Source organism: Pelodiscus sinensis, chromosome 23 (assembly GCF_052426305.1).
Source record: "Pelodiscus sinensis isolate ZL-2025 chromosome 23, ASM5242630v1, whole genome shotgun sequence".
Taxonomy (NCBI): domain Eukaryota; kingdom Metazoa; phylum Chordata; order Testudines; family Trionychidae; genus Pelodiscus; species Pelodiscus sinensis.
In genome coordinates, this window is record NC_143074.1 from 20,996,222 (window position 1) to 21,129,451 (window position 133,230).

Consider the following 133,230-nt stretch of genomic DNA (forward strand, 5'->3'; position numbering starts at 1 on the left):
TGCATCTGCAGTTGTCTATTGCGGATCCCCAAACGAAAGGATTCCAACACGGTGTCTTTGTGTGCTTATGACTCAGGTGGCAAACGTAGATGAGTGACGTTAATTTTCAATTCCTACCAGCTGCAGCAATCTTCAACCTGCACGCACTGCAACCTGGTTCAAGCGAATTCCTCCCATGGACTCCCTGATAGAGGGGGACATCAGAAAAAAAGAGCAGAGAGGTCCATGCCAGCTGCTTGGCTAAGCCCACCTGTGGTCCATTTCTGGGGCTGTGAATGGCAACACAATGCAGGAGAAAGGAGCTAAGAGCTAACACTTCAACGCTCAGTGTTTCTGGGGTTTCGGTCCCTAGCAGCGTTCCTTGTGAGCTGAGTGCTTGTGCAGCCACTCAGGAGAGCTTCAAATGCTGCCACGCTGATTAGCAGGATGCTCACAGCTAGAGTTTTGTTTCTACTGATGGTGCACATTTGCACATACCTTGGTGCACACAGGAAAAAAAAATCATGCACATGGATGGAACGTTGGTCCAAGGTGGATCAGTTAGGGATTTTAAAGCATCGCCACTCTTAATTTTCACTAGCAGTGTTTATGGCTGCCCTGACAGTCATGAGGCTATGCAAGGGTATTTCCACTGTTTATCAGTGGCAGACCCTTTTTGTGTCCGTAAAACAGCCGTTGCCGACTCCTTGCTTGCTCAGACAAAGCGCTGCCTGACCTCTGTTCTGCTCTCGGTGACTTCAGATTTACAGCTATGCAGGGGATAGCTGGGCTTGGCCTGAGTTTTGCGGGCCTAAGGGGGGATTGAGCAGAGCCCTACATTGGTTTCAAATCCATTCTCAACAGACGCCCTCCTCGAAACGCACTTTAGTCTCCAAAAGTGCGAGCCCTCCAGGCAGAGTGCTCCCCAGGGACTCCACCAGGCGTGGCCCTCCTTGGCGTTCATTCTCAGGAAGTTGCTGACAGACCTGACCCTGGCAATGTGCATGCAGTGGGGGGCGGGGTCTGCCCCAAGGTGCAGGCTCGTGGCAAGTCTGCGCTCCAGGCTAAACAGGAAGGTGAGGGTGAGTGGCGCTGAGCTCTGCCCCAGTCTCAGGAAGCACATTTTGGCAAAGGAAAGGAAGACAATGCAAGCAGGGAGGGAAGCTCTCTGCTGATCCAGGTCCCTCTAAGTCGTGCTTGGCTCCTGACAGCCAAGGAGCCAATATGGTTATTTGCTGGGTTATTCACTATCTCCAGCATTCGTGGCTTTGTTTTCTACCTTCACCCCCGTGTGTTGCAGAACAGAGGAAAGCAGGGTTCGTGTAGGTCAGTGGATAGAGTTAGGAGATCCAAGTTCCCTTTTAAGACTCTGCTTTCAAGATTCACTTTGGCCGTGGGAGAGTCATTGCCCTTCTATGCCTCAGTTTCCGCCTTGTTAAATCCTATCCGTGTTAAATCCCCCCTCAAACACACACATACAACACACTCAGGCTATGTCTACACTCGCGGCTTCTTGCGCAAGTATGGCCGTTCTTGTGCAAGAATCCGCAGAGCGTCCACACTGCCTGCCCGCTCTTGTGCAAGGAAATTTACAGTACAGTGTGGTGAGATGGCTTCTTGCGCAAGAGCTACGCTCTTTAACAGATAGAAGTCCTCTTGCGCAAGCGGGCAGTGTGGACGCTCGGCAGGGGTTTCTTGCGCAAGAAAGCCCTATGACTAAAAGGGCTATCAGAGCTTTCTTTGGCAAGACAGCGTCCACACTGCCATGGGCGCTTTTGCACAAAAGCACGGCTTGCACATGGCAGTGTGGACGTTTTCTTGCGCAAGAAGCCGCCAGTGTAGACATAGCCTCAGAATCCTAGTACTGACAAAGTGATGACTTTGTAATTATCTGTTTTGATCTTAGACATGGTCTACACCACGCGTTTGTCAATCTTAGCTGCTTAAGGTCGATTTTTCTAAACAATGAGTCCACACCACTAAGCCCATTCTGCCATCTTTAAGGGCTGTTAAGTCAGTTTCTGTATTCCTACTTGTGGAGAGGAGTAACAGTAAATTCGACCTTTTGTGGTCAACGTTAGGGTAGTGCAGATGCAGCGCTGTGAAAATCTATGTTCTAGGCCACTGTCCCACAGTGCCCCCATGTGACTGCTCTGGCCAGGACTTTCAACTCCACTTCTCTCCAGGTGCATGGGAAAATCTGAATTTCATTTCCTGTGTGGCCAGGAGCAGGCAGCACCTCAGCAGCACCCTTGACCATGCATGCTCAGGGTCACAAAGGAGCTCCAGCATGGAGCATGCAGGAGATCCTGGACCTGATGGTTGTGTGGGGAGAAAAATCTGTGCAGGCAGAACTACCAAGCAGCAGAAGAAATGCCAATAAGAAATTGGCCAAGATCCCACGAGGGGACAAGGATATGCCAGGGACCCCCAGCAGTGCCAGGTGAAAATAAAGGAGCTCAGGTAGGCATGTCGGAAGACAAATGGATTATCTGGTTCAGCTCCACAAACATGATACTTCTTTGAGCGGCTGCATGGCATTCTATTGGGGGTTGGGGGTGGGGGGGATGGGAGAGACCTGATCAGGGTCCCAAAGCTATCCCTGGATTCCTCCCAAGAAACTGTTCAGGCAGGCTCAGGCAACAATGAGGAGGACAGTGTAGATGAGGAAGAGGAGCCGTATCCAATGTTAATGAAAGCCAGGACCTTTTTTAAAAAAACCTTTGGAGCGAATCCCCTCTCTCCTTAATGCCAGGGCATGCACTTCTGGTGACTTCACATTTTTAACCATGCTACAAGTGGGTTAAGGTAACTGGGTTTGATCTGGGGTGGCCACTTTGCCTACACAACAGGAGGTCCCTGGAACAGCATGTCAACGTGTCTGGCAATAGTGGGAATCCTCCTTGCTTATACAACATACGAACAGCCATACTGGGTCAGACCGAAAGTCCATCTAGTCTAGTGTCCTGTCTTCCAACGGTGGCCAATGCCAGATGCCCTCGAGGAAGTGAACACAACAGGTAATCATCAGGTGATCCCTCTCCTGTCATCCATTTCCAGCCTCTGACAGAAACCCATACCCATCCTGGCTAAACGCTATTGATGGACATAACCCCCATGAATGTATCTAGTTCTTTTTCGAACCCTGTTAAAATTCTGGTCTTCACAACATCCTCTGGCAAGGAGTTCTACAGATTGTGCGCTGCATGAAGAATATTTCCTTTTGTTTGTTGCAAACCTGCTACCTATTAATTTCATGAGGGATACGTCTAGATTACATTCCTCTTTCGATAGAGGGATGTAAATTAAACACTTTGAAATTGCAAATGAAGCTGGGATTTAAATTTCCTGTGCTTCATTTGCATAATCACGTTATGATGCTCTTTTGAAAAAGCGCTATTTCAAAAGTAAAACCTCAGTCTAGACACGGTTCTTTTGAAAATGGAAGGCTTAATGAGGTTTACAGGATCTTTTGAAAAAGCCTTCCCTTTTTGAAAGAACCACGTCTAGACGGTGGTTTTACTTTCGAAATAGCACTTTTTCAAAAGAGCGTCATTATGTGATTATGCAAATGAAGCGTGGGAAATTCAAATCCCAGCGTCATTTGCAATTTTGAAGTGCCTAATTTACATCCCTCTGTCGAAAGAGGAATGTAACCTAGACACAGCCTTAGTGACCCCTAGTTCTTATATTATGGGAACAAGTCAATATTCACTTTCTCCACACCTGTCATGATTTTATAGACCTCTCTCATATCCCGTCCCCTTAGTCTCCTCTTTTCTAAGCTGAAAAGTCCAAGTCTTTTTAATCTCTCTTCATATGGAACCTGTTCCAAACCTTTCATTATTTTTCTTGCCCTTTTCTGAACCTTCTCCAATGCCAAGTGATCTTTTTTGAGAGGAGGCAACCACATCTGTGTGCAGTATTCAAGATGTGGGCATGCCACGGGTTTATAGAGGCAGTAAGATATTCTCTGCTCATCTTTGAAAAGCTCTCCTAGAGGAACTCTTTCATCCTTCTCACAAGGTTTCTTGGGGGGCTGCCTTACTCCATCCCCTGCAGTAGGACATCTTTCCACGCCAAGCCAGTCATCAGTGGGCTGGTGACATTGTAGCACAAAGCGGTGCAGCATAAGGTCCAGATTTTTGGCCACATTCAGTTATCATCCGCTCCCTCTCTCAGACTGATGCAGCGCATGGTAGCCTGGGGAAGTTCTGTAGCTGATACCATGACAGTTGGCCTCCGTTTGCTCACCCCTAATAAAGCATGGCTTGCTGACCACATGAGCTCCTGCCTTGGCGCCATGCCCGGCCCCCTCTCTCCAGCATGCCCCAGTGGGAAGGGAAAGTTGCACTCTCCCAGCAAACAGGAAGTGCGGAATGCACAATGACTGCATGAGCTCCTGCTGCCACAGCCAGCCCCCCATCAGCGCCCCTCATGACCGTGGCCCCCTTTGCAAATGTGGATGCTTGACTAGCCAGGGCAGCTGCAATTTGCCAGCCGCTGTGTCTCACGCTTTCAAAGCAAAAGAGCCAGAGCCCCAATCTGTTCCTTACCATGCCTGCCACCAAACCAAGTACAGCTGCTCCCTTAAGAACGGCCAGACTGGGCCAGAACAACGGTCCGTCTAGCCCAGTGTCCTGTCAGCCGACAGTGGCCAATGCCAAATGCCCCAGACAGAGGAATCACAACAGGTAATCCTCACATGATCCTTCCCCTGTTACCCACCTCCAGAGAAACAGAGGCTAGGGACACCATTCCTACCCATCCTGGCTAATGGCTATTGATGGACCTAACCTCCATGAATCTATCTAGCTCTTTTTTGAACCCTGTTAACGTCCTAGCCTTCATCGCATCCTCTGGCAAGGAGTTCCACAGGTTGGCTGTGCTGAGTGAAGAAAAACTTCCTTTTGATTGTTTTAAACCTGCTGCCTGTTAATTTCATTTGCTGATCCCTAGTTCTTATACTGTGGGAATAAGTAAATAATTTTTCCTTATTCACTTTTTCCGCACCACTCATGATTTTATAGACCTCTGTCATATCCCCCCTTAGTCTCCTCTTTTCTAAGCTTAAAAAGTCCAAGTCTTTTTAATTGTTCTTCATATGGGACCCTAATCCTTTTTGTTGCCCTTTTCTGAACCTTTTCCAATGTCAATATATCTTTTGAGATGAGGTGACCACATCTGTACTCAGTATTCAAGATGTGGGTGTACCATGGCTTTATATAGAGGCAATAAGATATTTTCTGTCTTATTCTGTGTGTTGCACCTGCTGCCTACTAAGCACTTAAGAACATCACTTTGGCCTTGCTCATAACGTGTCTGTTGTGTGGGACAGACATACTTTCATGGGAAGAGATTAGCTTCTGCGTTCTCTAATGTATCTCCTCTAACGTCTGCCCTTCACTTTTCCTGCGTTCTTCCTTGTGTCTCCTCTAAAGTCTGCCCTTTGCTTTTTTCATTACTGCAGGTGCAACAGTGAGTCTGTTGCCCACTCCCCCAGCTCCTCCAGCTGTTCGGCTAGCACAGGTCTGAAAGCAAAACAAAAAAAATTGAATTGAGATGACATGTTCAATGAGCAAATGCAATCTGCCCGCCGCGACAGGGTGCAGTGAAACACGTGGAGGAGAACGCTTCTGCAGGAGCTGTGAACAGAGCAGGAGGAGAGTGTGCAGGAATCACGAAGCCAAGACCCAGGAGGAGATCTTGAAACTCACAGGGCAACAAACAGAGCTGCTGATGTGCCTGATATATGCTGCTTCTGTGCTTCTAGAGCACAGAGCCCCCTTCTGCCCCATGCTGAACCAGCTGCCCTCCTCACCAAATTCCAGTCTCCCCTCCCACGTGCCCTAGAATGCAGAGGGAGGGAGAAGTCAAGGGCAGCCTTCCACACAGCTCCCAGGGATGTCTCTGGGAACAGAAGGCTGCCATTCCCACATCTGTGGTTGCTGAACAGGGCGGTTGTAATAAGTCACTTGCCCTTGCTCCCCTCTCTCCTCTCAGAGTTTCTGCCCAGAATGTCTTCTGTGTCTGCTTCCTGTGTTCCCTATATAAAGATACAGGATTTCTCAACAACAGTATCCATTGTTTGTGTTGCATGGGGAAGGGGGGAGTTTACAGGCCAGCACACTAAGGGTACGTCTAAACTACATGGCTCCATCGACGGAGCCATGTAGATTTGTTTGTTCGGCAAAGGGGAATGAAGCCGCAATTTAAATAATCGCGACTTCATTTAAATTTAAATGGCTGCTGCGCTGAGCCGACAAACAGCTGATCATCTGTTTGTCGGCTCAGTGCGCTAGTCTGAACGCTCCCGCGCCAACCTGAAAGCCCTTTATCGACCTCCCCGGTAAACCTCATCCTACGAGGCATAAGGGGGAGGTCGATAAAAGGCTTTCAGGTTGGCGCGGGAGTGTCCAGACTAGCGCGCTGAGCTGACAAACAGCTGATCAGCTGTTTGTTGGCTCAGCACGGCAGCCATTTAAATTTAAATGAAGCCGCGATTGTTTAAATCGCGACTTCATTTCCTTTTGCCGATCAGCCTAATAGATGGAGCCATGTAGTTTAGACACACCCTTAATGCAGGGCACCTCGTTAAGAGCAACATGCATGAATGTCATATCGCTGCCTGATCCAACTGGTTTTCCAAGCTTCTCTGATTTGCAGTGCCCCTCGATGTGGTATTGCCCTGATGGCTGGCTACTCATAATTGGTGGCTAGGCAATCTGCCTTGACCCCACCCCAGTGTAAAAATGTTCCCCCCTTACTTTCACAAATATTATGGAGCACACAGCGGGCTGCCAGAACAAAGGGAGTGTTGCTTTCACTGAGGTCTAACCTAGTCAATGAACTTCCCTTTAAATGCCCAAAAGCACGTTCTACCGCCAGTCTGCATTTGCATAGCCTGCAATTGAACTTCTCCTTGTTGTTGTCCAGGTTGCCTGTGTATGAGCCATAGGAGCAAGGTGTAGGCTGGGTCTCCAAAGAACCGTATAGGTAGATCAACACCCCTGATGGTAATTTTCTGGTCTGAGAAGAAAGTTCCATCTTGCAGCTTTCTGAAGAGACCAGAGTGCCTAAAGATGTGCCCGACATGCACCTTTCCCGACTGTCTCTCATCGATGCCGGTGAAACAGCCTTTGTGATCCACCAGCACATGCAGAACCATTGAGAAGTCCCCCTCGCGGTTAATGTATCTTTGGCAAGGTGGTTGGGTGCCAAGATACGGACACGGGTCCCATCTATCGCCCCACCGCCGTTAGGGAATCCCATTGTTGCAAATCCCTCCATGATGTCCTGCACGTTACCCAGAGTCACTGTTCTTCCTAGCAGAAGGGCATGGATTGCGCTGTCTGCTTGGATCACAGCAGCCCTCCCTGTAGATTTTCCCCCCTCCAAATTGATTCCCAGCTGACTGGTAACTGTCTGGTGTCGCAAGCTTCCCCAGGGCGATTGCCACTCGCTTCACAGCTGTCAGAGCAGGTCTCGTTCTGGTATGGCGGCGCGTCAGGGCAGGGGAAAGCAATTCGCAAAGTTCCATGAAAGTGGCCTTACGCATGCAAAAGATTTGCAGCCGCTGCTGATCGGCCCGTAGCTGTATCCCTACACGGTCCCACCAGTCTGTGCTTGTCTGACGGGATCAGCATCAGTGTTCCATTGTGTCAACAGGATCGACTACCGCCAGCATCTGCCAATTGCTCCACTTCATGGTTTCATGCATGACTGTGTTTATGGTCTTCCATTCTGCCTCACTCTGGTGGCTCCTGGCTAGGCCCTTGCCAAACCGCAGCATAATGTACGAGGTGTTGGCAGTGCCTGTCACAGCAGTGTGCAGCTGAGCGGGGTCCACGCTTGCCCTGCCATGGCATCTGCACAGCTCAGCAGAGAAAAAAGAACTTGAAAAAATTGTTTGCCATTGTTCTCAGGCGGGAGGAGAGGGAAGGGAGGAGATAAATGCATCATGGGAGGCTGATGCAATGTTATTGTCCCATCAGGCACTGGGAGCCTAAACCAGAATGCAAAGGGGCGGCAGGAACTGTGGGATGGCTACCCACAGGGCATCGCTGTCAAAATCAACCGTAGCCACGCCACTGCTACTAGGTACACGCTAAGTCATTGTTTCTTAAACTGTGTTCCATAGCACACCAGTGTGCCGTGAGGCAGTTGGAGGTGTGCTGCGGAGAACAACAGAATTCAAAATGGCTGCTCTTAAAGGGGCAGGCAACTTTTTTTCCTCAATAACTTTCCTCCGACCCTTTTTCCCCCCAACCTTTTTTTTTTCCTCAACAAAAATCTTTGGTGTTCCTCATAAAAAATTTATTGTTTGGTGTTCCTCGGTCTTAAAAAGTTTAAGAAATACTGCGCTATGTTGGACTCTTGCACACAGTAGGGACATGCACCTTCGACTTACAAAATTGGGTGCTAAAAATCCATAAAATTTGACCTAATCTCATAGGCTGTGTCTACACTGGCCCCTTCTTCAGAATAGCCATGCTAATTTAGAACTTTGGAATAGGGAAATGCGCGGGGGATTTAAATATCCCCCGCGGGATTTAAATAAACATGGCCGCCGCTTTTTTTCCGGCTTGGGGAAAAGCTGGAAAAGAGCGTCCAGACTGGCACGATCCTCCGGAATAAAGCCCTATTCCGGAGGATCTCTTATTCCTACTTGAAATAGGAATGAGAGATCCTCTGGAATAGGGCTTTATTCCAGAGGATCGCGCCAGTCTGGACGCTCTTTTCCGGCTTTTCCCCAAGCCGGAAAAAAAGCGGCGGCCATGTTTATTTAAATCCCGCGGGGGATATTTAAATCCCCCGCGCATTTCCCTATTCCAAAGTTCTAAATTAGCATGGCTATTCCGAAGAAGGGGCCAGTGTAGACGTAGCCATAGTGTAGATGTGGCCTTAGAAACCACTGTGCCTGGAGCGGTGGCAGCCAGAGCAGAAGACTTTTGCCTTCCCCGCCACCCTGAGTGGTACCATCTGTGACCTGTGAAGGTGAGAGTTGAGCAAGCCAGTGAGAAAGAGAAATGACGTGATAATTTCCTCCACCTATGACAAGATCCCTCCAGCCCTGGGCAGTCCTAGAAAAATTTTCCCAGCTGCTGCCAACTTCCTTACAAGTTGTCCGCACAGCAGGGTTGCCAACCCACAGAAATTTCATTTATGGTCAAAATGGGAAAAATTTACAGACAGACAAATTTTTTTACAGACATAATTTTTATACTATATTAAGATGACATAAATGGCCAAAGGTGAAAAGTAATTATTATCACAAGACCAATATGCTATTTAACTCACTCTCATTTAGTTACTCATGGTCCTGGAAGTTTTCCATTTTGTGATCATACATCCGAACACTGACAACTAAACAACTAAAACATCCAATTTCCGCTGCACCGCAGTAAAATGGCTGAAGCAGCACAGAAGAAATTTAATTGCTATAGAATAATTGCTGTTTTTTGAAATTTTATTGCACTTTTACAAAATTTACGGACACCTAGATTTTTTTACGGACTTTACGGGCATGTCCAATTTCGGCTAATTTTTTACGGGCCGTCCATAAATTTACTGACAGTTGGCAACCCTGCCACACAGCGCTGGCTGAAGAAAATACCTGTTACCTATGCTCTGGTGAGCCCCTGGCAGGCAAGGCAGCTGGAGACCTTACTGTTTGAGGGAATGCCCATGAGACACGAGGATGGTGCTCTGGCTGGGAGAAGTTGTGGTTTGGGGTTTGAGAGAGTGCTACACTGAACCCATCCACCTAAAATCACAGCTGGCTGTGAGTAGCCAGGAAAGGTGAAATCCTGCTTTTGGAGCTATGGGATCTGTTGCAGCTCAGACTTGGCGCCAAAGAGCTATGGGGTCATCAGGGCTGGCCTTACCATGAGGCGAACTGAGGCGGCCACCTCAGGTGCCAGATTTGGGAGGAGGGGCACTAGGACCCAGAGTGTAGAAAATTGTGTCTGCTGCTGGTGCATGTGTATTCTCTCTGCTCTAGATGCACAGAGATGGTGGAGTGCTGTGCTGGAGGATGGAGACCTTTCCAAGTTTTGGCCCAAGCGAGGGAGCATGGGGGCGTCATTTGAGCTCCCTGCCTCAGGTGCCAAAATGTTGTGGGCCGGCCATGGGGGTCGTTCCACAGAAGGGAAAGCCTCCCTAAGCCAGTGTACCGCCCGTGTGAAGTGCATAACTTGCAGATTATTCCGCTCGCCTATTATCACTTGGACGGAGTCTTTGGTGCTGCGAGGGATGAGTGAAACCAGTTGTGGGAGTTTTGATCCATCTATGACCTAATCTGAGCCTGGAACAATGCAGCTTTGGCTTCCATGTTCCGTCTGAGAAGCCTGGGACGACTTAATACTCCAGCTAATTAATCAAAATAAAATCACAAGAAGGTGATGCCGTCTACATGATGAACAGTTATTAAGTGGAGGTTCATGATTCCCACATAACTTCCTGCTATGAAAGAAACCAGACCAATTCTAGCAAAGCTGGCAGCGTTTTCATTTCAAAAGAGGGGTTGGGAAAGGGATATGGATAGGTTAAAGGCAGTATTTTAACAAAACAGTTACTCCTCCCTGCGTTGTTAATAATTCATTATGCCGTTAAAATGACAGGATTGAAAACTATTCGGCTTTCATCTTTTATGCCACATGGTTACTTTTATGCACTTCTGAGTAACCTGGGCAGTAAAAGCAGACTTCGCTTTTGTTTATAGTCAATTTCATTTACCGATGTGGGAGTTATTAGGCACAGTGCTGTGATGTTTAGGCTGCATCTGTTTTAGAAGGATGATTTAAGTATAAAAAACCCCATGAAAGTGATTTGGTGGATACTGTTTCTACAAATGCTGCATTTGAGTTTAAACTTCTTTGTTGCCTCTATACCTCCTGTTTGCTTTATTTGTCCAATGTCTTTATTTGCTATCCACTTAAGCATTCTTTTAGCATTTTCTTTGGTCGGTGGCATTATCGTTGTTCTGCTTATTTGTGGAAAGACTGATATTGTGTGGAGCACTGGATCTGTATTGTCTCACCCAGTGTTTGTATGGATGCCTACCGCACCACATCCCTTCTGCAAATGTGTACCTGTGTCCGTATCGCCCTCTCTGTGATGAGCTCAGTTCCTCAGCTTGATTTGCAGAAGTTACAAAGATGACCAACACTAGTAAGAGCGTGCAATCTAATTGCTGATGCCTGGCTGAATTGCTCCTGTAGTTTCAGGACTGGAAAGATAGATGCGAGATTAAGGCCTGTCTGAGAGGTAGGAATACTGGAGCTATTTGCAGTCACTGTCTAACCTTAAGTGGGTCACTGAGGGCATTCATGACTTTTAAAAAGACTTCTTCAATCGCTCTCCATTTTCGATGGTGCAACTTTGCATCGCCAGTAAAATTAGATGCCTTTGCGCCAGTGCAGCCAGGTAATTTGAGGTCTATGGGGTCGCTGTCACCATTTTCAGGTTCAAAATTGTACCCACCCAGATGGCAACTGCTTTTCAAAATCTTAATCTCTCCAGGTCTCACGTCTTAATCTGTAAAATGGGGATAAGGATGCCGAGGGCTGTGAAGAGGCTAAATGATTTGTTTCCAAAGCACATGGATTTCCTGGGATAGGAGGCTCCCCATGAACTCACATGAGAGTCAGAAGCAGCGGAAGGCCGTGCTCTCTGCTCGAAAGCTCAGCCTGCGGAGCATCACTTCTCCTTTGCACGGTAACGTTCCACCATGGAAAGGAAACACCAGGACCACACGTGTGCTGGTGAATCCCTGTGTCTACCTGCCCTAAGCTTTTCTAAGGCACCCCTTCCCCTAGTGTCCAGCTCTGAACAATAACCGGAACTAATAGCTTTTGGGGCCCACCCCATTTGCAAGCAGATGCTGATGGAAGGAGATATGGGTGGCTGGGTCATGAGATAGGAGGCAAACTCTTCTAGGAACCGAAATGAATCAAAAGGGATGCCTCCCCCTCCCCCACCCTTGCCTGCAAGGAAACCTTTTTCCAGTGACTGGAGGACGTGTTCCTTAATACCGCTGAAGTGTTCTATGGATTTTAAATAAACAAGAGCGGGGTAGAGTCCAGGAGGACATGAAAGAATGCAGCATTTGCTGGGGGGGACCGGCCCAGCACAGATGTCAGCAATTTGGCTTCCCTTGTATATTTTGGCTTTTAAAAAAGCATTTAAAAGTAAACGAAGGCAGGAAAATCTGGCAGCTGGATTTCAAAGTAAATTGCTTTCAGCTGAGATTCCCCCATTCCCAGCCTGCTTGGATAATATCAAGCTGTATACATCCAAGGAGAGCAAACAACTCAAGACCAGAGCCAGGAGGGGGAACAAAGACTGGGAAGTTCCTTGGATGTGATTCTTCCATTTCCTTCCTTTGTACCAGACCGGTCACAAATCTGCTTGTGCTTGGAAGGGCAAGTTGATGAGTCTTTCAGCATAAAATTACGCTCCAGCTTTTTTTTCCCCCCCCCTCTGTTGCATAGGATACTCTCTGCCTCCTTTCAGATCAGCTCCTTTCTCAGGGATTACTACCGGAGAGCACCTCTGGGTTATTTTGGCTCTTGACCCGGTGTTGCAAAACTCCAGGCATTCCCCTGATTTATGTGTTACAGGAGCACGCCAGCTTACCAACTATTCTCCAGTCCCTGCCCTCAATGCCATTCTGGTGATAGGCCCCACAGCAGTGTTCCCTGTAAGCAGTCTCAGAGGGGTCGCCGGGTTAGTCTGAATCTGCAAAAGCGGCGAGGAGTCCTGTCTATAAGGTGCCACAGGACTCCTCGCCCCTGTAAGAAGAGCGCTCGTGCAGCCGCTCAGGTGAAATTCAAATGTGGCTCAGCTGATGAGCAGAATGCCCACGGGTAGGTCTTGTGTTTGTATTGGTGGTGCACATTTGCACATGACTTGGTGCACGTAACAAATTATTCCACACATGTATGGGAAAAAATCTGCACATGGATGGAAAAGATTAGAGGGAACATAGCATCACGGTTTTGCACCTTCTCTTTCCCAGGACAGGAGGAGACTGGCTTTTTGACTCGGGAACGTAAATTGCAAAGCGGGCGTCACACAGGATGCTGCATAAGGACGTTGGCATAAGCAACTGCATAAAATGCCTTGGTTGCTGCTCTTCCGTTGCCGACGAAAGGCCTGCTCCTGTGTTTGAAGTCAGCGGCAGCTTTGCCTGAGGAAGAACTACCAGCATTGGCCCAAAGAGAAGTTTTCCAGCAGCTGGGTAGTTTAGTTCACGTTCCCATGGCTGGGTTTGCCGGTGTAAAATCCCAGCGCGACCCGTTTCATCGCCGTGGTTGCCGAGCTGCCCAAAAACTAAAACCTTTGCTCTGCTTATCCATGCCAACCCAGGCGTCCAGTGTGTCTGTGACCAGGGGGATGGAGTGTCCCTCTCTACAGACATTCACAGGACTGCCCCAGTGGGCGGCTGGGGCTCTGAGACCGGCCAGAGCGCCAGCGGGCAGGCTACTGGGAAGTGCCCTGTTCGTCGCCAGCTCAGGAACGGGCGCAGAAGCAGAGAGGTGCCTGGGGAAGGCGTAACCGAGTCGACGGCCTCGCGCCCACACAGTCCCCCAGGGGCAACGCCAAGGGAGACCCTCACAGCTCATACTTAGGGGCTTGCACACAGAGGCAGGCCCTGTACTTGGCCAATGGGAAAATCGGCAGAGTGAGTGCCTGACGCCAGCTCTTGTCACCCCTTTGTTCGATGTCCCCACAGCCCATGGCGGCTTCTTCCCACCCTGGCTGCGGCGAGGGACCAGCTCCCTGCGAACCTTGGGGAAGCCCATCATTGGCCGGCTTCGGTTCCCTCCTTAAACCTCTCCTCTGTCGCCACGCCAGCCAAGAACCTGGCGGGTTTAGCCAGCAGGCGCTGTGAGCTCTGCCTGGCATCGCATTGGCTCCTTATATGCTGCTGCCTCCTGGGCTTGCCTCAGGCCTTGCTTGTGAGCTTTGTGGAGCTGAGGTGCTGTTGAAAACCCCAACCCCTTCCTTTTATACGACGGGTGGGGACAGCTTTTTGGGGTGCAGACCACTGACCCACAGAAAAATCAGTCGGGGGCCGCACACAAGTGAGATGAAAATAATCCCCTCACCCAAAAAACCACCCCTTACTGATGTGTCCCCTGAAAGATACTCCCCACATTCCTCTCACACACCAGAGCCTCGGGGGAGCCCAGGCTAATAGCTTTTGTGCGCTTCAGCTGTGCGGGGAGATTGCAGGGGGACTGGAGCACTAGCAGGGGCTCCCCAAAGCTGGGGGGAGGCAGCCCTGAGGACACTGAGGCTGACGGCCAGGATCTAGTCTGTGCTGCAGGTTCGAAGGCAGGCGTGGGCTGGCGTCGCCGCTCCCCTGGAGCTGGCCGGGGACACGAGGGCACTCGCCCTGCTGGCGGAAGGGAAGTGGCGATGGAAAGGACACAGATAACACAATTCGTTACCTCAGCGGCGAGCAGTGGCCAGGCCCTGCTCCCCAGGAAGGGCCTGGCCGGCTCTCCCGAAGGAGACTCCGCAAAGGATGACAGAGAATAATGAGATCCCGGCCCAGACAAAGAGAAGAGGTGGCTGAGGTCACGGTTTGGCGTAGCTTTGGCCTCCTTGTGCTTTGACTTGCGTTTCCTCAAGTTTATAAAACCTTCTGGGGCTTGGATCAGAGAAGAGGGCGGAGGAAGCTGGTGGGGCTCAAATCTTCGGGGAGGGGGTGGGGAGACAGAGCAGCGGGGGTCGGGTGGTGGCTCAGCGCCCGTTTGGAGAGAGTGTGCAGAAGGTGCTCAGAGGTACCTCAGGCAGGAAAGGACCCCAGCCTGCTCCGCGCCCCAGCTGGCCTGCTGCCCTCCTCAAAGTGACAGGAGCCACCCCCAGGCGCCGACAGCTGCAGGAGATGGGCGGGCTGGAGGTTCATGACCAATGAACTGCCCCTCAGGGGTTTCCGGCGCCGGGGTCCAAATTCCGTTCCGGGTGTAAGTGCCCCCGAAAGAGGCGTAGGCCACCCTGCAAATGTGGGGTGAACATGCAGCCCTGTGGGGGCCCAGAGCAGCCCTGTGTGCAGTCCCCCTCGCCCCGCACAGGGTATGAAAAGGGAAAAGCAAACCAAACCAGCCCACCCTGCCCCTGCTCTTCCCAGCCAGCTTACAACGCAAGGCTGGAGAGACTCTGGATCTCAGCAGGGTGTAATGGTTTGCCTTCCACATGTTTTGTTTGGTTTTTCTTTAAAGCCAAGCAGTGGAGGCAGCCTCGCTCCAGAACCATCTCCCACACATCCCAGTGTGCCGTGCCTGCGCTGTCCAGCCGGGTACCAGAAAACCTGGGCTGCAGAGCAGTGGGAAACCCAGCACGTACACCTCTGGCCCTCTTAGGGGCGCCCCTGTGCTTTCCCTCAGCTCATCCGGGGTAGGATTGTGAACAGGTAACCGGTTAACCTGTTACATAGCAAGCATCACCCTTCCCCAGTAAACATCTGCCTATGGTTTAACCGGTTAACCAGGATTTTACATCCCTCATCTGCGGCTTGTGCTCACCTGACCCAGGTTTCGCTAAGCGCTTCAGGTTCGACTTGCTTAAAACCACCAGCTGTTAGACACTCAAGCACAGGAGTGATGGGGATCACGTAAGTGCCGAGCGACAGAGCAATATGGCGTCATCTGCACCCGGACAATCGCTGAGTCTCCGAGCCTCACATAACCATGTGCCTCCAGCCCGAGAAACCTGGTCCAAGTTGAGATTTTATAACAAAACACAGAACTAGGATTTTTGCTCCCTGATTTTGTTACCGACGTTCTGCCCACCTTTCCGAGGAGAGGGGAATGGCTCATCTTGTGGCTAGAATGGAGAAAGTGGTCATCAGGACTCGTGAGTCTGGTCCCACCCCGGGAAAAGACTTACTAGCAATAGCAGGGGCCCAACAGCCAGGACTCCTGGGCTGTGTCTACATTGGCACCCTTTTCCGGAAAAGGGATGCTAATGAGACACTTCGGAATTGCAAATGCCACGGGGGATTTAAATTCCCCCCCCCCCGGCATTTGCATGAACATGGCTGCCGCTTTTTTCCGGCTCAGGGTTTTGCCGGAGAAAAGCGCCAGTCTAGTCGGGATCTTGCAGAAAATAAACCCTTTTCCTGAAGATCCCTTATTCCTACTTTCAAGATCCCTTATTCCTACTGCCAATGTAGACACAGCCCTGGGTTTTCCCACTGGCTAGGCCACCCACAGTTGTAAAATTCCAACTGTCCAATAGCTTCCATGACTCTTGCTTCATTGTCGCCGTCAACATGGGAAGAGCCCTAGAGAGAAATTCCTGAGCTGTCCCATTGTTTCAGCCTGCAGAGGCAAAACCTAGCAGAAGAGCGAGAATCCTAGAACTGGAAGGGACCTCGAGGGGTCATCAAGTCCAGTCCCCTGCCCTCACGGCAGGACCAGGCACCATCTAGATCATCCCCGACAGATGTCTATGCAACTGCACTTAATTATCTCCAGTGATGGAGAGTCCACAACCTCCCTAGGCAATTTAGTCCAGTGCTTAACCACCCTAATAGGAATGGCCAAAGATGGCAACGCCCAATTAGTTCTGCGTGCTGCGAGGTGGATGCTCCAAGTCTGGAGGCTTAGCTGTGAGGGGCGAGGCCTGGAGCGTTTTGCTCCTTCCATGGCTCCCTCGATCAGAGACGAATGGCAGGTATTTTGACAGAGAAGAATTTGCTTTCAGCTGGTGAGTGACGCTAGACGAGTAACCCCTAGATACTGTCATGGAGAAGGGTCCTGGGTGATGGCGCTTGTTTAGCGACATGAAAACGATAAATTACGTTTAAAAAAAAAAACCCAACAAAGATAGTTGCCTAGGATGTCCCTGTGATGAACGGGCAGAATATGTAAATGTATATGTCCGTTGCCATAGTTACTTCATGGATGGCAGCGCGTGATCCAGCAGATTGGAAAAGGCAAAAAAATTCCAGCAGGGTCAGGATTTGCATGTTTGACAATTGCTTCTCTCCGCCATAAGGCTGCCAGGCAACTTCACAATCAGTAATCACAGACACCCTTCCCCTCCCTCCCCCCTTTTTTGGTCAAGTGCCACTACACCGCTCACATGAAATGGGAACCAGCACCTCTGGCTCTCAGGCCCCCCCCAAATTTGCAATCGGGACATTGCAGCAAGGAGAACCGCACCCTCATTCCCCGGCCCCACCTAGGACTTGCCAGCCCTAGGTCTTTGTTGTCAGAGCAATGACGGGGCATGAGGCCCGGCAGCAGCAGAGGGTGGCAGAATACACAACCCAGTCAGCCCTTGCACGAGACGGCACCTTCTGGCGGATGGGCCAGGGCAGCGCTGCCGGGTCCTGCCACGCGCTGAGTGCAACAGTTCCCAATGTGGAGGAGGTAACCCTCATCCCGCGGCACCAAGAGGGGACGTGACCATGCCCGGTGTCGCGGAAGGAATCAGAGGCAGAACTGGGCACAAGGCCCCAAATCCTGACGAGCTGCAAGGGCCCGTTCTGAGCTGCGGCTGTGTCGTCCCTACACAAAGGGTTGCTTGTCGGTCCCACTGGAAAACTCCCTCCCCCCCCCCGCCATGTAGTCTTTGTTTAACTCATCGTAGCGAGTCGAGGGCATCCCCTGGTGGGCGTCTAGGGCTGAGCGTAGCATCCCTGAGGTGAAAAATGACCCATCCCGTCAGAGCATGAGTGGGGAATCTTTTCTGGGTCCGGGGCTGCTGATCCACAGAAAAAAAATTAGTCAGAGGCTGCACACAAGTGAGAAACAACAAAACAAACTCTCACCTGACTGAGAAGGAGAAAGAAACTCACCACATTCCCCTCACACACCAGAGTCTGGGGGGGAGCAGGCTAGTAGATTTTGTGTGTTCTAGCCCCATGGGGGGACAGTAAGGGAGATGGAGCACCAGCATAGGCTCCCCAGTGCTGGGGGGGGGTTCAAGTTTCGGGGACCGGATCCAGGCACGATGGGGGCCACATCCGGCCCCCCGGGCCATAGGTTCCCCACCCTTGCTTAAGGGCTGGAACTCTGTGACCATGTGAGCCTGCGGGGCACAACTTTCGTCCTCTCCTGCGTCTGTTTGAGCACTCGCTGCCTCCCCTCACCACAACCACAGGGCTGCGCCTGCCGACACACCCGCCTGAACGCCATGAGCCTGCTGGCTCGGTGTAGGTGCACTAAGGGGACCACTGCCACGAGGCAGCCATTAGCACTGCAAGGCGGGCGTCTGAGCCAGACGGTGAGGCAGGAGCTGGAGTGGAAGGGGAGGGGTTGAGTCCTGGGCAGGAGGCCTGGGGATGGAAAAGTCCCACTCACAACAGTCACGCATTCCCCCCCTGCCAGAGCGTGAAAGGCGATGTCGACCCCTCGCCAGGGAAGGCCTCGGTGCCACAGAGCAAGCATCGTTCTCAGCATTCAGGCTGACAGCCAACACCCAGCCAGCCCTGAGAACCGTCCAGAGCTTGGCTGGGCCGTTATTTTGAAACACATTCTGGTGGCATGAAGTCAGCGTGAGACCCGGGCTCCTGTGAGCCAGGCTCTGGCCAGGCTCAGAGCAGAATAAACAGCCGGGCAGCAACAGTGCCGAGGGACGGCTGGAGCAAAGCGAAGTGAATTGAGGGTTTGCGCCGGCTGCTCCCGACAGGAGTTTGCAGCAGGGCTGTGGAACGCTTGGCAGGCGCCGCTGGCTGCTGGTGTTCAGTGTTCACAAATGCCTGGCGTGCATGGAAAACAAAGCCACTGAGCACTGTGCGCTATGCACCGGAGTGGGCTTGGGAAGCTAGTTGAAGTCTCCCCCCTGACCCGAACTAAGAGCGGCGGTTTTCAAACTGGGGTCGTCCCCCAGGACTGGTGGTGGAATGTCAGGCCCTGGGTCTCATTGCTGCAGAAGGATCAGGTGAGCAGTGGGGGGGGCTAAGCCAGCGACCTGCCTGTCCTGGCACTGCAGACTGTGCTGCGCCCCAGAAGCGGCCGGCGACAGGCCTGACTCCTTGGTGGTAGTCAGAGAGAACGCACAGGAGCCACGCAAGGTAAGCCCTTCTTGCCACAGCCCTGACCCACCCCCCAAAGCCAGAACCCCCTCCTACACCCCAAAGCGCTCAGCCCCACCCCGGAGCCCGCACTCCAGTCAGATTCTGTTGGGTTGCAGGCACAGTTTTCTTCAAATGGGTCATGAGAAAAAAGTTTGAAAACTGCTGGTCTAGAGAGCTAGCCGTAGCGTGTTACCGGCCTACCTGGTCAACCCGCCAAGTTCAGAGCCATTCGAACCCCACAAACATCTTCAAACACCCGCCCATAACAAAGCCCCGATAGGGCTGGGACCAGGAGGGTGCTGATGAGGGGCCTGACCACACAGGGCATTTTCTAGACACGTTGCAAATTAGTTCAAGTCACGGCAGAGGCCCATCTTTTAGAGGGCTGAAAGCACCCAAACCCATTTTTCTGACCATGTCAGTCTGGGGTCTACACGCTGGTTCTGACTAACTTAACCCAGCAGTTCTAATGCTGGCCAGCTAGACCTACCAAACTTGGTAGGCAGCTTCCTGTTATCATAACGTACAGCAAGGTCAGGGTTTGCTTGTGCCAGGACACTGGGATGTGCCTGGAATGGGATTGTTTCTCATAAAATATCCAGGGAGAGGTCTGCTATCAGGGCCAGTTATACCTAGAATGACCACAGGGGGCAGCAAGGGGCCAGAGAGAGGGACTGGGACATTTATAATGCCAGTGAGGCAGCAGGGGCAGAGGTAGAAAGGGACAGCTATTGACTATGTATTTGAGAGAGTCGGTCTGTCAGTCCCTCAGTCAGTGGACATGCAACCCTCTTCCGGCTATGCCTGCCTCATACCAAGCCCCAACATGCTGCGGTCTTCTCTCCCCGGGGCAGCTTGCAGACTGCACCCATCATTCCCGCCCCACTCCAGAGCAATGCTGTTAATGAAGAAAAACAAAACTTCTCTGAGTCAAGGCCAGAGCAACACCAGGTAAATCTAGTACACCTATCAATATCACAGGGTATTTGGAGTGAGTATCCTGTCTAAATGCATTGATTGATTGATTGATTGATTGATTGATTGATTGATTGCCTGCAGTGCTGCAGTGGTCTCATTGGTCCCAGGATATTAGAGAGCGAAGGTGGGTAAGATTAGATCGTTCATTGGCCCAACTTCTGGGGGCAAAAGAGACAATGAAAGCTATTACTTCATTTACCTTGTCTAATTTTTTTACAGTGGCAAAAACAGGCAGTCTTGCTATTAAATGCTATTGATAAATATATATTGATAAGAACTTAAGAATGGCCATTCTGGGTCAGATCAGTGGTCCATCTAGCTCTGTATCCTGTCTGCCGACAGTGGCCAATGCCAGATGCCCCAGAGGGAGGGAAAACAACAGGTAATCTTAACACGATCCCTCCTTGTCACTCATTTCCAGACAAACAGAGGCTAGAGACACCATTGCTAAAGAACTTTTCATTCCACAAATTATTGTTGTTTAACACTTATTTTCAGTGCATCTCGGAAACGTATACGCAGTCAGAGCAAGGATCCGATCGACTCACCCCTAAAATGCAGCTACCTCTGGGGTGGAACGTGGCAGTTATTTAACAGTCGCAGAGTAATGTAGCATGATATCAAAATCCTGAGTGCACCATATATGAAGCAGTGAAGCAGTTTTCTAAGGAAAGTGTTGGAAGTCCTGTTACCTGGGATATGGAAAACTCGGCTGCACCGAGCACTAGTAAAGGCATCCCCGGAAAGTATCCGGCACTGTTCTGGCGCTAGACTCGATGGCCACTTCCTTCTTTGTTTCCAGTGCCCAGTGGGATAAAGAAGGCAACTAGGAAGCTCAAACAGGTGGCTGGTGTCTCTCAGGTGCAGTGAGAGCCCATGGAAGATGGATAACCATGGAGTCTGAGCCTGTGACGGCGCGTTGGGGGTCCCCCGTCTCCTGCACCCCGAAATGGCACAAACAGACTGCACCAGCCGGTGGAATAGAGGAAGTTTATTGCCTCTCCAGGATACAGCACAGCACAGATGGAATCTGGTCACAGAGCTGGGCTAGGATGCCTCAGGCCCCCTTGAGATGGGGGAGACTGGGCCCCTAAACTCCAGCCCCTTCCCCTAGGCTCTCCTCCATGCTCCCAGACAGCAACTAACCCACCCTCTTCCAGCCCTGCTCCCCAGCCAGGGCAGCATTCCACCTTCCTTTGTTCCTCTCCATGGGGGGTGTCTGGCCACTGGTTCAACAAGTTTGGCATTACCTTTGCATAGTGAGGCTTTCCCTGCTGGGTCTTGCTCCAGACAGCAGGGGTCACCACAGCCCAGCAAGTACCCCCACTACGTCACAGAGCCATCACCTTTTCTGGGATGATCATTAATACTCCAGAAATGCCCTGTACTCTGAGGTGGGTCTTGCAAGCAGGCGGGACCACTGAGCCTGCTCAGAGAGTCCATGGAAACCAGTCAGCAGCATGGCATGTTTTCTTGTAGTAACATCATGCAGCCACTAGATGTCACTCTGCACAGGGTGTGGTCCTGGTAAACAAAGGCCCATCCAGGTGGCCCCATGTGTAGAAGCCTGTTTGTTTGGTGTATAACAGGTGCCTTCTAGTTAAGAGGGACTGTGGCTTGGTCCACACTACAAAGTTAGGGCAGCTTTTCTACATCACTCAGGGGCTATAAAAACTAAGCCCAGGTCTACACTAGACCCAGCAGCTCGGCTTAAGGTATGCAATGCCAGCTACCCTCTGAGTTTGATTTAGCGAGTCTTAACTAGACTCGCTAAATCAAACTCCGGAACATCAATCATGGTAGCATCGATCTTCCGTGGAGTGGAGACAAGGCCTAATACCTGTAACTATGCTGACCTAACCCCCAGAGTAGATGCCACTATGTTGCCTGAAGAATTCTTCTGCCTAGCTATAGACACCTCTCAAAGAGGTGTGTTAATTGCAGCAAAGGAAAACTCCCTTCCATTTTATTCTACAGCGCTGCAGCCTTTCTAGCAGAGCCATACCAGAAGAGTCCGTGATTCCCAGTATCATGACATTCGGGGCTTTCATCAGCTTCAAGGCAGTGCTCAGCCTCTCCTAGGGTTGGGCCCTAAAACTCCCAGAATCTTTGTATGGCCCATGTGAGTGATCCATCCAGAGTGTGCAATGTGGTGGATAGGGGTGGCACAGCATCATTCGGCTGGAGTTTGTTGCCCATTTGTCCATTGCTTGGCCAACCCTTCCATTGCCATGACAAACGGTAGGCCCATTAATCTTTTTTATTTTCCTTTTGACAAATGGATGTTTCCAGGAAGTTACTAAGGTCAAAGCAGCATCTGTTGCTAGTTATGTTGTGTGAGGCAGGGGTCTTGGTGACGGTTTCCAAAGCAACACGGAACGAAATAGTTTGTAAACCAGAAATGAGAAACAAGGGATGACTGTGGCTTCCGGAAAGGCAGCTGATGCTGCTGATAAAAATCAGATCGTTTTGCTTGTATTTATTTTAAAATTTGATCTGTTTTTCTTGTACAACTATCAGCCTAACTCCTGCATTTCAAATAGTCGGTCATAGCAAACGGTGGCTATTCCCACTCTCTGTAACAGAAAAGATGGATCAGCCTGGTCTCTTTGGCTTCTGCACCTGGGTTCAGTGGGTGATGGCTACAGTTTGCTTAGGCCTGGCGATGACTGATCTGGGTTAAATACAGTTCTCTATATTGCAGTGGTTCTCAAAGTGTGGTCCGTGGACCACTAGGTGGGTTGTGGGCTCGTGGCTTGCCCCCCTCCTGCAGCAGGGAGCCTGCACTGATGCTCCCAGACACCGCCCCCCCGCTACTTCTATTGGCCATGATTCCAGCCAATGGGAGCAGTGGGAAAGCCTCCCAGTGAGCGGTTTCCTACACTGCCGCTCCCCCTTCCCCCGGCTCGGGTAGACACGTCCTTCCCCCGCAGGCCAGATCTAGCACTCAAGGCTCCCTCCACCCCCTGCAATGAGAAGCCGGTGCTGGCGCTCCAACCTTGTGGGGGGAAGGAAGTGGCTCCCCCAGCTGGCGGAAGGGGGAGTGGCAGCGCAGGAAACCACTTGTTTGGAGGTTTTTCCTGCTGCTCCCATTGGCTGGAATCACGGCCAATGGGAGCAGCAGGGGGCGGTGCCTGAGAGTGGTGGAAGGCACAGAGCGAAGGAAGTGCTCCCCCTCTCTCTTCTGCCAAGATCCCACACCCCCAGCCTGCATGAGCACCCTATCTCCCTGCCAGACCTCCCCACACTCAGCCTCCCGAGCCTCCCGAGATCTCCACCCGCAGTCCGCTCCTCCACCCTGACTCCTGGACAGATGCCACCCTTACTCCCCCAGCAGCCACTTTTTCATCATGGCTGGTCGGCTGGTGGTCTGCGGAAAAGTCTGCGTTGAACAGAGTGGGCCGTGGGCCAGAAAGTTGGAGAACCACTGCAGATTTGTCAGTATAGTTTCATTCCAAAGGGCCCAGCGCTACATATAAATGTTCATGTAAGAACAATTTCTCTGTACTACAGATTACCCCTGTCAACCACTGATGCCACCCCAGGACTGGACTGCTAGTTTACAGTAAGTATTGTAAAGAGAGAGCATCCCCTTGACTACACCAGACCAACGTGCTGCCGCTATGTGACGTTTAACAGGGAGAACTGCAGAAGAAACTGGGATACTGAATAATTTAGCCCATTCTTGTGGTGTACTGTAAGCATCCGAGGGAGATCAGCCCATGGAATGGGCAAAGCGAGAACCTAACAGAGTTTCCTGTGCATGCCTAGATAACATGCTCTTAAGTCCTAACTGTGGGAAAGGTTCAGCGTCTGAATTCTTACAGTGTGAATTTCTTAGCGTTCCTCTCCCCGGGGGAGCGTGGAACGGTTCCGGTTTGATTGCTTTGGTCTCGGAGCTGATTACCTCAATTACCAAAATATCAGTTGTCAAATTAAGTGATTATTTCCTTTGCCATGGCCACCCATGAGTGAGGAGGAGCCCAATGCACTGAGAGAGGCTTTCTGTGGCCTCGCGGGAGGTCACCTGACACCTGTCTGTCACCAGGCATTGGTACTGAGCTAGGCGCTCCTGCTTTTGAGACCACTGGCATATAGTCCTTTCAGTCTTGATGCAGGGGCCAGAATTTTCAAAGTTCCCCCCAAGAGACCTCAGCTCTCATTTAGGCCCCTAAATACATGACCACGCTGTGCACTGAGCCCTTGGGAAACTCTGCGTCCATGTGAAGAAAATGTGATAATTTTCTTCACCCTCTAAGATGCTTAGGCTCCTGTGTCCCATTGCCTGACATGTGTGCGTCATTTCGGTGCTTTATAAATAAGGCACCAGGTAAACGGAACTGCCAGGCCCAGAAGAGCTGGTCGGAGGCCAGAAGGGATCACTCTGATCGTCCATTCTTAAAGCGTGGTCCGTGGACCGATCACCTTGCAAGGCAGAAGAGCCAGCTCCAGCTTCCCATTGCAAGGAGTGGAGGGAGCCTCATGGGTTGGATCTGGCCTGTGGGGGAAGGAAGTGGCTATAAAATCATGAGTGGTGTGGAGAGGGCGGATAAAGAAAAGTTATTTATTAGTTCCCTAAATAGAAGAACTAGAGGACACCAAATGAAATTAATGGGTAGCAGGTTTAAAACGAATAAAAGAAAGTTCTTCTTCACACAGCGTGTAGTCAACCTGTGGAACTCCTTGCCAGAGGAGGCTGTGAAGGCTAGGACTAGAACAGAGTTTAAAGAGAAGCTAGATAATTTCATGGAGCTTAGGTCCATAAAAGGCTATTAGCCAGGGGATAAAATGGTGTCCTTGGCCTCTGTTTGTCAGAGGCTGGAGAAGGATGGCAGAAGACAAATCGCTTGATCATTGCCTTCGGTCCACCCTCTCTGGGGCACCTGGTGCTGGCCACTGTCGGCCGACAGGATACTGGGCTAGAAGGACCTTTGGTCCGACCCAGTACGGCCATTCTTATGTTCTTATGTTCCCAACAGTGCTGGAAACGGCTGGCTTGGAGGCTTTCTCCGCTGCTCCCATTGGCCAGAATCACAGCCAATGGGAGCAGCGGGGGGCGGTGCCTGGGAGTGGCAGGAGGAACACAGGCAGGAAAGTGCTTCCCATCCTCCTCCCACTAAGACCCAGCTCCCACAGCCCGCTCCAGCACCCTACGTCCTGGCCATACCCTGGACCCTTACCCTCGCCTGCACTTATTTTGTCAGCATGGGTGGTTGGCTGGTGGGCCCCGGAAAGGTCTGCGTTGAGTGGGGTGGGCAAAGGGCCAGAAAGTTTGAGAACCCCTGATCCAGAGTGAGCTGCAGAAGGCAGGCCGGAGAGTTTCCCCCACATAATTCCCAGAGCAGATCTGAAAAATCACCGTTGTTGATTTTAACATTGTCAGTGATGGAGAATCCACCCCCCTCCAAAAAATGTGCCACAGGGTAGTTATTCTGTGTTACAAATTCAGGCCTTATTTTCCATCAGTATTGGGCTAGTTTCAACTTCCAGCCATTGGGCTGGGTTAGTCCTTTCTCTACTAGGCTGAAAATGTATTTTGCCCCAAGTAGGTATCTATAGACTAGCCCCAAGTTGCCCCTTAACTTTAAGCCAAAAAGACTGAATTCTTTCAGTCTCTTGGCCCAGTTCGGCTCACCGTAGAGCTCCACAAACGGAAGCGAGAAAAGCATCTTTAATGTAATTTTCCATTTACCATATTGCATCCCCAGAAGAAAGAGTGTGCATGGGCCTGTCAACTGGAAATGCGCAAAAGCCAAATGATACAGCCCTAGGCAAGAGTGTCTGTTGAGCGGGACAGACGCTCCATAAATTCAAATCAAAACAAGCTCACATCAAAAATACAAACTGGATACTTCCGTGATCTGGGGAATTCATCTTCAGATCCTGGAGCAGGGAACCTTGTTTCCCCCAAACATTCTCGTCTGCCTGTCTCTGCTGCGCACTTTCTAGGGCGTTTTAGATCCGTTAGGCCTTCATTTTGATCTGTCCTCTTTCTTCTACACAGGTACATTTAACATGCTCTCCCTGTAACCAGTGCGCTCGTGCGGCCGCTCAAGAGAGATTCGAGTGCCACCCAGCAGATTAGCATCTCGATTTGTGTTTTTCCTGGTGGTGCACATACAAACTCACCTTGGTGCACATGACAAAATGTGTTCTGCACACGGATGGAAAAGTCTAGAGGGCACATTGCTTCCCGCCCGCTCATCTCAACTCACTAGCTGTCTTGTTTCTCCACACTGTGCCTTCCTGAAATCCTTCTGGCCGCCTGGCAACTTATTTCTGATCCTTTTTGTGACTTTTTCCTGAACCTTCGAATTCAATAACCGTCTTTTGGAATTGTGGGCACTGCAGCTGGGCCCAGCATCCCGGTGGCTGTCACTCCAGTGCCAGAGACACAGAGAAAAGAACCGCTCTGCTCCTTCTCTAAATCCCCCCCTTCCCTGCAGGCCAGGATTGCTTCATTCTTTGGGCCCCCCAGTTCCGCACTGGCCAAGGGGAAGGCTTTGTTAAAGAGACCCTGCCAGCCCAAAGCGCTCTAACAAAGAGGCTTTACAAGTAGCCACGTGGAGGGGGGGGGCTGGAGGGGTGGCTCTAGAATATCAGCGAGAAACTACGCTTAACGGACGAGTTTCCTCTAAAATTGTGGCAAACCAGTGCAGCAACATAGAGCCAATGAGGCTCCCCTAGATCCTAGCAATTAGCGAAAACAGGAGAGGCCTAGTAATCCTTGTTATACAGATGGGGGAAACTGAGGCAACGCAACTAGTCCATCAGATACAAGCCTGCAGCACAGCCTGGGACAGAACCCAGAACACGTGAAGCTCCTCCCCCGAATGGCTATTCCCTCCCCCACCACCGAGTTGCCGTGGTGGGCTGGCCCATGGGAACTGTTCTGTCTGGGCACAGCAGCCGTGCCGTGGGCTAGGCTGTCGCTCACGTGAATGGCCTGGTGAACTTAAGAAACGGCAGGGTGAGCCGCTCGGATCTTGCCATGTGCGTGTCAGTGACCCCCAAATCAGCAGCCCCCCAAAGGGAGCGTCTCTGGAAGCTCTGGCCTGGACGCTGGGATCCCTGGGGGCAGGACTCTGGGGGCTCAGACTAGGCCGGGGGGTTCAAACTCTTTTTCTCATGAGCCAGTTGAAGAAAATCGATGAAGCCGTGATCCAGCATAATGTGACTGGGGTGTGGGCTCCAAGGTGGGGCTGAGGGTGAGCGCTTTGGGCTGTAGGACGGGGCTCTGGCTTTGGGGTAGGGACCAGGGGCTGGGGCGGGAGGGGCTGACCTTGAGCGATTCCTGGTGCAATGGGGGTAGGGTTGCCAGGTAACCGGTTTTCGCCTGGACAGTCCAGTATTTGTAACCCCTGTCGAGAAAAAAAAAAAAGTCAGGTATTTTCCGTTTTTCTCAGACGGAAGGCCGGTGGGGACATTTTTCCCTTGCCACATTTGGCGGGGGCGGGCGGAGCGGGGAATGCGGGGATTTAAAGGCACAGTGACTTTTTTTTTTTTTGGTTTAAAAATTTTGGTCCCCCGTTTTTGGGTTTTTTCCCTGCCACGTTTGGGATTTTTTGTGAAAGTATCTGGCAACCCTAGCAGGGGGACTAAGGCAGCTTCCTGCCTCTCCTGGCACCGCAGACCTTGCCGCACCCCAGAAACAGCCGCAGCAGATTCCCAGCCAATGGGAGCGCAGAGTTAGTGCTCAGGGCAGTGCAGAGAGCCCTGTGCGCTCTCCCTCCATCTAGGAGCCGGGCCTGCTGCCGACCGCTTCTGGGGCGCAGCGCAGTCTGAAGTGCAGGACAGGCAGGGAGCTGCCTGATCCCCCTGCAGCAACAAGACCCAGGGTCAGACATTCCACGGCCCAGAACTGTGAAAACCCCGGCGTAGGGGGAATAACGACCCCTTCTGGGCCTGCCATCGGGCTGGCCGTAGGGAAAATGCCACCCTGGAAAACTTGTGGTTTGGTGCCTCTGACCCTTGTGGGCAAAGCACCACCCATTTCCCCTGGCACCCAGGGGCTCCCCAACCCCTGCACCCCCATCCTGCCCTCTCTTTACCACTAAGCCCCTGCATTGTGCCCCCTTTTCTCCTAACCTCTGCCCAGGGCCCCCTTCATCCCAACCCTGCACCTTCCTCCCACCTGTGCCCTCAACGGCAGCCCTGCGCTTCCAGCATGTCCCACCCCCCCACACCCAGTACCCGCCACCCCGTGCCTAGCAACACCCATGCCCAGGTCCCCCTCACCCTCTGGCATGGGCCCAGTTTGCCCAGCCCTAAGGCCGGCCCTGACGCTGTGTTTGGAGCAAGGCGCCTCTCCAGCAGCATGGCGGCTGCTCGCCTCCCGGCGAGGCACCAGTTCAGGAGCTGCCACTGAACTGCGCGAGGTGCCCCTGGGGAGTCTTGCCTGGTGAGTTCTGATGGAGGCATCGTGGCCCAGCTACAGGCCGACGCACGCCCGGCCCAGAAGCCCTACGCCCCCCCCTGAGTCCCATGAGCACTGCAAGCGCTTGGCCCGCGTCCGGCAGAGGTGTCGCCCCAGCCGCGGGCCAGAGGTGGAAGGTGAAAGTGTTAATCAAATCAAGCCGGTATCTTGCCCAGACAGCCTCACGGCGAGCGCGGCTCTGCTTTCCAAACAACCCCAGAAGGAGCGAGGGCCAAGGCAAAGGCGGCCGAGGAGCCCAGGAGATTTATCGCGTAGGAAATACTTTCTCCCGCGACGGCCGACGATCCCAGCAGGAACAATAGAGGATTCGCAGCAGGAACAAAGCGGATTCCATTCTCCTTTTTATCACGGCGTTTTCCTTGCGGTGCCTCCCTTCCTGGAAATGGGAGATACAACTTCCCCCGCGCGCACGGCTGTGTAATCAGCAGGAATCGGCATATCCTGGCTGGGAACTGAGTTGTGAAAAGGATGTCACGGCGGGTGATTTACGAGCTTGGACAGTGCGAGCCGTGGCTGGCCTGCTGTCAAATGCCAGGGCTCCTGCAATATCCACGTATTCTTTCTCCTTCTTGCCGAGTCTCCGGGGGGCCTCGAAGGGAAGCCAATGGATCCGACACACACGTTCCATTTCATTTTATGTCTTATGGCTGCATCCTCCCAAGCGCTTTGGGCAGACGCGCAATCACAACAGCGCTGGCCATTAAGCCTTGTTGCTTGGCAGAGGCAGAGGCCACCGCGCCGCTTGCGGAGGGTCAGTGCAAAGGAGCAGGCACGCGCTTCGGAGCAGCCCCACCCGCGCGGGCCGGGCCAGCCTCTGATCCAGCTGCAGGATGAAGGGAGCAGCGAGGATTCTGCGGCAGTCACCCCGCTGACTTCACTGGCAGCCCTCCAGATTGACACCAGCGCGACCGAACGGGATTTGGCCCCCGATTTGGGATGCCAAGGGTGCTTCTGCGGCGAGGCTCTAGGCGGGGGCGCCGGGAGCAAACGACCATCACGTTCGCACGAATGCTCGCACAGAAAGCTGGCCAGGGTGAGCTGGGCTCCTGTGCGTGACAAGAAGATGCAAGAAAACGTGGCCAAAGTGAAATCACTTCTAAATGGGAACTAGAGATTCAAAGGGTTACCCGGTTACCATTACCTTGCCAGCATGCTTGCCGGGGTAACCAGATAACTAGCACCCGGCCCCCGCCTACATTTAACTGGTTAACATTTTAAACAGGATTTTACATCCCTGCTGGGAACTAATGCTTGTGAAATACTCACAGGTGTTTATTTTTACCCAGTGTTTCCCTGTTTCCAGCAGCTTCTAACAACTCCCCCAAAGGGATCTTTGTGGCGTGTGTGGCTCATGCACGCCAAGGAATCCTTTCCAATTCTGCGTTCTCAGGCTGTTTCTTTTAACCAGTTGACATCTCCCTGCTTGACTTTCACACGTTCCGGTAACTTCGCCATGGCTTGGTGTGAATGCTGCCTGGGGTTTAATGGCCTCCATATGGGAATGTTGTGAATTGCTGCCTTTCTACAATAGATGCCGAAATGGGTTGCTGCCTTTCTCTGCTCTCCAGCGAGAGCGGGGAATGCTCTGGACTGAGAACGGACTTGTGCTTGGACTTTTTCCTGTCCCGTCAGATAACTAATGTCAGAAGCTGCCTATAGAATCATAGAATCATAGAATCATAGGACTGGAAGGGACCTCGAGAGGTCATCGAGTCCAGCCCCCCGCCCTCAAGGCAGGATCAAGCTCCGTCTACACCATCCCTGACAGATGTCTATCTAACCTGTTCTTAAATATCTCCAGAGAGGGAGATTCCACCACCTCCCTTGGCAATTTATTCCAATATTTGACCACCCTGACAGTTAGGAATTTTTTCCTAATGTCCAATCTAAACCTCCCCTGCTGCACTTTAAGCCCATTACTCCTTGCCCTGTCCTCAGAAACCAAGAGGAACAAATTTTCTCCTTCCTCCTTGTGACACCCTTTTAGATATTTGAAAACCGCTATCATGTCCCCCCTTAATCTTCTTTTTTCCAAACTAAACAAGCCCAGTTCATGAAGCCTGGCTTCATAGGTCATGTTCTCTAAACCTTTAATCATTCTTGTCGCTCTTCTCTGTACCCTCTCCAATTTCTCCACATCTTTCTTGAAATGTGGCGCCCAGAACTGGACACAGTACTCCAGCTGAGGCCTAACTAGTGCAGAGTAGAGCGGCAGAATGACTTCACGAGTTTTGCTTACAACACACCTGTTGATACAACCCAGAATCATATTTGCTTTTTTTTGCAACAGCATCACACTGTTGACTCATATTCAACTTGTGGTCCACTATGACCCCTAGATCCCTTTCCGCCATGCTCCTTCCCAGACAGTCGCTTCCCATCTTGTATGTATGGAACTGATTGTTCCTTCCTAAGTGGAGCACTTTGCATTTCTCTTTATTAAACCTCATCCTGTTTACCTCCGACCATTTCTCTAACTTGCTAAGGTCATTCTGAATTATGTCCCTATCCTCCAAAGAATATGTAGGAGGGCCCTGTAAAGAAAGAGTCTGTTGTGATACAGACACACAAAAGGGCAGAGTTAAGGTTACTGCAGGTACCGTCTTACCAAATACTGCTGGGAGGGCTGCTGAAACCTGTGATGGCCTCACACCAGGTGCTAAACTTGTGCTTGTAAACCCCCCCGTCCGCGAACAACCGGCCCTCTCCCCCCTCCTTTCACACTGCACCACGTTGTAAACCTGTATTTTTGGAACGCCAGTGTGTGAACGAATATTGTTCCTCCTGGAGCTTTTCCACTGCGAGGCTGCGTTCTTGTCTTACACGGCGTTACGCAATCCTGACCCAATACTCGAGAAGATGCAATGATCCTTCCGAGCGATCAGCTTTTAATTATGCAATGCAGAGGAGGATGATTGTATTCCAAATTGGCGCTCGGCACATCGTTAGGGCTATGCTGCATTTCGTCTATACTATTATACCCAGTGGGTGGCCTGTGACAATCAGGAAGTAATTAGTTTTGCTGGAGATGGTTTGCCTGCCTCCTTCCCTGTGAGGTCTCCGCAGTGTCTTGCTGTGTTCTGTGAATACCGTGGCTTAGGGTTCAGTGCCGGTTTTGTGTGACAAGCGCCGACGCCGGCTGCATGATAGTCTGTAATTAGGCCTGTCGATAGTCACTTGGAGACGGAGACGACACGAAGCCCGTCAGCTGATGGCGCATCCGCCTGTCTCTGCTCTCAGCAGGGTTGTGGCCAGGCCGCCCGAGCCCAGCTTGCTGTAAATGAAGCGGAGGTGAGGCGCACCGGCCGTGTTCCCGCACTTGGAAGGGTGCGCTGCCAGACGTCGGGGTGCATCGGTCCAGCTGAGGGGGAGGTTTGGCCCGGCTTGCCTGGGATCTGTCTGGGTCCCAGGCTGCCGACAGCCATGCAGGCTTGGCTGGTGGACGCAACAGATACCACAGGAGAGAGCCTGGCAGTGTTTGAAACACAACATTCTCCTCACTGGCTGGACAGCCCTGGAGCTGGAAATCCTCCACCTATAGAACAGGGGCCTGTAGGGCAGGAGAAGTCTAGGCTACTCCCACCGCGTATCCCAGCCTGGCCTGGGGAGACTGCGAGTTGCTCCTTCTGTCAGTGATAGTAATACAGCCCCACTGCCGTCGTACCTGAGCACGTCACCGTCGTCGCTGCATTTCTCCTCCGGCCTCCCCGCGAGTCAGGGCGATAATCCCCGCGGCACAGAGAGATGCCAAGGGACTTGGCCAAGCCGGTGGCAATGTAAGAAGTGGCATGTAGGTCTCCTGAGTCTCTCGGTTAGCCAGACGGCCTTTGTGCGCGTCCATCCAACCCTCAGGCTCTGGGTTGTGTTGCTGATCGGGCACCTCTCTGCCCGGAGCTGGCTCTAGCAGCCCTCGTCACGTCGCCTAGCGACCAGCCATGTCACAGGGAGGACCAGTGCTGCGGGGCGATGGATTGGAACGGGTGCCAGAGGAAGGCCGACAGAATGCCCAGGGCCGACTCGCCCCCGGAAGCTTTTCTACGTGAAACGATTCCTCTTTCTAAAGCGAGGGGTGGACGCCCAGTTGGCGGCAGGTGACATTTCCAAGTGCCTTCCAACCCACCTTGGGGCTCCCGCAGCCCTTGGAGGAGGAGAAGCAAAGCCGCCAGCCTGGGGGAGCTGGCTGACTGAGGGGTGGTGAGGCAGAGAAATGCGTCTGCAAGTGGCTGTCCCTTCCGGCCACGCGTGGAGCGGGGCAGGTGTGTGGCAGGAGAGGGGGTGGGGCTAGGGGAAGGCGAAGGGACGTGAGGAAGGAGGGAGAGAATGAAGAGGCAGGGAGGGCCGCCGGGAAATGACAGGAAGGAGACATCGCAGGGGCCTGAGGAGAATATGAAAAGGGAGCTGTGCCGCTATTCGGGGGCGGGGCCACGCGTCCCCGTGCGGCATACGGGCACCGGGGAAAACGACTCCTAGCCAAGCGAGTTCAGCGGCAATCATGTCTCGGGTTGATTGAGGCCCGGGAAAAAAGAAAGGCAGAGTCGGCGGATTCTTGTTATTGGACGGCTTCTCTTGAAGGCGTGAGGCTTCAAATGGGGAGGGGTGACACACACACGCGCCTCCCGTAACCTCTCGCCCAAGGCGGTGAGGGGGTGACTGACTCACCCAACTCTTCCTGCCTGGCACTCTCCACCCCCAGGACTCCCCTGGCTCAGCGTCCTCCTGGGGCAACACATGGGGGCATGCACGGTCACCTGCCCCCGACGTCTGCCAGGGTTCCCACCAGACGGAGGCCAGCTGCAGCCTTTCGAGGTGGTGCAGGAGGCAGGAGCTGTGTCCAACCGCAAGGGAGGGGCGGGGCGTGGGGAAAGGGATGATCCGGCGGCCCTCACCTCTTCCCCCTGCCACTGCTCCCCGGTGGCTGGCAGCAGCTTGTCCCTTCCTGCCCGCACAGGGTCAAAAGGCAGCTCACACCGCCAGGCTACCGCTTGTCCCCTGCCTCCTTCTGTCCCCTGGCTAGAGGGGCAGGAAGGAGTTAAGCCCTAAGGATGCCTTGTGCACCAGGGCCCAGGGAACCGGAGTGCAGGGGCATCAGCGAACCCATCCAGAGAGGTGGCTTCGCAGGGCGGAAAGGGGGCGGAGCAGCCCCCGTGTCTCCTGGGAGCAAGACCCAGGGCTGGGAGGGGGGGGGGGTGATGAGGGTGCTAAGCCCCTGCCCCGCGGGCTGCTGTGGAGCAGGCTTGGAGTGTGAACAGGCTGGAAATTGCCTCTCCTCTCCCCCGCTAGAGGCTCCCCCGGGCCAGGGCTATGCGGGGCGTTAGCACAGGCAGGGCTCGGCTTTTCCTGCCCGGAGCCCCGGACCTGGAGGATCTTGGACTTGCTGGGCTGCTGGCCCTGTGGGGAAAGGAAGGAGCCTGTGGCCAGGCTGCTGGTGAGCTGAGCGCTCTGCCCAGGGCTGGCTGGGCGTGGGACGTGCTCCCCTGGCGGGGGGGGGGGGATAAGGAGGAGCAGCGGGGCGGGGGAGGCGGGGGCAGGTTGAAGGGGCAAAGCAGGGAGAGGACAGTAAGAGGGGAAGCATGTAAAGGGCTGATGGTGGGCAGAAGTGGCTGCATGTGTGACGTGGGGGGGGGTATCTTGCTGGTTGCTGTGCTGGGGCTGTGGGTGACCCCCACTGGCTGCAGCACGGCCCAGCGGGACAGGGGATGAGTCACTAGGCAAAGGGTCTCTCAAGCTGTCCCACCAGCTACCCCCCAGGGAGAGAAACAAAGGAAGGTGGAATGCCGCCCCTGGCTGGGGGCAGGGCTGGAAGTGAGTGGGTTAGTTTCTGTCTGGGATCATGGAGGAGACAGCCTAGGGAAAGGGGCTGGGATTTAGGGGCCCAGTCTCCCCCATCTCAAGGGGGGCTGAGGCATCCTAGGCCCGGTTCCTGTAACCAGATGACATCTGTGCTGCGCTGTATCCTGGAGAAGCAATACACTCCCTCTATTCTACTGGCTGGTGGAGTCTGTTCGTGCCACTTTGGGGGTGCAGGAGACGGGAAAACCCCAACGCGCCGTCACAGCCTGGAACCCTAAGAATGCCCTGGCTCATCTGGCACCTGCCCACACTCAGCCACCAGGGCAGCCAGAGCCAGCTAGGAACGGGAGTGGAGGCGGGGCCCAGCTGATGCTACCCAAGCGCTGGCATGCAGTGGGGACTGATAGAGCAGCGGAAGGAGCCAGCCCCACACATTGCCTCTTTCCCGCCCCCAGCCTGACACTCCTGCCCCCATTGTCAACCATTCCACCTCCCCCCATTCATGGCTAGGGAGCAGGCGGCTGGTGAGCAGGGATCCAACCCACAGTTGGACCTGCCAGTTCTGAGGAGGGGGGGAGAGACAGAAAATACGGGATAATTGGCCCATTTTAAAGAAAAAGTCGAGACACTTGCGTAAATACGGGGCCGTCCCTTTACAAATGGGGCCTCTGGTCACCCTACTGTTAAATGACGGAGAACGTGGGGGAGGAGGGAGGAGACAGCGCATAATGCTGTGTTTGGGCAACAAAAATGCTGAGGGGTTTAGAATGGGTCCCATGTGAAGAGTGAGTAAAAAGACTGGGACTTTTCAGCTTAGAAAGAGGAGACTGGGGGGGGTAGGAGAGAGCCATATGATCATGACAGGTGTGGAGAACGTGAATAAGGCAAAATTACTGACTTGTTCCCATAACATAAGAACAAGGGGTCATCACATGAAATTAGTAGGCAGCCGATTTAACACAAGGGGAAGTTTTTCTTCATACAGCGCCCGGCGGGCCTGTGGAACTCCTTGCCAGAGGATGTTGTGAAGACCAGGACTTGAACAGGGTTCAAGAATGAACTAGATACATTCATGGAGGTTAGGTCCATCAAAGGCTATTAGCGAGGATGGGCAGGGATGGTGTCTCCAGCCTCTGTCAGACGCTGGGAATAGGTGATGGGAGAGGGATCTTGAAGATTCCCTTTTCTGTTCATTCCCTCTGGGGCATCTGGTGCTGGCCACCGTGGGCAGACAGGACACTGGGCTAGATGGACCTTTGGTCTGACCCAGTCTGGCCGTTCGTATGTTTATTCAGAACATGGGAGGGTATTACCAGCATCCCTCTCACAGAGGGACAAGGGTTTTCTCTCCCAGACCTTACTGGCCCAGGAAGGGGCAGGGTATGTGGGTGGGGAGGGGGCTGAGGGGAAATGCGACCGCTGGCTTCAGAAAGCGCAGCCATGCTGCAGGTTGCTTTAGGACAGGAAGTGAAGGAGGACAAAAAACTCTCTGATTGAAATGGCAGGCGGAAGGAAGAGCTGCAGGAGGACACGAGCCAAAGGGAAATTGTTCTTGGGGTCTGGACCCCATTTGCGGAAGCTCTCTGAGGATCTTTAATGGGCACTTGTGGTCAGGACATTGGCATTGTATCTAGTCATGACGGGGCCCGTTATCAGCTGGATCCGGAGGGGCTCTCACCTCGGGGAGCATGTGTCACATAGTCCTTCTGACCCAGGCCCAGGGAAACAAAGGGACCCTTTTAAAAACCGCCAGAATCTCTCTTGTGCAAAGTGGGCTAAAGTTACCCGGCAACTTTTACCTCTGTTACACAAAGGAAACTTTCCTCCTTTTTTTTTTTTTTTGTCAGAGATGCTCACTCCATTGAAATGATTGGCATACTGGAGAGCTGAGAAACTAAATTGTTTATACACTAATGAATAGAAGCTTGATTGCAAGATCCTGTTTGGAAAATTATAGTGCTGAATTGAAGCTGTACAATTACATCCAAAATGCTGCATATTCATTTCATCTGCTTTGCATAGAGATTAACAAGCGAGCCCTAAAGCAGACTGAAATTAAAGCTAACACCAGATTTAGTCACAGGTTACAAACTAAATGGCATTGTTGGATGGGTATGAATCTTTACCACCTGTCTGCCTGATGATTGCTAGCAGCTTACCAGACAGCTAAGGGGGGGGGGGGGGGGAGTTTCTTCCTATGAAGGAAGCATAATAAAAATGTTAAATAGCAGCACTGGTGTCTCATCCTCCCTCCCCCGCCAAAATAGTTCATTTCTGCAGTGTCCCCCCTAAAGCCAGGTGTCTTCTGGAAAGTATAGAGCTTATATTCAATAGGCCTTGACTATAAGAGCAATAGAAAACAACACACCTTTTTCTATAAGATGCTCAAATAATGGAGAACAGTGTCCTTACAATGGAGCTAGACAGCTTCATCTGGGATTGGAAATCCGATTGGAAAGATAGATAGATAACCAATGCATGGAAATACACTTTCAGCGTGAATTCCATGGAACCTAATTGGTACAATCCCTATTAAATCCCATAGGCCTTTCCTGTGGTGTGATTAAGGGATACCTCCGTCATTCCAAACACAGGAATGAGAGGCGATGTTGACCAGACTAGCCCAACTGTCCATCTAGTTCAGCCTCTTATCGGTTGCTCTGTTGGATCAGATGAATATTCAGGGTTTCTAGTCCGAGAGCTTCCATTGGACACTGTGATTATAGAATCCTAGAACTGGAAGGGAGCCGGAGAGATCATCAAGTCCAGTCCCCTGCCCTCACGGCAGGACCAAGCACCGTCTAGATCATCTCTGACAGGTGTCTGTCTAACGGGCTCTTAAACGTCTCCAGTGATGGAGATTCCACAGCCTCCCTAGGCATAAGTCAGACATTGAAACGGCTGCCCAGGAGGCTCTGCCCGAGAGTGGAGGCCCGTTTGGTGTGGTTTAGGCTGGCAGAATAGAATTGAAAGCATTTGCAAATGTTTCTCCGTGACTGTACTGCTGAGGAAAGCCCTGACCTGCGATTCTACATAGGTCCCTGCATAGGGTAGAGACAATAGGAGAGCCAGCATCATGCACTGCCTGGCTAGTGTGCCCAGCCCAGCACTGGAAGGGACCAGCTCTAGAGCAGAAAGAATTCAGGCCAGGTTTACATGAGACCCAGCAGCTTGACTTAAAGTTTGCAACTCCAGCAACATAGAATACGTAGAATATGTAGCTAGGGTCCGCTTACCTTAATCTGAGCTCGTCGGTGTGCCCACAGTTGGAGGCCAAAGGGAGCAAATGTTCCTGTCAGCTTTCCGTACTCCTCCCAAAAGGAGGAGTACTGGCTGCCGGCGGGGGCGCCCTCTGAGTTTGATTTAGAGAGTCTTAACTAGACTTGCTAAATCAAACTCCAGAAGATCAATCCCAGCAGCGGTGATCTTCCTTTTAATGTAGATAAGGTCTTAATTGTTTTGGATAATTTAGTCCGAGGTGAAGGTGGGTGGTACCGTGGAATGGTAAGAAGTAGCACAACGTTCAGGAAACTAAGTCCAAAGCTGACTGTGAAGTGCTACAACAGGGGACTGGGAGACAAAGTGCATGTATCAACCCTGACTTTCATTTGCCAAAATACTGCACTTTGGGAAAAAATAATTCCAACTGTCCATACAGAACAATGGGGCATAAAAATAACCCTTAGGCAGTTCTCTCCTGAGTCTGGCCGCAAAATTGCCCTTTAGCGCTAGTTGCGATGGTGAGTCCCTGACAAAATGTACAAGCGCTTCCATGCCTCTGCCAGGCATCTAAATACTAGACGGCTGAACTAGAATACTGGCATTAGAGGGGGTATTGATAGAACAGGCATCACAGGAGCTCGGTGGAATGATAATCAAGGGACACAGTAATACCGGGGTACAAAATACACAGGAACGACAGAGTGGGCCATGCTGGTGGGACTGGGGCACTGTACGTGAAAGCCAACATCATGTCAGAGACAGTAAAGTCTTCAATGAATTAAACTGTCCCCTGGTTGAAGAGAAACGTCCCTAGTGATAGAAACTCCCTGCTTGAACACTAGGGCCATGTCTCGACTGCATCCGTCTGTCGACAGAGGGATGCAGATCAAGCATGTTGAAATTGCTAATGAAGCTGGGATTTAAATATCCCGCGCTTCATTAGCATAAACACGGCTGCCGCTTTTTTTTCGAAATGAAGCTTTTTCAAAAAAACAGCAGTCGAGATGTGGATCTGTTGAAAATAAACCCTTTTTCGAAAGATCTTGTATTCCTTTAAAAAAAAAGTGGTGGCCATGTTTAAGCTAATGAAGCAATTTCGATGTGCCTAATCGACATCTCTCTGTCGACAGAGAGGTGTAGTCTAGACACACCCTAGGAGTGTCTCATAGGAACGTCCCACTTTCCCCTGACCAGGATGGAGACTATGAAATGCTCAGGGAGAGCAGAGAGGCTATGAAGGCAGAAAACACCACAAAAGCGGGGGATTTAATCTATCCTCATGTTGACTAGGTGAGGTCAGCTCAGGATGTGATAGAGAGAGATTTCTAGACCCCATACATGACTGCTTTTTGGAGCAGCTTGTCCTGGAACCACATGGGGAAAACAATTCTTGATTTAGTTCCAAGCCCAGGATCAGGTCCAAGAGTTGAAACACAGCAAAACCTCGTCATAATAGCAACCTTAATGGAATTACATTTAATATTCTTGTGGGGAGGGGGAAATGCAAAAGACACCCACACTCCAATAGCCTGTAACTTCAAAAAAGGGGAACGACCCGAAAATGAAAACACAAAGGAATAATCACAAATACCTGCAAAATGCAAGGAGAGTATTTATTTAGAAACACCACAGTTGAGTTTTTTCTTATGGTGTCCCTACAAATAAAACAACAGTAAGAGAACAAAACAACCACAACAAAAACACAAGGCATCCTTTAGAAATTGAAAGTCATGTCCTGGGCTGTGTCCACACTGCAATGCTATTTCGGGATACTGGAGTATCCCAATATAGCTATCCCGCATCTTCACTGCACGGCTCGCTATTCCAACGTCCTTGTAAACCTCATTCCATGAGGAGGAAGGGATGTTTCGGAATAGTGGGTTATTTCAAAATGTGGCGCTGGGTAGACAGCACCAAATGACGAAATCAGTGATTTCGAAATAAAATCGAAAGAGGATACGCAATTTGCCTAGCTCAAATTGCACATCTTATTTCAAACCACAGCGCTGTGTAGATGTAGCCATAGCGAGGAAAATAGAAAGGAGCATAAATTCTGGTAAGTCTTGTGTAAAACTATAAGCTAGACCAAGAACGAATTAGAAGAGCATCTAACTAACAATACAAAAGCAAACAACTTTTTTTTTTTTTTGGCCAAGTCCCTCACAAGCAGGAAGCCAGCCACACAGTTAGTGAGGACACCAGGCGACAGAAGTGCTAACGTGACACTGAGGCTATGTCTAGACTGCAGGCTTCTTTCGAAAGAGGCTCTTTCGAAAGCATCTTTCGAAAGAGCCTCTTTCGAAAGATCGCGTCTAGACTGCAGGCGGATCTTTCGAAAGAAAAATCCGCTTTTTCGAAAGAGAGCACCCAGCGAGTCTGGATGCTCTCTTTCGAAGACGGCCTCTTTACATTGAAGAACGCCTTCTTTCGAAAGAGGAACTTTCGAAAGAAGGTGTTCTTCCTCGTGAAATGAGGTTTACCGCCATCGAAAGAAAAGCCGCGTTCTTTCGAAATAATTTCAAAAGAACGCGGCTTGAGTCTGGATGCAGGGGAAGTTTTTTCGGGAAAAGACTACTTTTCCCGAAAAAAACCCTGAGTCTGGACACGGCCTGAAGGAAGACCAAGCTGGTGCCCAGAAGCTAAATGGATTCTTTGCATCTGTCTTCCTTGGGAATGTCCCAGATTGAGGTGTGAATAGAGGAGGTTTTGAGCAAATGAATAAATTAAACCCTAGAAAGTTAGCAAGGCCAGATAGTCTTGGCCCAGGAGTTGTGAAGGAATTTGGATAAGAAACAGCGGAACTGTTAACTGCGGTAAATGTAATTTGTGGCTTCAATCAGCCTCTGTAGCAAATGGCCGGATGGTAGCAAATGCAATGCCTATTGTTAACAAAAGGTTCCCAGGAGATCTAGCAGTTAGAGGCTGATGAATCTAACTTCGGTATCAGGCACCTTGGTTGAAACTGCAGTAAAGAACAAAATGATCAGACACATAGATAGATAATAAACCTGAGGCGTGGGGAAGAGCCAGCCTGGCTTTTGTAGGGGAAATCGTGCCTCAGGAATCTGTGAGAAAACTTGGAGGGAGTCAAAAAGCCTGTGGACAAGGGTGATTCGGTGGATGCTGTATACCTGGACTTTGAGAAAGCCTTTGACAAGGTCCCTCCCCGATGGCTCGTGAGCCAAGTCAGGAGTCATGGGATAAGCAGGAAGGGCCTCTCCTGGACCACCGGCTGGTTAAAAGACTGGACACAAAGGGGAGGAACAAAGGGTCAGTTTTTCACAGGTAAACTGGGCTGGGGGTGGTCTCACAGGGATCCGTGCTGGGACCCATGAGGCTCCAAGACTCATAAAAGATCTAGAAACCAGTGAACTGTGCGGTGGCAAAGTGTGTAGAGGATGCTCCATTCAGGGGTGAAAGTGATTTAAAAATCTTCCCACTACAGGGGCCCGGTTCTGGACCCTGGAAGGGGGGGGGGCATTGGACAGAAGGGGGCAGGGCTGGGGCCAACCTCCCCCGGTCAGCTCTTTAGCACTGCATAGCGTGCGCCACCCAGGGCAGCCCAACCCCCTCTTGTCGGCGACCCTGCCAAAAGGGCCCAGTAGCATGGCTCCTTTTGCCCCCCAGCCCCGTCTGAAGCCCTGGGGGAGGAGGGGAGGGAGGAAGGATGGCGTGGGAGAGGGGGAGGAAGGGGAAGCAACATTAAAACTCTGCTGTGGCTTGGGGTGCTACTGGTGGCCACTGCTTACCATTCCACCGTACCGGGATGTACTGAGCCGTACCAGGCCGTACTGGGCCATATCAGGCCATACCGGCCCACTTTTACCTCAGAGTAAATTATTCAAGATAGCTACGTCCAACGCTGACTGGGAAGGGCTACAGAAAGTGGCTGGGAGTCAACATGTATTTATCAGCCCTGATGTTCATCTGCCAAAACACTGCACTCTGGAAAAAAATAATTCCAACCGTGTATACAGAGCGACGGGGTATTAACAAGCTGTTACCCCTCAAGAGAGAGACCGAGTCACTGTGGCTAGTGCTCTGAAAACATCCGCTCAGCTCCGTTTTTTGGGGGAGCACTGAACACTAGGGCTGTGTCTACACTGGCCACTTATTCCGGAAAATCAGCCACTTTTCTGGAATAACTTGCCAGCTGTCTGCATTGGCCCCTTGAATTTCCGGAAAAGCACTGATGATCTACTGTAAGAAATCAGCTGCTTTTCTAGAAAAACTATGCTGCTCCCGCTCAGGCAAAAGTCCTTTTTCCGGAAAACTGTTCCGGAAAAGGGCCAATGTAGACAGCACAGTAGTCTTTTCCACAAAAAAGCCCCAATCGCGAAAATGACAATCGGGGCTTTTTTGCGGAAAAGCGCGTCTACATTGGCCACGGACGCTTTTCCGGAAAAAGGGCTTTTCTGGAAAAGCATCCTGCCAATGTAGACGCTCTTTTTCCGGAAATACTTATAACGGAAAACTGTTCCGTTTTAAGCATTTCCGGAAATTCATGCCAGTGTAGACATAGCCTAGCAGAACAGAGGGATCCCTAAGAAAAGGGCCAGATGACGAAACAGGAAAGATCATAGTGTCGCTGTGTAACTCCAGGATACGTCCGCTCCTTGAATACTGCAGTTCTGGTCCCGCCATCTCGGTAAAAGATGCCTTAGATTTGGAAAAGATGCCGAGAAGAGCAATGAAAATGATTAGGGGTGTGGAACAGGCTCCTTACAAGGACAGGATAAAACCCCTGGGACCGTTCAGCCAAGCAGATCTGAGATGTTGACGCCAAACGGTGTGGGGGAAGTGAGCAGGGGGCGTGTAATTTACCCCTTCTCATAATGAGGGATGTTCGAGTGTAACCGGTTAACCGATAAGATGGTGTTTATCGGTTAATGTTATCGGTTAAACTCTGCCCTGCTCCTGGAGAAGTGATTTTGCTGTGGCAGCAAAGCCTCCTTCCAGAGCATGGAGCTAGCAAGAGCCAGCGACCGCACGCCCAGGGAGATTTCGCTGCAGGATCTGTCGAATAAAACTCGTGTAAGATTTTCAGCAGTTCCCTGGTTACCTTTTTAACCAACTTTTTACATCCCTGCTCATAAAGACTAGAACTTGGGGTCAGAGGACAAAATTAACAGGCACAAATAAATGCAGAGACAAGCCCCGGAATTTGCTGGCTGTAAGTATCACTGGGTTCAGAAAGAAGTAGGTAATTCCCTGGAGGACCGGTCTGTCAATGGCTATTAGCCAAAGTGGTCAGAAATGCAAGCGCTTGCTCCAAAGGTCCTTAAACCTTGCCCGGGATGGATCATTTCCCCAACTCTCTTCATTCTCTTTGCAGCATCTGGCCCCAGCCATGGTCAGAGACAGGATCTGGGTGAGATCGGCCATGGGACACCCACATTTTGAATACTGTGCACAGATGTGGTCGCCTCCTCTCAAAAAAGATACCTTGGCAGTGGAAAAAGGTTCAGAAAAGGGCAACAAAAATGATGAGGCATTTGGAACAGGTCCCATATGAAGAAAGATTAAAAAGACTGGGACTTTTCAGCTTAGAAAAGAGGAGACTTGGGGGGGATATGAGTGAGGTTTATAAAATCATGACTGGTGTGGAAAAAGTGAACAAGGAAAAGTTATTGACGTGGTCCCATAATATAAGAACTAGGGGGTCATCAAATGAAATTAATGAGCAGCAGGTTTAAAACAAATAAAAAGGGAAGTTTTTCTTCACATAGCACATGGTTGACCTGTGGAACTCCTTGCCAGAGGATAGTCTGAAGACCAGGATTTTAACAGGGTTCAAGAAAGAACAAGATAGATTCCTGGAGGCTAGGTACATCAAGGGCTATTTGCAAGGATGGGTAGGAATGGTGTCAGGGGTTGGAAAAGGGTGACAGGGGAGGGATCACCTGATGATTCCCGATTCTGTTCACTCCCTCTGGGCCATCTGGTGCTGGCCACAGTCAGAAGACAGGCCACTGGGCTAGAGGGACCTTTGGTCTGACCCAGCATGGCCGTTACGTTCTTATTGGCCTGACCCCACGGTTGGTCTTTTGAACTGGATGGGGGCTATTTCCCATCCGCCAGCGAGCAGCCAACAGCTGCAAAGTGCTGTGACTCCTGGCTGCCCCAGCCCGGTGGGGTCGCTGGGGACACAGGGGTAACCGATAAAGGCAGAGCAATTACGTGTTTTGTGCTTTCAGGGCTTGAGCCAAAGCCCACTGAAGTCAATGGAAAGGTGCCCCCCATGCCTCTGAGCTTTGGGTCAGGCCCAAAAAATCCCCTAGCCCCTTGTCCACACTTACTGCTTCTCTCCTACGGCCCTTGCTGTGCTGGGGAGACCTGCAGATCTCCAAGTGTCCCTAAGCAGCACCCCCATGGAGCTGGATAAAGGTGAAGCCAGTGGGGGGCCCTAGAAGGAGGGGGGGTCTCGTCTGTGGGGTCTGTTACAGGCCGGAATCCTGATCTGCCTTAGTGGGGAGAAAACCTCCCAGCCCGGCTTCCTCCCTCCCGGATTGCTTCTCCCCCTGTAACAATCCCGCCCTCTTACCCCTCAGCGGGGTTTGCCATCACCTCCCAGGTGGGGATTCCGGGGGCAGATCCGCCCCACCACGGGGCACAAACCCCCATGTCCAAGTCACCGAATTCATGGGGGAGGGGACCATCACTCCAGGAAGGCTTGTTTTGATGAGGTGCCAGCTGTGAGCTAATGCCCCCTCCCGCTCCAGCCCCCCCCAAGCACTTAATCCCCTTCCCCACTCCAGCCCCCCCCTGAGAACCTAATCCCCTTCCCCACTCCAGCCCCCCCGCCTGCACCTAATCACCTTTCCCACTCCAGCCCCTCCGAGCACCTAATCCCCTTCCCCACTCCAGCCCCCCCACCTGCACCTAATCCCCTTCCCCACTCCAGAGCCCTCCCGAGCACCTAATCCCCTTCCCCACTCCAGCCCCCCGAGCACCTAATCCCCTTCCCCACTCCAGCCCCCCGAGCACTTAATCCCCTTCCCCACTCCAGAGCCCTCCCGAGCACCTAATCCCCTTCCCCACTCCAGCCCCCCGAGCACCTAATCCTCTTCCCCACTCCAGCCCCCTGAGCACTTAATCCCCTTCCCCACTCCAGAGCCCTCCCGAGCACCTAATCCCCTTCCCCACTCCAGCCCCCCATAGCACCTAATCCCCTTCCCCACTCCAGCCCCCCCGAGCACCTAATCCCCTTCCCCACTCCAGAGCCCTCCCGAGCACCTAATCCCCTTCCCCACTCCAGCCCCCCGAGCACCTAATCCCCTTCCCCACTCCAGCCCCCCGAGCCCCTAATCCCCTTCCCCACTCCAGCCCCCCGAGCCCCTAATCCCCTTCCCCACTCCAGCCCCCCGAGCACCTAATCCCCTTCCCCACTCCAGCCCCCTCACCTGCACCTAATCCCCTTCCCCACTCCAGCCCCCTCACCTGCACCTAATCCCCCTCTCCACAGCAGCCCCCCCGCCTGCAACCCCTCAGCAGGCCGAATGTTTGAATGAGCCCACTCGGGGCGGGAGGGGAAGCAAAGGTGCTGCCTAAAACCTACCAGCTGGTCCCAAGCGCTGGGACTGTACCAACAGGCTGCGCAGGGGGATGATGATGGGCGGAGATGCCTTGAGCTCCAGGGCTCCCCAGTGGCTGCTGGTCCCCGGGCCAGCGTGCGATTAGGGCCGTGTTGAAGGCCGGCGTGTCTGGGACGAGCGCTGAGACAGCAGGAACGGGGGTGCTGTCCAGGCCCCCGGCAGAGGAAGGGCTCCTCCCCACCCCGCACTGACTGGCCGGAGGGCAGGGGGCGTCCATGGAGGTGCTTGTAAGACCCACGTGTAGTTAAAGAAACTTCTGGGCATCACCCACGATGCCACAGTGGAGAGCAGCTGGGCCACGTGTCGGTCTCCACGGCTGGGGGCACCAGGCTGTTGTCAGCAACGTGGCCTCCGGCGCTCGCCCTGGCTTCCTCAGCTGCCCCCAGGCCCAGGGAGCTGATGGCTGCCCCACTGGGACCCATTGTCTTTATGGCTGGGTTCTGGCCTGGGGTGGGTCTTGGGACCTGGCTGTAACGGGGGGAGTGTGGTCCCCCTTGGAAGCACCAGCTGGGGCAGGAGAGGAGGCATCCAGAGCCCATGGGGCTGGGCGCAGTGTGAAGATCTGGGAGGTGGCTAGCACTTGCCAAACCCCCAAGGCGGGGCCCTGCCCCATGGGGCTCAGGGTCCAGCTGGGAGAGTGAACTGCCCGTCACCCAGCCTTGCCCGCCTTGGAGGGGGCTTATCCGTGCCTCATCACTGAGTAGCCCACCTGGGCCCCCCAGCTCTGCCTGCAGGCTGACTCTGCCCCCCGAACAGGCCCATTCCTGGGCCCAGGCCTCGGGGGCAGCATCAGGCAGGGAGATGGTCTGCAGCAGCAGCTGGCGGCGTGGGGAGGACTCCACCCTGCAGCAGCCTCGCAAGCAAGAACCCAGCTCAAGGGCTCGCTAATGCAGCCCTGCCCAAGGCCCCTTGGGCCGTGCCACCCAGCCATCTGGGGAGTGGGCACTGGGGCGCGCCCAGCACTGCCCGTGTAACGGGAAACCTGGGCCAGGCAGAGCCGGCAGCATCTCCAGGGTGAGGGAGAGGAGAACGGAGCGTGGCTGACCCCTAGCGGCCTTGGCTGAGAAAACCCACTCCTCTAACAGCCTCACAGGGGCCGCCCGCTTAGTCTGTAACTTTAAAGACAACGAGGGGTCCTGGGGCACCCTAAGGTCCGTCTACCCAGCAGAGCTAAAGCCGAAGGAAGCGACGCCGCTTGAGTCAATTGCATGGCTGAAGTCGAAATAGCGTAACTCAGCTTTCGGCGCTCTCCCTTTGCTCCTCATGAACGGAGGGGGACAGGAGTCCAAGTAAGAAGTCCTCCAGCTCGACATTATGGCGCAAGAACGGCGTGTAGTGTAGCCGGGCACTGTTATTTCGGAACCATACTGATTATTCCAAAATCACACTGCGGGGCAGACGTGCCCTTAAAGACGAGTCCAAAATACATTGATAGCACCATGAGCTTTCATAGGGAAGACCCGAAGGCAGGTAGCGAACTGCCCTGTTCTTGCTGCAGGGACTCGCTTTGTATCACCCCGGTGCCTGGAAGGGGGTGTAAGAGTGTTGGGAACAGACGGCGGCATAAGGTCCCTGGCGAGGCTCACCCGGTGCCGGACAAGGCTCAGGGGAAGAGCCGGGAGGGAAAGCAGTAGGGCGCCTGGCGCTGTGGGCAGAAGGGATTTCTCTCCAGTGGAAGCTGGTCTGGCTGGGGAATCGCTTGGGATCAGGGAGTGCTGCAGAACAGGTCTAGCAGGGACTGGCGGCTCCGTCACCTCCCTGCAGGGTCAAGGGCAAAGGAGCACTGGCTGTTTCGGCCTCGCAGCTCCCTGGGCGCAGGCAGGTCACCTCGCAGCTCACCCTGCTCCATACTGACCGGTGGAGCCGCGCCGTGGTCTGTGCGCGCCCAGGGCAGGCTGCCCGGCCCTCTTTGCGGAGCCCCGCTCGGAGGGCCACTGCTGTAGACCTGATGCCGAGCAGAGGGCCTTTGGGGGGGTGCTGTGCTAAGAGTAATACCCGTGGCCACCACGAGATGACGCCCCAGGCCTGGCTTTTGCATACCCAGCGCCAGCAGGCTGCGAAAGGCTGGGCCATGCCCCGATGGCGACTCTGGCTAATGAGCAACGCCAAGGAGGCACCCCAGTTGCCTGCTGCCATCGCCCTGCCGGGCCCTGGCTAGGAAAAGGGGACGCGAATGGCTGTGCTAGCAGCTGCAGGGCCCACGGCCTGGCCACGCTGAGCTTGTACCCAGCTTCCTACCCGCTGCCTCGTGCGGCTCATGTAGCCACCGAGGGGTTACAGCGGGATGGGAGGCTGGGTCGTTGCTTCTTGGGGCCGGAGTCCCAGCGGGCAGGGCCCCCCTGCCCAGCACCAAGCGCCCCATGGGGAAGGAGGAGCCTTCGGGGCGGTGGCACTTAAAATAAATACTCCAGGCACGTGCACCAGTGGAAAACTAATCTGTAATTACAGCGCCGGCTCCCAGCAGCTTGTCCGGCTGCGGCGGTCCGTGGCAATTCCCCAGCGCCGGGCGGGCAGGGGGCCTTCCCTTCCACCAGCTCGCTGCACCGGCACGTCTGTTTCCTCCCCACACAGCTGGCGGGTTCCCAGGCAGGCCGACCCACCCCAGCAGTAGCGGGATGAGGCTTTGGTGACAAGTGGCAGAGTCGGCACCTCCCCACGCCCATACGGTCCCCGCAAACAAGGCAGGAGGGCAGACCCCTCACCCCCCGGCTGGGATCGAGACACCTGAAAGGCCAGAGGGGCCCGGGCCAGCCCCCATGTGGTGCTCGCACTGGTGCTGGGCTCCCCATACCCGAGTGAGAGTCTCCCCCCCACCCCGGGATGCGCTGGCGAGTGGGACCCTACAAGGGAGCAAATGCATCCTCCGGAGCCAAGGAAACAGCTGCCACTCTCAGTCCTCTGCTGTCCCGGACGCCTCGCCCAAGCCCGTTCGCCCTCCTCCCACCCCCACTCAGCCCGCGCCCGGCTCGGCGCCACATGAGTCTCACGCCGGCCCTAAGGAGGGACCATGCGAGGCCAAGGCCCGATTCCGCGTTCCAGCCCAGCCAGCCCGCTCACTGCCCTTCCCCCAACCTGCAGCAGCTTTCCCCCATCCCTCGGGGGCAGAGGCCCAGGGACCTCACCCCGTCTCCTCTACCCTGCACACAACACACAGCTCTAGGCCTCGCCCCTTCCCGGCTAAGCACCCCCCGAGTTCCCAGCATTCGCCTTGCGAGCAGCCCCCAACCCCTCGCCCCCCATCTCACTTTCTTCTAAAACCCGACCCATCTCCCGGCAACCTGCACAGACCTCGCCCGTCCCTCCCCTGGCTCCGAACGCAGCAGCTGTTGGCACCGAACTCACCACCTGGGCAGAGAACTGAGTCCCAGTTGCTCTTCCACACGCCAGCGTCGGGGGGGAGAGGGGGGGATCTCTGTCTTCCAGGCTAACAAGCCACCTCGGCCCTTCCCGGTGTGCGGTCCCCACTTTCCGAGCCAGCCCAGGCTGAGCAGCGGCAAACCGCACCCGGGGCCTCCCACCCAACAGCCAGGGGAACGGCAGAGTTACGGCCATGTGAGGCAGCTGCAGGTGAGGGGACGGGCACGGAGCAGAGTCTCCCGGGCCCAGTCAGCCCCTCTCCTGTCCCCAGCAGGACCCCCAGCTCCGGCACGTGCACACAACCTGGGCAGCAAGGCAGGGAGGTGCCGGGGCACAGACTACGACATGGGTGCAGGGGAAGGGCCCCGTGGCTGTCAATGGATCAGCCCCAGGCCCGGGCTTCCAGGGGGGACGGTCCCAACCCCTGTTGGGGGATTCAGGGACCTCTCCGGCCTTGCTACCGGGGGCCGAATGCATCTGGACCCAGCGATTTATCCCCCTGCCGCACGGTGACTGCTCCCTCCGCTGTCACATTATCCAGCAGGGAGCAGACCCACGGGACCCACAGGTCCACGCCCTGTACTGGATTCTGTCCCCAGAGCCCGGGGACAGTCCCCACAGGGTCACAGACCTTCTGGGGGTCTCCTCCAGCCCAGCCCCCCTGTGCAGCCAGAGCAGCCTGCCAGCACCCCCAGTCCCTCTGCCGCTCCCAGCCCGGGCGATCCAGAGTTTGACACCGGCTCCTGTTCAAGCAGCTGACAAATCTCGAACGCGAGTCGATTGCCAAGTGGTCAGGACTCGAGCAGCCGAGGGTTTGCACTGAATCGTCTCTCCTTCGGGGGGGCTGGCTGGGCAGGATCTAAGGCCCCCCCCCCAGCCCAGTCCCGTAGTGCACAGCTTGGGGGACCCCGTCGCACGTCAGACACCGGGGCTGGGACTCCGGAGAGGGATGTGGACGTGGCGGGGGAGGCCCCAGCTGGGCTCATCGGCAAAGGAGCATGGAGCAGACTGGAACGGACTCGCCTCCTGTGCCCAGGTATCTCCTGCTCTGGCCGCTCACCTACGCGGCCGCTACCCAGATCTCCCCACGTGGCACTGCGGCCGGCGAGCAGTGGGAGGGGTGCAGACGGGAGTGTGGGGCCCATGGGGTGGAGGAGGGCGCTGCCTGGCAGACCCAGCCGCTGGGCGTGACGGGGGCCACGGCAGCAGAGCAGGGCCTGGCTGCGTTCTCGGTCACTGGATTGGACACCTCGCGGGGGGCTGTACAGGAGGCCCACAGCCATGGGCCTCTACAGAAGAGGGGCTCGGGGATAACCAGGCACAGCGGGGTCTGCAGCCCAGAGCCGAGCACTGGGCCAGCCCGTGGCAGCCGGTCAGGGATGGCGCGAGGGCACCAGCCGGCTGCGACGTGTCGCAGGGGAGGGGTCCGGCTCCTGAGCTAAGGCCTAAGGACGCTGGTTCCCCGGCGCTGGCGCCAATCTACATTCTAACACGGGGGAGGGACGCCCCCTGCCCGGCTCGCCACTGAAGTCGGGGGCTAGGCAGGGACCCTGCTGAGCCCCAGGGAGGCATCCACCTCGTTCTCCAGCAGCTCGTCCTCCGAGAAGCTGATGTGCAAGCGTGTTTCGGTGCCGGCGGGGGAGAACGGCAAGGTGCTGTCCATGGCGCAGGCCACGTCTTCCCCGTCTCTCGCCGGCGTCTGCCCAGCCGCCTCCCCGAGCGCAGCGGCCTCATCCCAGGGACGGCAGGCGCCAGCCCCGGGGGACGCCCGGCCGCTCTCGCCAGCCCTGTCCTTGCGCCCCGCCGCCTGAGCGGGGAAGAGCTCCGTGCTGGGGGCCGGCGGCCTGGCGTCCGGCTCGAGCTCCAAGCTGGTGAGGGAGCAGGTGGTGATGCTGGTGAGGCTGGAGGCGTTGGGGCTGGGCAGCGTGGCAGGAGCCGGCAGCTCAGGCTTGGCAGCCAGCTCCAGGCTGGGGGAGGTCTTGCTGGATCTCTTGCGCAGGACGGGCGGGGGCGGGTCGAGCTTGGGGATGGGCTGCTGCGACCTGGGGAGGACAGAGAGGCAGCCGTGTCCAAGCGAGGGCAGGCTGAGGTGCCCGGCTCGGCCCCGAGAGATCACCAAGGCCAGCTGCCTTCTCACAAGCCCCCAGCCCCTCCCGTCCAGCCCCGGTCGCTCCCAGCCCCTCAGGGACAGCGTGAGGGACGCAGGCAGGGGACCGAGTCCCACTCCCGTTGGCCCCAGCCGTGGGGAACCACAGGGAGAGCCTAGCCGCTTGGGCCACAGAGGCCTCCGCCTGCCTTTCTCCATCGCGAGCCTCTTCCCGCAGGATGCAGGCTCCTGCGACGGCCCCGGCGCCCAACGGACCAGCCAGCGCCAGGGGAGGGCTCACAGAAAAGGGGGACGGGGAGCCCGACCTACCTTTCGCCCTCGGCCCTGCCGCCCGGGTCGCCTGCCTGCTGCCGGCCGCCTCCGTTGAGCAGGGCCTGGTCGCTGAGCTCGGAGCCCTCCACACGCCGGCCGTCCTGCCCCTCCGGCCGCTCGTCCCCGTCCAGGGCGGCAGGCCCCCTCCCTCTCTCCGGGCTCAGGAGGTTGAGGTAGGAGGCGCTGGTGTCCCGCGTGCGGGGGGCCAGCGGGCTGCCCAGGACGCTGGCCGGGGTGGAGGCGGAGGGCAGGCTGATATCCAGGCTGTAATGGTTCTTCAGGTTCAGAGACAAGGACTGAGCCAGGGACAGGTTCTGCAGGGATCGGTCAACTGCCAAGGCAAAGAGACGCAGCCGGGTAAACGGCGACAGGCAGCAGCTGGCGGCCGCCACGGGCCCAACGGCTCCCTCAGAGCCTGATCAGGGCCAGCGTGGGGGGGGGGGGGGCCGGGCCTCTGCTGGCAGAGAGAGTCAGTGGCTAGACCCAGCAGGAGCTGGGCCCATGGCAGCGATGGCCCAAAGCCAACTGGGTATCCAGCCCCCGCTAGCCAGGCCCACTCCTGCTGCGGGAGAGAGGGGGGACGAGGATGGCTGCCCGGGGTGATAGCTGGCTGCACGTCCCCCCCTCCCTCCAGGCTCTTTGCCATCAGCCCCCCACCCCCAGTGCCGGCCAGAGGTTCCATGAGCTGAGTTGCGTCGGGTCTCAGTTCGCAGCAGCCATCTGGGTGCAGCACAAAACAAACGGCCCGTCAGCTGCCCTGGCTGGGATGGGGCGCGCCGGCAGCGCAGAGGCCGGCAGTCTCCACCGCTGCCAGCCCAGGGCTGCTCACGAGCACTGAAGGCCCGAGGGCGTCTCAGGCCTCAGGAGCGGAGGGACTGGCCTGGCCCTGGTTATGGAGCTTGGCCTAGGATGGAGAGGCCGGGGGCTGGAGTTTGCTCCTGTCTGAGGCCTGAGCTCTGCCTGTTCCCCCATCTACACAACGGGGGCAGCCCCACCCCCCTGTCGCCGGCTGTCTGGCTCCATCCCAAACGCAGGGCGCAGCGTCCTGGCATTGCAGGGCCTGGGGGGCACCTGCCAGCCCCCACGTCATCCCTCCCCCCCGCTGCTGCAGCTCGGAGCGGCCTCCTGCCTTGCTCGGCACCAGAGGGACACGGGGGGGGGGGGGTGGCATTCTCCAGTGAGCTGCCCCCCTGCCTGAGGCAGGCGTGTTACAGACTGAGGGGACCGCTGGGCCGGAGGGGCATGGGGCTGGGGGGGGGCTCTGTGTCCAGCTGCCTGGAGGAGTCGAGCTGCCCTGGCCTCCCCTCCCCTCCTCACCTGGCTGCCGGAGCTGCACCTTGATCTCCAGCTCCTTCAGCTGCTTCACCAGCAGGGAGACGTGCTGCAGCAGGTCGCGGTTGGTCAGCAGCAGCTGGCGCACCCGGGCCTGGGCCTCGATGCGCGCGGCCGTTTCCGCAGCCAGCTGGTCTTTCAGCAGCTGCACCTGCAGGGGAAAGGCGGATACGGCAGCGGCTCCGGGGCAACCCCCGGACCCGCACCCCGGAGCCTGCTCGGCGAATCTCTCTCGCGCCCGCAGGCCAACGGTGCCGTGGCTCGGCTGGCATCTCGCCAAACTCGCTTCCCTTCCTCCTCAGGTCTCCCCTCGCTCTCTGGCAGCCCAGGCCCACTCATAAGAACGGCCAGACTGGGTCAGACCAAAGGTCCATGCCTCCCAGTGTCCTGCCTGCCCACGGTGGCCAGCGCCAGGTGCCTCAGAGGGAACGAACAGAACAGGGAATCATCAAGTGATCCCTCTCCTGCCGTCCATTCCCAGCTTCCAGCAAACAGAGGCCAGGGACCCGTTCTGGCTAAGAGCCATTGATGGACCTGTCCTCCATCTAGTTCTTCTCTGAACCCTGTTAATGTCCTGGTCTTCACAGCCTCCTCTGGCGAGGAGTTCCACAGATTGTGCTGCGTGAAGAAAAAATTCCCCTTTGTTTGTTTTAAACCTGCTACCTATTCGTTTCATGTGGTGACCCCCAGTTCTTGTGTTCCTGGAAGGAGTAAACGACTCGACTTTATTCACTTTCTCCACACCAGTCAAAACTTGATAGACCTGCGTCCTATCCCCCCTTCGCCTCCTCTTTTCTAAGCTGAAAAGTCCCCCTTTTAAATCTCTCGTCACACGGCAGCCGTTCCAAACCCCTCATCCCTTTTGTTGCCCTGTTCTCAACCTTTTCCAAGGCCGAGCTATCTTTCTGGAGACGAGGCGACCACGTCTGCAGGCAGGATTCAAGTCCCCTCAGAGCCGCTCAGCTGGCCCCCTAAACGCCAGGCCCCGTGGGAGCCCCAGGCAGATGCTTTGGCCGCACGGCTGTGCGGGAACGAGGGTCCAGCCCTGCAGCCAATCTCCCCTTCCCTCCTCTACAGAAGGGAAGAAAATCCCCAAGGAAACTTCCCAGCAGCCTGGAATTCCGGAGGCCACGTGGAAAAGCGACGCAAAGGCAGGAGCCGGGACCCGCCCCCTGAGCCAACTCTATCCCCTCCCCCCATCGGGCCATGGCAGGGCAGCCCCCAGCGTGGTGGTTTAGAACTACGGGTCGCACTTCCCTAAACGGGGCCTCTGCTCCGGCAACACCCGTGCCCCGGCAGGAGAGCCGTGGGGCCGGAGCTGGCAGGAGCGGGGCCAGCAGTAGGAGGGCTAGCTGAGGCCAGCAGCATGGTGGATGGTAGGGGCCAGAGGTGGGGGGGGCAGTGGTAGGGGCGCTGGATGGAGCTGCAGTAGGGGGGCTTGTGTCTGGCGAGGTCCAGCAGCCCAGCCGGGCCAAGCACAGAGAGTCAGCTGGGCCATACGTGGAGTGGAGGAGGGCTGGGGGCCTGGGGTCTCCCCAAGTCCAGAAAATTCCCTCGTTCGGGACTGGTCAGGTCAGGAGGATGCCGGACCAGGGAGGTCCAACCTGTAGCATCACCAGCCAGTAGATGCCGGAAGGCAGGTAGCGCCTACCAAGCAGTGGCTGGATTATAAACCAGCAGTCCCCAGGCACAGGGAGGATGGTCTAACAGGTACAGCAGTTGGCCAGGCTGAGTTCTAGACACACCTCTGACACGGACCCTTTTTTCTTTGGTGCCGGAGGCGTGCCTCAGTTTCCCTGTATATCGCACGTGGTGAAAGGGCCGGCGAGCCGAGGAGGGGAAGGTCGGTGAAGTGCTCGGGCTGTCACACTAGAGCGTCGCTGTGTCCTGCGTCCCTCGTGCGATCCTCCCCCCACACCTCCGCTTTCCTCCCCTCCCCCACCCCCCGGAGGTCTGGGCAGGCACGCGCAGCCCCTCACCTGTGCCACAGCCACCTGCGTCTGCGTCTGCTGCTGCAGGAGCTGGTGCTGGAGGAGCTGCAGGCAGTGCTGAGAAGCCAGGGGGGTTGCTGAGGCGGAGGAGCAGGGGCTGCTGGGACTCCGCAGTTGCTGGGACGCGGACGGGTAGAGGGAACAGGTTTCGGCCTCCTAGGCACAAAGGAGCCGGCTCAGTGACACGAGCTGAGCCGTTCTCAGCTCGGCCGGCGGCGAGAGGCAAAGCAGCCCTCAGCACGGTGCAGCTCGCCCCCCCGGCCCTGCCCCCGGACACGGCCGCTGAACACAGCTTTGCCCACCTGCAGCGAGGGGCTCGCACGGGCGCTGAGACCCCCGGCGGAGGCCAGGCCTTGAGTCAGACGGACAACGCGCTGGCGTTCGGCGCGGTCCAGGGGCACGCGCAGGCTCTCCTGGCTCCAGCCAGTTTTAAAATGGCTCGTAACGAGTAACATCCCTGTGCCCGTGTGGATGCGGCACTCACAACGGGAACGCAGGGTTTACTTCCCCGGGTACCTTCCCCTGCTGGGACCTAGTGCAGGAAGGGGCTCGAGTCGCCCGGCAAATACTCAATGGGAGTCTCCAAAACACTCCTCCAGCAGCCCAGAATCACATGCAGACCCTGGGAATTTTGCTCTTTTAAAAGTTGGCCGCCATTAAAGTGAATGCTTGCCAAAGGATTCGAGCCCGATTCGTTAGCATATTAAAACACTGCAGGCGCACACCCTTCACGGGAGGAATGTTTTCCATCCATGGATGGAATAAAGTTTGTTCTGTGCACGGAGGCATGTGCGGATGTGCACCGCCAGCAGAAACACAGGCTGCTGGCGTTGGGCGCTGCGCTCATCAGCTGGGCGGCACCTGAATCTCTCCTGGGCGGCTCCCCAAGCCCTCTGCTTCCAGGGAACATGACGCCTTAATAATCCAGCCAAACAGGCTTCCTTCCCCTCCAGTAAACCAGAGGCCCACACCCCACCCCCGTCAGATCCCTGGGAATTCAAATGACACGGCAGAGTCATTTCAAAGCTGCCGGACTAGCTCGTCGGGGAGTGGAGGTGACTCCCCCCTTGTGCCAGGCAGTCTCTGAACTCACAGGAGTGTCGCTTGCTCCCTCACTTCATCCCTGGTTTAAATTTAAGCATCCCGTCCTAACGCTCTCAGGCTTCGCCGCCCTACCCAGCCCTCGTGAACACACCGCGGAGTGGCTGACTCTTCAAGAGACCCTCGGCTCTCTGGACCCAGCCTCCAAAATCGCTCTAACCTCAGGGACCCCCCAAACAACACTAGGAAACCAAGGCTTAGCGGGGAGACCATCACTGGCCAGAGAACCACAGCCGTCGGCTTGCGGCGGGGTAAGAGACGGCTCCTCCCTGCTCTGGGGCACCCTTGCGGGAGCCGGGGCGCTGCCGTCCCTCCCTTGCCACGCGGGATCCCGCAGCGCCTCTGGCAAATGCCTGCAAGTCAAGGGTGTCGAACAAAATCCCATTCCCGCAGGAGAGAAAAGGGACCCGCTGCGGAGAGAGGACGATTTTGCCAGTCTGCAGCCACTCTCCACCCCCCGCTGCGTCCTGGGGCAGAGCAGGGAGCTAGGGCCGAGGACGTGAAGGGGCGGATAATCGAGTAACCGGGCAGCCGATAAGGAGCTACGCCTGCTGCGGCTCTGCAGTTTAAATGCAGGCAGCCCGGCTCCGAATACATTTAAACTGCAGAGCCGCAGTGGGGGTCGCTCCTGGACCTGGCCCGAGCTGGACTGGCTCAGTCCCGGCTCATGCCGGGTCCAGCAGCCCCTCTCCGTAGGGGGCCCTAAGGGGAGAGGCTGCTGCGGAGCAGCTACTGTGGCTAGCCCAGGCCACCATGGACAGGGTCTGCTGCTGGAGCAGTCTCTCCCTGGTTCCCCCGACATTGCTGCCTCTGATAGAGGCAGCAGCACGTGATCGGGGGGCGGGGGAGGGAACAGCAGTGCAGAGATGGTGCTGGGGGGAGCTGGCTTTTAAGCTGGCCCTGCCCCAGCACTGGCTCCTGCTTCCCCCCCTCCCTTGCTGCCTCTGATACAGAGGTAGCAAGGGGAGGGGAGAATGTGAGTAGTCAGCTCGACTCCCTGATAAGCCAAGGCCCATCAGACCCAGACTAATCGCCTACACTTTTCCATCCCTAGCTAGGGCCAGCCGGTTCCACTTGCAAACACACTGGGGGAGGCCCTAAGAAGCTGCATTTAAAACTCGTCTCGTTTCCTGCCTGGGTGGTGTGGCGTGAGCGGCTGCAGGTGCCCAGAGGGGCCAGCCCTGGCTAGCAGGCAGCTCACCTTTGGAAACCCAGCCCTGGGGATACCTGCCTTGCACGGCCATGCCACGCGCCCCGTTGCCAGGTCTCACCTGCCATTTTCGGCCCGGCTCTGCAAGCGACAGGAGCATTTAAATTCCCACGCCGGGGCAATCGGCCAGGAAGGGCTCATGGAAAGAAATCGCCGGCTGTTTCCCGTTTCTAGGATGTGGGGCTCAGAGCAACATCACCCCCGTGTGAGTTCAACACTGTGTCCTGCAGGCCAGCGGGCATGGAGGGGGAGAGCTAGGACGGGGGTGACCCAGCCTCTCTATCGCAAGCCTTGGAGGGACGGGCTGCTCCCTTCCGGGGACATGCTGAGACGAAGGCCCCGTGACTGGCGTTTCTGTGAGCAGCGCTCCCGCGCGAGGCCCCCGAGGCAAATGAATCACCTCAGCAAACGGGCAGCGCTGTCCAATTCCCCCCAGCTCCACCTCTCACCTGACAGCTCTTGTCTGGGAAGATCTGTCCGGATTTCAGCATGCCCCGCTCGCCCCCGGGGGAGGGCAGCTCCCCACTCCCTCTCTCAGAGAGGCCGATGTCATCGGAGTCCACCTCGGCATCGTCAACATCCACTCTCTTGGCTCCCACCTGCTGGTGAACTTCAAGTGAGAGAGTCCGATAAATGAACAACCCAAAATGTTAGAGCCAGGAGACTGAGCGACTGGGCAGGGCTGGCACAGACGAGAGAACTAAAGAATAATTGGGCTCTTTTTAAAGACGCCTCCACGTGTTGGAGCCAAGTTAAAAGACTGGAAACACGCCCTGGAGAAAGCCTGGTCTAGAGATCAGCAACGTTCCCTCTAATTTTCCCCCATCCATGTGTGGATTTTTTCCATCCATGTGTGGAATAAAGTTTGTTACGTGCACCGAGGCATGTGCACCACCCACAGAAACAAGAAGCCTAGCTGTGAGGGCATTGGAACCTTTCCTGCGTGCCCACCCACGTGCACTGGGTCAATTCCTCAGCCTCTCGGTGGCTCAGTTTCCACAGGGGTGATGTTTCGAAGGCGCTCTGCTGTCCTTGCGCTGAAAGGGCAGGAGCAGCAGGGGCTGCAAAACACACGGTCTCTGGTCCGCGAGCCCCGCTGGGCCCATCACCCTGGTCCGGGTTAGCACTAACAAGACGCTGTACCGCCAGTGTCACCCCCACCCTGCGCCCCGGCCCCCTCGAGGGGAGGGGGCTCTGCCCAAGGGGGAGCGGCGTCACCTTCTGGAGGCTGCTCTTCCGCAGACTTGTCGCTGGCGCCGTCGGCCTGGCCGTCCGCGTTCTGCAGCGCGTGCTGCAGGCTCAGCTTGTGGCACACCTCGAAGGCCTGGCCCACGGTCCGCACCACCCGCATGGCCTGGCTCTGGGGAGCAGAAGGTTAGAGCCCGTTGGAGAAGGAGCTTCGCCACAGGGTGCAACGCGGAGCAGAACCCCACGGTTCCCAGGAGACACCTGCTCTTGCCTTCGCCCCCCACCCGCCCGCTCCCGGGCCGTCCTTAGGATCGACGGGGCCCTATGCAGCACTGGGCGACTGGCGCCCCTGTGTCCGATGGCAGCCCGTGGGGGAGGGAGGGGCGACTTTTAGAGCACAGGACTAGATGGGTCTTTGGTCTGACCCAGTCCGGCCGTTCTTATGTAAGTTAACTAGACCCTGTCCGGAGGAGGCAGCGCCACAGAGCAGGGAGAGGAAGAGGTGGGTGGGTGGGTGGACATGAAGACTCAGCAGTGCCTCAAATTTTCAGGTGCCCTACACAGCTGCTACTTTGCATATGGGGAAGGGGGGCTCTGCCTCCCATCACAGCTCTGCTGACAGGGATCCCCCCTCCACACCCCAAAACAGAGCCGGGGCCTGTCTGCGGAGCCACCCCCTCCCCTGAAAGGCACACTCATCAGTATGCAGCCCCCAAGAGCCTTCATAGGGCTGCTCTGGGGCAGGGACATTTAAGAGGCATCAGACGACGGGGACTAGGACAGCGCTAACCGGGTCTCATTTCGAAAGGCGGCTGCCCCCGGCGGGGACTCCCACTTCCCGGCACAGGAACATCTACATCCCCTTGTCCCGCGTCTCCCCAGACAACCAAGTTTTACTCCTGGATAAACTCTGACTTCTGCATGGCTCGATCATGACGACGAGATATTTAAACCCAAGTTAACGAGCATACGGATGTCGTCCAGTATCTGCCATAAACGGGTAAAATCTGGGACAACGTCTCAGCAAGCCACCCTCTCACCAACTACCCATTAGGGAGGAGGGTTCTCCCGGGGTAACCCGCACCATTACAATGGGTACAACCGGCCTCTGAAAAGCTAGTGGCCACGAGCGACCTACCGCACCTTCTTTTTGGACTTGAAAACATTGCATCTGAACGCATTGTTGGCACCGTCCCTTGCGATGTAACTGAAAATCTTCAGGTCCTGCGAGTCGTGCGACACGTAGAAGATTCTAGTGAGAAAAGACCCAGAATAACCAGAGGCAGGAAGCACGCAGAAACCTTGGCCAACAGAAAATGAGACTCAAACCGTCCAAGGTCAAGGTCAAGCACAGAGCAGCCCGTCAAAAGGGTCCCAGGGCAAAAGGAAAACAGAACAGCCACATGGGTTCTAGCTAGAGATGTTAAAAAGCGTGTCATTGAGTAACCCTGTCAAATTTCAGTGCCTACACAATTACACGCATCGCAGCAGTGGGTTCCCTGGGAACCGGTTTTCAGCCAGCTCCCTGTATGTACGGGCTCCTGCCTCTGCACCACACTGCTGCCTCTCTATCAGAGGCAGCAGCATGGGGCGGCAGCCAGCTCCTCAAGAGCTGGGCGGGAGCCTGTGTGTAGCCATGAACATTAACTGACAAACTCCAGGCGGAACAGTTAACCGTTTACACAGTTAAACTCCCACATCTCTAGTTCTAGCACCTTCTGAGAGATTCCTCTTTCCTCTCAACTATCAAGGCCAGAGAGCAGCTAGTACGGTGGCACTTTGCATGTCTGAGGGCAAATTGCTTCTTTCTAGAGCAGGTACAAACCCTTATGAGCTTCCGCGAAGCAGCTAAAAAGCTACATTCGAGAGACCAAACATATCCCTAACTCAGGGTGGGCAATAACACGGTGACGGTTCACCAGGGTTAGTCATTGGTGCTCCCCCACTGCTATGTTTACCTGCACAGCTGCAGATACCAGCGATCGCAGCTCTCATTGGCTGCAGAGCACCATTCCCGGCCAATGGGAGCAGCACGGACTGGGACACTGCTTCCTGCAGCTCCCATTGGCCGGAAATGGTAATCTGCAGCCAATGGGAGCAGCGCGGACTGGGACACTGCTTCCTGCAGCTCCCATTGGCCGGAAATGGTAATCTGCAGCCAATGGGAGCAGCAACTGGTGGTACTTGTGGCCGTACAGGTAAATACAGCAGTGGGGCCTACCAGGAGCTAACCCAAGCGAACCGGCTCTGGCCCACGGGCCGGTATTTGCCCACCCCTGCCCTAGCTGCTGACAGTGAACCTAGTCTCCTGCCGCACCACAAGGAGAGAGCCAGCCATACTGTTCTGTGCCTAGCGCCCGCTCAGCTGCAGGCAGCCCAGTGAAATCCAAGCCAGGAAGTCGCAGGGCACCTCTTCCTATCCCACCCAAGGGGGCAGGAGCAGCCTGCATTTGGAAACAGCCCTTCCTCGTCTAACCTCCAGCCACTAACAGGGCCGGCTTGAAGATGCCTGGTGCCCTTCACCGTCCGAGCACCTGCACCCTTCGTCCCCTGCGGGGGGCAGCCACTCCATAGGGCGGGGCTGTGGGGGCAGGGGGAGGCTGGGGGAAGGAGGGGGGAACAGGCAGACTATGTGGAACTAAGGACCGGCAGGCGGAGGGTGGGGGGCAGAGGACTGGGGTGGGGAGGAGGATGGGGGCCGGCGGGGAAGAGGAGCAAATGTAGAGGTGCTCCGTGCAGCTGCATACGCTGCGTAGGCCTAAGGACGGCCCTGGCCTCCCTGTGCCCCCCGCAGCCCTGTGAGCTCTGCCAAGCGGTGGCCAAGGCTCCGGAATCCTTTCGACGCGAGAGGAAGGACTCAGGCTAGCCAGCGTCAAGGACGCCGAAGGGACACAGAGGACTCCTGCCGGGCAGGGGCAGGTTTGGGGCCGGGGGGGTCTCGTGTCCAGGAACACAGCCCAGTTTACACTCAGCAATGACCCACATCACAGGCCGCTGGCTGGTCCGTCCCAGCTCACAAGGCAGCAAATGGCAGAAAGACGCAGTTGGGTGCCCGGCCCCATTATCATTAATGACAGGCAGATGGTACACGACAAAAGCCAGCTTCCTTCCGGATGCTTCTGCAAAGGACGCTGAATTCTCTCTCCACCCCACCCTGCTCAGCTCAAGGGATTTGCAGCTCCCCACCCCCTACTAGCCCTGGCTCCTTCCCCTCCATTTCAAATTTTTGTCCATTGTATTCCCCACGGTTATTTCGCCGGGTACAAACGTGCTGAGTGATTTCAGCTGACTGCCGAGGAAAGGAGGGAGACGGGCGTGTGTTTCTCCTTCCCCGTCTCTGCCTTTGAATTCCGCCTAGAATCCGCCAGCAGGGCAATTAGCAAGAACACGGGCTCAGCCCTGTAATGAGCAAGTCGTCTTCTCTGCAGATTATTTTAGTAACAATCAAGCTCCCTTCTGGAGAATCTATTGAAATGACCCGCTGCCTTGGGCGCACAGACGGGTCTCCTTTAAGGCTGCCCGAAGAGAGAGGGGCAAGAATAAAACAAATACCCATCGTGCGCCTTGGAAACTCTCCTCACCCGTCCCTGGAGGGAAACTAATATTTTCCTCAAGGGCAGAGGAATACTCCAAATATCATCGTTCCTTCCTTAAATAACACAGCCACCTTGTTCATTTAACACAGGCCTTTGGGAAGCACAGCTGTCGCTAGACAGCAATTTGGCACACGGGAGCCAAGCGGCGTGCATCTTATTACATTTGACGGATTGCCTGCAGAGCTAGCCGGCGTAATCCCCCGCAGCCTACCTGTAGACTGGATCGTGCATCACTACCATCTTGCTCTCGTCCCACGCCCATTCTTTTCTCTGTAAGCAGGGGAGAGAAGACAGGAGTAAGCAGCTCTGCCCCGATTGCCATGCCAACCCAAGGAGAACAGGGGGGTTTTCCCTCCACTAGATTGTAGGCCAGGGTTGGACTATTTTATGGACAGCCAGTTAGCCGAAGAAAAGCTGCAGCTTCGGATAGCCGTGCACGTTTCTGATCCCTACAGCTTGAAAACCGGGCAGGAGCTAGAACAGGGGTGGGCAAAAGTGCCTCCGCAGGCTGGATCCGGCCCACGAGGCCCTGCTGCTCCCCCACCCCCAAGCCAATTAGGATGTGGCGGCGGGGGCCTTCTCTGCTCTGCCCCCGCCCTACTCGCAGACCAGGCGAGGGATGGGGGAAAGAGCAGAGGAGGCTTTGTGTGCCCTCCTCCACGGCCCTGCAAGGAGCCCACTTCAAAGTGCCACATGCTCCTCTGATTGGCTATGGGGGTGGGGGAGCATGTCAAGCCTCTTCCAGGGCATGGGTGCCTAGTGGGAAGGGGCAGAAAGGGGTTTTCCCATGGTCTGGAGGTGAGGTAACCTCGCCCCTTCCCGGTTAGGCCCCGCCCCTTCCTGGTTGTCCCGGGGCTACTTCAAAAATTTTTGAAGTGGCCCCTGGGCAAAATTTATCACCCACCCCTGAGCTAGAAGTCTGCTCTCACACAGGCAGGGAAAGGGGAGTTCAGCGCTGAAGACACTGGACTGACTCAGGGTTAGCAGATTTGGCGGCCATTCCCAGCTGAGCCACACAGATGCCTCAGTTCCCCATCTGTGAAATGGGGATAACAGTAAATCCCACCCTCCTGGGGTGTGGAGGATTAGCCATTTAAGGCAGAGGTGGGGAACCTGTTTTGGGTCGGGGGTCATTGACCCACAGAAAAATCAGTCGGGGGCCACACACAAGCGAGAAGCAAAGTGAGAGCCCCCCGACTGAGAAGGAAATAGACACTCCTCACATTCCCCTCGCACACCAACGTCTTGGGGACCCAGGCTAGTAGATTTTGGGTGCTCCAGCCCTGTGGGTGAGTGGCAGGGGGCAGGAGCGCTAGCACGGGCTCCCCAGTGTGGGGATCCCTAAGCCTCGGGGTCCGGATCCAGGAAAGCCAGGGTCGAATGTGGCCCCTGGACTTGTTATTCCCTGCCCCTGCTTTAAGGTATCAGTGTATGTGAGGCGCTTAGCAGAGCTGGTCAAAACCCAGCTAATTATTTTTGATGGGAATTTTTTTTAAATAATTTTTGGTGAAACTTCCCGTGAAAATGGTTTACTTTCTGGAAAAAGGAAACACCAAACCAAACCACTCCCCGTTTCAACTGTCAACACTTTTTTTCAGTCAATTGTTTCTGATGGAACATTGAGGGAAGGAATTTCTTTTATTTTGGAGGGGGGTAGAAATTTCTTTCAAGAAAAGTCATTTTTCATCAAAATCGCGCTCCCTCTGAACCACGGTGAGCAGCTCTCGCATGTGGACACAACACTGGCCCTGAGGAACAGCGGGTTGAAAAATGAATCTGATTTTGGCGTCACAGAATCTTTCACTGGTCGGAATTTCCCACTAAGGCGCTAAAGTCCAGATTCCAAATCCCTCCCAGTGCCCTTCTCGCTTCCTGGCCGATCTTCACACCACATACAAAAAGCTCCTTTGTCGGAAACAAACACACCGACGGCAGCCAAATGAGGCCGCAACTTCACAAGAGACAAAAAGGGACTGGACATTTATACAGAGAGCAGAGTAGCTGCAGTTTTCATAATTACATAGATTTTGGCAGGGTTATTAAATCCTTGTGCTTCGGCATTTAAACCTATTTCCAACTCCTGGAGATTAGGATGAGACCTAATGTGGCAGCCGGATTATCCCACAGCTGCTGACAGCGAGGATCTTACAGCTTTCTCTGAAGCAGTTCACCCCGGCCATTGTCAGAAGGATACTGGGTTTGCTGGACTCTAGGCTCTGCTCCTGCCATGGCTACCCTCTTAGAGGCGTTGGGTGTGTAGTCTCACCTTCTGCTTCTTGCGCAGAATCACTTTCACCCCATCCACAGACACGACGATGCTCACTTTCTTCTTCTTGATATTCTTTGCTTTGAATTCATACTAATGGGAGAAGGAGAAAGAAACCCCGATTAGAAGCGGTTTCAGATCAATAGTGAACAGCTGGGATGGATTTGGACAGAAACAGGCAATTTTAGATTAAAAAAAAAAAAAAAAGCGGGCTATTTGTTAGCTTAGCTCTAGCTAAAGGAAGAGCCGTTTTCCTCCGCTGAGGGAAGTGTGTGCAAAAGGAAACTCCGGCAAAGGTGGCAGACTACTCAGGTTTCTTGTGTGTGTCTGTTTGAATTAAAAATGACCCTTTCAGAAGAAAGCAATGAGCAGTCCTGCGGCACCTTCGAGGCTAACCAAAATGATTTCTTATCTGCTTCGTTTTAACTACCCAATCTTCAGATACTTACTGATTCTCTCTAGCTCCCTGTCTCCCACCCCACTCACCGCTCTCTTTTTTTCCCATCCCCCGTCCCCTTCCCTTCTCCTATTTATTTTGGGTGTGCACATCCTAAACTTATAACTCCAGTCATCTGAAGAAGCGGGCTGTGCTCGCGAAAGCTTGTGATACCATCTACATGTTTTGTTAGCCTATAAAGTGCTAGCAGACCGTTTGTTGGTTTTTTCTGTAACAGACTAACTCGGCTACCCCTGAAACTTCAAAACATATAGACAGTATCATGTGCTTTCGTGGGCAAAACCCACTTCCTCAGAGGCCCATCTGAGGAAGTGGGTTTTGCCCACGAAAGCGCAGGATACCGTCTATATGTTTTGGTTAGCCCTGAAGGTGCCACAGGATTACTTTTTTCCCCCAAAGTTACAGAGTAACACGGCGACCCCTCTGAGGCCTTTCAGAAGAGATAAACGAAACTTCACGGTGGCCGGGTGTTTTCAAAGCCCAACGTTCCCCCAGCTCTTACTGGGAGCGAGCCATGGAAATTTGGCCACGCATGCCATGTTTTTGTGGCCCGCAGCAAGAATCTGGATGTTGGCATCCACCGTAGCCAGATCTGGGACTGACAGGTAGATTCACATGCACTCATGAGGTTTTGCGCATGCTCATTATGGCTACGTCTACATTGCACGTTTTTTTGCAGAAGAGGAAATGCTAATGAAGTGCTCATTTGCATATCTCATGCTCTCATTTGCATATCTTCTGATCCTTTTTGCGGAAGAGGTTTTTGCGATAAAAAGCCCAGTGTAGACAGGGCCATTTGTCGGGAAAAAAACCCTTTTGCGCAAGTTCCGTTATTCCTCAAAAAATGAGATTTAAGTGACATAAAACGGGCTTTCAGCACAGGCCGAGGACACAGCACATGCAGTGTGGGCAAAGCTCGGGGGAGGGACTCTGACGTCGGGGGAGGGGAGGCGGTCAGAACCCGCTAGCGCATGGACATTCCATCGATAACCGTTACAGCTCTGGCAAATCCAGCCTCGGTCTCACAGGGCTGGCTCGGCGGGACACGGCTTGCAAGAAAAGCTAGAAACTGACGCGTGATGGCAGCACCACTGGCCGTTGGTTCAGGCGCTGCCGTGCACGGCGCAGGTGAGATCGGGTGCTGTTCGGAAGGAGGGCTGTAAGGGCAGCAAAAGAGCAGCCATCTTGGCTATTAACAATCACCCGCGCTGCTCAGTACCCCGGAAACCCCTCCGGCTCCTTTCTGAAGGCTCCTGCTGAATGCCGCTGAGTTTAAAAATTACGTTCTTCTGTTTCTAATGTCGCCCTTGACAAAGGCTAATGTGAGTATCAACGGCATGGGAAATTGCCTTTGCAGTGCGTTAACTAGATAATATCTTTATTCAAGGCCAAGGTGATAGTGTCGAATATGTAAATGAATTCCAGATCAGCAGTCTCCCTTTGTAATTGGGTGATAAAATTCCTTTGTAGAAGAAATGGCCATTTTTAAATCTGTGATTGAATGACCAAGGAGGTTAAAATATTCCGCCCCAGGTTTACGTGTGTGACCAGTCCTAAGGTCTGATTTTTGTCCATTAATCCTTTGTCACAGAGACTGTTCGGTATGGCCAATGTACATGGCAGAAGGGCATTGCTGGCACTTGATGGCATAGATCAGTGGTGGGCAACCCCCAAGGGGGTCGTGGATGTTTTCCTGGGGGGTCACCATGGTAGTGGGTGTAAGCCCTGGCCAGTCAGATCTAAGTGCCGCGCTGCGGGGCTGCCAATGGCCGGGCCCAGCCCCGCCCCGCCCGCCTGGATATAAGCGCCGCACCGCGCTGCTCAAGTTACCCTGGGGGTCGTGACACGAGTACAATAAAATATGGGGGCTGTGGTTGAAAAAATGTTGCACACCACTGGCATAGATCACAGTAGAAAATATGCAGTAACTGGTTAATGCAATACAAAGGCAATTTCCCCTAACTTTGATATTCACAGTTACACATCAAAAGTTATGAATGGGACACTTCCAGCCTGACTCAATTAGCATCATTAACACGGGTCCTACAACTGACAGGTAATTGCTTTTGCTGTTATATAGACTCTGAATTCTGGAATTTCCACTCCAGCTCATCTGCTGAAGTGGGTTTTACTCCCAAAAGGTCATGAAACATTTGCTAGTCCCTAAGGTGCCACAGGACTCCTTGTTGTTTTTGCACATACTGACTCACACGGCTGCTTTGCGACTTGTCAGTATAGCCACAGCGATTAAGACCAGCCGACAATCAGGCCACACGTATCTATTTTAATAAAAGTACTCTGCCTTTGCTTGATGTCAGAACTGCCGCTGCTTGAACGCAGCGAGAATAAAGCCTCGTTTCAACAGTCTCACAACATAAACTCAGCTGTTCCCGAGCTGGCGAAATCAGCAAGGGAGCCATTGCATGGATTGCCTGACAGCTATAGCCATGCAAAAACAGCAGCGAGGCTGTGACCATGAATGCGACACACACTCCCAAACTGGGTCCCACAAGAGCCAGGGAGGCGCTGGATTCTGGGTAACATCCAAACGATGGCCATGCACTCAAAGGCAGCTTTCCAAGCTCAGAAGCTCCGCTACCCTCACAGGCTGTCCCGTCTCCAAAGGGGCCGGTCCTCCCCTCCTCTTCCCTCCCGGCACCCCCCTCCATTTTGATTGTAAAAGGGGAGCAGGGGGCGGGGGGAGGTTGGTTTAAGCAAAAGGACTTATTCCTGGTTGCTGCTAATTTGCAACTCAGAATAGCACGAGAAGGCTGGAGGTACCATGGGTGCTGAGTGAAAGTAGGGCACCCTCAGCCCTGCCCCTAGCCCCACCCCTTCTGCACAGGCCCTGCCTCCCATGGGAGCCAAGCCACTCCCCCCAGCATCACGGGGAGGGCGGGTGACCCACGGCTCCAGTCTCCCCAGCCCTGGAGCATGTTCTGGGGGTGGCGTGTGGGCGGGGCCAGGCTGGCAGTACGATACCTGTCACGCATGAGGGCTTGGGTTTCTCCCTGCCGGGGCAGGGGGAGATTACTGGCGTGGGCCAGCTGGAAGATTTTTTTAAGCTGAAATTACAAGATGGGGGCTGGTTTGTTTCTCGCGTTTCTTAAAACGCAGCCCAGAGTGACCACCGCAGGGCACGCCCCTTCTGCACCCCTAGGATGTGGGCCAGGGCACATCCCAGGCATCCAGCTGGACAGAGGTAGCTTCTGCAGGCAGGAGGGTTAGCTCTCATGGGCGGAGGCAGCTCTTGGCACTCGGAGAGGGGTGGGGCACAATTAACTGCGGCATTGTTTGTACTCGGCCCCAGAGCTGAGAATAGAGGAGCCTCGTCTCGCAGCCAGAACGGATTGCGAACCAGCTGCCACGGGGATTCTGCAGCATGTTACATGTCTAAAACAACAGGCACTGGGCCCGCCTGTGTCGTTGCTAGAGGGATTCCCAGGTTTCCTGGTGCAGAGGGCCAGTTCTGAACCCGCGCATGCTAGACACAAACGGGCGGCCCTACTGCAGCCGCCCACTGGCCCAAGCTAGACACGGTAGGCAGCCCTGGAATAACCATAGAAATGTAGCCGTGTTAGTCTGGGGTAGTTGAAGCAAAATGCAGGACAATGTAGCACTTTAAAGACTAACAAGATGGTTTATTAGATGATGAGCTTTCGTGGGCCAGACCCACTTCCTCAGATCAAATAGTGGAAGAAAGTAGTCACAACCATATATACCAAAGGATACAATTTAAAAAAATGAACAAATATGAAAAGGACAAATCACATTGCAGAACAGAAGGAGGATGCGGGGGGGTGGGAAGGGGGAGGAAGGAAGGTAAGTGTCTGTGAATTGCTGATATTAAAGGTAGGGAGAGTGGGATGTTTGTGAGTTAATGGTATTACAGGTGATAATTGGGGAAACTGTCTTGATAATGGGTGAGAAAGTTCAAAGACTTGTTAAGTCCTTGTCGGTAAGTGTCGAATTTTAACATGAATGACAGTTCAGAGGATTCCCTTTCAAGTGCAGATGTAAAAGGTCTTTGTAGCAGAATGCAGGTGGCTAAGTCATTTAGAGAGTGTCCTTTCTGGTTAAAGTGGCAAGAAACTGTTTTCTCTTTGTGATCTTGTCTAATATCTGTTTTGTGGGCATTAATCCTTTGGCGAAGTGTCTGAGATGTTTGTCCAATGTACATAGCAGACGGACACTTTCGGCACATGATAGCGTAGATTATATTTCTGGATGCGCAGGAATATGTGTTCTTGATCTTATAACTCACTTGGTTAGGTCCAATAATGGTATCAGCAGAATGAATATGTGGACAAAGCTGGCAACGGGGTTTGTTGCAAGGGAAGGTACCAGGGTTGGTATTAGTGTGGTATGTCCTGTGGTGGTTGGTAAGAATCATCTTGAGGTTAGGTGGTTGTCTATAGGAGACTATGGGTCTGTCTCCCAGAGCCTCTTTGAGTATGGTATCCTGTTCCAATATAGGCTGTAGTTTCTTGATAATGTGTTGGACAGGTTTAAGTTGGGGGTTGTAGGTGATGACAAGTGGTGTTCTATTGTTGGTTTTCTTGGGTCTGTCTTGAAGTAGATGGTTTCTAGGTATTCGTCTGGCTCTTTCAATTTGCTTTTTTGTTTCTCTGGGTGGGTAGTTGAGATTTATAAATGCTTGGTAGAGATCCTGAAGCTTCTGATCTCTGTCAGTGGGGTTAGAGCAGATGCGGTTGTATCGAAGGGCTTGGCTATAGACGATGGATCGTGTGGTGTGTTCTGGATGGGAGCTGGATGCATGTAGGTAACTGTATGAGTCAGTGGGTTTTCTGTAGAGAGTGGTGTCTAATTTTCCATTGTTGATTTGTACGGTGGTGTCCAGGAAGTGGATCTCTCGTGTAGAATGGTCCAGGCTGAGGTTGATGGTGGGGTGTAGGTTGTTGAAATCTCTGTGGAATATCTCCAGTGTTTCTTGGCCATGTGTCCAGATCATAAAGATGTCATCGATGTACCGTAGGTAGAGGAGGGGTGAAAGGGGACGGGAGTTGAGGAAACGTTGTTCTAGGTCAGCCATAAAGATGTTAGCATACTGTGGGGCCATGCGTGTACCCATGGCTGTGCCGCTGATCTGGAGGTATAAGTTGTTCTCAAACCGGAAATAATTGTGGGTGAGAACAAAGTTACATAGGTCTGCTATCAGGTTGGCAGTAGTGTCCTCTGGGATAGTGTTTCTAATTGCTTGTAATCCGTCTTCATGTGGGATGTTGGTATATAGAGCTTCTACATCCATGGTGGCAAGGATGGTATTATTGGGGAGGTTATCGATGTTTTGTAATTTCCTTAGGAAGTCAGTAGTGTCTCGGAGATAGCTGGGGGTATTGGTTACGAAGGGTTTGAGAAGAGTGTCTACATAGCTGGATAGACCAGTAGTGAGCGTGCCAATACCAGAGATGATGGGACGTCCGGGGTGCCCAGGTTTATGGATCTTGGGAAGTAGATAGAAGTAGATAGAACAATCCACTGACAGAGATCAGAAGCTTCAGGATCTCTACCAAGCATTTATAAATCTCAACTACCCACCCAGAGAAACAAAAAAGCAAATTGAAAGAGCCAGACGAATACCTAGAAACCATCTACTTCAAGACAGACCCAAGAAAACCAACAATAGAACACCACTTGTCATCACCTACAACCCCCAACTTAAACCTGTCCAACACATTATCAAGAAACTACAGCCTATATTGGAACAGGATACCATACTCAAAGAGGCTCTGGGAGACAGACCCATAGTCTCCTATAGACAACCACCTAACCTCAAGATGATTCTTACCAACCACCACAGGACATACCACACTAATACCAACCCTGGTACCTTCCCTTGCAACAAACCCCGTTGCCAGCTTTGTCCACATATTCATTCTGCTGATACCATTATTGGACCTAACCAAGTGAGTTATAAGATCAAGAACACATATTCCTGCGCATCCAGAAATATAATCTACGCTATCATGTGCCGAAAGTGTCCGTCTGCTATGTACATTGGACAAACATCTCAGACACTTCGCCAAAGGATTAATGCCCACAAAACAGATATTAGACAAGATCACAAAGAGAAAACAGTTTCTTGCCACTTTAACCAGAAAGGACACTCTCTAAATGACTTAGCCACCTGCATTCTGCTACAAAGACCTTTTACATCTGCACTTGAAAGGGAATCCTCTGAACTGTCATTCATGTTAAAATTCGACACTTACCGACAAGGACTTAACAAGTCTTTGAACTTTCTCACCCATTATCAAGACAGTTTCCCCAATTATCACCTGTAATACCATTAACTCACAAACATCCCACTCTCCCTACCTTTAATATCAGCAATTCACAGACACTTACCTTCCTTCCTCCCCCTTCCCACCCCCCCGCATCCTCCTTCTGTTCTGCAATGTGATTTGTCCTTTTCATATTTGTTCATTTTTTTAAATTGTATCCTTTGGTATATATGGTTGTGACTACTTTCTTCCACTATTTGATCTGAGGAAGTGGGTCTGGCCCACGAAAGCTCATCATCTAATAAACCATCTTGTTAGTCTTTAAAGTGCTACATTGTCCTGCATTTTGCTTCAACTACCCCAGACTAACACGGCTACATTTCTATCACTATTCTACATGCAAGGCACTACATTTAGCCGTTTGGAATGGAAATCCATCAACCATATGAAGAAACTCGCACAGATACAGACAGACATCATCTTTCTATCCAAGTGCAAGAAAATGGACATCGTACCCAAAGGACTGAAAGTGAACAATCCACTAAGATCAACATACTTCACTGACTACAGTGAAAGACTCTGCCTCACACTATCCAAGAAATTAAGAAACCACCTGATAAGTATTTTATACAAGAAACAGAAAACCATCAAGAATGACATTTCTAACTTAGATCGTCTCATCTCAAGACAAACATCCACACCGACTGACACCTTGCAAGACTTTTGTTCCACCAGACAAGAAATCTACTATACACACTTCTATTCCCTACAACAAAGAAAAGACAATAAATTTTCTAACCTGCTCCATACCACTGGCTACAACAGCAACTGCCTCAACCCACCGGATAATATTGTTAACCTCTCCAGCTACAAACTCAATCCAGCAGAAGAGTCTGTCTTGTCCCGGGGTCTCTCTTTCTGCCCCACGTCCCCCACAAACTGGATACAATTTTGTGGTGACCTTGAGGCTTTTTTTCGCCGCCTCCGTCTCCGAGAATATTTCCAAACCACCACTGAACATCAATCTGACCTACCAGATCCCCCCTACCAACACCAAAGGAAAAATAATTCTATATGGACTCCCCCTGACGGTCGGAATTACAATCTGGATTTCTATATACACAGCTTCCGCAACAACGCACAGACTGACATTATTCACAAACGACAACAAGCGACACACAATCTTAGCCGCGCTGAACACCATGCCATCCAGAGTCTCAAAAACAACCTGGACATTGTAATCAAACCAGCTGACAAAGGGGGTGCTGTGGTCATTATGAATAAGGCCGACTATAACCAGGAGGCAACCAGACAACTCTCGAACACCACATTTTACAAACCTCTCCCCTCTGATCCCACCTTGGACTACCAAAGAAACTACACTGTCTCCTTAAAAGCCTCCCCACAGCTACTCGGGAACAAATCCTCACAGAATCACCTTCTGACCCCCGACCAGGATTGTTCTATCTACTTCCCAAGATCCATAAACCTGGGCACCCCGGACGTCCCATCATCTCTGGTATTGGCACGCTCACTACTGGTCTATCCAGCTATGTAGACACTCTTCTCAAACCCTTCGTAACCAATACCCCCAGCTATCTCCGAGACACTACTGACTTCCTAAGGAAATTACAAAACATCGATAACCTCCCCAATAATACCATCCTTGCCACCATGGATGTAGAAGCTCTATATACCAACATCCCACATGAAGACGGATTACAAGCAATTAGAAACACTATCCCAGAGGACACTACTGCCAACCTGATAGCAGACCTATGTAACTTTGTTCTCACCCACAATTATTTCCGGTTTGAGAACAACTTATACCTCCAGATCAGCGGCACAGCCATGGGTACACGCATGGCCCCACAGTATGCTAACATCTTTATGGCTGACCTAGAACAACGTTTCCTCAACTCCCGTCCCCTTTCACCCTCCTCTACCTACGGTACATCGATGACATCTTTATGATCTGGACACATGGCCAAGAAACACTGGAGATATTCCACAGAGATTTCAACAACCTACACCCCACCATCAACCTCAGCCTGGACCATTCTACACGAGAGATCCACTTCCTGGACACCACCGTACAAATCAACAATGGAAAATTAGACACCACTCTCTACAGAAAACCCACTGACTCATACAGTTACCTACATGCATCCAGCTCCCATCCAGAACACACCACACGATCCATCGTCTATAGCCAAGCCCTTCGATACAACCGCATCTGCTCTAACCCCACTGACAGAGATCAGAAGCTTCAGGATCTCTACCAAGCATTTATAAATCTCAACTACCCACCCAGAGAAACAAAAAAGCAAATTGAAAGAGCCAGACGAATACCTAGAAACCATCTACTTCAAGACAGACCCAAGAAAACCAACAATAGAACACCACTTGTCATCACCTACAACCCCCAACTTAAACCTGTCCAACACATTATCAAGAAACTACAGCCTATATTGGAACAGGATACCATACTCAAAGAGGCTCTGGGAGACAGACCCATAGTCTCCTATAGACAACCACCTAACCTCAAGATGATTCTTACCAACCACCACAGGACATACCACACTAATACCAACCCTGGTACCTTCCCTTGCAACAAACCCCGTTGCCAGCTTTGTCCACATATTCATTCTGCTGATACCATTATTGGACCTAACCAAGTGAGTTATAAGATCAAGAACACATATTCCTGCGCATCCAGAAATATAATCTACGCTATCATGTGCCGAAAGTGTCCGTCTGCTATGTACATTGGACAAACATCTCAGACACTTCGCCAAAGGATTAATGCCCACAAAACAGATATTAGACAAGATCACAAAGAGAAAACAGTTTCTTGCCACTTTAACCAGAAAGGACACTCTCTAAATGACTTAGCCACCTGCATTCTGCTACAAAGACCTTTTACATCTGCACTTGAAAGGGAATCCTCTGAACTGTCATTCATGTTAAAATTCGACACTTACCGACAAGGACTTAACAAGTCTTTGAACTTTCTCACCCATTATCAAGACAGTTTCCCCAATTATCACCTGTAATACCATTAACTCACAAACATCCCACTCTCCCTACCTTTAATATCAGCAATTCACAGACACTTACCTTCCTTCCTCCCCCTTCCCACCCCCCCGCATCCTCCTTCTGTTCTGCAATGTGATTTGTCCTTTTCATATTTGTTCATTTTTTTAAATTGTATCCTTTGGTATATATGGTTGTGACTACTTTCTTCCACTATTTGATCTGAGGAAGTGGGTCTGGCCCACGAAAGCTCCTAATAAACCATCTTGTTAGTCTTTAAAGTGCTACATTGTCCTGCATTTTGCTGGAATAACCAGCACCCAGAAAATGCTGCCTCCTAACGGTGAGTCTGGGTCTAACTACGATCTACACCAGTGGTTCTCACCCGGGTCCACGGAGGTCTCCAATGGTGGTACGTCAACTCATCAAGAGATTTGCCTCGCCGTACAACAGGCGACATAAAAAGCGCTAGCCAAGTCAGAACAAACTCAAATTTCACACGGCGACGTATTTAGACTGTCCTGTCCACCGAAATGCAAACGCCATATTCACATCCCAACGGATCCACCCTAATGACACAGCAAAAATGAGAAAGCCACCGATTTGCCAGTCGTGGTGTGCTGTGACTCCTGTGTTGGTAGAGCTGAGTATGTGAGCACGGCATTTTCAAGGGAGGGGTAATGTGGGGTCTGCAGGACAAACCAGACTCCTGGGAGGACAGTCATCCGGAAAGGCTGAGCGCCGTGGATCGACAAGAGCAGAGAGGGTGGAGAAGCCAGGCAGTGCCCTTACTGAGGCACTACGTGTGAGAGAGAACACCCCGGTGAAAACCACGGCACCTTTTCTGTGCTAGAACCACCCAAACTGGAGCCGCGCCGGCCCAGTCCCCCTCTCCCCCCACACCCCTTGCCTGGGGGCCCGCAGAAGCTGTCGGCCCCCATGGCTCCAAGCAGCAAAGTCTCTGTGCACCCATTGCAGAGACGAAGCCAAGTCCCCGGGCTCCTCGGAAACCCATTCCCCACCCCACCAGCCTCCCGGCCAGGAACGTTCAGCGGCCTCCTCGTCCCTCAGGCCTCTGCTGCGGCTCGGAACATTCCGGCACTTCCCACTGCTTGTGCCAGGCCAACCCCGGATTAAGCTGTCGCCTTTTGATCTCTTCCTGAATTACTCCTCTGAGACAAGCTGCTTAAATCTCTCGCTGTCGCGCCAAGCGAGCCACGCCGGAGCACAAGCCACAAGATGGGCTTTTACACTGAAACAGAGGAACGACCCTTCCTGGCGGCAGGACGAAAGCCCTGGCCGGAGTCGTAATTCTGGCAGACATTGCGAACTTCTCACACGCTCACTCGCTGCCAGCCAGTGCTCTTCCCCCTCCTACAACTCTAGTCAGACCCACAGTTCTACGCTGCCCCACGCTGCTTCGCCATGTGGTGACCGTGTCTGCGGCTAGTTCTTGGCTCTGTTTTATTTTAGGAACATAACTACCAACTAGGGAACGGCGGGAGGACAAGTCCATCGTGAAGAACGGCCGACTCCGACCAATGGGCAATGTCTGACTCCAGCCTTGAAGAGAAGAAAAATCTCGGTAAAAATATAAAAGCTAGGCTCCAAACCAAATAGTCCAGTCCGCCTCGGGTCTCGCCCGTAGCTGGAGGCAAAGAACCATGGGGGAACGGGACACGTCACACAGGCCAGCAGAGGTTTCTGAGTGAAAGAGATTGTTGTAGCAGTTGATCAGCATCAAAATCGGCGACTGTGAAAGCACGCTCCACTTGGGGTGCATGACAAAACAGGCTGTGTGGCACGCTTCCGCCAGAAGAAGTTTCTCCCACTCTTTGCCTCGGCAACCCCTTCCACTACCCTGCATGAACCCTTCATGACTGCTGCAGATGGGTTGTGTGTTACAATACGCCAGCCACAGACAGACGCGGGTGTTTTTCCCTTCGCCCACGTTCAGCGCCTCCAACAGTCCTTCACAGTCTACTCCGATGAATGTCAAGGAAAACAGGCTGGATTGTTCTCCCTGCTAAAGAGCTATTTATCTCGTGTATCCAAGACCGGGGGAAGTAGGAGCCAAGAACCCTTAGGCCCAGTCTCCACTTGCAGGAGGACTGACGCCCTGGCGATCGATTCTCTGGGGCTCGATTTAGCAGGTCTATTAAAGTCCTGCTAAATCAAATGCTGAGGGTGTCACCATCAGAGCCAGTACTCTTCATTGTCACGAGGAGTAAGGAAGTCAACAAAAGCATTTCTCCCATCCAACTCCCCACTGTGGGGCCGCCCTAGAAAAATCGGTACAAGGACACCGACTCCAGCTATGCAATTCACATAACTGGAATTGCGTATCTTGCATCGATTTTCTCCACCAGTGTGCGCCGGGCCCAAGTAAACCGGAGCAACCAATACAGCAGAATTCCCAGGGTGCACCTGCATTGAAACAAAGCTCTTTAGTAAGGACTTTAAGCAAAGCTCGGCTCCTGGCTTTTCAGGGGCAGTTCCTCTTACTGACCAAAGCCACGTCTGGCACCTGGAGTGCTGGCTGCTGGCGCTCCTAGCTTTGCCCAGGAGGAGGAGCCTCTTCCAAAACAGGACGTGACAGTCAAACAGCAATCAACGTGCCACGTGCCCTCCTAGGACAGGGGACGGGTCAGCCCTCGGGAAAGCAGAGGCCAAGACGTGGGCTCGGGTTAAACGCCAAGCAGCTGTACATCCACGTTAGATCCTCCAGCTCCCTCCGCACTGGGCCCCAAAGCCAGCAGCCGCGCCGCGGTCACACTCAGCACACTCTGCAGGCTGGCGGGTGCTCTCCCCCCGGCCCAGCCCCAGAGTGGAAGCAGACAGCTGTAGAGCTGTGGTGAGCAACCAGTGGCCTGTCGGGGGGCTGTGTGTGGCCCCAGAGACGTTTTCTTGACCGTTGCCCATGCGCAGGGCAGCCAGATTCCACTGGTTTCCATCCGTGTCGGGTTTTTTTTCCTACTGGTATTACTCACAGCACTGACTGAGCGCCGGGCGCGCCCGCGGCATCCAATCACTGCGCTGCTACGGTTCAGTCCCCCTCCTCCCTGCAAATACTAGCACAACCACCCTGTCCCAGCAGATCACCTGGACTACAACCGCCTGGAGGCCCACTGAGATGAAGGAGGCCCACTCCTGCGGACACTCGCCAGCCTCGGGGGGCCCATCGCTGCTGTAGGGCCTGCACCGTGCTGCCCCTTGGTGATGGACGGGGCTCTCCCATCACAGTGGAGAATGCCCTGCCCTGAGAGGCGGCAGCGCAGAGATGGAAGGTTCATTTGCTGACCGAGCTCTGTCGGTCCCGGGGGCCAGGTCGGTTTTACCTGGCTCAGAGGTGTGGATTTTTCACACCCCAGAGCCAGTAGGGAAGGATTTAGCGTAGCCCTTGGCTATGGCTGCTCCTAGGCACAGGCAGCATCGGTGTCCAAGCTTCATCGGGGCCCTGCTGCAGGAGTTTTTGTCTTTTACAAGCCTCAGGTTGCATCTCCGGCTTCAGCTCTACCACATCAGCACGTGTGCCAGCTACTGCTGGTTTCCTCACGCTGGCTGTGGCTACTGCCGTTCTCACAGGGCTACAGCCTTCCCACTGGAGCACCTTTCACGAGTGAGCGCACGGCCACCCCCCCCCCCCGGGGGAGGCGCCAGGTCTACAGCGACAGGCAAGATGCAGCAAAGCAGGGAAGCAGCATTCGGCAGGCCTCAAAGTCATTAAAGCTCATTAGGCCTTGAAGAGCATCTCCCAGGAGTGAAATTCTTCAAAGCCACTGGGGGCCCTGCCCATTTAGAGCGGCGACGCCAGCTCTGCGAAGGATGTGTCTAGGGGAGTCATTATCCATTAACGAGTCACATCAGCCCTGGCCACTGCTCCTCTGAGCCGGAGTGAGAAACGGAACCCACTGCAGTCATTTTCTAGTGCCAGGCGGGTGGGGTTTCCATTTTAATTAATGGTTCCTATTTTTTACCTGGAGGGAAAACCAAAATACGAAAAAAATCCGCAAGCTGGACTCAAACTAGTATGTTGTATAACCCAACAAAGACCCTCAAACGTTCCGTTTAAACTAACAGAGACACATGCAGATGGTGCATTGGTTAACCTTACATTGTCTGCTGAGAAAGAATCATCTACGTTCCTTGCATTTCATCCATTTCTGTTTTTCTCCTTGCCCCCCAAAGTTGCTCGAGCACCGAGGACCAAATTCCATTCAACACTGGGGGGGTTCTTTGTTGGCTTTCAGGTTTCAATACTTAGTCTTTCAATAATCATGTAAGGATGGGATAGAAATACCTTTGGATATTAAGGATTCTGCAGACGCCTTTAGGTTTGGGAGACTTAAGGGGAAGGCTCCACAGAGGTCTGTCTGATTTTATGTCCGAAACATCCAATGCTTCAGAGAAGAGATGCCCCTTTCTGGCCTGCTTTCTTGTAATTTAGTAGCTCAATTTGATTCTATTTCAAGACATTCAACCTGACCTGGAATGCATTCTGTAGCTGCTTTAAATCCCTCTGTGCAACTTCTTGCTTTGCAATAAGGACCCACACGCTCTGTGTGTGTAATATTAACTAACCCAAGAGCTAAAAGCCGTGGGAGTAAAAATGTTAATGGAGCTGTGTAATGCATATTTCATCCGATAATTCCACTCAAGGAGATATAAATTACATATGCAGATACTGGCTACCATCTGCGGATGAAAGAGACGAATGAATGCACATTTTAAATCACATGCAATATCCAGCACTAGGAACAACTTGCATGCATGGAGAATCATTTGAGAAATTATATTCTTGATGAGCCTTAATTATTTCTGATATTGGGGCCTTTATTATGAAAGTGAAAAAAACATCCTAAAACGGAAAGGTGCATGGGTCTTCTAAACGGACTTTGTTTCTGTGAGATGCATCTTCTCTGTTAGTGACGAACAGCCCAGAGAGAATCCCCAGAGCCAGGAATCATCGAATCCTAGGGCTGGAAGAGACCTCAGGAGTCACCGCGTCCATAAGAACATAAGAATGGCCGTACTGGGTCAGACCAAAGGTCCATCTAGCCCAGTGTCCTGTCTGCCGACAGTGGCCAATACCAGGTGCCCCAGAGAGGGTGGACCAAAGACAATGATCAGGCGATTTGTCTCCTGCCATCCCTCTCCAGCCTCTGACAAACAGAGGCCAATGACACCATTTTATCCCCTGGCTAATAGCCTTTTATGGACCTAACCTCCATGAAATTATCTAGCTTCTCTTTAAACTCTATTATAGTCCTAGCCTTCACAGCCTCCTCTGGCAAGGAGTTCCACAGGTGCAAGCCCAATTCAATAATGTAATATATGGAGATATACCTATCTCATAGAACTGGAAGGGACCTTGAAAGGTCATCAAGTCCAGTCCCCTGACTTGACAGCAGGACCAAGTACCATCCCTGACAGATGTGTCCCAGATCCCTAAACGGCCCCCTCAAGGATTGAACTCATAACTCTGGGTCTAATGTTCAAACCACTGAGCTATCCCATCCCAGCTAGTGCTTTGTCATGCTGGGACTTAAAAACCTCTACGGATGGAGATTCTACCCCCTCCCTAGGGAACCAGTCCCAGTGCTTCCCCACCCTCCTAGGGAAATAGTTTTCCTAATATCCAACCTAGACCTCCCCCACTGCAACTTGAGACCATTGCTCCTCATTCTGCCATCCATCACTACTGTGAACAGCCTCTCTCCACCCTCTTTGGAACCTCCCTTCAGGAAGTTGAAGGCTGCTATCAAATCCCCCCTCACCCTTCTCTTCTGCAGACTCAACAAGCCCAAATCCCTCAGCCTCTCCTTGTTGGTCATGTGCTTCAGCCCCCTTATCATTTTGGTTGCCCTCTGCTGGACCCTCTCCAATGCGTCCACATCCTTTCTGTAACGGGGGCCCCAGAAGTGGACGCAATACTCCAGATGTGGCCTCACCCGTGTCGAATAAAGGGGAATAATCACTTCTCTAGATCGGCTGGCAATGCTCCTCCTAATGCATCCATATATGCCATTAGCTTTCTTGGCTTCAGGGGCACACTGTTGACTCATATCCAGCTTCTCATCCACGGTAACCCCCCGGTCCTTTTCTGCTGAACAGCCAGGATCACTGACCTAACACCAGAGGTTTTGGCATCATGCCCCCTATACTGCAGTGACAGAAGAATGTTTCTGAAGCGGAGACGGTTGGGGTGTTTGCAGGAGCACATTGGCAATCAAAATAGGCCCGGGAAATGGGTTGAGAATGGCCCTCCCCATGACGTCACCGCTGTGTGCCCCTCAGGCCCCGCCCCATGTCATATCCGGCACACGGCGCAGGTGGCGGGTCAGGCTCTGCGTGCTGCATACAGAGCTGCTCCAAGTGAGGGGCAACGGCATGCGGACACGACGGCCCACCGGGAAATTCCCGGTATCCTGCCGGGCCAATCCGCCCTGTGTGTTTGGAGCAGGAACACAAGAGAGCCTGCAAATGCCTCTCCACCGAGAAAGAAGATCATCACACTCGTTCTGAGACAGAAACTCTGTAGCATTTTCTGAAGGATTGGTCAAAGGCACCACAATTGTAAATGCCAATCTGACTGACTGTACAGTTACAAGGAGTTCAGCCATGGTGGCTTCTTCCTCCATCCCCCAATTTGACAGACTTGTAGCTCCCTCGGTCGATCAATTTTGTACCAAAAAATCCAAACATTGGACAAACTCCCTATTACCACAGCCCTGCAAAGCCCCAGTCAGGAATGCTGTGCACCACCGGTCAGTCTAGACCCATCCCCCAAGAGTTTGCGCTCTAATCTCATACAATCCCTACCGCTGTGTTGTAGCATCCTTTGAAAGGAGCACAGAACAGTCCAGAAAGAGTCTAGAAGACCCCTAGGTCCAGATGTCTCTGCAGAGGGGTTTAGGGAATCAGACTGCAATTACTCAAACTGGAATTCAGCCTGGATAGTCAATGGGAAAAATATGCCACTGGATTTTTAACATGAGCCAACACTCTCCATTTAAGTGACAGGTGAAAGATTATTTCCTGCTGCAGTGTCCCCCGGACATCAGAGAAGGAAATGGTTTGGAAATAGCAACGTCCCCCTCCCTACCTCTGGTGAATAACCAGGTTTCTCCTTTGGATTTCCTAATCCGCATAGTAAACAAGATTGATCTTCTCAGGCTCACAGAGATGACGATCGCCAACGAAGCGGCAACGTTAGCTCTCAGAGCCAGGGGCTAGGGAGTCAGGTGGGAAATCTAACGTTAACACGGCCTGTGTACACGGTTGCTCCAGTGTATATGTCAATAGCGCTATCTCCTTCCCCCAACACACCGCCCTAGCTAGAGATTGCAGGGGAAGTCACCGACACAGGCTGTAGGTGGAACTCTGATCACACCTGCGCCACCGATAGCACGGCTAGTCGCAACGCCCCACTCGCATGGGACAGGAGCAGGAACAAAGAGGGAAGGGGAGGCTGAGAGCCACTGAACCAAACTGCAAACCCTGGATAGAAAGGAACTACTGCAAGCTGGAGCGGGAGAGGGAGAGCACCCCCCACGCCCTCAGTCCCAGCACAGATGTGCACGGCTTGCGGGATAGCTACTCCCTGCCTCGGCTCCTAAACAGGCCCCTTGCTGTAACACAGCAAGTAGCTTCTCTGTGCGACCGAATGAGGTGTCTTTCGCTGCCACCGCAACTGCAGGCTGGAGTTTCTGACGCTGGGAGAGCAGCTCTCGAACCGTTAATAATGCGGGGGAAGTGGGAATATTTTCAGTGTGTGGAATGTTAATTGTTTCAAACCAAATCTGCCTCCCTCACCCCGAGAGGCCACGTTTGCCCTCTTTATTCATCTCCTGAGTGCTCTTAGACCCCTGAAACTGATGTGAGAGAAAATTAAACCCTTCTTTTTTTATTGCTAAATATCCCGTGCGTTTCCCTCTCGGGCTCTTCGCTAGCTCCGACGTGGAGCAATACTAGCACACCAGGCCTGCCAACGGGGGGATGGAGGCGGAAGGGCTTCGGCTGGTTCCCCCCATTCACAGAATACGACTGGCCCAGCCCTGTGTACCGCGCACAGCCAGCAAGAGAGGTCAAACACTCGCCCAAGTTGGCCTGTGTGAATGCCGCTGAGCATACTCTGGCCCTGTGCTCCCGGTAACTGGGCAACACACAAACAAAACTTACCCATGTCGCAGCCGATTCGATGGTCGCCCCTCCCGCCTGGGAGAACCTGAGGATTTATGAGTCTCGGAAACAGAGAAGTGGCCATGGGAAGCCGAAAACGAGCAGAGAACACAATGAAGGGACTGCTGGCAAAACATCCCAAATACGTTTTTTTCCCTAAGTTAGCCCCTTCCGCCATCTGACTGATCCCGGAGCTTGAGATCACTCCTCGCACAAAGCTCCGGCAGACGGACCTCTCGCTCGGCCTGCGGGACTGCCCCCTGGGGCTTCCTGCTGCAGTGCTGAGCTACGTGCACCGTCTCCTCTCCTCAGGCGTCAGGCCTGGTGCCTTTACCTCCCCGGGAGCGGCATTCCACAACCCTCCTGCTCGCACACCGGGCCCCACTGTGCTTCCCCGCAGGGCTGACTGGGCGTGGGTGTCCGGGGTCCTTCTCCTCAGCTATCTACGACCGCGACCACACAGCCTCCTCAAACCAAAGGGCTCAGGAACAAAGCACGGAGAGCGGGAGGGTTTTAAAACCACCTGCAAGCACGTCTTGTCTCCACGAAGGCCTGCCATCCTGTGATGGTGACCCAGAAACCATCTGATTTTTCTGTGGGTCAGCGGCCTCCCCGCCCCTGTACAGAGCAACAGTGAGGGAGCCTGCGTGCAGACACAGCCTCAGGAGCGAGGGGGAATCTAGACGCCAGGCCCAGAAATTCTCTGGCCCGTTTCGCCCGCGGGTCTCCAAGCGCTTTACCTAAACTGAAGCACAGGCAGATCCGGGAACTGGTCCAAGAGCAGTTATGGGGAAGGCAGCCCAGGAAACCTGCATTGCTGCCCCTTGCTCTGGCCAGCGTCAGACCCTCCCTCCTCAGCCACTGCCAAGCTCCTCCCGACGATGCCAAGTGGTGTCTCTCTGGGGCAGACGTCCTACAAGGAACTGCGCGGGGAGCACCAGCCCATGGCACATGGGTGACGGATGTGTACACAGAGAAGTGAAAGCCTTTGCAGCCCATTCCCCACCTCCAATTCAGGAAGTCCTGCACAGCGTGTTCTTAAGAACATAAAAATGGCCACGCTGGGTCAGACCAAAGATCCTTCTAGCCCAGTGTCCTGTCTGCCGACAGTGGCCAGCACCAGGTGCCCCAGAGGGAGGGAACAGAACAGGGAATCATCAAGTGATCCCTCCTGTCATCCATTTCCAGCATCTGCCAAACAGAGGTTAGGGACACCACCCCTGCCCTTCCTGGCTGATAGCCATTCGTGGACCTAATCTCCATGAATTCATCTAGCTCTTTTTTGAACCCTGTTAAAGATCTAGTCTTCACAAACTCCTCTGGCAAGGAGTTCCACAGGTCCACTGTGCGCTGCATGAAGAAATACTTCCTTTTGTTTGTTTTAAACCTGCTACCTATTCATTTCATTTGGTGACCCCTAGTACTTGTGTTATGGGAACAAGTAACGAACTTTTCCTTATTCACTTTCTCCGTACGTCATTTTACAAACCCCTCTCCTATCCCCCCTTAGGCGGCGTCTACACTCGCGGCTTCTTGCGCGAGTAATATGCAAATGAGGCTAAGCATGGAATATCGCTGAGCCTCATTTGCATACCTAATGAGCCCCCATTTTTTTTCAGAAGAGGCTCTTGCGCAAGAAGGAGCGTCGACACTGCCCCTTCTTGCGCACGAAAAATCCTCTTGCGCAAGGCCGTTCTTCCTGTCAAGTTATAGGTGTAACGGCCCTTGCGCAAGAGGGTTTTTCTTGCGCTAGAGGAGGAAGCGTAGATGCTCCTTCTTGCGCAAGAGCCTCGTCTGAAAAAAATGGGGGCTCATTAGGCATGCAAATGAGGCTCAGCGATATTCCACGCTTAGCCTCATTTGCATATTACTCGCGCAAGAAGCCGCGAGTGTAGACATGGCCCTAGTCTCCTCTTTTCTAAGCTGAACAGTCTCAGGCTTTTTATTCTCTCTTCATAAGTTCACGAGGGCCAGGCAGAGCCTGTATTGCACAGAAACGTATGCGAGGAAGGGACTGAGGTGCAGCTTTGGAGAGTCAACTTAGGGATGGCTGGACTGGAGCCGGATTTGGGCTCAAGCCAATACCTATTGTACCCCAAGCTGCGCGCGAGGGCCCCTGTGGGGCAAACGCCTGGGAGCCCGCCGGTGGAACGTTTTGCCTTCCCAGCCTCCAGCCTGGCATTCCGAGCAATCTTTTGTTTCTAACTGTTCTGACCCTCTGGCTCTCTTGGCCCTGAGCCCAGCGACCCGTCAAGGAGCAGGTCATTTTGGCCAGGCGTAGGCGGCTCACGTGCTCAGCTGAGAAATGCAGCTTTGAGACCAGCTCCTAGGAAAGCGCCTGTAAAAGAAACAGCAGCAGCTCCATGCAGCTCCTCTTCCTTCAGCCTTGGGCTGTATTTCCCCCATTGGTCTCCCTGAAGGACATTCTGCAGGGGATGGAAACAGGGATGTTAGCGACTAGTCAACTAGTCACTTCCACCCCTTCCCCGGGCTGCCTCTATCAGGGTGTGTCTAGACTACAGGGTTTTGTCGACAAAACTATACCTACGTCCACACTGCCTTTGAGTTATGTCGACATAACGTCGACAAAAGTCAGCAGGTTTGTCAACGTATGTAAACCTCATTCTACAAGGAATAACGCCTTTTGTCGACAGAGTTCTGTCGATAGAAGGCATTAGTACATCTACTCTGTCCTTTGCGTCCACACTGTTGTCGACAAAACGGCTTGCTTTGTTGACAGAACTGGATGTCGTCTAGACGCTCTTTGTCAACAGAAGCTTTGTTGACAGTATGTGTCGACAAAACTTCTGTCGACAAAACCCTGTAGTCTAGACATATCCTCAGAGACAGGCAGCAAGTGGGGGGAGAAGGATCGGGTGCTGGGAGGAGCTGTGTTAAAAACTGGTTTCCCCCAGTACCATCTTGGGGGCGGGAGAGGGAGACGGGGGCGCAACGGGGAACTGGCGGGGCTTCCGCCTTTGAAATGTAGCAAGAGCCAGAAGGGCTCTTGCCACATTTCAAGGGCGGAGGTGCCCTTACCGACTAATCAAATAGTCAGGGCTTGACAAACCGCAGCGAAATCCACTTGCCAGACCCACACTGCACATGCACGCACCGCCAGTGAATGCGGCGACCGGCTGAAGTCTACTTGCCACGGGCGAGTAATAAACGGATTTGTCGAGCCCTGCAAATAGTCGATGCAAATTACATTGACTATTCCATTAGTTGATTCGTCCACATTTAACATCCTTAGACAGAAAAGCTTCTGCCGGTGGCTCTAGTAGGTACACTGGGTACAGTCTAGGCCAGAGATTCTCAAACTTTCTGGCCCGCCGCCCACACCGCTGAACACAGACCTTTTTCCGGACCACCAGCCAACCACCCATGAGGATAAAATGGACATAGGAGGGAGTAGGGGTGCGGGGTCTGACTAGGAGATAGGGTGCTGGAGCGGCCTGGGGGGTGGGTTGGGTGCAGGAGTGGGCTGGGGTACGGGGTCTTGGTAGGAGGGGAATAGGGAACACTTACTTGGCTCTGTGCCTGCTGCCACTCCAAGCACCATCCCCCACTGCTCCTATTGGCCATGATTCCAGCCAATGGGAGCAGCGGGGAAAGTCTCCAAGCGAGCGTTTTCCTGTGCTGCCACTCCCCCTTCCACCAGCTGGGGGAGTCACTTCCTCCCCCTGCACACCAGATCAATCCCACAAGGCTCCCTCCACCCACCCACCCCCCTAATAGGAGCTAGTGCTGGTGCTCCAACCTGGTGAGGAGGGGAGGAGGGGTGGGGCACCACTATATGCTCCCTGCTGCAGGGGAGGGGAGGGACAAGCCACAAGCCTGTGGCCCACCTGCAAGTCAGTCGCGGACCACGCTTTGAGAACCGCTGATCCAGGTGAAATCCACCCCAGCCGCTTCCTGGTCATTCATATTTTGGTGTCTGAGAAGAGAGTCTCCTGCCGGGGGGTGGGCGTGCAATTGTGAGAAGCCAGAACCCAGCTCCCAGGGATTTGCAAAGCTCTTCGGCACAGCAGTACAGACCGGCCCTCTCCTCCGCTACGCTAGCCTGGAAGACACAACCAAGTGCCATTTGGGCAGGAGGCCATGGTGTGGACCAGGGCTTGCCAGGATACGGTCCCTTGGCTGCTGAAACTGCACTGAAGAGGGGCACTGCCAACTCCTTTCAGGCCAAATATCAACAGGACCCTTCAAAAGCCACGCCGGAAAACACCATCCTGTGCTGTGGCCCAGAACTTCCCACAGGCTGGTGCCTCAGTGAGACTTTGGGCCCATACACAGATCCTGCAGGCATGGGCGGAGGGGTGACAGACAAGGGAAGGCATTGCCTTTCCAAAACTGCCTACACTGCTGAGGGGCTGGGGACATGCCGCACGGCAGCCCGGCAGTTGGGGAAGGCTGGGGTCACGCCACACGGCATCCCCGGCCCTCAGCAGGGTTGGGCGGGGCTTGGAGGAGGAGGGAATGTTGAAGGGGCGGGGTCTGGGAGGGGAAGGGGCGGGGCTTCGTCTTGCCTCCCCCAGCTGGGCCTTCACCCGCCGCCCACGCCTGCAGGAATTACTGTGCTACTAAGGGGCCTGCGCTGCAGAATTTCCTGCTTTCAGAACCATCCTCCTCCCACGTCCTTCTGAATCGCCTGCTGTCAGAAACGCACCACCTGAGACCCCAAAAGCAACGGGAAAGGGACGGATCCAAACACTTCCTGCTGGAAAAGCAGGGGAGGGGGGCGGGGCGTTTCCATCTTCAAGGCCATTTGCATATGCTGAGCCTGCCAGGGAAACGTTAATACAGCGTGGGAAACCCCCGAACACCTGGCTTGCCCAGGGCCCCTTTAGTAAGTCTCGGCGGAGCTGGGCTTGGCCTGGGGAGATCCTGCCTCCTGCTCCCATGGTAGGATCATGCTGCTCTCTTGTGCAGTGCAGCGTGTGCCAACGTGCTGTTTCCCAGAAGAGCCCCATCCCCCAACGCCGGTCGTCTAATGACATTAACGATTCCCTGTGATTCCAGTGCCCAGCCCCCTGGGGTGAGCACGGCTGCACGGCCTGGCTTCTCGATTGACGTGCGCCCTGCGTGGCAGCCCATGCAGAGCCCCAGATGGGGCTGAAGAGCGAGGCCAGGCTCCTTCTTCGCGGGAGGCAGGCAGAGCCCGGGGGTCGGATATTGGAGATTAAATGCGAAGCAGGAGAATGTGAGCGACAGGTCCGTGCGGTGGGGTCCAGGCCCTTACCTCATGCTCCTAGGGGACCTGTCAATCATTCACATTCCAAGGCAAGGGGAAACAGAGGATTTTTAAATCGGAGGCCCCCGCCAGGCCAAATGACCTGGGACGGCAGGATCTGGGGTCAGTCTTCAAGCATCTGAAAGGCAACAATTAATCCTCCTTTAAAGAACGTTTCCCCCATCCCTCGACACTCTCTTGGAAAACAACTGGGGAAGATCCTGCCCCGGACGGAGGGGGCTAACAGCGAGGGGCGGGGAGCACCGTGACACGCTCTCTGGTTGCAGCAGGGTGCAGGTGTCAGTCTGATCGGGGGGGAGGGGAAGGTCAGAGAGGAGAACTATTTCCAGCTGAGTCGGGACCCAAACATGGGTGGCCATTCCATTTCAAAAGGGTCGCCGTGTGTCTCCCCAGGTGGCTCTGCCCTCCCTCCTCCCCCCGTTTTTGAATTGCCTTGGGTCACCACGTCTTCTTGAATTGTCAAAACGGGTCCTCATCTGGAAAAGGCTGGGAACCGCTGAGCTAGGGTTACCGCGGCCAACCCCGTCCACCCGACGGGGGTAGCAATGGCAAACGGCGTGTCTGGAGCTCCAACCCCTGCTTGGCGTTGGTCCAAAGGTCGTGGGTAGCGGGTGCCTCCCTGCACAGGGCACACGGGAGGGGGCAGAGTTTCCATTCCTAACCCCGTGCGCTGTTGGGGAGTAAAACCCTTCACCCAATTCAGAGAGGGTCAGGCTACAAGCAGCCTTTTTCTGCATTGCCGAAGAGATTCAGTGCCCCCCTCCCCACGCGGCCCAGTGCAAGGGGATGTCATGTGCCCTTCGAGGCCTCGCCAACAAAAGCGCCATTGTCGTCTCCAGGGATCCTCTGCTGCGGCCAGGTTTCACGGGGAGCGTTCCCACACACGGCTGCTCTGGCCCAATTCACCCAGGCAGCCCCACACCAGTCACTCATGGAAAGGGCACAAGGGCATCTTTCCAGCCTGCTGTGCTATCCTGGCCCTGCCTTTCCTCTCACTGGGGATAGGCCGGGCTGAAAGCCAATGGACCCGTCGCCTCTAGAGCCCCATTCAATCCAGCCCAGGGCCTGGAAGTTACTCTCTGACCTAACTCTGATTCCCAGTGGACACAGGCCTCTCCCAGAACCACCCCTTTCCTGGGACGGCCTGTGGAGACTCCTCTATCCTCTGCCCACAAAAGAGCACCCTGGCCTAGTCAGGAGGGAGGCCCGTGGCAGGGAAGCTGCCCTCAGGACGTGGACGCTGTCTACTCAGGGGATGAGAGAGGCTTTGTGCTCCAGGGCCCTTCACCAGGGCAGAGCCGAGTACTGGGGAGATCGGGCAGGGAGCCAGCATGGATCCCCACCCGACCCAGGGCCGGCACGGAGGGTGGGCTGCAGAGCCAGGCTGCAAAGGCGGCATCTCGTGGTTTGTCGCGGGGAGCGTGTGGAGCGCTTGGCATCGCTGTGGGCAAAGCAGCGCAGGCTCGTTCTCCGCCAGACACGTGAACGCAGCAGCATGTCTCAGCCCATCTGCGGCGCTCGCTGCTTCCCGGACAGGAGAGCGCTGAAGGCCAGGAGTCTGGAAACGTTCGGTTGCTCTCTCTTAACTGGAATGAGACCGTCAGCCTCTTGCCCTCCACCCCGGTGGTCACACACTAGACCGGAATACCGAGCCGTGCTGGGTTGAGACCCCTTCCAACGCCTGCTGTTTTCAGCCACAGCCTTGGTTCTGAGCCCCCTGGGAGAGCTGTCCAGAATTGGCCTGGGGACGCCAGGAGCCTTAATTCGTATTTGTGCTGTGAATGCGGCTTGAGGCCCCAGACACACGGCGCAGGGCCCACTGTAGCCCACGTGGCCGGAGACCCTCCTGGTGTGTCAGAGCGGATGCTCTCCAAAGACCCAAGAAGAGATGCTCATCTGAGGGGAAGCCGATGAAGCTCACCGGGTCCCTCTGGAACGGACGCTGCTGTTTGTACGACGTGTGCAGCAGGGCCCCACTCCCTGTTGGGAGAACAGCTCACCTCCGTGCCCCCCTTCTGGGCACGTGGCACTTCATGCTCTCCCTGCCCTGCGGGGGTCTCCTTCGGCACCACCACCGGGCACGTGGCAAGCTGTCGGCTTTGGCGCGCTTGCAGCTGTAACCCCAAAGAGTCTCACAGCAAAGGCTGGAAGGATAAGTGCGCCAGACAGGCCAGGACTGCTCCGTGGCAACGCTTGGGCAACAGGGCCCCAGGCAGCACTGGCACACGTGGGAGGATGGTTAGCTTGTGGTTTAGAGCATTGTTAGGACTAGGGATGTAAAACTGTTTAATCGGTAATTAGAGGAGGACAGGACACACCAACTGGGCTGGTCCCCCACCACATCTGGGCTAGGGCGCCCCATGGACAGGGGCTGTTCTGGGGGGCTGGAACACCCCTGCCTGTGCCGGGCCCACTGGGTTGAAGCAGCTCCCTGCCCACGGCAGTTAAACAATTCACCATTCACATCCCTTGTTAGGACTCAGGGTCTCAAGCCTCCCTGGGTGTCTGCGGGCAAGACGCTGACAGGCTGCGAGGGCACCCCCAGGCGAGACATGGGAGCCTCTGGGAGACCAGAGAGGAAACTGCCCTGGCTCAATTCCTCACCGGCCAGTAAAACAGCTAAGCCAGGTGGTGGCAGCCACGAGGATCTGTGGCTTGCACAGGGGTAAAGGGAGGCGGGAGGGAGGGACTCAGCGGTGATTAATGGGCGCGTGTCCTGGCTATCCCCGAAGGAGACGCAGTTTATTGCTTGTACATGGTAGGACTTGCTTGGGAAGACAGACAATAAATTAAGAACCGTTTTCAAATCTTCCCCGGCTCCTCACAGGCATGTTCCTGTCACTTTGCCTGCAGAGAGAGAGCTGAGCAATGATTTAGACTTTAAATAGTCGGTATTAACGGGGGAGGGGGCAGGGCCTTGCCGCATCTGCTCCTACCAGAGCTGAGGAGTGCGGCAGCGCTGGTGGGGAGGGGGCCGGGGACGGAGCTCACTGTGTGCAGGGGGGGGGGGGGTTAAGGAGCGTGCTGACACGGAGGTGTCGGCTCTGAGGCGTCGGTTAACCATCCCGGGGGAGCACCACCTGGGATGGGTTTGGCTTACTAGTTAACTGGTTAACCATTCCCAACCCCAGTAGGAAGCGCTCGCCGGGCTACCCAGCAGACTCCATACCACCCAGGTGCCAGGAGGCAAACACGTCCGTTGCTGCAGACGGTGCAAGCTGAGTAGCGGCGCTAAAGAAGGGGGAATGAGGGTTACAGGAGTCGGAGCGAGAAGTCCTCTAAATCCCCATTATTTCGCAGTACAGGCTTGTCGTGTCGACGCGCGGTATGTTCTTTCAGAAGAACACTGCTGCGTAGATGTACCGAGAGTTCTTTTCCTGATCTAGCTTCAAGGATTCTCAGAAGTCCCCCTACACCAAGATGGTCGAAGAGCCCGGCCCTGGCCGGCCGGCCCGGTGGATAAGCAAAGCCCCTTTCAGAACGGGCCTGACAGAGGTGTTCATTGGATCCAGATTAGAAGGGCTCAGGCAGCTGCCTGCAAAGCCCCTGGCTCCCGGCCAGGGCTGAAAGAGCTCAGCAGCTGTGGAGAGGCAGGGCGCAGGTGGCGTTTCAGACAAGAGGTGGGTATGGCAGGAAGCGATGGTTCCCACAGGAGACGCTGGGGCCAGAGGAATGACTGTGCTTATAAGGGGAGGCGGTTTTATTGTGACGAAATAAAACTGAAGCTCTAAGGGGGGGGGGGGGTCTCCTCCACAGGCTGGGGGGACAGGCTGCCAGCACCCCCCCCCCCCCCGCCACCTCCTCCTTGCAGCAGGTGAATTCAGCCTGTTGGGGACCATCTGTACTCCTCCCAGGCCCGCCAGGAGCAAACTATTTACCCAAAAGGTAAAACAGAGCCAGGCATGTCTGCCAGGCTCAGCTCAGGCTGGCGCGGTTGCTCTTTTCCGTCTCTGAGGATGCAACGCTGGATGCTTCTGCCAGAGGAGCAGCGTTTTTGAGCAACGCCGTGTAAGGTGCCTACCTCCTTTCACAGGGGTGGTTCCTGCCTGCTCCTGAGCTGTTTCACTTCCGTTTTCAGCACCACTATGATCTCATCCTAGGACCCGTTTACAGCAGAATCACTCTCCCATGTGGACTCAGGAAGTAAGGATGTAACAGCGTTGCTAGTTCCCTGGCATGCATTAGCCTTGCCAGCAAGCTGTTAACTGGAGAGCCCAGCCGGTGGGAGCAGCTCCCTCCCCACGGCACCCCGGCTGTCAAGACCCTGAATGCAGAAGGCCAGAGGAGTCCCCTGCCTGTGGCTAAGCGGTTAAACAAATCGTTTAACAAGTTAGCTATTCTAAGTGTCTTTTAGACCCCTCGCAGGAACGCGGAGCGCGCACGACAGAACAACTTTGCTCTAGGCTCAGGGACTCCAGCAGCATGTGTCACTGCTCAGCCAGCACCGGGGGAACCAGAGCCCCTAACACATGGGCAGGGCAGAGAGGGAAGCACCTCTTTCTCAACATACGTCATACTCAGCTGAAGGGGCTGGAAGGCAAAATGTGGACCAAGAGAAGCCCCCAGGCCTTGGGTCCCGTCTCATGCTGGCATAAGGCCTGTGTTTACAAACTAAGGCCTGCAAGTCTGCGCTCCTGCCGCCCCCCACCCGGCAGTATTCGAAACAAGCATCGACACGTGGAAAGAGCGTTCTATGCCTTCACCCCACCCCCAGGGGACTGTCCCCTCGGACATTCCAGCCAAAAGATTTGTCTTGTGCAACTGAAGCGGAGGAACGAAGTACCGGGGCCGCGTGAAGCGCTGGCCGGGCAGGACGGAGGCCCAGCTTGCGTTAGCTTTTCGAAAGAGCAGTGAGTGGTTAGAGCAGTTTGACACAATTCATCTGACATTAATGCGCTCCCGGGAGGAGACGAGCTCAGTCCCGGGGGGGCCTCTCACTCCCAGCACAGAGGAAATTGCGCGTGTACGCCTTGGTTGCAAGGGGAGGTGGAGAGGCAAAGAAGCTGGCACAAGGCTGCGAGTTACGACACGGCCCAGCTGAAGTCAGGAGCCCCAGAGGGGTAAGACACGGAGCCTCAGCTAGCAGCCGGTCTCATGGATCTGGGCTCCCAGGTGCGGAGCGGTTCAGGCCTAAAAATAATCAGATAGAAAGCAAGGGCGAGACACAAGAAAACAAGGCTCATCGCATTCCCCAAGAGACAGCGTTTCAGCCTGCAAAGTGCCACGTGCCCACACCCAGAGCATAGCACATTGCTCAACCAGGAATGCCGAATGCAATGAAGGCTGGCTAAGGACTTGGCCACTGGGGAAGGGGTTAAGTGCGGGAAAAGGCATCAGTCTCTCTGCCTCCAAGCAGAGGGTTGGTGGCGATACCTCGGTGGCAAGCAGATTAGCACTTTTCCATCCAGACGCAGAATCAATTTTACGTGCACCGAGGCATGTGCGAATGTGCACCACCTAGAGATACACAAAACCGAGCTGTGGGTGCTCCGCTCATCAAACGCCATCCGGCTGAATCTCTCCCGAGCGGCTGCACAAGTGCACGGCTTACAGGGCATGCTGGTCAGAATCCAGCATTCAACGGAGAGGTACCGTCAGGGAGCGAAGCGGAGGTGCTGGGGTGCAGTCCACTGCTCACACTGCATTTCAGGCCCTGTTGGCTCCTTTCTGTTTTCATGCCAGAGTGCCCTTTGCTATCTCCAAACCAGCAAGGCCAGCAACCTTCACCAACAAGCCCACCCACCATCTGGTCTCAGTCAGATCAGGGCTGGGGGCCCACTCTGTTCTCCTGCCCGGGAATAAACAGTCTTCAGTGGCTTTTAACTCTCCTTTACGAAACACTTCCCGCCTTGAAGGCCTGGGAAGTCCAACGTAGTCTTGCACCGGATGGAAATCCCCATGGCTAGGCGCATCTTTACACACTGATGGTGCAAGAGATCAGATCTGGGGTTCCAGCTTCCAGCAGGGAGCTCGGCTGCCTTGCCAGAGTTCCCACAATGCCCACGTTACATGCACGTAACGGACATGACCCTTCCTTTAGAGAAATCTGGCTTTCCCTGCTCCCAGCACCAAAAGCATAAAAAGCCAGACTGGTAAAAGCACCATGCAAGTCCCACTGAAATCAGCGGGAGGAATTTTTCAAAACTCCCTGTCTGAATCTTCAGGCACCTAAATGCCTTTGAAAAATCTGACCCCGGGTTCCTGCGTGAGGGATTGGTTTCACGTTCGGAACAGACAAAATACCCATGGAAGCTTTCCTGGAAGTGAGGCATCTCCCCCCAGAGCCTCTAGAGCCAAGGGATATCCCTCACACTTCCCAGAAAAACCCACATGCCTCTTTCCTGGCTGAGTGCTGCACTTTTGGGGATGAGCTGGGAAGGGATTTAGAAAACTACAACAGAGATTTACCCTTAACTGAGAAGACAGTTAAGAGAGAGTTCAGACAGTTAAGGAGAGAGAAGACAGTGACTGGACAGGGTTTATCCCAAACGTGGGGCTGAAACAGGAGAGAAAAGAATGGGCTGAATTAGCTACAAGGAACAAAACGGATTCCCCCACTTGCCCCTGCTCCCCACATCTCAAATTAGCCCTGTGTATCTGCTGCCCCCTTTGCCTCATCCTCTCCCCATCTGTTCTGCTCTCCATTGCTAATCCTCAGTGGCTATTCACCCTGCATCACCCTATTTTTAAGTTTCTGAAGTGACCCTGGGCTACCCCAGAAGGAACCGGGCCAGGAGACTTCTTGTGCCCTCTCCCCCCGCCAATTGGCCTGGGGTGGGAGAGCGCGAGACGTCTTCCCCCTCCCTCCGTTGCCCCACCCCCTACAGGGAACCACCAGCTGTTTTAGAACAGCTGGCGGTTCCCTCTAGGTGCCTAGCAGGAGGAGACCAGGAGGTCATTTAGGGTCTGGGGGAGCACGCAAGTCTCTTTGCTGCCGAAGAGCATGTGGTAGCTAGAGAGACACTCCAGCACAGCCAGCGTGTCTCTCTAGCCACTGCACGCTCTTGCGGGGGCGAGATTTGCGCGCTCCCCCGCCCCCAGACCCTGTTCTCCTGCCCGGGAATAAACCTGGGGGCAGGGAGAGTGGCAGGGCAGCCGCGGGACAGATCCACTAGCTTGGTGGGCCAGATCCGGCTCACGGAGGGCCCTTTGCCCACCCCTGCCTTATGGGGAGACCACGCCTCACAGGGCGGTGAAGTGAGGCTAGGCCGAGACTGGTGCTGCCCGGGGCAGGCAGCATCATGAAACGCCCCTTCCCTGGGGCGAAGCACCCCCGTCTCAGCGCAGAAGCCCCGGGCTCTCTCTCAGCTCCCGGAGCACGGCTGGTAGCCAGTCACCAACGGTGACGGAATGAGGAAAGGGAGGGAGGGGAAGTGACTCAGGTGCTCTTGAAAACAGCCACGCGCATGCCAGATGGTCCAGCTGGCCTAAGGAAAGGCTATTTAGAGAGCGTCTAATAATCACTGCAGAAGAGGGAGGAAACTAATTTAAAGCCTTTTAGGACTCGCTGCTCCCCTGCCCAAGCATCCCCCCCTCCAGGGAGCCATTAAGAATTTTTATGGTGTAGCTTTATCAGAGTTATTTGGTCAAAACGCCTTCAGGCCTCATTGAGTGCTGAACGAAGGCAGAATGAAAAACACAAGCGTGGAACAAAGCCAGTGCGGGTGAGGAACCGTGGTTAACCACCAGGCAGCTCTGCGGTCAGAGCCCTAGCGCGCAACCCAGAAGTAAGACAGACCCATAGAGTCTAAGGGACTCTGGTCCCGGGGGACAGGTGAGGTATTGGCGCCTGAACGGAACGGACCACAGCCCCCGGGACAGGAACGGTTTTTGCATCTCCACATCAGAACTAGCCTTTCCCACGTGCAGGGCGCAGACCAACATGACCGAAACACAGCAAAGGAGGTGACAAGCAGCCAGGAGTTTGCACCAAAACTAGGGGCGTCAGAGTATAACCCATTAACCGATAAGCTGATGCTCACCGGTTAATGGTCTCGGTTACACTCAGCCGGCTCCTGGGGAGGTGGCTTTGTTGTGGCAGGCCTCCCTGTGAACCAGGCTGACAGGGACTGGCAGCCCTACTTCCAGGGGAGGTTTTGGTGCAAACTCTGCAATATAAAGCTAAGCTTTACACTGAAGATTTTCAGCGGTTACATGGTTACTCTATGACACCATTTTTAACACCCCTAACTAAAACTAGTAGCTGGCTTAGAAAAGCAAGAATTTGACATCGAGTGCAGGGGATTTAAAAACAAAAACAAAAAAACAACCCACTAACCCTCCCCCCCTTTCATTTCTACTAGCTTCTCCATAGAGGCAGATCTCCAGTTTGTGTGGTGTCTATTTTGTTCCCATCTCTGGATCACGTCAAGCTGCTGTGGAGACCACAAGCCTCGGGCAGTAATGTTTACAGAAGAAACCAGCTGGTCGGCTCAGATCTGCTCTTCGTGCTAGGGCTTCAACACTTAACAGGAAACACAGCAGAGGCATTCTCTAAGCAACCAGGCACCACCTGGTTAACCGGATTAGACTCCCAAGCACACTTATCACTTGGATTAAGATACCTTCTCATTAACGAGTTAATCGAATGTGCTTGCGCCCACTCCGGTGCTGGCTCATTACACTTTTTCCAGACAGCCAGGTAGAAAGAGATCAGATTGTTCTACACAGTATTTCATCCCTACGAACCTCTCCTCTCCAGTAATAGAATTGGTCGGAAAAGCCACTTTATTTCAAACCAGCTACAAGTCCTTGTTGAGATCTTATCTGGCAATTTTACACTGACTAAATCCAAGTGCTAGTACACAGTAAAATGACTGTACAGGTAAAACCACTTTGGTTTAGAATAAAAAAGTCTCTGCCTTGTAGCACTGCTGTTAAAGAGCTCTCTCTTACTCTGCTTGGTATTAACAGTTCAAGTTAACTTGTATCTATTTAACTGCTCCATTTATTAGCCTCGAAACTAAGCCCGGTCTAGCATGACTCCCATGCAAAACTATGTAATATCTGTTTCCATCCCCCACAATCGAGAAGCCAACCAATTTTCAGCAATCCAAGGAAGGCATTAAAAGGTCACTTGTTTTGAGACTACACATTTCATTTACTGATGCCTCCATCCATCTGTTATCAGTCACACTTAGCATCCTCTTTGAACATGCTCTAAAAACAATGGCAGCCCCAAAATCACAAGGTTGCTTTTGAAAAAAATTAGGACTGTAGCTATGGCAAAGTTGTTTTCCGATACAGAGGCCAAAGATCAGAATTAAACTGGCATCGCTATGAGCAGAACGAGTGGTCTTCAGTGGTTTCAAACTTACAAGCCTACGTGCTTAAAGAGACTCTGAGTTACTTTTCTCCACTAAAAGGTGGTGCGGTTTTGCTGCTGTTTTTTTCAGGATAGAAATTTGTAAGTGCTCCTAAGGGACAAAGAAAAACAGTATATGAAGAGACTAGTGAACCTATGCAGCAGGGACTGCTTTTCACTGGTACCCTATGCGATGCCATGATTAAATATTCCCAAAGGATAGACAGACGGTTGTATTTTATCTTGGATTCCTGATGTTGTATACAAAAGCAGTCTACTTCCCTCCCCTCCCTCATCATGATTTATGAGCTGGGAATAGTTTGTTCTCTATGAGAGCTACAAACTATGCGGCTGGGTGTAGACTTTGCATCTGCAGAATGCAAGTTTAATTAAAAGCCCTTTCTCTTTGCCTTATGACAATATGACGGTCTCTAACTAAATCTCAAGAACAGCAGCTGCATAAACTGTTCTTGCATTAGTCTGGGATACGGTCCAGTCAGATATTCCAGATGATTTCAGAGAGACCTTCTAGGTTTCTAAAACTTTTTCTGCAATCAGCTTAGAAATGAAAACGTCGCTCTAAACCTACTCAGGAAGCATATATCTGAAATACATTCAAGTCAATCAACGTGTTACCTGCTAACCAACAAGGAAGTCTTCAGCAGCAGCGTAACAAAACATGCTGGCCACTTTAAGAGCAGCTGCCTCTGCCTTGCTCACCTGTTCCTGGTGCTTGGCCTAATGGCAAGGGAATTCTGGGAGATGTAGTCCCAAGAAGGAACCTGGCTGCTTCAAGGCATGCTGGGAAAAGAGTGGCTAGAACACTATATAAAGCTGGCTTTAGCTCAGTCAAGAAAGACCAGCAGGGAGCAAGGAGTTGCTGAGAGTGCATAGGAGAGGCATGTTCCCTCAAGACAGTGGGAGGAGTAGCGAGGAGGGTGTATTAATCCCAAGGAGGCAGGCTATAACAGTGAAGGGCAGGAAGGGGCCTGTAGGAACATATTAATGGCACATGTGTTTGTTGAGAGGAATGTAGGAAATCCCACAGCTACTATGGGTGGCTAGGGGAGACCAGAGTGGGAAAAGGACTAGCAAGCTGTTAATTGGGAAAGGTGAAGAAGTTACTGACCTGAGTCCCACATGGAGGGATGGGAGGCTGAGCACACAGAGTTGAGGTCTACATGGTTAAGTAGAATCTGCTGCCCCATTGGGGTGCCATCCTGCAGGAAATGCCCATCCACACACTTGGCTGCCAGGATCCCAGCAATTCTGCTGTGACCCACCATGGTGCCACATGGGAGACTCGGGAGCTATAGATGCAACAACTGAAGAAAAACTAAACCTGGACTGAGGGATTTAAGCTGCAATTACCATTCAGTAGCCTAAAACACCAGTCACTGTATTGGCCAGGTCCCTGAAAGGCGTAGAAGATTAGCCTAATCAGATGTGACAGAACCCTTTAAACTGCATTAAATCCTGTCACTATGCATCTGATAGGACCTTGCAGGTTCCAGTGAGGTGTCACTGATGCTTTCCCTACACCCTTTGGCATGTTAGCCTGAGCGGCCCACATGGCCAGCAGACGGGTATCAGGGTCAGACCTCTTGGACAGTTCTACTGTCTACAGTAGGGACGCTCATGCTGCGGAGGAACACCCAGCTTTCCGCCAGCCAGCTCTGTGCTGTTGGCTGCCTGATTCCATGGTGCCACTTCTGCTGCCCCTGGCTGTTAGTCTGGGTGACTAATTGTCCTTTCCTAGTGCTGCCGCTTTGCTTCATTGAGCGGAATATTGATTTGGATGGAGCTCGTCCATAAGCCTGGGAGACAGAGCAGACGGCAAACACCACAGCCAGCCAAGGTGCGCTGTCCACAGGGGCCGGAGACAAAAGGCCATCAGGGAAGCATGTCAGCGCAGCTGGAGGAGAGATTATGTGGGAGGAGGAAGATAGAGCCTCCTACAAGGAGCTGATAAAGGAGCTGATCTGAACTTTTTGCTATCATCTTTGAAAAATCATGGAAGTCGGAAGAGATTCCGGAAGACTGGAAAAGGGCATCTGCCCCCTCCCCGGATTCCCGCCCCCTCCCCCTCAGGGAAACCAGCACGTGCCTGCCCCGGGGCCGAACCCCTGGCGCAGGGAAGCCCCACATGCGCTTGCCCCGGCGCCAACCCCCTGGGGCTGACTCACCCCTCCTGTGCGGTGCTGGGAGCCGATGCTCCCTCCCGCAGTACACCCGGCAGAGCACCTAGTGCACTTGCGGAATCGCCGGAAGTGGCGCTAAGCTGCAGGACGTCTGTCTATTCCCGGGAAGCCTACACTACCTCCATTTTCACTTGAGGTAGGTAGTGGGGCTTCTCGGGGGTGGGAGGGAAATGGAGGCGGGGCGGACAGGACGCCTCGCAATCGACCTGTTGGTGACCACGGGAATAGAGAGTATGCTCATTAAGTTTGCAGATGATACCAAGCCGCGAGGGGTTGCAAGTGCTTTGGAGGACAGGGCCATAATTCAAAATGATCTCGACAAACTGGAGAAATGGTCTGAGGTAAATAGGAGGAAATTTAATAAGGACAAATGCAGAGTGCTCCATTTAGGAAGGAACAATCTGTTTCACACGTACAGAAAGGGACATGACTGTCTAGGAAGGAGCACTGCAGAAAGGGATCTAGGACAGTGTTTCTCCACCTTTTTTTTTTTCCTAAAGTACCCCTTTTCAAAACAAAAAAATTGCAAGTAGCCCCAGTACCGACAGTTTTCAGATGCACAAAATTGTTTTCTACCGTTGCAACACATTTGTTTAAACAACTTAATCATAGCTGGCTGTGCGATGAAATTTTTGGGTGTAAAAAGTACAAAATTAATAAAACGCTGTAAAATTTAAAACAAAACTTCAGTTTTCTCCAAATGTCAGTTATGTTGATGTACCCGCCAGACTTCTCTCGGGTACCCATAAAGGTACTCGTACCACTGGTTGAGAAGCACTGATCTAGGGGACATAGTGGACCATAAGCTAAATAGGAGTCAAAAGTGTGATACTGTTGCAAAAAAAGCAAACATGATTCTGGGAGGCATTAACAGGAATGTTGTGAGCAAGACACAAGAAGTCATTCTTCCGCTCTACTCTGCGCTGATTAGGCCTCAGTTGGAGCGTTGTGTCCAGTTCTGGGTACCACATTTCAAGAAAGATGTGGAGAAATTGGAGAAGGTCCAGAGAAAAGTAACAAAAACGAGTAAGTCTAGAAAACATGACCTATGAGGAAAGACAAAGAAGTGGGCTTGTTTAGTTTAGAAAAAAGAGAAGATTGAGAGGGGACAGGATAGCAGTTTTCAAATATCTAAAAGGGTATCACAAGGAAGAGAGAGAAAAATTGTTCTCCTTGGCTTCTGTTGACAGGACAAGAAGCAATGGGCTTAAACTGCAGCAAGGGAGATTTAGGTTGGACATTAGGAAAAACATCTTGTCAGGGTGGTTAAACACTAGGATAAACTGCCCAGGGAGGTTGTGGAATCTCCGTCACTAGAGATATTTAAGAGCAGGTTGGACAGACACCTATCAGGGATGATCTAGAAGGTGCCTGGTTCTGCCGTGAGGGCCGGGGACAGGACTCTATGGCTTCTCAAGGTTCCTTCCAGTTCTAGTGTTCTGTGATTCTATAAGAAGTGATGGGAGACTGGAGGAGAAAAGCAATCTCAGTGAAGACAGACTCTCCCACCCAAACAGCATGTTATTATCCTAACCACCATCAAAGTGCCCGTTACCCTGATCATCTTGTCTCCCTAATGTTTGTTCCCATACTTCATTACAGAATCTTCTTCACTGAGGGGCTGAGAGCCAGGCCTTTGTTTTCAGAAGTGACCCTTCCTCATGGGACCCCCAACTGGGAACATCTTAAAAGGCCTGATCTTTAGAGAGCGGGTCTTCAGCACTTGGGTTCCTCCAAATGTCTGAAGCTGGACACACCAAAATGTGTGTCCAGCTTGGAAGAGTCAGGCCAGTGCCTAGAGTACCACACACTGTTCTTCTTACCTTTTCTGTGCAGCACCATGAAGTAAAAACTATGCGAGTTACCTTTCCCCTGGCACCTGCCATCTCTGTTCTGCTTTCCCCTGTGGAAAGGGAGACTTCCTATTTATCTGAGAGCAATTCGTTACCCAAAAGCCCCTCGTTTCCCCCACACACTCACTCTACGATGGACACAGAGCTAGGGCCCAATAAACATTCGAAAAGCTGAGTTGAACAGGAGTCTTCTGTCCCGGGCAGGGCGTGAGCCCTAGAACGGAGTCCTTTTGCTCTCACTCAAGGAAACTGGTGGTTTCCTGTTCTCATCTGTCTAGGAAACCGCACTGGCCCTCCTCTGACCTGGCTGCACCAGACACAAGCTTCTGGCAGCTGTTTCCACAAACAGGCAGCCGTGGCCTTGCCCATAGTTTAACGTGGAGCCGGGCAGAAAAACCGAACACAGCTCCGCGAGGTGCAGGTCCGTGTCTGGGCCCAACGCAAGCACTTGCCTCCTCTCCCATTACAGACCCGTGTTCTCGGCCTGCACGACCTGGCACTGTTATTTGGAATACACACAGAAGGCTACTGCAGCAGAGGTGCTGCTTTGCTTTCAACACATTCTAGGAGGTGCTACGGGAAGAGTTGGACGCCAGTGATTACCAAAGGACGCCTTCTCAGAGAAAGTGACGAGGAGTCCTGTGGCACCTTATAGACTAACTGAAGTGTAGGAGCATAAGCTTTCGTGGGCAAAGACCCACTTCGTCAGATGCATGTAGTGGGTCTTTGCCCACGAAAGCTTATGCTCCTACACTTCAGTTAGTCTATAAGGTGCCACAGGACTCCTCGTCGCTTTTGCAGATTCAGACTAACACGGCTACCCCTCTGATACTTCTCAGAGAAGAAACTTGCAGGGCCCTGGCGCCATCTATGTGGTGAACAGCACGATGGGACCCCAAGTCTTGGTTTGGGTGAAGGCCCAAATACACACACACAAGTCTGGGTTATTCTCCCCACAGAAGACAAGTAGTGGCTCTCAATAGGGATGTGAATGCGAAACTGGTTACCTGTTATCTGGTAGGCTGGGAGCTGGCAGCCCAGTGCAGGGTCGGAAGTTGGGTCCTGGGCCACTCCAGCCCAGCTGCTTCTGACCCCCCGCTAGGCTGCCAGCTTCCTCCCCCCGCCCCCACTTTTAATCAGTTAACTGTTAAACTTGACATTTAACTAATTAAACAGGATTTTCCATCCCTAGTTCTCAACATGGCCTACAAAGCATGTACTGAGGGCTCCCTGGGAGAGAGGGACGTCGTGTGGTGCCAATGCTGCTTTTCAGCCATATGCTGTGTTAGCTAAGACGGTCTCAGAGGGGTTGCTGTGTCGGTCTGTACCCGCAAAAACAACGAGTCATCCTGTGGCACCTTGGACACAAACAGATTTACTAGGGCCTAAGCTTTCGTGGGTAAAACCCACTTAGTCAGATGGATTGGAGTGGAAGTGACAGGCACAGGGGTGTCTAGACGGAAGAAGTTGCCTGTGTTAATGAAGCTAATCAAGTCAGGGTCTCTCGTGTCCCACGTCAGCAATGGCTGGAGTTGCCACGTGGGGATTTCCACCTTGTGCATGGGAAGGGAGGTGTCCACAGGGTTGCTCATACGGGCCACGCTGGCAGAGGGAGAAATGTCTCAGTGTCGGTTCATGGACCACTCACTGAGAAACACTGATCTAGAGCACTGTTTCTCAACCACTGGTACAAGTCCCCTTAGGGATACTCGAGAGAAGTCTGGGGGGGCACATCAACACAACTGATATTTGGAGAAAACTGAAGTTTTGTTTGAAGTTTTACAGCGCTTTATTATTTTTGTATTTTTTATACCCACAAATTTCAATCGCCCGCCTGGCTAGGATTAAGTTCTTTAAACAAATGTGTTGCAATGGGAGAAAAAAATTGTGAGAGAGAGAAAACCCTAGGTGATGGGGGTACTTTAATTTTTTTTAAAGGGGTACTTTTTTTTTTTTTAATATAAAGGTTGAGAAACACTGCTCTAGACCATCTCTGACAGGTGTCTGTCTAACCTGTTCTCCAGCGACAGAGATTCCGACACCTCCCTAAGTAATTTGCCCAGAGTTTAACTATCCCAACAGTTAGAACACTTTTCTTAATGTCCATCCTCAATCTTCCCGGCTGCAGTTTTAGCCCATTGCTTCTTGCCCTGTCCTCAGCGGTTACGTGGAACAACCGGTCATTCTCCTCTTTTGGGAGGTCCCAAGGAAACACCCTACAGCAGCTTCTGGCAGTGCAACACCCCAGCCAGCAACAGCGCCTGTCATGCAGCTGCACAGCCTGGTACAGGTGCAAAGGCGCCGACTGCTCCACACAAGAGAAGTTTCACACATCCAGACGGAGTGCCACGCAGCCAGCAGTGTCATTGAAATAAGGAAGCTGAGCCAGCTGAAAAGACCAATCCGGGAATCCCAGTGTCTGGGGTGCTTTTCAGGTTTCTTTTGAGCAACTAGGCTGCGAGCTGTAAACAATGCAAAGTTGGCAGGGAAACCCAGCCAAGCGCCAAGCATAACAACTCAGGGAAGAGTTTCCGGGAGCTGCAAAATGCGATGTTTGGAAGCACCCGTGCAGCAAAAAAACAAACCCCGTAGATGTGCTACTTGCCAAGCAAAAATTAAACTAAGCAGCCTCAACACTCTCAATGACAGTTTTACGGGAGTTTTACTGAAATCCTGAGACAAGTATTCCCCAAGCCCCCACCCTCACACCTGTCCAGCTCAGAACCCTGCCATTCAGTGGCTATTTGCAGGCCTGCCCAATCAAGCCATGAGAGCTGGAAGGCCAGGTTAATATTACAGGCAGGAAACTTGGCATTAAAATCCTAGAATTATTCAATACACTTGTTAAAAACATGGAAATGGAGCCAGTGCTAGCAAACAGGCAGGAATAAACCAGACTGGGTTGGAGTTACAAACACAGGAAATCCTCTCCCGCCATTCCCCCTCCTCCCCCCCAAAAAAACCACTCACCCCAAACCAATCTCGGGAATCTATTTAATAGGTCTTCTGAGGATTTATAAGTATAGGCCTGTTTCTCTGGGATTTCAATTGTTAAAGACTTAACAGCTTATTAAGCCTAGGGTTATCAGAAGGAAACAAGAGGAGAAATATGCCAGGGTGGAGGTTTGACTTTGTTTGGACATTAATAATGCACGATGGAAGCAGTGTCAGTAAAGTGCTGCCTTTGCAAATAGGAGTGGCTTTATATTAAACCTCCAATGCTGGTGTTACAGCTTCTTTCTGGATGGCAAGACAAACTTGCTTTGAACTACAATAGCCGCAGGGGTCCACGTGCCAAGTTTGGAATCTCTAGGCTAGCTGGCACAAATTCATGTCCCGGCAGAATAAATAACTAGAGACCCACACAGCTACATGGGAGTCACTGGAGGTCTGCTTTGTAAGGATGTTGCAGCTCCTATGATATATTTCGGAAGAGGAATTTGCACTTGTGCTCTTTTCTTCCTGTGGGATGCCGGAGCAGCCTCTGTCTGAGGGGAGCTTGGGCCCCCTGTGAACAGGGGATGCCGCTGTCCCATGCTGCAGCAGCTGTATCAGAGGCAGCAGGCGGGAGCTGCTCTGCAAAAGGAGCTGGCTCCCACCTGCCAGCCCACACTGCTGCCTCTGATACAGAGGCAGCAATGCAGGGTGGCAGGGGCTACCCAGGAGCGCATTGTCTGCCGGCCCTGCCCCCGGGGACTATCAAATAATCATGTAACCACTAAAATTTGATGTGGTTACATGATTATTCAATTACACAACAGCCAACATCTCGGGTTGCCAGAGGGTTTAATAAAATACCAAACACCCCTCCCCTCCCACACCTCTCCCACCCCAAAAAAAACACCAGGAAAAAAAAAAAGGGGGAGACCAAAGTTGTTGAACAATTACAAAATATATATATATATAAAAGCCCTTTAAGAAGAGGCTTTTTTGCCTGCAGCCATTTTGTTTTTCTGTTTTAGCCACAAGATAAGCCCCTGCGGAACCAGGAAAGGGGGGGAGGTTCAGGGGGCCCAGTGGGGCGTCCGAGGGGGGGAAGGCCAGGCCCGGTTGCTGAGTGTGTATTAGGGTTGCCAGGTGTCCAGTATTTTTGCCTGCTGGCAGGGGGGGAAAAAGACCAGAAAATACCGGATATTTTAGGTGTGTTGTATTTTCTGAATTTTTTTTACCAGACAGGAGGCAAAAATGCCGGACTGTCTGGGGCAATACTGGACACCCTACCAAGAGCCCTAGTACGGCACCGGAGCAGTCCAACCTGTAGTGGGATCTCAGTCTAACGTGCTCTGGCATCTCAAAGTACAAGGCGCGTTGTTGTTACCAGACATATTTGGTAGCATTCAGAGACTCCACAAGCTACTGTCATGGGGCTACGCCCTTCGCACAGCTGGGCTCCACCGTGCTGTCACATTTATGCCCACCCCTAACCCATGGAGAATGCGCGGCAATGTTCTTTCAGCCTGAACTCTCACTGCCAGGAGAAGGGCCAAGAGCTATTTCCTAGGCCAGAACCACATGGAGTGCCACGGACTGTAGCAGAAGAGGAGGAGATGCTGCTTTTCCCCTTCCTGCCCTCCACAGGCACGGTCCCCGGCGGACAGGAAGGCTCCCCTTGCACACCCTAGGCCCCAGGAGCTCTGAACTAGCATTCCCTCAATTCCAATACCCCAAACAGCTTCCCCACAGCTACCGTCTGACAAACAGCAGGCCCCGCTCTGCCCTCAGGCCTGTGGGATAGTCCCATGGACTTCAGTGACAGCCAGCCACGGGCACAAGGGCCAAACCTTATGCCTGGGCCGCTGTGTAACTGCTCTGTGCCGGTAGGAGCGAGCTCTCCTGCCGGGATAGTTAAACCACCCCTTCACTGACACTTAGCGATGACATGTATGTCGGTCCGAGTCGGGGGGGGGGTGGCATTTGCTGGGGCAGACAACGCCTTAGCCCTGGGGTGCCTGAGGTAGGGTTGCCAGGTGTCCGGTATTCGCACTCTTTGTCCGGTTTAAAAAAAGAGAATACCGGACATGTGCAATGTCCAGTATTCTCTGATTTTTCCGGCTGCGCACCGGACTGAAGCCTGGCGTGGGTGGGGGGAGCGGCTGGAAGGCGGGGCCACGATCAGCGCGGGGGGGCGGGGCAGGGGGGAGTGGCTGGGAGTCCCGCCTGGCTTCTACGCAATCACAGGCTCCCAGCACCGATCGCGGCCCCGCCTCCCAGCTGGGACTCCCAGGCTGGGAGGCAGGACCGCGATCGCTGCTCTTGGCGCATCAGAAGCCTAGCAGGGGCGGGGGGTGGCTGGGAGTCCCAGCCACTCCCCCCACGTCTGACGTACCCAGAGACCATCTGGCAACCCTAGCCTGAGGTAATGGACCAAAATGCCTGCAGCTATTTTGTGACGCTAAGTCACCCTTTCTCTGCAGTGTCCCCCATAGACACCCTCTCTCCTGGACTGACTCTGGAGCCGCACCAGATTCTGAGCGAGCGGCAGGTAGAACCAGATGTGCTTGTCAGTCAATCCTACTTCAGGTCCTACTTATTATTCAGGAACTAACCAAATTCCATCACCTTCTTTGTCAGCATCGGGGGGGGGGGGGGTATTAGCTTGAACCCAGAGGATCATAAAAACCTGGCAACTGTACGCAGCTAATAATCCAGAGTGAGGATTAGGACACTTTAAAATGCGTGATTAGCATTGCATAATGAAAAGCTAAAGCGGAGAGAACGAAGCACCCCCCACCCCACCTACTGTATTTGCAGGAGGCTCCTCTAATTGAGGAAATATGATCTGCAACCAGGTTTTTCAGTTTGTCTTGCAAATCTAATTCCATGAGAACAAACAAAAGGAAAGTCAGTAACTCTAGGACAGGATCTATTCAGGGTGAAAGACAGATTTCATTTTTACCCCGTACTGTGGCATAAAAAGCCTGCGCCTCAAAACAACAGCGTATACTTTGAGCAAACCAGGGTTAAAGTCATGAATGAGATTCTCAGCCATAAACCTTGAGTGGTTGCTAACTGACTTATTGTGCCCAACTCAGTGTGTATCCTAAATTCTACAGACAGCCTGGTCTGTGGAGCTGGCAGAGAATACCAATGGCTTAGCGTCACGGGCGCTGTCTACACTGGGAAGATTTGACCTCCCATTTCTGCCTTTCATTGTCCACGCTGCATGGACACATGGCTAGCAACCTGACATCGGAGCAAAGCATTGTGGGTTAGCATCCCAGAGGGCAGTGTTGTGGGAAAGCAGATCTGATCCTTGCGCTTCTTAGGATTCCCTTACAACTCTGAACTCTCCGTGCTGAGGGATGTCAAAGTCTCTCCAGCCTTCGCCCTGCAGTAGCAGTCGGCCTGCCGCTGTTTCTAGCAGGGCAGAACAGGAGCATGCCAACGATTTGCTCTTTTTGTTTGTCCCCAATCGGAGCAGCTCACTCAATTATCGGATACTTCCTGGAGCTATTCAAGGGGAGAGGCGCATGCCTGCAGGGCAGCAGAGATCACCAAACTCTAAGCACAGCCATCAGGGAAGGCATTGGGGGATGCTGGTAGAAGCAAAACAAACAGCAGAGTCCACACTGGTTCTTTGTCGACAATAAAGGAAGGGGCGGGGGTAATCCCAAAAGTCTCTCAGGGCTGGAAGATTTTTTGTCACCAAAACTGGGTGTTTTTCCCCTTGACAAAAATTGCATTGTCATGTGTACGTTCTCACTGTTCTAGCAACAAAAGGCAGTTGATGGCAGCGTAGACAAGGCCTCACATATGTCACCTGCATGAATCTGCAGCAGCCACACGCAGAATGTAGCATGGTATAAGGAGGCCTCAAGGAGGGGAGATTTGTAGAGCAGCCAGATGCAAGAGTTACAGTCTCCCTCTTTCTACATCTCCTGTGCAACTCGAGCTGGGATGACGCCACTGAGTTTGGGGTGATGAGTAGCTTGTTATTTTTTTCCCCCATAGCAAGCTAGCTTTTTGCCCCTGGCTGGAGAGCCAGGATTAGCCATAGATTTGCAGAACGAATGACTGGACTAACCGGCTCTGCCAGAGCCTGGCAAAAGAAAAAGGCCGAGGCTGGCTGATTCAGGAGATTGGCGCACTCAGCTGTTTATCGAGGATCACTGGTGCCAATCCAGGGTGGCAACCGCTTACATGAGTGATTTTGCAGCCTCTGTTCAGAGTCACTGGGCAAGCACCCACATCCCAGCTGGCTCACTCTGTTGCCCCTTGGTCGAAGTGCCCTCTCCCCTAGAGGTGGCCCCTTCACAGGGCAGGCACATGGGACAGCCTAAGGAACCCCGACTTATGGCAAGACACCACAAGCACTAGTTTGGTATATGCCTATTTTTCCTTACTAGCCTCTGACAACCCAGATGCCCTGTCTGCATGGATTGCAACCTGTCAAGGGCTGGGCAGGATATCTTAGGCCGTGTCTACACAGAGAGACGGTCAAATTTATTAAGATCGACTTTTTAGCATCTGATTTTGTAAAGTCGAAGGGGCATGTCCCAACTGTGCGCAAGAAATCAACGTAGTTTGAAGTAGCGCATCCCCGGTTGGATGGCTACCGTCACCTCTGAGAGTGATGCACTGGAGGTAGCTGTCCCACCGTGCCTGCGCCCCTTTGCATTGTGGGTTATGCATCGTTTATTTTAATAAACGTGTAAATGCCACAATTCTTAGCGGTTACACGATGCTCCCTGAGGCCGGGCCAGCAGCCAGCGGCTCCTAGCTCTACTCTCAGGGAGCCCCCATCACCCTGCGCTGCTTCCTCTGAATCAGAGGCAGCAGCATGGGGCAGCAACAGCACCTGTTTGCAGGGATCCAAGCTCCCGGTGAAAACTGCTCCAGCATCCCATGGAGCAGCCTCTTTCCCCAGGGTGCCCCTGACACTGGCATTCCAGGAGACAGCCATTTAAAGCATAACAGTCACAAACAGCCTGTCGCTGTACGACGGTTCCTGCCAACAGGACAGCTGCACTAGCAGGAGAGCTAACGAACTCAGGTTCAGGCAAGACTTCTGCAGGCAAGGCAGCAGTTAGTAGCCACTTCCTTTCTTCAGCGATCCCATGCTGCCTGTGCACGGGTATCCTCCTCAAACCCCCCGTTCCTTACTTGCTAGCAAGAGATCAGCGCTCTGCCGAACAGTTAACTAGCAGCAGTCACTGCTCCACACTAGGTTAATCACAGGCTACGTCTTCACTGAGAGTTCTTCTTGCAGAAAATAGGCTAGTAAGGGACTCATTAGCATGAATCGTGATCTCATTAGCATATTTTCTGCCGTTTATTTTTTCCCCACAAGGGGTTACGATGCAAAAAGAAGCAGTGTGGATGGGGGGAATTTTTTGCGTAAAAACCCGTGAGGCATACGGATCTTGCGCAAAACGGTGTTTTTTGGGGGGGAAAAAATCCACACGGCACAAAAAGAAATGGCAGAAAATATGCTAATGAGATCGTGACTCATGCTAAGTCCCTCATTAGCATATTTTCTGCCAGAAGAACTCACGGTGAAGACGAAGCCTTAGTGACTACATGCACCACTTCTTGCTGCCTCTGTATCAGAGGCAGCGGTGGAGGGTGGGGGCTGGGGGAAACGGGAGCCGGTGCCTGTAAGGAAGTGGCTTTAAGCAGGCTCCCCATGAGCACAGGATCTGTCTGCCCCCCCGCCATCCCCGCACTGCTGCTTCCAATAGAGAGGCAGCAGCACGGAGAGTGAAGGGGGCAGGCTGGAGCTAATACACGCGGGGAGTCGGCTTTTGGCTCTCCGCCCGTGCCAGCTCCGCGGACCCACCTGTCGCCCTCCCCCGCCCACTTTGCTGCCTCCTACAGCCGGTTCCCTCCCAGCACCAGCTCCACAGTGCTGCCTGTCGTTCCCCTCCCCATGCAGTTACACAACCGTTCAATTACACGCCCTCTAACATCCCTGCCCCACACAGCTAAGACCTGCCTGCTGTACAGCACCCACCCAGGCCAAAGGGGAAGCCCTGCCTTCCAGCTGCAAAATGAGGTTAAACCGCCCCGCTCCAGAATAACCGCTTTAATATGCAGTGAGAGAAAACCGCAACTCAGTTCCTGGTTTCGCCCGTTGCAGAGGGGCCTGGTGAAAAGCTTCCCCAAACCTCCGCGCTTGTTGCTTTCACGTTGCCAGAATCCCCCGATGGATGTTAAGCCATCCAGAATGCCCATCGCAGGTGCTACATCAGCAGCTGGGACCAGGAATTAAACCTCTTGGGTTTATTTTGAACAAATAGTCCCTCCGCGATCAGAAACAAGCTCCCCCCCTTTTTTTTTTGCAAGGCAATTTTAAATCTGACAGGCCACACATGAGGCAGCCCAATGGATGCTACTGTTCACCACAGCATCTGAGCTGTCCCCACCTCATCACCAGCCCCTCTCCGTTGCCTCTTGGCTATTCCCTTCTACTTTCAAGACACATAGTCTGGCCATGTAGATTGCCACTGTGCTGTGCCCTTTACGACAGGAGGTATGTTAATAGTCTCTGGGCAGGAGGCAGGGAATCTCATTTCTGCACTTGGCTGGAGATGAATAAATCAACTCTCCAGCTGGCTACAGGCAAAGCTTTAAAAAAAGAAAAAAAAAAGCCATTTTAAATGAAATTAGATTTTTAAACACCGGCAGAAAACCAGGATAATCCCTTTTGAAGACTTCAAAGGCGCAAGCCCAGCACTACTTCGGCTGAAGTTTGAGACGTTTATGAACAGCCTCTGAATTAATTAAAAAGCCCCCCAAGTACTTCAGACGGGTAAGAACAGAACAAACATGGGGACTGGCAGAGCAGCCTCCGGTGCAGCTAGTGGAAGGAGGCTTTGAGAAAGTAAACCCGCACCCGAGATATTTCATAACCAGACAGGTGGGAAATTTTCGTGCCTAATCACAAGGCCATCTGAAGAGTAAGAGGGGAGAGGAGGAGAAGTGGAATCTCACCAAGCCTCTGTTAAAATAACTTGCAAAGGGAACCCAGGGGGTAGGTGTGAAGCCATTACATAACGCGGTGGAGGCAGAGCTGGTTTCTTCTCTCTGCTCTGGAGAGGAGATTTGGGGAAGAGCTGGATCTAGTCCTTGTACGGCTGAGGAGCGTGGCTACCAAGCTACTCAAGAAAAGCAGACAGACTGTTCACATGCCAGCGGTAACAAGCAGCGGGGCTGGGGAAGGGGCGCACAGAGCCATGACACTGGCATACTTCCATTCAAGGGTCAGCAGAGATACCCGGACTCCCAGCCAGACTCACCCGAATCCTTCTCATGGCTGCTACGATCTCCACACGGCTGTTGGGTCTCGGCACATCCAGGCTGCCGATGTACTGAAAGAAGAGAAGAGCGGTGAGACGGCCTTCGGAAACAACTGCCGCAAAGGCAGTGCAGTGGCTTCAAAACGAACCGCGTCTTTGGCTGAAAACGAGCCCACGAGAGACTGGGCAGCTGGACACCTCAAATGCATGGCAGACGTGTCTGTCAGCCCCTAGAAGGATCCGTGGCAGGCATCAATTAGGGATGCAAAAGGTTAACTCTTCAATCGGTTTCCCGGTAAGCACACTGGGAAGCATTAGGCTTATCGGGTAACTGGTCTCACAGCTAACCACGGCAGGCTGGAGCTGCCCCGGCGGAGCGCAGCTGGCAAGGTGAGCAGCCAGCAGGACCCTGCGTGCATGGGGACAGCAGGCGGGGCCCTGGCCATTCCAACTCAGCATGGGGCGGCCCAGCAGTGGTGTCCCAGTCCCCATCACAGAAGTCAGGCAGGTGGGTCTCCATCCCTGGCTGGCCCTAACCCCTTCTGATTGGGCTTGGCCCAGGCAGGCCAGCAGGGCCCACCCCCCAGCTATGATGCAAAATGGCAGAAGCTGGGCGGGCAGTTAACGAGTTATTAAATCACTAACATTTTAGTAGTTTACATAAGAACGGCCATGCTGGGTCAGACCAAAGGTCCATCTAGCCCAGTGTCCTGTCTGCCGACAGTGGCCAATACCAGATGCCCCAGAGGGAGGGAACCACAACAGGTAATCCTCACGTGATCCCCCGTCACCCATTTACAGACAGAGGCTAGGGACACCATTCCAACCCATCCTGGCTAATAGCCATTAATGGACCTAACCTCCATGAATCTATCTAGCTCTTTTTTGAACCCTGTTAAAGTTCTAGCCTTCAGCACATCCTCTGGCAAGGAGTTCCACAGGCTGACTGTGTGCTGAGTGAAGAAAAACTCCCCTTTTGTTTGTTTTAAACCTGCTGCCTATTCATTTCATTTGGTGACCCCTAGTTCTTATATTGTGGGAATAAGTAAATAACTTTTCCTTATTCACTTTTTCCACACCAGTCATGATTTTATAGACCTCTATCCTATCCTCCCTTAGTCTCCTCTTTTTTACGCTGAAAAGTCCCAGGCTTTTTAATCTCTCTTCATATGGGACCCTTTCCAAACCCCTCATCATTTTTGTTACCCTTTTCTGAACCTTTTCTAATGCCAGTATTTCTTTTTTGAGATGAGGTGACCACATCTGTACTCAGTATTCAAGACGTGGGCGTACCATGATTTTATACAGAGGCAATAGGATATTTTCGGTCTTATTGTCTATCCCTTTTTTTTTAATGACTCCCAACGTTCGGTTTGCTTTTTTGACTGCCCCTGCGCACTGAGTGGATGTTTTCAGAGAACTATCCACAATGACTCCAAGATCACTCTTGAGTAGTTGTAGCCAAATTAGTCCCCATCATATTGTATGTATAGTACAACTATTAAAACTCTTTTTGTACATCCCTAGTATCAATGGATCCTTAATTGCAGGTTTAAGCCCTTGATCTTGTCTAGGTCTAGAAATGCCCTTAAATACGTTAGATCTTCTAGTTGAGTCATCCCACTAAAAGCCTCTTTCCTGGAAGCACGATCCAGTTTGTGACATTCTACTGGACTCTATTAGAGACTCTTGCTTGAGTGCAACGCACGAGGAGACAACGGCTGGCAACCAGAAGCAGAGGGACAGCCGCTAGCCAAACCTCATCTTACAGTGCGTCCCAGGGACCAACATGCAGCCGTCACTGTCCATCATCTTCCTCCCCTTCACCAAAAGAAGCCTCTTGAAAACCTCAGAGTCCCAGGCATCCTCAGAAGGTCTGCACAGCTGATCAGTGCCCTTCCGTGTTCCCACTGTGCCTCTCCGGACATAAGTGGCCCTTTTTGCTTGCTGGGTCTAGCAGAATTCTCCACCGGATCTTGGAAACTGTTCCAGAGTCGGTGTTCTGTGTTGGCCCCGCCTGTCACGAGGCACTAGCGGCAGCCCTGCGTTCCTACTGGACACAGCAAGTTGCCCGGTTGAGTTTGCACTCAAGTGCTGGGCACTTCCCCCGGCAGCGTCAAACTTACGCTTTGCAGCGGTGGCACCTCCACCTGTTGAAGCTCAAGGCGGATGGAAAGCGCCAGCCCCAGCGTGGAAACCTGCCCCCAACCATTTACGGAAAGGCAGCCTTCCATAGCGTGGCTGCCTTAGTCCTGCCCACGGGTTCGGGTGGCATTGGGACCAGCGACGCGGGGCAGAACGTAGCATGACGGCCAACCTGACAGCAGGAGTCAGCCCTCCCATGGACGGTTCCCTTGCGAGGGCAGCACTGCGCCCTTCGGCTCAGTCCCTACTGGCCCACGCTCGTGGGCCAAGCCAGCCAAGGGCAGTTATCTGAGCAGCGACCGGAAGGAACAGCTCTCGGCTGCAGGACAGGGGATCCCTTTAACACATAGGGCGTAATGAATATACAAGGCAGCAGAGCGCTGCCCGCAGGGCTGCACCCCAACACACCAGTGCAACTTAGATCTCGGCTGTTCTTCTGCCCCAGGTCGGGGGGGAATCCAAACATCCCCCGGACAGAGCAGTTCTTTGGCGGGGAACATCCCACGTAGCCTCTGGCCCATGTGCAGCATAGCTGAGTGGAAGCAGGGGAGCGGGTGGGGTGGGGGGGCTGCCTGAGTCAGCCAGCAAACAGAAGTAGAAGGAGTGGGCGATCGGCATCCTGGCAGCGCTGGGGTGTGCGGGTTGCTGTCCTGCGGCCATATGCCTTGGAAGCCGGACAGCTGGAGCGAGGGAGTCAAGATTCCGAAAGCCAGTCCAATGTGTCGGCATTCGCATCCTCCCAGCAGGTTCTGTCAGGGAGCTCATCGGTGGCGCGTGCGGCCCGTCTCTCCTGCTTCGCAGACGTGCCTGGTTCGCAGCCCTGCCCCCCGCCCCAATCCATCAGAGGCCCCGGTGCCGACAAAGCACAGCCTCCATGCGTAAGAGGGTTTGGCTCGTGAGTCCAGAGGGCTTTTTGGGGCCAGCAAGTCAAGGAAGCGCTGTGGAAGTCATGACAGCCCCTGGCTCTCACTGGGCATGTTAGCATCTCTATGCGATTTTGAGATCATTGCTGCAAGACAAAACTCTACAAGACACCGGGTCTTGCGAGCTACAAGCTTGTATTCCATGAATCCTAGGGCTGGAAGAGACCTCAGGAGTCATCGCGTCCAGCCCCCGGCCCAAAGCAGGACCAACCCCAACTCCATCATCCCAGCCAGGGCTCTGTCAAGCCGGGACCTAAAAACCTCTAGGGATGGAGATTCCACCCCCGCCCTAGGGAGCCCATCCCAGTGCTTCCCCACCCTCCTCAGGAAACAGTTGTCCCTAATATCCAGCCTAGACCTCCCCCACGGCAGCTTGAGACCATTGCTCCTTGTTCTGTCCTCTGTCACCACTGAGAACAGCCTCCCCTCAGCCTCTTTGGAACTCCCCTTTAGGGAGTCGAAGGCTGCTAACAAATCCCCCCTCACTCTTCTCTTGACTAAATACGCCCAAATCCCTCTACACAGACTGGAGGTCTCAGTTGACCATTTCCTGCTCTATCAGCCGTCTAGAAATAAGCCCTGCAAGCGACCTGGCAGGTCATCTCGTTTTCCTGCGCCTCGGTCAGCGTCGCCACGTCTTCCAGCAATGCTGTTTTCTAACTACAGCAACACCCTGGAGAGCCACCAGAGCGCGCCAGGCCTCGGCGCAGGAGCGCCTGGGATCCACGGGGAGGGAAAAGACTAAATGGGATCTGTTTGGTTTGTCCCATTCACAAAAGGCTACAGTAAGTTACATGAAAAAAAAAAATCAATTCAAAGTAAGATTGCAAAGTGCCAGCCTCCCACAAACCGCAGGCAATGGGGAGCAAGCCAGTGGCCAAGGACACTTCTGTTGGCTTTGCTCTCTGACCCTGTACTGGAGTCCCAATCCTGCAAGCAGAGCCAGGTGTGCCTATGGAGAGCCCCATCAAGTTCAGGAGGCTTCCACCCAAGTGTGAGGCAGTTTGCTTGCAGTGTCAGGCTCTTACGTGGCCACCTGCGCTTTGTGAATTCAGCCCTAAAGATCTGAGCGATAAATGCATTAATATAATGCAGCATGGCCTGGTGCTTACAGCCTGGAAAGAATCAGAAAGGAGAACTACTACCAATAAACAAAAGTCTTGCATGAAGTAAGTTAGATAGTTAATAAGCTGGCCATTTTAAGAGGCACAGCCAGACTGATGTACCTGGAAAAGACACACCCTATACGAGGACTCCGGGCATGTCTATACTTACTGGGGAATTGGTATTGTAGCGATCGATCCTCCCAGGCTCGATTGAGCAAGTCTAGTGAAGACCCACTAAATCACCCGCCAATCGCTCTTTAGTTAACTCCAGTATTCCACCGGAACGAGAAGCATAAAGAAAGTCAATGGGAGAGGTTCTCCAGTTGATTCCCTGCAGCAACTCAAACCTAAAATATGTTGACTCCAGATCTGCTATTCACAGGGCTCGACAAACCGCGGCAAAATCCACTCGCCAGCCCTGCACCGCGCATGCGCCAGACCCGCACTGCGCATGTGCGCGCCGCCAGTGAACGAGGCTACCGGCTGAAATCTACTCGCCACGGGCAAGTAGATACACGGATTTGTCGAGCCCTGACTATTTACATAGCCGGAGTTGCGTCCCTTAGGTCGACGTGCTCCATAGTGTAGACCTGCCCTACGGAAGCGTGTTATTAAGGTCAAGCAAACTTCATCTGCAATGGAAGAGGAGACAGCCCTTTACAACTTGAAGAGTAGAGATGGACAAGCAGCTGGAAATCAATAGATACACCCACTCTCTCCATAGCATGGTAGGTCTACAGTGGACGGAGTTCAGGTGCCTACCTTACCCATTAGAAGTGCAACTCCATGTTGTAGCCCCTTTTAAAAGTTCATTAATGTAACAGCTCTTTGCCTGATCAAAGTGCTATCTAGTATAGCAGCTGTTGCATCTTATACATTCAAAGTATCTCTCTCTCCAGCTAAGCGGGACTTTTGACAAGTAATTGAGAACTTGACCAGATCTCTCTCTCCTTTTAAACCTACAGCTCCTTCAGCGGGAAAACAGACCTGCACACGGCCAACGTTTTTAAAGCGTCATTTGAACGTAGTCCCTTTCCTTACAGCTGGGGGGAGGGGCGAAAAACACATTCCACTGCTAATCTGTCAGCCCACCTGCAAACCAAACTAGAATTACTCCTGAAAAATGCAATTCATTTTGCCGGTTAAATTATGAACTCATCCCCCCCCTGCACTGACTGGAAGTCAGTTACAACAAACTTGTTTTCTCCCAGGCAGGTGTACACCCTGACAATGATATCAGTCATTCTTAGATCCTCTCTCAAGATTACGTCCATTAACATTCACACTTGGCCTTCTCTCACTTTCCCTGCAGCACAGTGGTTCCACGAGAAGAACACGGAATTTAACCCAATACCCGTTACCATATGGCAGAGGTAGGAAACCTTTTTTTGGGCTGGGGGCCACTGACCCACAGAAAGATCAGGCCGGGACCGGACACAAGTAAGAAGCAAAAAAGTAACCCTCAATGATGTGGCCCGACTGAGAGGGTTTGTCTAGACTATATGGCTCCATCAACGGAGCCATGTAAACTAGTTTACCCGGATAGGCAAAGAAGCGGGGATTTATTTTAACGAAGCGGGGATTATTTAAAAGTGGCCGCCACACTGTGCCGACGATCAGCTGATCCGGCACAGTGCGGCAGTCTAGACGCGGATCTGTCGGCTGGGGAAGCCTTTCCTGACCGATCCCTTATGTCTCATGAAACGAGGTTTACAGGATCGGTCGGTAAAGGCTTCCCTAGCCCACAGATCCGCCTCTAGACTGCCGCTCTGTGCCGGATCAGCTGATCGTCGGCACAGTGTGGCGGCCATGTTTATTTTAACGAAGCGGGGATTATTTAAATCCCTGCTTCTTTGCCTATGCCGGGTAAACCAGTTTACATGGCTCCGTCGACGGAGCCATGTAGTCTAGACTTACCCAGAAAGAGAAAGACATTCCCCACATTCCCCTCGCACACCAGAGCCTAGGGAGGGAGGCCAGCCTATTTTGCATGTTCCAGCCCCACAGGGAAATGGTGGAGGGGGTGCTGGAACACCAGCACACACTCCCCAATGCTGGGGGGGAGTCTAGGGGGCCAGATCCAGGCAAGCCAGGAGCCACATCCAGCCCCCCCTGGCCTTAGGTTCCCCACCCCTGCTATATGGGTTTCCAAGGAAGAATTTTTTCTAACTATTGAGCTCCTTCGGTCAGGGTGTGTACACTCCTACGGGGCTGCCCCATCCGTGTGGAACCTCTGAATACAAACGCTCATGTTACAAATACTGGTAGAGTCAGAGTAATAGGGCTCAAAGTGACAAGGGACTATTGAACGATCTAGTCCAAGGACAGGCAAGATATACTGCTGGCTGCTCCTGGTGTTTCTCCGTGTTGCATGGGGAGGAGGTTTTGCGCACTGCCCTCACCCCCAGCACAATCGCTCAGCTCCTCTTGGCCAGACACCAGCCAATGGGAGCTGAGAGATTGTGTTGGGGGTGGGGGCAACGTGCACAACCTCACCCCCACGCCTGGATACATGGTGCAGAGAGCCACAAGGAAAAGCCAGCTGCTTTGAGCCATCTGGGGCTGCTGGCAGACACGGAGCCCGCCTGAGGGCCCGACTGGGCTGCCAGCCAGGAGCCACCTAGGTAAGCGACTCCTGGTCAGAGCCTGCCCCAACACGCCACCTCCTCCCACGCCACCACCCAAACTCTCTGCATTTCCCCTCCCCCGACACAGGGCACAGCTCCCTCCCAGATCCTGCACTCACTCCTACACCCCTCTCCCAGGCCAGAGGTGGACAATAATTGTTGGGGGGGGGGGGGGGGACACTTCATAAATTTCTGACGTGATTGTGGACCAGAGAGGGGCCTTGGGCAGAAGGGGCGGGGCCTGTAAATAGCATGAGTTGGAAGGGCTGGCACTTCCCCGGTAGCTCCCAGGCAATGTGCTAGGGCAGTGGTTCCCGGCAAACTTTTACAAACTTTTGGCAGTCTGGTAAAATTGAATTTAAATATTTGCATATTCATTATGCAATTAAAAGGTCACCAGTCCACCAAAATATGTACCCCCCGTGCCTGCCCACAGAGCCGCCGCAAACAGCCGGCTTCAGCTCCAGCAGCCGCCAGCTACGACGCACCCTAGAGCAGCCGGCACGGGCATGGCCTGGCTGTGCAGTTTGTGGCCCGATATTGGGCTGCAGCCCAGCAGTTGGGAACCACAGCGTTAGAGGGTAAGGCTGGGAGATGCAACGGGCTGGATGAAAGAGCTAGGCAGGCCAGATCCAGCCTGCTTACCCAGCCCTGTCCCAGCCGCTGCACCCCAATCCCCCGCCCCAGGTCACAACCCCCTCCTTCACTCAAACGCCCTCTCCTGCACCCCAGGCCCATACCCAGAGCTTCCCTCTGCAGCCAACCTCCGTCCCAGACCCCACCCCCGCTCCATAGAAAAGCACAGTCCTTGACCACTTACCAAAACCTTGGAGTGGCCCCCATCAAAAATTACTGCCCATCTCTGGTCTTGTCTGACTCCCTGTACACCACAAGCATCTGCCCCATCCCACGCCCACTGGCACGCGCTATAGACAGAAATGATGCAAAGTCCTATGCTGTCAAGAGGAGCCTTTCCAGGCCAGTCCCAGGGCAAACCGTGCAGGAAAGTTTCCAAGATTGCAAAGACTCCCCCCCCAAAAAAAAAAATCTAGTGCAAACCGGCTTAATTTGAGCATAACAGCCCAATGTCAGTGACCTTTTGCGACTTTCCCCTCCCCATTTCCTCTGCTCAAAAGCACGAGAAGGTAGTACGGTTTGTTGGCACATTTTGAAGTTCCTTTCCTTTTTTCAAGCCCCCTTGCTGAGACAAACATTCGGAAGGGGGCTGAAACTAGCGTGGGAACAAGCGATTGAGAACACTAAGGAAAGATACAGAGTCAGAAAGACTTTTCGGTCTTGTTCATGGAAAAAAACACCTTGGTTTATTACCCGTGACACCAACGCACGTGACTCTACTAGCCAGGGAAGTGCATGAGAACTCCGGTTATGGCCGGTTAGTACCCATGGGCAACTCCAATTTAAAGCCCGGTGGTTAAAACGCTATTGAACTTGGGCCTTATTGTAAGGGTGCAAGGCCACTCAAAAGTTCAGGGTTGGAAGGCAGCCATGTCCCAGCACCTGTAGGACAGCGAGGTCCTGACGCTAGGCAGCCAACATTCAAGGCACCTGAAGTCAACGAACACTTGTGAAAGTGCTGGCTTTAATGTTTTCAAAGGCAAGAGGGTTGAAGCCCCCAGTGCACGGAGATCGGCTGAGCCTTGGTCAACGTTCCTGCTAATCTTTCCCATCATGGGTGGATTTTTCCTGTTCATGTGCGGAATAAGTTTTGCTATGTGCACCAAGACAGGTGTGAACATGCACCACCAAGAGAAACACAAACCTTAGCTGGGGGCACTCTGCTATTCAGCTGGGCAGCATTGGAATCTCTCCTGAACAGCCGCACGGGCGCCCAACTTACAGGGAAAAGCAGCCCTTGGCCTTCCTGCAATTCACTTCCTGGCTGCTCAGTTTGTACCTGGCGCCTTCTGTGTCACATGTTTTAGACAAATGCTTCCTTGAGCAGCAGATGCTGGGTAACTGCTCCTGTCCGTGACAGCTGCTCTTCCTCCCCCCCCCAACCAGGCCCAGTGTGATCACGGGGTCCATTCTTTTCAGCACACCATGCGTTAAGTGACTTCAAGGGGAGCCCAACCGTTATCTAATTACAATAGGATAGTAAATATAATGCCTCTACATACATCTGTGGTTCACCCACATCTGAAATACTGCATGCAGTTCCCATCACCCTATCGCCAATCAAATAGATTAGAGAATGGGAAAAGGTACAGAAGAGGCCTGCCAAAAAAAAACAAGAAGGGCATGGAACAGCTTCTGTATGAGAGATTTAAAATCTCAGCTTGGGAAAAGGCAACAAAGGAGGGGCAGGGAAGATGCCTCCTTGGTGTGGCGCTGGGGAACAAGGAAGGGTTATTTACCCTTTCTCTGGGAGACAACTTTTACAAACAAGGAGTGGACATCTTAGAGACCCTGGCGAAGTGGCATCTTAGAGAGCAACAGGAATACATGGCTAGCTGGGGGGCAAACCCGCTTCCTCCCAGGGGTAAGAGAGTAGCCGTGTTGGTCTCGCTGAAACAAAAACCAGGACTGTGCAGCACTTTAAAGACGAGCCAGAGGGTTTAGCCGGGGATGAGCTTTCGTGGGCCTGACCCACTTCCTCCGAGGAGGGGCTCTTGCGTGGCTTACAGCCGGGGATGGCTCCGTTCCGGGAGCGCACGACAAACCCGAGGGGAGCCCTTTCCCCGCCACGCATCCGAGCGGTGAAGGCCAACACTAGACGGGGTTCAAAGCGGGAAGGAGACGTGCTCCGCGGCCAGGAGGGGCAGGGACCAACCTTAAGCCTCTGACAGCCCGGAGCTGCGGCAGGGGCCGGATCCCCGGCGAGCAGCCCCGCTCTGCTCCTCCCCGGGTCGGGAGCCGGGGCAGCCCGGAGCTCGGTCCGGCGGCTGGCGGGGGACCCGGGCGCCCCGCCGCGGGGGGGCGGAGGGGAAATCAAGGCACTTGTTGCACGGGCAGGCTCGGGCGCCCCGAGAGGGGCGGGGGGGGCAGACGGGTTCGGGGGCGCGGGGGGCAGGCGGGCCCGGGGGGTGCGGTGCTGGGGGGGCAGGCGGGCGCGGGGGGCAGGCGGGCCCGGGGGGGCCCGGGACTGGGGGGGGCAGGCGGGCGCGGGGGGGCAGGCGGGCCCGGGGGCGCGGGGCTGTGGGGGGCAGGCGAGGGGGCAGGCGGGCCCGGGGGCACCGGGGGGTCCGGGGGTGCGGGGCTGGGGGGGCAGGCGGGCCCGGGGGCGCGGTGCTGGGGGGGCAGGCGAGGGGGCAGGCGGGCCCGGGGGCACCGGGGGGTCCGGGGGTGCGGGGGGGGGGGCAGGCGGGCCCGGGGGGCGCGGTGCTGGGGGGGCAGGCGGTGCCGGGGGCGCGGTGCTGGGGGGGTCCGGGGGGGGCGGTGCTGGGGGGGCAGGCGGTGCCGGGGGCGCGGGGCAGGCGGGCCCGGGGGGGCGGGCGGGGGGGGCCCGGGGGCGCGGGCGGGGGGGGCCCGGGGGGGCAGGCGGGCCCGGGGGCGCGGTGCTGGGGGGGGGTCCGGTGCGGGGGGGGCCCGGGGGCGGTGCGGGGGGGCAGGCGGGGGTGCGGGGCTGGGGGGGGCAGGCGGGCCCGGGGGGGCAGGCGGGGGGGGGCAGGCGGGGGGCCCGGGGGGGCAGGCGGGGGTGCGGTGCGGGGGGGACAGGCTGGGGGGGGCAGGCGGGCCCGGGGGTCCGGTGCGGGGGGGGGCAGGCGGTGCGGGGGGGCAGGCGGGGGGCCCGGCTCACCTTGGCCTGGAAGTGGATCCCGTGCTGGAAGGCGTCCTCGTTGTGCAGCGGCACCCGCGAGTCGCAGCCGTCATCCACCAGGTTGTAGCGGCTCCGCACCGGCATCGCGGCGGCCGCTCCGGCCCCGGCCCGCGGGGCATCGCCCGCCCGGCGCCCGCGCACCCCCCCGCCCGGCGGCTCCGGCCGCGGTTTGAATGAGCGGCCCCCGGCTGCCCGCGGCGCCGCCCGCCCATTGGGCCCCGCTGCCCTCACGTGACGGGCGGGGGCGGCGCTGCTGGCGGGGGGGGGGGGCTGCCGCTGCCTCCCCCCCCCGCCCTGCAGGGATCGCGGAGGAGCCCGGACCCCGCCCCCGCCGGCCGTGGCCAGTCACTGCCCCTCCCCGGAACCCACCTGTGTCACCCCCCCACCCCGGCTCCCCCACTCCCTACCCCCACCCCAGATCCTGGCCGCCCCCCCCCCAGTCTCTTCCCCCCACCCCGGATGCTGGTTGGGCACCTCTACCCCCAGCCCCTGACCCCCACCCCAGATCCTGGCCGCCCCCCCAGTCTCTATCCCCCACCCCAGATCCTGGCTGCCCCCCCCCAGTCTCTATCCCCCACCCCAGATCCTGGCTCCCCCCTTACCCCTGACCCCCACCCCAGATCCTATCCGCCCTCCCCCCAGTCTCTTCCCCCCCCATCCCAGATCCTGGCCACCCCCCCCCCCAGTCTCTATCCCCCACCCCAGATCCTGGCTGCCCCCCCCAGTCTCTATCCCCCACCCCAGATCCTGGCTGCCCCCCCAGTCTCTATCCCCCACCCCAGATCCTGGCTGCTGCCCCTGCCCCAGTTCCTGGCCGGCTCCCCCACTCTCTACCCCCACCCCAGATCCTGGCTGCCTCCCATACCCCTGACCCCCACCCCGGATCCTAGCCGCCCTCCCCCCAGTCTCTTCCCCCCACCCCAGATCCTGGCTGCCCTCCCATGCCCCTGACTACCACCCCGGATCCTGGCTTCTCCCCCATACCTCTGACCCCCACCCTGGGATCCTGGCCAGCCCCCCCAGTCTCTGCCCCCCACTCCAGATCCTGGCTGGCACCCCACCAGGCCCTTCCCCCCACAGGCAACACAGAAGGTAGAGCTGATCTGCTGCACTCCAGCTCCCCTCTCCCTTTGCCCGCCTTAGCCGGCCCTGCACAGCTCCCTGCCAACGCTCTGTGCTCCTTGACAAGTTGCTTTCTGCGCCCCTTTGGGAACTCAGTCATGATGACCTGTCCTTTGGAGCCTGAGGCAGTCCTGGGAGCCAGCTGCATCTGGGGCTTGGCAGCCGCCCTTCACATCCAAACCGGGCCTGACAAGAATTGTTTGGATCTGACTTTGGAAACAGCAGGGAAGCCTGAAACTGAATGATTTGTTCACCTCATAGGGGAGGTGAAGTTTATGTCATGGAGCGATTTCTGCCAGAGCACCTGAAAACAATGGGCGTTGTTGCCCATGTGAGCTACAGTGCTAGTGCTGCCAGGGTGAATTAAGGGCGGAATATCCACGCTAACTCGTGTCTGTCTTTGCTCTTGCTTAAAACTTGTTGTTTTAACACAGGTTCAATTGGATGCCTTTTCCCTGCTATGTGCAACTATGCAAAAAATGCTACAGCCATACAGCAGTGTCCACTCTACATCTTCTAGGCAAGGTTGTAACCGGATATGGCAGGCTGTCCCGTGCTTCCTGTCAGAATTGGGTTTGTTTAGTGTGGAAAAGAGAAGACTGAGAGAAGACGTGATAACGGTTTTCGAGTATCTAAAAGGTGGAGGGAGAAAATATGTTCTCTTTGGCCTCTGAGGACAGGACAAGAAGCAATGGGCTTAAATTGCAGCAAGGGAGGTTTAGGTTGGACATTAGGAAAAACTTAACTGTCTGGGTGGTTAAACAGTGGAATAAATTGCCTAGGGAGGTTGTGGACTCTCCATCGCTGGAGATATTTAAGAGCAGGTTGGACAGACACCTGTCAGGAATGATCTAGATGGTGCTTGGTTCTGCCGAGCAAAGGACTGGACCTGATAACCTCTTCAGGCCCTTTCCAGTTCCAGGAGTCTATGATTCTGATTCTAATTCGCAAGATGGCCGAAGCGCTGTTCCTAACCCCAGCAGTGTGTCTCCCCTGCCAGAAGCATAGTGTCACAAGGCTGGTTTCCCATAGGTGTTAAACTAGTTACAGGTTCTTGACGTGGCGTATCCCTGCCATCTTTGTGCAACCAGTTTGGCTGGTCCTCTCTTTCCAGCCCTCTCTGTGGCAGGGCATCCCACAGTGTATTGTGCCACAGCTTGCTGATGTTGCTGGGTGGTGGCCTAGCCCTCGCTGAAGCCGTGTGGGGAAGCTATCCATATGATGCAAACAGCAGGTGCACCAGGGAAGTTGTGATGATGACAGAAAAGCTGAGCTAGATACTGGGTAACTCTGTAAGGTAATCCTATCACTAACCCGTCGCAATAGTGGGTTTAAAAGGTGAAGGTTGAATAGGGCCTACAAGTCAAAGACAAAATCATCTCATCTGAAGAAGTGGGTTTTGCATTTGTAAGTCTCTAAGGTGCCAGAGGACTACTTGTTTTTAAAGTTACAGACTAACACGGCCGCCCCTCTGAGGCTTATCCCTGGGGTATCTACTGATTTAGCTAGAGCAGCACCAGGAATTAATCTGGGCCCTTGTTTATGAAGTGAGTGACAATAACCGTTTATCGTACAAATAAGCTCACCATGCTTGCTTAAATACGATCACATGCTGTACTCTTGGGCTACGTCTAGATGGGGTGATTTTCCGCAAATGCTTTTAACGGATACGTTTTCCGTTAAAAGCATTTGCGGAAAAGAGCGTCTAGATTGGCGCAGACGCTTTTCCGCAAAAGCACTTTTTGCGGAAAAGCGTCCGTGCCAATCTAGACGCGCTTTTGTGCAAAAAAGCCCCGATCGCCATTTTCACAATCAGGGTTTTTTTGCGGAAAGCAAATCTGAGCTGTCTACACTGGCCCTTTTGCGCAAAAGCTTTGCGCAAAAGGACTTTTGCCCGAACGGGAGCAGCATAGTATTTCCGCAAGAAGCACTGATTTCAAACAGTTGGAAGTCAGTGCTCTTGCGGAAATCAAGTGGCCAGTGTAGACAGCTGGCAAGTTTTTCCGCAAAAAAAAAAGCACTTGCTTTTGCAGAAAAACTTGCCAGTCTAGACACAGCCTTGGTGATATCTGTTTTAACAAGAGAGATTTGGGTTGGTTGGTTGAATGAGTAGAATTCAAGACACGGCGCTTGATCGCTGATATAACAGGGTATCTAGTTCCAAAACCCCAGAGGAAGTGGGGTTCCCGTGACGGAACTGTAACCTTGTGACTAACACTGCAAAGGTGCTGGCTGACTGGTCAGTCAAAGGATGGGCACTGTGTGACGGCGCGTTGGGGGTCCCCCGTCTCCTGCACCCCGAAATGGCACAAATAGACTGCACCAGCCGGTGGAATAGAGGAAGTTTACTGCCTCTCCAGGATACAGCACAGCACAGATGGAATCTGATCACAGAGCTGGGCTAGGATGCCTCAGGCCCCCTTGAGATGGGGGGGAGACTGAGCCCCTAAACTCCAGCCCCTTTCCCTAGGCTGTCTCCTCCATGCTCCCAGACAGCAACTAACTCACACTCTTCCAGCCTGCCCCCCAGCCAGGGCAGCCTTCCCCCTTCCTTTGTCCCTCTCCATGGGGGGTGTCTGGTTCAACAGGTTTGGCGTCAGACAGCAGAGGTCACCACAGCCCAGCAAGTACCCCCACTATGTCACACACTGCAAAGTGGTTGTTCATGGTCTTCTGGTTTTAGATCCTCTTCCTGGTTGCCTCTGATATTGCAAGAGTTACAACAACAATCCTTCGCGCTGTGTGCCTCTCCCCATCGCATCCCATTCAGTGAGGCATTCTTTCTACTGGGGTGGAGGCTGTGCTGCACCGCGCCTTGCTCCGAGGACCGCGATTGGCCCAAGTGGCTCGGCAGGTTTGAGCACGCATAAGTCAACGGGAGGAAGGAAGCAGCCACAAACTCTGTCCAATTACAGAAGCTCATTATTAAGGGAGGGAAGGGCAGCTCAAAGAACTAGGACTGTTTCTATGTCTCATTGGTTGGAGGTCATGTGTTCAGAAATACCAGGGCTGCTAGCAGCTCTTCCTGATGTTGTGGGCATCTCTCAGGGATGAGTTGGCCATGACGGATCCTTCAATGAGCAACTTCGTTGCTGTGCTCTCATCAGTCTTGTCTCCTGGCTGATTTTCTCCCTCGCTTCTAATCTCCTGTCATGTTTCCCATTTAAATGCACACAGATTTATGCGAATCCTTCGGTTCCTCACAGTACCCCACTCTAGGGTTCATGTTACATGTGCAATGAAATGAATCTGACTTGGCCATCCACTGGGCCACTCTTCAGATTCTGCACTACCCTGAGCTCTCTTAAGGCGATAGCTTTTCATGCTCCCTGAATGCTCAGGATGCTGGGTGCTTTAAAAAAATATTTGCAGGACTCTGCATTTACCAAAACATAGAAATCAAACCCAGCCATCCTGAACGAACAGCCTCCTGTGAGTGGCCTGGACTGATCGGATGAGATGAAATTGTTTGGTTTCCTTAAAACAAATGAGAATGGCCACTGAGTGCACCTCATTTAAAACCGCTGCTGTCTGGTACCCGGGTGAGCCTCAGAGAGTTCCTTGGAGCCCGCGGTGAAACCACACTCCTTTGACTCTTGAATGGCACACAGTTGTCTACATGGGCCCCCTCTGTCAGTGTGCCTGTAACACGCCCTGGATAAAATCCTGCCTTTGTTTCAGTCAGTGGCAAAACTCCCATTGACTTCCCTGGGGGATGGGATTCCACCCCCCACCCCCTTTTCTAGTTACAATCGTTGTAGTCGATTAACCAAGTAACTGATAAACAAAAGCTTATAGACTACACGCATTTCCCCCCTCCTCCCCCACCTTGCCAGTACATTTTTTAGCCTGCTGGCCAGCAGCCCAGCTCAGTTCCAGCTTGCACTGGATCCTGGAATTACCCCCGCTGCGGCTCTGCATTTAAAGTATATTAGGCGGGCAAGCAGGCCCGTTCAGTTGTGGCTCATGCCAGGTCCAAGAGTTCAGACCCTCCCCCCCTGGACAGGGGCTGCCTGGGGACTATAGAATAGTCAACTAACCGATAAGAATTCATGAGGTTAATCAGCTAGTCAATTAACCGATATTGAACAGCGCTAGTACAAAGCTAGCCCCTGTGTCAGACCCATCTCAGCGGGGTGTGATTCCAAACAGGCATAGTGGGTGTAGTTCCATGCGCAGACCATTATACACCATAGAGATGATGCGCTTGCTGCAGGGAGCAAGGCAGAGGGGGGCAATAATTCAGCCCAGGCAGTGCTGGCAGATGGCCTTGTGTTCGGGTCAGCCCTGGGAGCCCAGTGGGCCGTGTTAAAACAACATGCTGATTAAAGAGCCCACGGCGAACCCCCTCACCCCAGCCACATAGCTCAGATTCTTGAAGCCTTGCATGGGGTCTGTGTGTTGGGTAGGGGCTGCTGTTGTTTCACTTATCACTAACCAAAAGCTTATTTAATTATTTCCTCCTTTAGCTTGTATGGAAGGCAGCTGCCACGGCCACCAGCTTCCAAAGCTTTCTTCCAGCTCCCAACCAGCTTAACAGCTGGGACAAGGGGTTTACCTGTCCCACTTTGCAAAGGCACTGCAAGCTTGAAAGAAAGCCTTTAAAAAAAACCACGCCTTGTTTTTATTTATTTAAGAAGCCTTCACGGGTGTATAAATCCTTGACATGGAAATATCAGAACCAAAACAACAGAGCTTTTGTTTAAAGAAGAATAGCCATGGAAATCTATCAGCTGCATAAAGAAACTTGCACAGATACAGAAAGACATCATCGTCCTCCTGCCATTGACAGGTACTTCTTTTGCTGTAATATAGATCTTAGCAACTGTTATTTCCACTCCAACTCATCTGATGAAGTGGGTCTTACCCACAAAAGACCTCATCAGCTGCAGCTACACAGCAGCGTTAGTTATTCCAAAATAACATAGTCCACATCTACACACAAGCAGTTATTTCGACATAATGTGTCATAATGTCAAAATAATGGCGAGCTGGAGGACTTCTTCTTCCGACTCCTGTAACCCTCATTATACGAGGAGTAACAGAAGTCGGAGGAAGAGCGCTCTCTCGGACTTCCTGCTTTGTAGACAGCGCCAAATGCTGAAATAAACTATTTTGACTTCAGCTAAGCCAATTGTGTAGCCTAAATCGAAATAGTTTATTTCAGCATTTGGCGCTGTCTACAAAGCAGGAAGTCTGAGAGCGCACTTCCTCCAACTTCTGTTACTCCTCGTATAATGAGGGTTACAGGAGTCGGAGTAAGAAGTCCTCCAGCTCGCCATTATTTTGACATTATGTTGAAATAACTGCTTGTGTGTAGACGTGGACTATGTTATTTTGGAATAACTAACGCTGCTGTGTAGCCACAGCTGATGAGGTCTTTTGTGGGTAAGACCCACTTCATCAGATGAGTTGGAGTGGAAATAACAGTTGCTAAGATCTATATTACAGCAAAAGAAGTACCTGTCAATGGCAGGAGGACGATGATGTCTTTCTGTATCTGTGCAAATTTCTTTATGCAGCTGATGGATTTCCACTTATTTAAAGAGACATTATACAGTAGCATTGTCATCACGATCTCTCTGTACAGCAGGATACTGCCATGTACCAGAGTGAGCACCACTTGCATGCCCATGACGTGTCATGACTTTACTAAGGTGAGGTATGTCTTACACTTGCTACGGTGGCACAGATGCGGCTCTGTTTCTGCAGTATTGACACTCACTGCAATGACCAATGGGATGCATCTGTCGCTGTAGTAAATCCAGCTCTCCGAGACACAGGAAGCAGAGTGACAAAAGTTCTCCTGGCCACCCGGTGCTTTGTACACGTGGGCTTAGGTTGGCTGAACTCTAGCTCTCAGGAGCATGAATTTTTTTCACCCCTCTGAGCAAGGCATCTAGATTGACCTAAGGGTTGGGTGGAGAGCAGGCCAGCGTGAAGGGTCTGATTATGTACATTTAACAGGCTAAAAGGCAAGGCTTTGATGCCACCGGTTGTTTCCCCCTCTTCTGTTAACATTTTTATACTCGCAGGGACAATTATGTCTGCATTGCAGAGCCATGCTGGTAATAACAATAATGAACATGGCTTAGCAAAAACAAGAAGCCAGACTTAGGATAATGCTACTGAAAATCTTTACAACAGGAAACACTTGCATAGCCTATTTGCAAGCCCTCTGCACTTTACTCCAAGCTCAGTGTATTTGATCTCCTCTAACTTTGTCATACCAGCTTTAGCAGTAGCTCTGATACCAGCTAGCCTGATGGCAAGAGCTCCAGAGCACTTGCGGTCTTAAAGCTATGTCCTCAGTGTGAGATCTCATAGTCAAACCCATAGCCTGCAGGCAGAGAGCCTGACGAGATATAGAAAGTCAGTTCACTCACTGCTAAGTATTGTTTACAAAGCTGAGTCTTGCTGTGTATGTTTACTAAGAACCAGGCGGCGTTCCCTCACTTGGATACTGAGAACCAGTGGGTGCTGGCACATGGTTTGTATGACAAAGAAGGGATCTGGGTAGGGATGTTAGATAGCGGGTAATAGAACAGTCGACTAACCGCATGAATTCTTAGCTCTCTGCCACCCCACACTGCTGCCTCTCTATCAGAGGCAGCAGCGCATTGTGGCAGGTGGGAGCTGGTCTGTGAGGGGAGCTAGTTCAAAAACCAGCTCCTCTCATGGCCCAGCTGCCTGTTGCCCCACACTGCTGCCTCTGATACAGCCTCCCTTGCTCCCCACCACTTTGCTGCCTCTGATAGAGGCACGGAGGGCAGGCAGGCCGCTCTGCAGAACCGGTGCTGGGGAGGAACCGGCTTTTAAGCCGGCTCTCTCTCTCCTCCCCCCAACACCAGCTCCTGCTTCCCCTCCTCCCTTGCTGCCTCTGATACAGAGGCAGCAAGGTGTGGGGGGGGGGGGAGAGAGAAGAGTGCAAATAGTCAACTGGATTAACTGAAAGCCTGGGCTTATCTGTTAATCATCTAGCCGACTACGCGTTGACGTCCGTAGATCTGGGACAGATGCAAACAAAATTGTGGATCAAAATGTGTTAGTTTTGATGTGACTTAGAATTCCCATAACACAAGAACTAGGGGGTCACCAAATGAAATTAGTAGGTAGCAGGTTTAAAATAAACAAAAGGAATATTTCTTTACACAGCACACTGTCAACCTGTGGAACTCCTTGCCAGAGGATGTTGTGAAGACCAGGTCTTTAATAGGGTTAAAAAAGAACTAGGTACATTCATGAAGGATAGGTCTATCAACGGCTCTTATCCAGGATGACTAGGAATGGTGTCCCGAGCCTGTGTTTGTTAGAAGCCGGGAATGGGTGACAGGAGAGGGATCACTTGATGATTCCCTGTTCTGTTTATTCCCCATAAGGCATCTGGAATTGGCTACTGTTGGCAGATAGGATCCTGGGCTAGATGGATCTTTGGTCTGACCCAGTCTGGCCGTTTTGGTATAAACATATGTAATTATGCATCTGAAGGCTGCTAAATCTAAAACTTGCATGTTGGGGGGTGGGGGGAGAATAAAATGCTGGCTTCATTGCTGCAGAGAGGTACATATAAATGGAGGCTGGATCAAAGTCTTGGTTTCATTGTCTTCAGTGGATTTTGGATCAGGACTTTAATATTTATTTAAATATTGGTGTGGATTTGGTTTGTTTGTTTTGCATACCAAGCCCAGGGCCAATGTCAAAAGCCTCTTGCCTTCCCCCTTCAAAGCAAGAGGGCTGACAGGACTCCATCACAGTGGGGCCCAGTTTACACCAGACCAGGCAGGTCGGCTTAAGGTACACTTAAGGTACACCGTCTCTCAAGGTCCCTTCCAGTTCCAGTATCCAGCTACAGAACATGCATAGTTGAATTCGGCTTTCCCTACGCCGAGCCACTGCGCCATCTACACTGCAGGAGGCCAACGGGAGCACACGCTCCCCTCGGCTTCGTACTCCTCACAGAATGAGGCGTACTCAACGCTGGCAGGGGCTGCCCTCAGCGTTTGACTTGGGGGGTCTACACTAGACCTGTTAAGTCGAACGCTAGAAGATCCACCTCCGGAGGGTCGATTGCCGTAGTGGAGACAAGCCCTGGGATTCACATTTTAAGGCTGCACCTTTAACAACATACATAAAAGGCAAGTCAGGATTGTACTTCCAAAGCTCGAGCCTTTCGGTACTTCAGGGGGAGGGTGTTTTTTTCCCCCATCCGATCGCTTATGTTACCCTCAGAACACAGTGAACCAGAAATAAGCCATGTGGCTCAGGCAGAAAATCTGTCCGTTTCACTTGATGTCTCAAAGCAGGGCTCACAGATGTAAGAGGAACACAAACCGGCACTACCAGCCCGCTCCAGTCCTCACACATCTCGGAAATTCTCTTCAGCCTGGACAGGCACCACGGGTATCACTGGGAAGCCAGAAGACCCCCCCACGCTGGCTCCACTTCTCCAGGAAGAGGCTGTGTTTCTGTTCCCGACTTAGGCATGTCTGACCTTGATCAAGTAAATTGACCTTGAGCTTTAATTTAGCACAGAAAATTGGAAAGCACGAGGAACACTAAGCATGTGCTGAACCTGCCCGGAGCTTTCCTGCATCAAATAAAGAGGGATGAATACGTTTACACTCGGCTGGAGGTTTTGACCCTGGATTCCCCTTGCATGTTCCACATCAGGTAGTCCCTTCTTTTGATTTCACAGTCAGGTGACTCCCTAGAATCCCAGTTAACGAAAAATCCCTGGAGGCACCCTGGCAGGTCTGTACATTGTAGCAGGTTCACTCACTTTTTCCACATGGCTTCTTCCCTCAGGGTGGGTTGGGGGAGGGGGGGGGGAGTAACTGGCTGTTCCACCACCAACGCACCCCCCCTCAGGTGTCGTGCTGGTCTTCGGGGCACTGCCCTCTGGCAGTGACCACTCCGTTCTTAGTCCACGCCCCTTTCCGGGGAGTCATTGCTGTTCTTTAGTCCAGGGTCCTCCCTTCTCCCTAGGGCCCCCAGCTCTTCTGCCCCAGGAACACCCTGTTCCCTCCATGCCATCCCTGCCTCAGTGGACCACTGCCAGTCCCTTAATAGCCCCTCCGGACAGACCACAGTATCTCCACAGGGGCAGTCCATGAGCCTAGGCAAAATAGGAAGTTGCCTAGAGCGCCGCTGGCCCGGGCACCCAATGATGTCACAGGGCACCAGCGCACCCCATGAGGACGTCATGGCCATTGACGGCCATGTGGGGGGGGGGGCAGGATGGGGCCGCCAGCTGCCACAGCCGGCCTTAGGCCGCTTCTGTATCTCCAGGCCCCTCCTCCCTGGCCACAGGCACACCTCTGCCTGCCCGGTTGCCTCCTGGGCTTACAGTCTGGGGCTTCCCTGGGTCAAGCTTCCCCTGTCTACCGCAGCTGCCTCCGTGCTAGCCATGGCTGCCTCCTTCACAGCCTGGCCTTTTAGGGCTGCCTCCATGCTAGCCCCCGGCCCTTCATGACTGCCTCCTTGCAGTTCTGGGCCTCAAGCCAGGTAGCCTGGGCTCATCCTGCCATAGCCTCCCCAGTCCTGCTCTCTTCCAGGGAGCCTCTCACTGTCCTGGCAGTCAGGTCACCATTGCTCTCCCTCCACAGCAGCAGGCAGGTAGATCTCCCTCTCCTCCTCCTAGGAGCGGTTTTTATTGCCACAGCTGGGCTTCCCCTGACTCCCTACTCTCAGCCCCTTAAAGGGCCAGGGCAGGGCAACACCCCGCCACACCATGCTAATATTCAGTTAGATACGAAGGGACGGGGTTGATAAAGAAGGTTCCGGTGGTTGACATTCAATGGTATAACAGCAGTGGAGTTTAGATGTAAATAGAGCAAACTCCGGGGCCGAATTGTGCAGAGAGTCTCTCGAGCTGAAACAAATCGAGAAGTGACATGTGGATCCCTGTCAGTTTCATCACTGTCACTCCCTCTCCTTCAGTATCACGTATCTGCGGAGCAGGTGAAGGTTGTGTGGGTGAAACAGAGTTGTGGTGTTCATGGAGAAACAGAACCCTAATGCCCTGAGGGTTCCTATTTGTAGTGTAGCCAGAAGAAGTCCCTATTACAACTGCACGCCTCTTTCATGCATGGCCAGTTCTTAAGCGGCGTACAAGAGGACTCAGGAATGAGAAATGTCACCCACTATTAGGCATATTTTCATTATAGTCTACCGTGCCTTTTTTTTTTCAAAATATGCAGCCATTGTTTGGTTTGCACATGTAGGTCAATCACAAACCTTCAGTTGTCCAACATAAACATTGTGCGCATATGCTTATGTAAATGAATGTAAACCCAGCCTGGGAACTGTAATTACAGCAGAAACATTTCCCGAAGAGTGATTGCGTTTACCAGACGTATTTTCTTCTGACTTTTTCATTTTAAAAACATTGTTTTCCTGTTGACCAGTAAAGGCACATCTGTAAAAAAACCCAAAAAACCAAAACAAACAAACAAACACCTCCCACCATGGTTACAGAAGGAACTGCTTATGTAGAGCTGAATGGATAGTTCCCATGGATAACTTATTTGGTTAACTTTTCTGTGAATTGTCCAGCAATGAACTATAGGTTTTTATGAGTTTATTCCTTATTCAAAATTATTTTCTTAATAATTTCTGCAAATAATTCTTGTTCTGCAGCTTACAGGAGACCAGTTCAGTGCTGGAATTGGAACAAAAGTTCTTATGATATTTGATGCTGATCCTAAGTACCCAGATTCAGGAGTCTTGTGATCACGTAAGAATCTCAGCTTTCCGTTTTTAAAAGAAATAAGTTGCTAGTCTTCATGGTTACAGGGAAAAGCATAAAACTGTGACCCACGTTCACTGTGAAGACTTAGAAACCAGAGGGAAAATAAAAAGATCTCTCGATTTATTTTTCACAAAATTGCCATCAATTTTAAGATAGTCACCTGATATTGTCTGAAGTCTGACTCATGAGTTTTGTACGCTTGGGGCTAGCAATGTAATTGATATTCAAAATGTGTTGTTTTGACTGGATGTGTCATATGGTGCACATCTTTTTCCTGACTGGATGATCATAACTCATAGAATCAGGTTCTCAGATTATTACGAATCCAAAGCAGACATTTACCATTATTCAGTGAAACATTTATGCTTATATGGTAGTACAGTATTAAGGCTTCTACCTTTAGAGGGCTGCTGTCATTTTGATGGCAATATGATCACGCAGGAGTAGATCTGATATTTATTCAGTATTGTGCCGTGGTTACATACACACCTTGGGGAAGACACATAACAC

At 53.5% G+C, this 133,230-nt stretch overlaps 1 protein-coding gene across 3 annotated transcripts; it reads right to left on the bottom strand.

Annotated features, from left to right (window-relative positions):
- Positions 1-47,459: 47,459 nt before the first annotated feature.
- On the bottom strand, positions 47,460-121,031 carry LOC102450481 (carboxyl-terminal PDZ ligand of neuronal nitric oxide synthase protein). 3 transcript variants are annotated; one of them, XM_075905419.2, is made up of 11 exons: positions 120,828-121,030; positions 110,270-110,341; positions 63,501-63,593; positions 61,446-61,504; positions 58,782-58,890; positions 57,669-57,810; positions 56,900-57,060; positions 54,128-54,295; positions 52,134-52,299; positions 50,814-51,147; positions 47,460-50,439 (listed from the first exon to the last, which is right to left on the bottom strand). In XM_075905419.2, exons 1-11 carry the CDS (start codon positions 120,930-120,932, stop codon positions 49,935-49,937), a joined length of 1,914 nt encoding a protein of 637 aa, XP_075761534.1. In that variant the 5' UTR covers positions 120,933-121,030; the 3' UTR covers positions 47,460-49,934. The 3 variants fall into 3 exon arrangements, with proteins under 3 accessions (XP_075761534.1, XP_075761535.1, XP_075761536.1); XM_075905420.2 differs by lacking the exon at positions 110,270-110,341 and having other exon boundaries at positions 120,828-121,031; XM_075905421.2 differs by lacking the exons at positions 110,270-110,341; positions 120,828-121,030 and adding an exon at positions 85,268-85,357.
- Between the last annotated feature and the right edge of the window lie 12,199 nt (positions 121,032-133,230).

Coding starts and splice junctions, on each gene's coding strand:
- LOC102450481 (XM_075905419.2), bottom strand. CDS start 120,932: ATGCCGGTGCGGAGCCGCTACAACCTGGTGGATGACGGCTGCGACTCG. Junction 54,296..56,899: donor TCCCAGACAAGAGCTGTCAG/GTGAGAGGTGGA, acceptor CTTTGTGCCTAG/GAGGCCGAAACCTGTTCCCT. Junction 52,300..54,127: donor CGCAGGTGGCTGTGGCACAG/GTGAGGGGCTGC, acceptor TTTCCCCTGCAG/GTGCAGCTGCTGAAAGACCA.